Raw genomic sequence first — 127,133 nt, 5'->3', positions numbered from 1 at the left:
TTCCCTACGAGAATCCCCAGTCAGTAGCCCTGGAGAAAGGGAGCGCACCCGGATAGACTGCGGAGCAGTCCTTCTAGTTGCAAAATTCCGACTCACCGACTCAATGTTCCCCAACCCTGCTTGCTAGGAGGACACCTGCCAGCCTGTCCCCAGACACCTGTTCTGGGCCCCAGGGGGGTAAATTTCTTCTTGTGACTCCCATGCTTTCCTCCCACCTCCCTGCCCCAGTTACTTACAACTACAGGTAGGGTGTTTGGGGGTCTTTCTCCTCTTTTACACAGAGGAAATACTTCTTATAATTTTTTTCTTCAGAAACTGATGTGGCGATTAACATTTTATGGATTCTGGGTGATGGGCGCTCAGAACTAGAAGCTTGAATTGATTCCGCGTCCTCCCTCTGTCTGGTGGCTGGAGCCCAGCACCCGCTCTGATAGGCTGACAGGGTGGGGCTCACACGGGGCCTCAGAGATCACCCATTAACTCAAGATCAGGGTGAATGAATGAGTGTATCCATTCCTTAACACCCCATACCTCTCCCCTGGAACAATCCAAAGGCTCATCATATCTGATAGCCTCAAAGCTGGCTGTGATGAGGCCCGTTTGACCCCTCCAGCTGGCCTGGAGGGCAGTGGGCTCCAAAGTGGGTGCACAAGACAATCTATGAGGTGGAGGAAGGAGATATGAAATCTTTACACTTACTAAGGAAAATATTTCTCATATTAATATATATATTTATTAAACTATTTCATCCTCATCCTTTTATTTGCATATCTGTTTTATATAGTGATATGTTAGTACATGTATGTCATTTATAAACAGTATATTCACACACGCTCCCCCTCAGGAAGGCAGTGCCCACGGTTTCTTATTGACCGGGATGTAGGAGAGGATCGAAAAGCTGGGAGACGCCTGCTAGGAGAGTCAGCCTCGCTCCATCCTGCTTTCCCTAAATGGGGGGCAGGGGGCGGAGTTCTCTAGCAGAGGGCTGGCAAGCGCTGCAGATCCCTTCGTTCAGAAGTTAGTTTTGAGATGGCAGGTGAAGCCGAGATTGAAAATGAACCAGGTTGGGGTTGACTTTTCTCCTTCGAAAGGCATGAGGACATGAATAAAACAAAGCAGAGAGGGTTGGCCCACATGTTTCTGAACTAAAGCCGTAACTCCTTTCAGGTTAGCATTTCCTAGGGTTCAAAGATGTGTGAAAAGAGAGGAAGAGCAGCAGGTTTCGGGGCCTCGGATGTTTGCTTCAGGGCACCGCAGGCCCTGCTGGCAAGGTTTCCAGACACGCGCACCGAGTGGATCCAGCGTCTGAGCTCGTGTGGCTTTCTGGGACAACAGCAACCCCTGTACCTGCAGGATGCCCTCTGGCTGCAGGACCCGCCTCACAGCTGGCGACATTTCTCCTGTTTGATGACAGGGTAGCACTTGGGGTACAGGAACACAAGCAACAGTAGACCTCCCCACTCCTGTTTTTAAAACGTGAGCACGCTCAAGTGAAAGCAAGGGAACAGTGGATGAAGTAAACTGCTCACGTGACCTTTTGCCTATTTATTTACCAAATGCTTCTTTAATGCTTACCTTGTATCATTGTTCTAAATACTTTTAAAAACAGGAACCCAGTTGCTCTTCACAGCAACCTTAAGAGGTAGTAGTATTATCAGCCCATTTTACAGATGAGGACTCTAAAACTCAGAGTGGTAACATCACTTGCCTGGGGTCACACAGTTTGTCGGTGGCAGCACCAGGGCTCACACGGGCTCCCAGCCTGGGCTCCCAGCTTGGCCGCTGTAGATGCATCTGCACGAACAGTCCTCAGCCAGCACAGCACCTCTCTTGTTATGGAATCCCTCTTGTATTTTTTCTGTTGGAGATGCCCAGACCTATCAGAATTATCTTATTTTTTGTTTGGTTTCGCAACAGGCCTTTCTAAAAATAGTATTATTTTACATGTAGTATTATAAATAATATTATTACAAAAAATAGTATTATACTGTCTTCTGTTTTTTTGAGCACTTACTATGTGCAGGTCCTCCTGTGCCAGGTGCTTTATAAACATTAATTCTAATCCTTAAACTGTAAGGAAGAGATTTTTTTCTCTCCCATTTCACAGAAGAGAAAGTAGAGGCCAAGTAGGTTGGTCACTTAGCTGACAATGTCTAGCCAAGGCATGAACCCAGGGTTGGGCCTTGCTCGGCTTTATTATAGGACAGAACTAAGAAACAGATCCTTCTCGACCCCCATCCAGGAGAGATAGTTTCACAAAGCACCCGAAGGACCTTGTGGTGTGCCGATGCCGAGGATGTGTGTATGTGGGGCCCAGTTGTGTATGCCTGTTGTCCCCGTGCTGGCTTTCACTCGCAAAGGCATCCTGACACGGACAGTAGATCATGCGGTCCTCCTACCTGCCCCACTTGGGACTGGATGCTGCATGGTTTCCAGGCGAGTGTGTCCACAGCATTAACCCCCCAGACCTGGCCCCTTTTGATCCTGAAGAGTTTTGAAGTTTTATCTTCTGCTGGGCTTCATTAAGCCCTCGGTTGTAAACGTTGTAAACGTTGTGCGATTCTTGGTATTCAGGTTAACAAATTAGCTCAATTAAATGGGTAAATTAGTCATTCTCATTTTCTCAAGTCCTGGTGGAAGAGCTTTGCGAAATAGTATTTATAGTTTTCTAACAAGCAATTTAAAGGACACCAGCATGTGACATTTGTTTAAGAGTAAAACGTCCTAAACAGTGCCCTACTTAGAAACAGGTTTCCAGATTTGCTCATGGACCGAGGGACGCGGCAGAGCAGGTACCCCTGTGCTGTGTCCTACGAGCGCTTCGCAGCTGGGTCTCTTGTCTCTGGGGGCTCCAGCCAAGCGCAGCGGGGCTTACTGAAACCCACACTGAATTCCAGAGCCTCATTTTTGTCAAATTGTTTTATTCCGTACCGCCTGAGTTTCTAAACAGGCTTCAAAGCAGGCTGCTTTGAATTCTGAGTGGTAGATGGTGGAGGCCTAGCGACATGGAGGTTGAGGGACACACCCCACCCCACCCCCAGAGAGCTTCCGGCACTGGAGGCCGGGAGGCAACGTGGGAAAAGGTAACTCCCTTAACTAGCTAATTGAGGATGTATCAGCTCTTGAGCCTCACAGGGCTCATTTCCTCTCGTGTAGGAAAGTGACACGCCACCTCACAGGGTCACCAGAGGATTAAATGAACTGATGCAGCCAGTGTGCCTGAACCATACGAGGCACTCGTTCACCTTGAGGTCCCTTCCTTCCTTCCTGGATCCTTTTAAGTGTTCGCCTCAGATGCTGGCGTCCTTGTTCCTGGCTCAACTGGCTCTTCAAACAATCTTATTAATGCCTATAAAAATGAAACCCAATAAAAATGCCAGTATCTGGTGTTGAAATAATTGATGTAGCAGGGGGAGCCCCATGGAGCACCCAGGCAGGCCCCGGGTGCAATTTAGCCTCACACCTGGGGGATGAATTTCACAACTGTAATTGCTACCATATAATTCTTATTGATGTTGTGCTGTAATTCCTATTTATTCCACGGGGCTTGTAAATGCATTAGGACTTGTCAACATATTATTTTACACTGTTTGTGATCTGTAGAATTATGTCCTTCAGGGTTATATTGTGCAAAAGCTCCAAATAAATGGCTGTGGACCTCGTTAAAAAAAAGAGCAAAGAGGGGCTGCTTGTTGAAGTGGTTCTCCATCCCTGCCGTCCTGGGCAGAAGTCAGCACAGCAGGTTTTTAATTCAGTTCTGAGCAGAGCTCTTAACCAGGATACAAGGGAATCCCCTTGTCTGTCTGAGCTGTCTGCTGCAATGGCTCAGCCCTCCCGCCCAGGGAGGGTTTTGTGTAGCTGAAAGGCAGGTGCTATTCCCTGAGGACAGGTGCGGTAGGGAATCGTTTGGTCTTCCTGGAGCTGGACCTGCATTCTGATGATGATGATGACATTGTGCCCTCAGAGCTCTGGGCATTTCTGTCCCCCCTGCTCCATAGCTTAGGGTAAAACCCTTTTAGTTCTAAATTTCTTCATAGTCTTCCCAGCTCAGCTTATAAAGAAAAAGATCTGAAATTAATTCCCACCGAAGTGTAAATACCTAGTAAGTGTAAAATGTAACCCCCTCCTACAGATTTTTGTATTTACCATGCCAATAAAGCATAAAACTAAGGGGACAGAATTCTGTCCATTGTAATGTCAGGCATACTGTGTGTGTGTGCGTGTTGGGGCAGGGGTGTGTCTGTCGTAGTTGGTTATTTTTGGTTTTAGCCTTCCCAGCACCTTTGCAGTCAATCACCTTTGCCGCAGAATACTGAGTCCAAGCTCTTGCACAGCTCATTCCTCGCCATGAATAGCTGGGAAGCCCTTTCCCTGGTCTCTCCCGTGGGAAAGCAGATATGTTGCCCCCAGGACTGTCCCGGGGACTAGATGCACTTGCGGCCCCTTGGCGCCTGGACGCTCTCTCCCAGGGCAGCAGGAGCCGCCACTGTGCTGGGCGTCCTGACAGCCCTTGTGTTTCTCCTCTGGCCCCACAGGCAGCGAGTACGACGAGGAGGAGGTGGATTACGAGGAGTCGGACAGCGACGAGTCCTGGACCACAGAGAGCGCCATCAGCTCCGAGGCCATCCTCAGCTCCATGTGCATGAACGGCGGCGAGGAGAAGCCCTTCGCCTGCCCGGTTCCCGGCTGTAAGAAGAGGTACAAGGTAAGAGAAGTGCCACCTCGCTTGGCGTAACTGCAAGGAGAATGGCCGGTCCCATGTCAGTAGAGTCTGAGGAGAGGTGCTTCCCTCTTCTGCGCTGATCGGCTGTGTGGCCCCCTGGAAAGCCGGGCCTGGGCCCAGGCTGCCCTCAGGTCAGTGCTGTCCCTGGTTTCTGGCCGTTGGGTGTGTTTTCCCCTTCACTGACCTGTGTGGGAGCGGTACGTCAAAAGAGAGTTTTTTGGTGGGAGAATCATGTCTTTGATATTCTTCAGATTCATGTCAGACCAGTCAGAATATCAAATGCGTCACCTGTTTATTTGCCGAACACCTTCCGCAGTGATCGGCTCTGCAGACGGTTCACAGAGCCCTTTTGAAAAACGCTGCAGGGTATTTACTTCCAGCTGAGGAAGCCCTTGCTTGAAAGGAGTTCAGGAGAAAAGGGGCTTTGGTATTTTTCTCACCAAACCTGCCCGCTCTAGCTTCGATGAACTCTCTGTAGGCGGCGCAGAGCCTGTGTCTCTCGGGCCTGCCTCTGGGTGTCAGGGCAGCTGGGGGCGCCAAATTCTCTACTAAGAAGACTCAAAGGGACAGAACAGTGAGAACACCCACAGCACTCAAGTGTGGGTCCGGAGGGCATGTCGAAAAACAAAGTTGCAAACTTTCCCATGAGGTGTTAGCAGCTCTTTAAAATCCAACTGTGAGATAGAAATGTAAAAAATCAAAAACATACCTGGTGCATTTGACGAGATGCTACTTTCCCCAGCAGATTGACTGTTCTTAAAAGAAAGGCTTGAAAAATGTGTGGCAGCACAAGCATTTCCCGTATTGCTCGTTCTTCAGTATGTCTCTGAACACTAAAAATATCTATTTCAATACTTTTTATACCTGCTTCTGATATAAAAGCACAAAACCCAAATGTATCACAGGTAAGTTGCCCAAGATTTCACCTGTCTGGGTATCCCAGGTGCACATGTACATTCCTCTGGATCAGAAGGCGGCGTGGAAGTGGGCGCAGGGGTGAGAAAGCAACAAAATTGTTATCTCAGGAGCCCAGGGGATCGTTTGATAAGCTAGTTTGTCCAGAGGACAGCTCTGCTTGCAGAAAGAGATTTTTCCCTTCTTTCTTTCTTTCAAAGTGTTGAAAGCTGGACAGGGATGCTGTCCTTGTACCCTGCCTGCCTCCAGATGCGCCTTCTCTCCATGCTTCACGAGAGCTGGTCCTCTGTGCTCTGCCGTCTTGCTGCCTTCTCTCAAGGGTCCAAACACTGTCTAAAGGATGTCTTGCACATCAGCGATGTTAAAATAGAAAGTAACGACCCAGATTGTAGCTGACCGAAAAAACCCCAAAAAGCTGGTGTGTGTGTGTGGGAGGGGGGGGGATATAAGCTACACCCTTTATGATGAGGCCTTCTCTCTTTCCCACCTCTCTTTCATTCCTTTTTTACATCCTTTTCCCCTGGTCATTTTTATTTTCTTGTCATTATTATTTGGCTTCTATTTTTCTTGAGTTTCCAGCAGTTTCCTCTCCTGCAGTTTGTCTGTGTCAAGGTTGGTGGGGCCTTTGCGGAGTGTTGTTTCTCCATCTGAGGCCAAAAGAAAATTGCGTGAACCTTGGGCTGCGGAGGCTGCCTGCTTCAGTACCACTAACTGGCGAATGACATGGGTGGCAATTAGTGGTCCTGCTTTCCGTGAGGGAAGTGTGTTTCCTTTTCTGGGCCAGAGTGCCACGTAACGGTGCACATGGGACAGGAACAAAAGCATAACTGCTTCTCCTGACCAAGTGCTTGACATACGAGTGTGATCATATTCCCTAAAGTTTTAGTCTAACTCCTTCTGCTTGGAAGTTACTGGCCGCAGTGTGTACCAGGTGTTCTCTGGTATAATTATTTCATCTTATTTACTGCGTGATGGTTGGAGTGGGTGTTGGTGAGTGGAGGGCGTAATGAACTTGGTGTGCTGTGGTCAGGCAGAATCCACAACTGCTGCCATCTTGTTCATTCCCAGGGCTGACTTCACATGTGTCTCATTCCCTGCCCCCCGTCGGCAGGGAGTCTCTCAACCATGAGTCTCTTGGGCACTGACTGAGGATCAGCTCTTCTCACCATTTCATTGGCATTTGCAGAACTGGGAGAAGATGAGCATCTAACTCCCCAGACTTCATACAGAGTAGGGCAAGGGAGCAGGGCCCAGCAGTACAGCTAGGTCTCTGAGTTGTTTCCCATGTTATTCTGCCCAGAATGCCCCCTTCCCCTCGGCTCTCCTTCAGTACCTCTCATTTTCTTTCTTTTTCTAATTAATTAATTACCTATTTTTTGGTTTATTCTTGGCTGCGTTGGGTCTTCGTTGCTGTGCACAGGCTTTCTCTAGTTGCAGCGAGCGGAGGATACTCTCCATTGCGGTGTGTGGGCTTCGCATTGCGGTGGCTTCTCTTGTTGCGGAGCACGGGCTCTAGGTGCGCAGGCTTCAGTAGTTGTGGCACGCGGGGCTCAGTAGTTGTGGCGCACGGGCTTAGTTGCTCCGCGGCATGTGGGATCTTCCCGGACCAGGGCTTGAACCCGTGTCCCCTGCGTTGGCAGGTGGATTCTTAACCACTATCCCAACCAGGAAAGTCCTGAATGTCAGTTTTATTTAAAACCTGAGTACTGAATAAGACAGTAGTTATCAAGTTCTCAGCATGAGGAAAAGTTCTCACTGTAGTGACCTTCCTTGCCCTATTGGAGCTTAATTCCCTTTCCCCTTTCAGAGACCAGAGGATTTAATAAGTACTTCATTTTCAAGTTGCCTGACATTATTTATTTTTGTTATTAATATTTTTGAAAGACCAAACTCATTTCAGGGTCTCTGCAATTCGGAGTTTCAGTGAAGCTTTTTAAGCTCCTCAAGTCTTAGAAAGTGAAGTTTCCATTGCTGTCTGTGAATGAACAGATGGGGGAAATCTTACGTCTGATTAGAGCTTGTACTAACATTTGTGATAAGCTGTCCCATGACACTTGTGGACATTTTAAATCACAGCAACCAAGAGAAAGAGATGGTAAGGTAGTTTATTGTAGGCTCTTTGGCCAACCCTGGAAATGCCATGTGTTTCCACACATGCAACTGGCTTCTTAATTTTTCCAGAGTAATAAAGCTGACATGTGTGTCAGTCCCACAGCCACGCACAACACAGTGTTGACATTCCAGCTGGGAACTGACCACGGAACCTGTTGGAATCAACTCAACCCTGGGCGTGTCCTTCCCCTGGTGAACTCCAGATCTGGTTTCATGTTGGAGTGGCTTCTGGGGGCTTTGGCAATTTCTGGTTTCAAACCTTCCCTCACCTAATTAGTTATTTTAAAAAAAAACAACAAAAAACTCGGGCCTGGATGGAATATCTAAGACCTGGTCCTGTTGGAGTTGCCCTATGCCTTTTTGTTTGTTGTTCACATGTTTATTATTTTTGGTTTCCTCTCTTTTCTGACAAGGCGTGAGTGGTACTGGGGCACAGGGGTAGCTGGATTTATAATGATCCATGTTGCAAGAAGTTCCCTGTGAAAGCGAGGACATGAAATGTTTTAGTAACGCTTCATCCACAGGAATGTTTTAGTAACCCTTCAGTCACTGAGGTACTCAGTGAGTATCTGTTGAGCTAATAAATGGAATATTATTAAGCAGGCAGATGCAAATTATTAAGCATTTGTGAGTCAGGAGACTTCCCACCATAGTGTTACTATTAGAAAGTTGACAGTCTTTTTCTAATGATCGTAAAAGTTATTTCCTCCCCATCTCCCTCCCTCCCATAGCTTAAAACAATGCTTATCTTTGTTGCCTGACTCCAGCTAGGTGGCTCTCACCTGGGTCTCTCATGCCACTGCAGTAGGGTACCTACCAGCTGGGGCTAGATACACAGGTTGGCTTCTTTACCCATGTGCCTGGGCCCCTGGTGGGATGGTTGGAGCAGCAAAGGGCTGGCAGGGCCTATCTACCCATCTGTTAATGGGTCGGATTCTGCACCATCACTGCCTTCCCCACATCCCAGCGCAGCAATCTCCTACTCCCCAGCATGCCTCTAGAAGACCAGTGAAGTGCCTCGTTGCCCTGCATGCGGGGATTAATGCAGGGATGACAAGGGCTGAAGGCGCAGAAGGCCAACAGCTGGACATTCAGGGAAGAAGTCGTGTCTGTCCTTGTGGTTCAACTCACTGGACAGCCCTCAGACTCAAAGCATAGACAACTGGTTGCTACTTGTCACCCCCGGGTTCAACAAAGTCGAGGATTCTCTTCCATAGGACTTTTGAAAAGTATTAATGTGCACTGTGAATCTCCAATAGGGAAATATAAATAGTAATAACCACTGAACATTTTGTTTCATGGCAACTCTCAATTTCTTCCAGAATGAGGCATGCTCTAACAAATTCATTCATTCACAGGTACTAGTGGAGCAGCTACTATGTGCCAGGCACTGTGCTAGATGCTCATGAAACAACTGCAGTTCTTATTCTTTGGGAGCTCGATAAGGGCATCCTATGAAGTAGAAGATGGCTACGTTGGAAGCCTTTCGTTGGGCACAGGACTGGCCTCAGTGGGCCTAGATTCAGATAATACTTTAGAAAACAGTCCACTCTTCTGGTGATCTGTACTCAACAGCTTCCTCCTATCTTCTCTTTTCCCTTACTCCTCAGTCTGACAGTAGCTGACTTGGAAATTAAGACCTGTGCTCTAGCATCACTTCTGCCATTTATTCTTACTTAAGTCTTCCATCAGTTTACTCAATGTCCTGAGCCTGTTTACTCACCATGTTAACTGGGATAAGCAAAACTAACTTGGTTGAATCTGTAGAGTGATTCTAGGCATGACGTCTTAAATAGAATATGCAAGCGAGCTAGCAAAACCAATTCACAGAAATCCAGAAAGCATTTTGTTATTTCATGTTATCATTTCGGATTTGTAGGCCAATTTGAAGTTTGGAACTTTTCTGTCGCTGAGACTTTAATAACCTAACACTTTTAAAGTTCACTGTACGTTTGGAATAGTACATAAATAAAAGTAGGGCCTTGTCTGCCCGTAGGTGCTTATTTAACACACACAACAGTGCTGGGGCAAGATTTGGGCACAGATACTGGCTTAATGCAGAGTAGAAAATGGACCAAAAGTCCCTACATAAGGTAGGGATTATCATGGTTGGCCGGGAGCAAGACATATGCTGAGTTTCCAAATGAAGAATTTATACACGTCTTGAACTTCATTACCCTAACCTATGTTTTCTTTCTTTAGATTTTTTCGGAGCCATCTTGAGGATATTTGTATGTAATTGTTCATCGTTAACATTCTTCAGAGTAGAAACAAGATTCAGAGGGAGCTGTGCCTCTTTATATAGTCTGGGTCTTAAATACGTATTTTATGTAAAAGTCAGAAGTCGGTACTTTCAGAGTAACTGAGGTGTATTTGAAATTGCCATGGGTGAGCTGTGTGCATGACCCAGTCTGCACCGCCCACGATTAACACACAACTGCGAGTTCGCGAAAAAGCCTGTTCTGTCTACAGCTGCCATCCAGGAGCTGTCCAGTTGCAGTCAGACCTGCACTGAGGTTTCCCCCCCATCTGACACTGTGTGACTCCGTCTAATAGGTGACATTTTTGTCCTCTCCACAGAATGTGAATGGCATAAAGTACCATGCTAAGAATGGCCACAGAACACAGATTCGTGTCCGCAAACCGTTCAAGTGTCGTTGTGGTAAGAGTTACAAGACAGCTCAGGGCCTGCGGCACCACACAATCAATTTCCATCCCCCGGTGTCGGCCGACATTATCAGGAAGATGCAGCAGTAACATGCTGGTCCTAACTGTGCCAAGAAATCCTCACCAGCAGTTGCTGATTTTGAAAACAAACAGCCACCTTTTTTCAGGGGAAGCATTCAGCAACCCTTTAAAGAATAAAATGCATGCTTTAAATTTTTTCTGTAATTTTGGAATGATGTATCTTTGTAGAGTTAATGATTTTGTACATTTGCACATGTAATCATCATACCCATTTTCATTACTTTGATATAAGGTGCTAAACAAAGCTCTAGGTTTTTCAGCACATTTCCCCCAAAAGAAGACAGAAATTGAGGGCATGTTGTGTATCGTTTAGCTGTGTTGCAGTGATATCAGTTGTGGGGGAGGAGGGGCTGGCACTGAGGGTTTTCCCCCCAAGATTATAATGTGATTGGTTGAAGTTTTTCAACACATCAACTCATTGTGTTCAAAACCAAAATAATACCTTCACTGTCAAACTGGTTACCATGCCTTACATAATGGAGTTAGTTAGTACCTGTGACTAGAAAGACTTTAGGTAACGGAAATATAAATAAGAAAGAATGTTTAACATAATATGCTAAAAATATTTTCATATTTAAATAACATGCATAAAAGGTGTGCTTTGTGTTTTATATTATCTTGCAAATCCTTTAGACCTTTAAAAAGCTGAAAATCTTGCCATGTGACTTACCAATCATTTTAGTGTTACAAATGGCATTTTTGTACAAAAAGTCTATTCAGTTCACTCATTAACACACATTCATTGAGTGCCTGCTAGGTGCAAGGGATTCAGTTTATGCCTATTGATGTCTGTGGACCAAGATACCAGTTTAGTGAAATGCTTTCCCCCGAAATCTTAGGAAACACTTTGAAATACTTAAGTGCAAATTTTGTGTGTGTGAAATTTAGTTCTATCTTCATCTTTAGGTGAAGTTTTAAAGCACTTTGTCGTTCTCTATTGCCAACAGATGTGATGTTTTATGTGTTGCCAGTTCTTGCAACCACTGCCCTAACAACCTGAGGGTTGCAGATAAGAATTAAAATGCCAAGCGCGTTTCAAAGAGGAGTATCTTGTTAAGACCCCTGTCGCCTCCTCATGCTCACTGTGTTTTCAGACTTTTTTTTAAAGGCACTTTTTCCATCACATTGTAGATGTCTGTATTCCCACTGGAAATGTCTGTTTAGCTTTGTTAAGACATTTTGCTGAAATATGAAATTGAGCCTTATTGACAGGTAAGTGCTTCTTGCAGCAGGTGGTCAGTGACTAATACGTAACCCATTCGAGTATAACCTACGTCTGGACCATTCCTAACGTTTTTTGTACCAACAGTACCATCATGCCTTGAGTGTTCATTTCTCCCAAGTGCTATTCCTTAAACATGAGTTTACCAATTGCCTAATAATTATGCAATAAAAATTGCTTTGAGATGGCTAACTGCCCACAAAACTGATGAAAATCAAACTCGAAATGCTTGTAAAATAACTTTCTTCCCGTGTTTCCATTTGTTGAAAGTCTTACAGATGGAAAGCAGGTGTTCCTCCCTCCTCAGTTTTTCAGACGTTTTGAAAGGAAGACAATTCTGTTAGCCAGATGGGTAAGCTTCTATTAATACACTCTTAAATTGTGAATCCCTCATAATGAGGGATTTAAAAGTTATTTTTAAAGACACTACCCGCTAAAAATGTCCTCAGATCTCTGAAGAGTAGTCTTGGTCCTGAATATACAGTGTTATCCTTTATGTTTTAAAGGGTGATACAGACATGAGAAGCCACTAGTTGGTGCATAAGAAGGCCCTACTTGGCTATTTCATATCTACCTAGAATTGACCAAAATTTTTTTAGGCCAGCAATTATTATTTAGCTTCGCTCCTTCTAGTGCAAGAAACTGTAGGCTGGATCAGTAAGTAGTTCAACAGCTAAACAGTCATAAAATAGTCATTGTGCATGTTAAATTTCTTTCAACTATAAAAATTTCCAGTTTCTATTTACTTATTCCTTGTGACAGTATTACTAAACAGGTAAGGATGGGAATATTTTGTTATACCGTGTATAGTGAATGTATTGTACTGTGTCTGTGAAAACTGTGCTTTAAATTATATTTTCATATGTTTTGTTCAGGACAGAGCACATTAAGTTTGAAAGCAACAGAGGTTTGTTTTAGAACTGAAGGCAACTTAATGAAACAAAATTGCTGTCAAGAAAAGCTGCTTATAAATGTAAATGAAATCACATTTAAAATAAACTGCCTCTGACCCAAAATAAACATGGCTCTTTATTTTCATTAGCATCCATTATAAAGACCAGTATCAAGTTTGCCACAGAAACGAATATATCCATTCAGTACCTTGTTCTAAGGCTGCCTTTTTTGGGTGGGGGCAGAATTCAGCTGACATGTAGATTTCATCAATGTTTTGCCTAGGTTAGTATGATGAACAATTTCATTTCACTGGTAGTAGCACTGTAATATTCAAAGGATACTTTTAGGTTAGTATAATTATAATTATTAACTGATGAAACAATGTTCATATCATTGAACATATTTTACCTGAATATATTCTGCTTAGCATATAACCTATCCAGAAGCTTAAAACATGGAGTCTTCATTACCGCTGCATCCCCGGTCTGCCATGTCCTGATATCTGACTGCCCAGTACTGTTTTGCCCTAGACTCAAACCTTGTAAAGGATTCCAACGATACATCAATTCTGCTCCTAGACACAAATACAAGTGAGATGGTGTATATGTGGTTCACATATAGTACCCCAAAATGCCACTACACTGAATATTAAGTTAACATCTTAGATAGCTAGTTTGCTTAAGACAAGCTTAAATATTTTGATAACCAGAAAAACAGCAAAATCAAAAAGTCAATACTTTAAATCCTTAACATTCATATTCTAAAAGGGGAAAGGACTGTAGTTCAGAAAAATTTTTTAATGACCCAGACCAAAAAGACATTCAAGATGCTAGATTTAATGAAAAACTATCACAAATAAATTTGACAATAAAATTACACACTTCTAAAAATGTGTCTACTTTAATGTTAATGAATACTATATACAGCAGAGTCATAATGAACACGATAGTTTGATTTGGGTTTATGCATTACATATTTTATCACTTACTGAGAACATATCTTCAAAGTTATACTCTTATCAAGAAAATGTGAAAAAAGACATACATTTTCTGTGATTTTATGCCACAACCATCACTGTTTAGTAGATCATTTAATATGAAACAATTACACTGACATATCTTGTTCCATTTCCCCATCAGATAGAAATACAACTTTAAGATGGCTTAAAAATAATCATTCAGGTATTCTAAAATTTTTTAGTCATAAAATTAGCAAAATATGCATTCTATTAATTCCTAAAGCAAATATTTCAAATATAAAAAGGATATTTGCTCTCTTGGAAGCATGTGATCTCATTCTACATGCAGCTCCCTTTCTAAAGAGGGTTAAAAAAAACATTTCATGGGCTAAATTATGAAGTTTCTGTATTCAAAAGAATAACTTTGCAAGACTTATGATAAATTCTTTGTATTACATAACTTTTAGTAGTCATGCTCAATCAACAAGGTCAACAGATGTGTAAATATTCTGCTAAATAACACACTATATATACCTATTTTTATATATTTTTATATAATTATATTTATTGATAAGTGATAAGCCAAGGACTGACCCTGACACTAGTAACACCAAACTCAAAGTAGCTCTTGATCAGAAAAGTGCAGTAGAGGGTGCATGAAAGTGACACCTTGTGGTCTCCTTAGTGGTCTGAGGTGTTTTTTTTTCCAACTGCTAAACTGTATTATTAACTCCTAATAAAAATTAACTAGTCAAAATTTAAAACATTCTGATCAAAATGGGTTTGTACATGCCTTTCAAACCCCTGCTGGTCATAGTCAGGAGGGAACTGCTCGCTGCACATTGGGCACACCTTCCAGTGACTTTCAACATGTTCTTCAAATTTGCTCTGATCGTAGTTGGGAGGGAACATTAATTCACAGAGTGGACATTTCTTCTGAACATCAAAGCTTGAGGAAATAAAATGAAAGAATTACCTATTTCTAGTAAACAGATTTTTAACAGCAGTAACCTTCAGATACAGTGAGGTTACATTTATCTAGTTAAGCTGATATTCATACTAACATTTACCTTGAAAGTCTTCAGTTACGCCAGGAACCTCTTTTTCTGCTCCTAAAAGCTTGCTATTGACAATTGTGTAAACCATTTATAAAGCCTCTAATTTTAGTTTTACAATTAGATTGAAAAAGAAAATCTTTTTCTCAGCAAAATCCAAAAAATACAATCACATTATGTGAAATGAGGCTCAGTGACAAAGAATTCTTCAATTTTTAACTAACAAAATATGCCTTTTGTAAAACTATAAAGATTCATACAACTTGTAGCTTCCCAACAGTGTTCATTCAGTTTAACAAATAAAGGTGTTTACAGCACTGGTCCTCAAGGTACGGTGCACATCAGAACCACCTGGAGGCATGATGAGACGTGTACTGCTGGGCCCTACAGCAAGGATTTGGGGTTAACAAGATCTGAGTTAGGGCCCTGGACCATATGCATTTCTAACAAATTTTCAAGGACCATACGTTGAGAGCCACAGGTAATCCCAATTCTACACAGGAAAGAGAAAAATTACCTGGGATCAAAGCAAAAGCCTGTTCCATGGCCACGTAAATGCTGACTTGGAGGATCAGGGGCAGTGGGCACATTCTCATCTTCCTAGGCAAACAATAATTGTGCAACTTTTGAGAAAAGTGAAACCGAATAGAAGTTCCTCAATTAATTCAATCAAGTACCATATAAAGGAAATAAGATTACACTTTTTAAAATTTACTTCTATTATCATTAAATTAGATTTTCATGTAAACATGTTTGAAAGTAACTTTTTGTTTTTTAGAGAGTATTTCACTATGGACTAAGTCTTACCTTGAAATAAAAAGCAGTATTCAGTGAAATGGAGAGTATACTACACCTGTGTGTGTGAATGAAGTAGAGATCAATAGACTTTTTTGACCGAAATGTAGGTAACTTTACCGACTTTTCATTCCATACACTGGATGACCACTTTCATAAAAATCTTAAGACTGCATTATTTTTCCTTTTATTCTCATTTAATGACTATTAATCTGTAAGATAGGCAGGATCTTCTTTGATAATATATATCCACTGCACAATACGTAGAAATTATAAATAAAGGAAAACTCTGTGTGTGTGTGTGTGTGTGTGTGTGTGTGTGTGTGTGTGTGTGTGTTTTGGGGCAAATACACAAGCGAATCCAACTGGAAAACCATGTTAAAGCGAAGCAATGCACCAAATTACAGGCCTCAAAAACCCTAATGTAAAACAATCAGATTCAAATTTAAATATCTGATTAACAGATTATCAAGGAGGACTCCTAAAACCCTGTAAATCTGAGTCTGAATCTGAAAGAAAATGCTTGTTTGAATTTCCATGCCTGCATCCCTCTAGTCACTTTTTATAGATTTGCACACTGCTGCTACATCAATATCCAAACAGACTGTCACTTCATATCCAAAGCAGCCACATCATCTGAAATGCCCATTTGCTTTCTTCCCCTAAGCAGTTTGTTAGTTTCTCTCATGTCATGAACTAACAGCGCACAACAGGTGGAAGAGGCACTGATCAAAGTCCTTATGTTGCTGGGTAGTCATGATTACCCCAGAACTATTAACAGGCTAATAAGTCAGGTCTGTCATAGGAAGAGGTTCCAAAGAAGTGTATGTGACATGAAATTTTAAGTGACCAAACAAAAGATAAATTGAATTCTTTTTTTTGTGGGGGGGGGAAGGAAGAGTAATGGAAGGCGTGGTAACTTAGCTATTATTCTGACAATTATCCCCCCCTAAAAGCTCAAAAAAGGAGGTGAGAGACTTTTTTCCCACGTGCATCACATGAGAAAACACTTTTGTTTACATGATTCCCTTAGGATATAACTGGGCAAAAGAGAAACAGGATCAATAACCTAATAGGGCATATTGAGAAGTTGGGGAATGTGGGACAAGTACTTCATATACTTCAAAAATTAAAAGTCCTTAAGTAACTAAAATCCAGTTTTTAAATCTGCAGGTACAAAGAGGGAAGATGATTTAGTAGTTGAATCTGCTAAGCTTACATATGTATAACAGGCAAATTGTGATTCTGTGCCACATTACTCTGGCTGCCATACTTAGGCCTTCCAGCAACAATATCCGAAAATGAATCTGCTTAAACAGCTACATATAAAATAATGAACAAAATTTTCTCATATATAAATGACATAAAAATATATAAGTGTTTTAAAAATTTTTGAAATGCTATTGAAGAAAAAGAATAAAAAAAGTCTTCATATTCTACTTTTCAAAATTCTTGATGAGACATATTTAAAATATTGTACAATACAACTTTCTAGGGGTGAAAAATATAATGGAAACAAAAATCTCATAACCACCTTTCCCTGTGTTTTACAAAAGCTGCAGCTCACAGCAATTCACTGCTTCCATGAAGCAGCTAACAATAGAGTTTGGAACTCGCTAAGGTGCTAGGTTCAGACCACCTATCAGACATGTTAACCCTGCTTATAAAATATGTGGATGAGGGGGGCAAAAAAAGCAATTTATACTTTCTAAGCCATATATAATTTGGTAAGGGAGCTATTATTCTGTATCTTCTACCAGAATAAAGGGAGAGGGACTGAAGAGTAGAATTCTAGATGTAATAATGAGACATAAGTCCTCATGAAATAAGAAATCACCTACTGGGAGAATAGTTTAAAACCAGAAAGTATGTAATAAAATCTGAGTAACCAATTCATATAATAAAGTCTCTGGTGATCTTGTCATGCAAAATGACCAAATTTTCACTCCCAAATACAGTTATTCCATTTTACTCATCAAGCTCGGCTAATTAGTTTCCAAACCATACTAGTTTACATATAACAAATTAGCCCAGGAAGTGAGGCTACTAAGGCAGGCACACTGCCAGCAACAAAAAATGGCTACTGGTGAAAAAAGAGAGGAAAGCAGACAAGAACCCAACACATCAAATAGGATTTCAACACTGGATCATACAGCTTTACTATACACCTTAAAAGAATGTGAGGACATCATTCAATATTGAGTTTTTTGGGGGTTTTTTTGCAGTACGCAGGCCTCTCACTGTTGTGGCCTCTCCCGTTGTGGAGCACAGGCTCCGGACGCGCAGGCTCAGCGGCCATGGCTCACGGGCGCAGCCGCTCCGCGGCATGTGGGATCTTCCCAGACCGGGGCACGAACCTGTGTCCCCTGCATCAGCAGGCAGACTCTCAACCACTGCGCCACCAGGGAGGCCCCAATATTGAGTTTTTAATTAATAAAGTTCAGTCATCGAGGTTATTAGTATTCTATTTTAGCAAGATTTCCACCCAAAACTACTAAAATAATCAAGTTTTAGCACTGAAAGTTGTCAACTCAAAAGAATTTTGAATAGCAAGTTTTAAAGTATAAGTACCTAGTATTTTAGCTAAACTGCTGAAATAATCTTGTAAACAAATATTATTGGGAATACCACAGTAAAATGTATTTATGAACAATTCCAAATAATTAAATTTTTCTTAAGAAAATATTTTCAATAGCATTTTAATCTCCACAAAGGTCTAAACCACTCTACATTGTTCATGTACCTTTAGACCCATGAGCACAATACTCTTTCTATTTGCAAACTGGTTTTTAAGCAAAGGAAACATGCTACGGTAAAATGAAGCTCTGTTTGAAACCCAAAACTTCTCATGAGATGCTCAACTCAAAATCTAGTCTCTAAAAAATATTCTTGTTTTTCTTATCAAAGTATATAACCAGTTTGAACATCTGAAATAGTATTAAAATTGGTTAATCTCTTAGACAACAAAATACATTTAATCAATCATAAAAATACAATTACCATACGATACAACAATTCCATTTCTGGGTATATATCCAAAAGAACTGAAAGCAGGAACTCAAACAGATATACTGGTACACCTATGGTCATAGCAGCATTATTCACAATAGCCAAAATGTGGAAACAACTCAAATGTCTATCAATGGATGCATGGATAAACAAAATGTGGTATACACATACAATGAAATATTATTTAGCCTTAAAAAGGAAGAAAATTCTGACATCTTACAACATGAATGAATCTTGAGGACATATATTAAGTGAAATAAGCCCATCACAAAAAGATAAATACTATATGATTCTACTGTACTTATATGACGTATCCAGAATGGTCAAATTCAGAGAGACAAAGTAGAATGGCAGTTGCCAGGGGCCAGAGGGAGGGAGGAATGGAGTTGTTATTTAACGGGTATAGAGTTTCTGTTTTGCAAGATGAGAAGAGTTCTGAAGACTTGTTGCACAACAATGTGAATATACCGTTGACCACTGAACAATGAGGATTTGAACTATATAGATCTGCTTTTATGCGGGAGTTTTTTCAACAGTATATACTACAATACTACATGAACTGAGGTTGGTTGGATCCTCGAATGCAGATCTGTGGATATGGGAGAAACCACAGATGTAGAGGACCAACTGTAAGTTATACTCAGATTTTCAACTGCGTGGAGGGTTGGCACCCCTAACCCTCGTGTTAAGGGTCATCTGTACTTACTGCTATAGAAGCATGTACTAAAAAATAGTAAGATGGTAAACTTTATGTGTATTCAACCACAATAAAAAATGCAATTGTGATCAAACTAGCAATACACACTCGGGAGCTAATGATTGAGTTACACTATCTGAATCATTAGGATTCGGACAATCAGAATTTCTGAAACTGTTATGATTCCACCTTTGCCAGGAATTATTAATTGAAATATTTAGATATCATTAAGGAGCTAGTAATGAATATCAATGAAGAAAGATCCACCACTTAATAAAACTTTTAAAAAGTTAATAATTACTACTTTAGTTCAAGAGCATCCTACAGGGGCTTCTATATACAATGGAATATTACTCAGCCATAAAAAGAAACGAAATTGAGCTATTTGTAATGAGGTGGATAGACCTAGAGTCTGTCATACAGAGTGAAGTAAGTCAGAAAGAGAAAGACAAATACCGTATGCTAACACATATATATGGAATTTAAGAAAAAATATGTCATGAAGAACCTAGGGGTAAGACAGGAATAAAGACACAGACCTACTAGAGAATGGACTTGAGGATATGGGGAGGGGGAAGGGTAAGGTGTGACAAAGCGAGAGAGAGGCATGGACATATATACACTACCAAACGTAAGGTAGATAGCTAGTGGGAAGCAGCCGCACAGCACAGGGAGATCAGCTCGGTGCTTTGTGACCGCCTGGAGGGGTGGGATAGGGAGGGTGGGAGGGAGGGAGACGCAAGAGGGAAGAGATATGGGAACATATGTATATATAAAACTGATTCATTTTGTTGTAAAGCAGAAACTAACACACCATTGTAAAGCAATTATACTCCAATAAAGATGTTAAAAAAATTTTTAAAAAAAGAGTGAAATAATGCCATTTGCAGCTACATGGACCTAGAGATTATCACACTAAGCGAAGTAAGTCAAAGAGAAAGCCAAATACCATATGATATCACTTATATGTGGAATCTAAAATAATGACACAAATGAACTTATCTACAAAACAGAAACAGACTCACAGAGAGGAGACCTGTGGTTGCCAAGGGGAGCCGGTGCGGGGGTGGTTGGATTGGGAGTTTGGGATTAGCAGGTGCAAACTATTACATATAGAATGGATAAACAACAAAGACCTATTGTACAGCACAGGGAACTATATTCGATGTCCTGTAATAAACCATAATGGAAAAGAATACCAAAAAAAGTTACTTTTCTCCATATTCAAAACCTAAAACAAACCAAAGACCTAAATTAGTAGCTAGAGCTACCTTAGACAAAGCAATGGTTTCTGAGATACGACAACAAAAGTACAAGCAAAAGGATAAATTTGACTTCATCAAAATTTAAAACTTTTGTGCTGCAAAGGATACCACCAAAAGAATATAAAGACAATCCACAGATGGGAAAATATGAGCAAATCATTTATCTGGCAAGGGACAAATAATCCTATATAAAAATGGCCAAAGGACTTGAATAGACATTTTCCCAAAGAACATATACAAATGGTCAACCAGCACATTAAAGATGCTCAATATCATTAGCCATCAGGGAAATGCAAATCAAAATCATGATGATATGCCACTTCTCATCTACTAGGATGGGCTATCATCAAAACAACAGACAAGTGTGGGAAAAGATGTAGATAAACTGGAACTCTTACACTTATACACTGCCAATGGAAAAGGAATCAGGCAATTCTTCAAAAGGCTAAACATAGAGTTACCCTATGACCCAGCAATTCAACTCCTAAGTATATAACCAAACTGAAAAAGGTATTCAAACAAAAACTTGTACTTAAGTTCACAGCAGCACTATTCACAAGAGCCAACTGTTAATCAACAGAGGAATGGATAAACAAAATGTGGTATATCCATACAACACACTATTCAGCATTTAATAAAAAGGAAGGCAGTACATTCTTGATGCTAAATATGCATGCATGCTAAAACATGGATGGATCTTGAAAACATTAGGCTAAGTGAAAGAAGCCAGTCACAAAAGACCTCATGTTATAAGATGTGACTTACATAAATGTCCAGAATAAGCAACTCTACAGAGACAAAGTAAACGCTAAAGGGTACAGGGCTTCTTTCTGTGGTGAGGAAAATGTCCTAAAATTGAATGTGGTGATAGCTGCACAATTCTCTGAATATACTAAAAACCACTGAATTGTATACTTTAAACGGTAATTGTATGGTATGTGAATTATATCTCAATAAAACTGTTACCAAAAATTACCTTTCTAAGATGATCTGAACATTAGTAGGCAGAAAATAAAAATAATTAAAAGCATTTCTTTAGCTAAAATCGTTAGTCACAAATATTTAAATAGACCCTACCGTATATGAAAGGCATTGTACTATATGGTACAGAAAAGGTAAAATTCAGCATTAAGAGATGCCAACCAGGGACTTCCCTGGTGGTCCAGTGGGTAAGACTCCACACTCCCAATGCAGGGGGCCTGGGTTCGATCTCTGGTCAGGGAGCTAGTTCCCACATGCATGCTGCAACTAAGAGTCCACATGTCGCAACGAAGATCCCGCATGCCGCAACTAAGACCGGGCGTGCCTAAATAAATAAATATTTTAAAAAGAAAAGAAAAAAAGAGATGCCAACCAGAGATACAGAATCAGCTAGAAATAAGTGTGTATTAAAAAACAACAACAACAACATACAGAATTCATGTAATCTTTTTTTTTTAATTTATTTTATTTTTGGCTGCGTTGGGTCTTCGTTGCTGCACACAGGCTAGTTGCGGTGAGCGGGGGCTACTCCTCATTGCAGTGCAGGGGCTTCTCATTGCGGTGGCTTCTCTTATTGCAGAGCATGGGCTCTAGGCACGCAGGCTTCAGTAGTTGTGGCTTGCGGGCTCTAGAGCGCAAGCTCAGTAGTTGTGGCACACAGGCTTAGTTGCTCCGTGGCATGTGGGATCTTCCCGGACCGGGGCTTGAACCCATGTCCCCTGCATTGGCAGGCGTATCCTAAACCACTGCGCCACCAGGGAAGCCCCTCATGTAATCCTTTTGATGAAGTCTAATTTATCTATTTTTTCCTTTGCTGCTTGTGCTTTTGATGTCATATCTAAGAAACCACTGCCTAACATCACAAAGATCTATCTCTGTTTTCTTTCAAATTTTATACTTTAGCTCTGATATTTAGGTTCAATTTGAGTTAATTTTTGTATATGGTATGAGGTAGAAGTCCAATTTCATTTTTTTGCATATGGATATCCAAATGTCCCAGCACCATTTGTTGAAATGATTATTCTTTCCCCTTTGAAATGTCTTGGAGGACTTCCCTGGTGGTGCAGTGGTTAAAAATCTGCCTGCCAATGCAGGGGACACGGGTTCGATCCCTGGTCCAGGAAGATCCCACATGCCCTTGCGCCACAACTACTGAGCCTGCGCTCTAGAGCCCGCACACCACAACTGCTGAAGCCCGTGTGCCTAGAGCCCATGCTCTGCACCTAGAGAAGCCACCGCAATGAGAAGCCCGCGCACTGCAACGAAGAGTAGCCCCCGCTCACCACAACTAGAGAAAGCCCACACACAGCAATGAAGACCCAACACAGCCAAAAATAAATTAATTAAATATTTTAAAATGTCTTGATAAAAGTGAATTGGCTGTAATTATATACTACTTTTGTAAACAGAAAACATACTGGTTATATTCAAAGTAAAATTTTAAAAATAAGACAACATAAGAAAAATGGCAAAATTTAAGAAAGGCAAAAATTCCACGTGTCATGACAATGGGAAACAGGCCTTGATTCTTTCAAGCAGTGATTCCCAACAATCGTGGAGTCATAGCCCCTTTGAAAACCACAGATCCTTCTGAGAGTAAAAACAAAAAACTCATCAGAAAAAAATGTAAATACAAAAATTGTCAGTCTTCAATTGGGGGGTTCATAGTGAAGGACTCATGTGGAAAGCTGCAAACTACACATTAACAGAATGTGTGAACCTCAGTCTTTCAGAGATAGAGGAGAAAGGAAAGAAGTAAAGCTAGTCAGGTGGAAGGGAAACACTATACAAAGGCATAAAAACAACTGGAAAGTGGGATATGTGTCAAAGGAAGAGAAAGTAATCCAACCTTGCCTGATGGGCCTTAGGAAGTTTAGACCAGTGCAACTCAAATTTTATTAAGCGCATGATCACCGAAAGACTTTGTTAAATGCAGTCTGATTCTCTGTAGGTCTGGAGTAGAGCCAGAGATTCCTTATTTCTAACAAGCTCCCAGGAGATACCAATAGTGTTGGTCCAAAAATGATATTTTTGTGTAGCAAGAGTTTAGACCATGGTTCCAAAAACTGCAGGAGGCTACTGAGATGCTAAAGGTGCCATTAACTGAGAAAGTTTGGGAACCTGTGGTTTAGTCATTTGGTAGGCTGATAGGTGGTAAAACCACAACTTCCATAGCCAAACTGATGAGGCTGTACGCTTACCAGCTGTATGACTTGAAGCAAGCCAGGTAGTCTGTCTCTGTTTCCTCCATTATAAAATATAGTAAGTTTCTACCTCATAGGACAGCTATGAAGAGTTAATATATTTAAAGTGTTAAGCATTAGCTGTCCAATAAAACTACAGAAATGTCTATTGCCATCACTATCATCATAATTACAACTATGAGGTGAAGGGGACTGAGACAGAAAGTTTTTGGTACAGAAGGGAGGAGATACGGTAGGTGTGACTGAAGGGGGCTGGAAGTGCAGAGCCGCTTCAACCCCAACTGAAAGGCACTGGGTCCCAGGCTGTTAAATACTTCCAGGGCAAAGAGCCAGAGAAAAGGAACAGGTCAACTCAGAGCTGCTTTTTATATTCTAACTAGAACTACTTAACTAAAACACTTCATTTGCAAATGATTTTTGTTGCTGTAATGACAAGAATTTTTAAAAAAAAATAAGGTCTGAATGTACCTAAAAATTAGTTTCTGTCTAATGTGAAAAATCTTCTGATAGCAAAATACAATTACCCAAGGTGTGCCTATTAAGACCCCTTCCATCTTATTACCAAATCTAAGCATGTCAGCAAATGAGCACAAGACTCTAACACTGCTTCTCATGGGTTTGCAGGAGGGCAAAGCACACAGATCAGAAAGTACATTTTGCTAATTAAACTGAAGCAGATGACTACAGAAGAGAAGAGCTTGTCACATGTAACATCTGTGCCAAGAATGATCAGATTAAATATGCAAAATGTGAAGTAAAGGTGTGAAAAAGCAGTAAGATGATACTCTAGACTTCATATAGACGACCAAAGTTCTGACAGTTTTCCTAATTATTCCCAGTAATGGATATAGGAGGCCAAAAGGCAGAAGAGAGAAATACATTTTTCTCCATTATGGGTGTTGAGCACTAGGGCTAAAATCATGCCTGTCTGAACACTGATCAGTTTCTGCAAAGGTTAATAGCAATTAAATGCAGCAAACTAGATTAAATGAGAAACAGGTCATGATACCGCTGTACTTGCAAAGAGCACGATAAAGCATTTCTTTTAAACGCATCTTAATGCACAGAAAATCCAAAAAGAGCTGCTATGAGGAAAAGGATCTATTAAATGGTGAAGAAATCTCTTAAATGAAATAAAAAGAATGCCATGCCACGTAAACTGATTCAATTATCAACAGTACTGTACTGCTGAGAGATTAAATACTAATGATGTCTACAAGAGCATTTCTCTGAAAAAGAAAACTATGATACACACACTTCTTCCTTTTTCTTGCTAAAGATAACAAAGAGTCCACTTTATAACTTAAAGTGGGATATAAATACAAAACCGAAAAGATGCACACCAAAGCATAACACTGTCATTAACACTTTGCTTCTTGCAACCTGATACATCTACAATCAAAAGAATATAGTAAATTACTCTGTGATAATTAAAATTAAACTATCTGTGACTACAGTTAATACTGTATTGTATACTTGAAAGTTGCTAAGAGAGTAGATCTTAAAAGTTCTCATCACAAGAAAAAAAATTATAGCTGTATGATGATAGATGTTAACTAGACTTGTTATGATGATCATTTTGCAATATACACAAATACCGAATCGTTATGTTGCACGCCTGAAACATGTTATATGTCCATTATAGCTCAATTAAAAAAAAAATTTTAAGATTAAACTATCTTATAACTACAATATTCTAAGGTCATTCTCTCAATAAATCCTAAAGTGTAAGTCTGAAGCATATTAATAGTTGATTTTTCAAATTTAAATACAAGCAGATTTTTCAAAAAATCAAGTAAGCAATCACGTGTACACACAAGCATACACATTCTCTCTTTCTACACACACATAACTCTCTACACAGGACAAAAAAATAAAAGGGACAGGCTCAGAAAATAGAAATTCAATTTACTTTACTATCCTCAGGGTCTTCTAAACCATCAGGTCGACTTAGGTTTCGAGCAGGCTGGCTGCAGACAACATTATCTTCCAGTCCCCAAGAGGGTACTCTCACAGGTGGCCTTTGGATTTCATCTGGGTAAAAAGCACCATCTGCTCCATCTGAAATAAAAATTTTGGAAGGGTAGGGTAAAAACCTGGTACTAAAATTAGAATCTCCGTGTATAGCTATGATGAACAGAATATAAAGAACCACTTTAGTGTATCCAAAAAAATGTCTTTTTTTTTTTTAACCCAAATGATCTTTAAAAATAAGAACTATGTGCAATAAGCAAATAGACTCCTCATTCATGGTGTACTGCTTCTAGATGAAGTCAGTTAGTGTTAAACATTAAAACTGTTTATTATAAAGCAAGATTTCTATTAGTGTTGATCATACCAACAGTTCTCTAATCCCAGGAAGATACAAACAAACAAAAAAAAACCTCCACATTCAGCTAACCCCAACCAAAAATATTTTAATAACCTCTTGTTTCCTGTGTTGCATAAGGATTACCAAACTGCAGAACTGGTTGTGTATCTGGCACTGCAGGAACATGACCATTTTGATCTGAGCTTGTGTTGAAACACTGTGAGATGTGCTGAGGACTCTGGGAATTCTGACCCTCCAATTTCCTTTCTGCTTGATTTTCTATACTCCTTTTAAGTTCCTAAAATTAACAAAAACAAAGGTGAATAAGCAACCAAATATTTTTTAACAAGAAGAGCATTAAGTATTTAGCCAAAATATAACAATAAAATGATTTCCCTATTATATTTAAAGTACACAGTTGGAAAGGCTGGTTCTCAACTTCTCATAAATGTCCCTTCCACATCTAACAAAATCAGAAAGCAGGATAAAGCCCAATATATTTTCAAATTTATTTGTGCCAATAAAGTACCCTTTTTATTGTTAATTGAGAGGAAACTGCAAATCTCTTACAACTTAGCTATTAGTAAAAATCATAAGACAAAAAAACAACTCAGACTGCTTCCCTGGTAAACTCTATCAAACATTTTAAAAAATACTAATCTTGCATAAACTCTTTCAAAAACTAGAGGAAAAAACACTGTCTCAGCTTATTTTACAAGGCCAGTATTATCCTGATACCCAAACCAGTGACATCACAGGAAAACAGCAGACCTCAACTGCAGACCCTCACGAATACTGATGTAAAAATCCTTAACTTAATTAAGAAATCAAATTCAATATCAGAAAATAATACATTGGGACTTCCCTGGTGGTGCAGTGGTTAAGAATCTGCCTGCCAATGCAGGGGACATGAGTTCGATCCCTGGTCTGGGAAGATCCCACATGACGTGAAGCAACTAAGCCTGTGCGCCACAACTACTGAGCCTGCGCTCTAGAGCCCATGTGTCACAACTAAAGCCCACACCTAGAGCCTGCGGTCCGCAACAAGAGAAGCCACCACAATGAGAAGCCCTCGCACTGCAAGAAAGAGTAGCCCCCACTCGCTGCAACTAGAGAAAGCCCACACACAGCAACGAAGACCCAACACAGCCAAAATTAAATATTTAAAAAAAAAAATCATGACCAAGTGGGTTTTATCACAAGAATGCAAATTTAGTTTAACATCCAAAAATCAATGTAATTCATCACGTTCATAAACTAAAGGAAAAAAGCATACAATCGTTTCAATAACTGCAAGAAGAAACATTTTATAAAATTCAACAGGCATCCATGATTTAAAAAAAAAAGACATCTGTAAAAACCTACAGTGAATCTTAATAGTGAAAAATTAAATGGTTCTACCTAAGATCAAATATTAAGGCAAAAATGTCTGTTCTAACCACTTCTATTCAACATTATACTGGAGTTTTTTGGTTTTTGGTTTTTTTTGCGGTACGCGGGCCTCTCCCACTGCGGAGCACAGGCTCCGGACGCACAGGCTCAGCGGCCACGGCTCACGGGCCTAGCCACTCCGCGGCATGTGGGAGCCTCCCGGACTGGGGCACGAACCCGTGTTCCCTGCATCGGCAGGCGGACCCTCAACCACTGCACCACCAGGGAAGCCCTTAATATTTATTTATTTATTTGGCTGCACTGGGTCTTAGTTGCAGCACTCGGGATCTTCGTTGCGGCATGCAGCGTCTTTTAGTTGCTGCATGCAGGATCTTTTAGTTGCTGCATGCAGGATCTTTTAGTTGCTGCATGCGGGATTTAGTTTCCTGACCAGGGATCAAAGCCAGGCCCTGTGCATTGGGGAGCGCAGAGTCTGGACCATCAGGGAAGTCCCTATACTGGAGGTTCTAAACAGTGTTAAGATTAAGGCAAGATTAAGATTAAGGCAGACAGACTGGAAAGGAAGAAGTAAAACCATCTTTACTCACAGATGATATGATCACAGAGGTGGAAAATCCTAAGGAATACACTAGAACTAGGAGAATGAGTTAATTTAGCAAGGCTGCAGTATATAAGGTCAATATATAAAACCAACTGTACTACTATATATCAGCAAAACACAACTGAAAAATGAAATTTTTAAAAATTCTATTTATAGTAACATTCATAGATAAAAATTAAATACTGAGGAATAAATTTAGCAAAAGATGTGCAAGGCCTATAAACTAAAAGCCACAAATATTACTGAAAGAAATTAAAGAGATCCTCAGCAAATGGAGAAATATACCACATTCATGGACTGGAAAACTTATTTTTATGCTATTAATTCCCCCCAAATTGATCTACAGATTCAATGCGATCCTAATCGAAATTCCAGCAGGCTTTTGTATAAACTGACAAACTGATTATAAAATGTACATGGAAACACAAAGGTCCTGGAACAGCCCATTTTTAAAAAGCAGAACAAACTTCAAGACTTACACAATCTGATTTCCAGACTTATTATAAAGCTATAGTAATCAACTGAGTACAGGTTTAGCCTAAGGATAAACAAATCGGGGGTAGGCAAACTTTTTCCATAAAGGGCCTGATGGTAGATATTTTCAGCTTTGTAGGACACATAGTCTCTGTCACAACTACTCAAATCTCTCTCTGCTATTGCAGTCACAGACAATACCTAAAAATGAATGGGCATGGCAATGCACTTTAATAAAACCTTATTTACAAAAACAGGCCACAAGCCAAATTTGGATGTAGGCCTTAGTATGCTGACCCCTAATATAAGTCAATAAAACAGAAAAGAGATCCCAAAAATATACCCATACTCTTGTCAATTAATTTTCAACAAAGATGCAGAAGTAATACAATGGAGGAAAAATATGTTCTTTTAAATATATGATGCAAAAAACTGGATATCTGCATACAAATAAAAAAATTTTGACTACATATCATTCCTTACACAAAAATTAATTTTAAGTAGATCATAAATCTAAACCTAAGAGCTGAAACTATAAAATATACTGGATTAAAAAATAGGAGAAAATCTCTGTAACCCTGGGTTAGGCAAAAATTTCAGATAGGACACATATAGCATATGAACCATTAAGAAAAATATTGCTAAACTGTACTACTTCAGAATTAGAAGCTTTTGCTCTTCAAAAGATAGTATTTTTAAAAATGAAAGGGCAAACCACAAATTGGGAGAAAATATTTCCAAAATATATAACATAGGGGCTTCCCTGGTGGTGCAGTGGTTGAGAGTCTGCCTGCCGGTGCAGGGGACACGGGTTCGTGCCCCGGTCTGTGAAGATCCCACTTGCCGCGGAGCGGCTGGGCCCATGAGCCACAGCCGCTGAGCCTGTGCGTCCGAAGCCTGTGCTCCGCAACGGGAGAGGCCACAACAGTGAGAGGCCCGCGTACCGCAAAAACAAACGACGACAACAACAAATATATATATATATATGTAACATAGAAATTGTATTTGGAATATATTTTTTAAAACTCTTAAATCCAAAAGCGATAACCCAATAAAGAATCAGGTGAAAGATCTGAACAGACACTTCACAAAAGAATATATATGAATGGCCTGTAGGCACACGAAAAGATGTTGAGCATCACCAGTCAGTCATCAGGGACTATCTGGAAAAAATGAAAACACTAATCTTAAAAGATACATACACCCTAATGTTCATAGCAGCACTATTTAAAATAGCAAAGGTATTCATGGAAGTAACCCAAGTGCCCACTGACAGACAACTGGATTAAGAAGATGTGTGTGTGTGTGTTCGCGCGCGCCCACGTGCGCACTTGATTCAATAAATCAAAGACAAATACTATATGTATGGTATCACTAATATGTGGAATCTAAAAAATAATATAGACTCACAATACAGACTCACAAATATAGAAAACAAACTTGTGGTTACCAAAGGAGAGAGGGGAGGGGGGACAAATTAGGGGTATGAGATTACAGATAAAAACTACTATATACAAAATAGATAAGCAACAAGGATTTACTGTGTAGCATAGGGAATTATACCCATTATCTTGTAATAACCTATAATGGAATATAATCTGCAAAAATACTGAATCACTATGCTATACACCTGAAACTAACACAATATTGTAAATCAACTACTTCAATTAAAAATTTTTTTAAGTTTAACATTAAAAAATAATAATTAAAAAAACACTAGTCGTCAGAGAAATTAAAACTAAAACCACAATGAGGTAACCTTACACACTCACTAGAATGACTAGAATTAAAAACTGACAATACCAAGGGCTAGTGACTGGAATGCTCATATACTGCTGGTGGGAATGCAAAGTGTTCAGCCTCTTTGGAAAACAATCTGGGTGTTTCTTAAAAACATACACTATAGGGCTTCCCTGGTGGCGCAGTGCTTGAGAGTCCGCCTGCCGATGCAGGGGACGCGGGGTCGTTCCCTGGTCTGGGAAGATCCCACATGCCGCGGAGCGGCTGGGCCCGTGAGCCATGGCCACTGAGCCTGCGCGTCCGGAGCCTGTGCTCCGCAACGGGAGAGGCCACAACAGTGAGAGGCCCGTGTACCGAAAGAAAAAAAAAAAAACAAAAAACAAAACCATACACTATATACCATATAAGCCAGCAATTCCCTTCCTAGGTATCTACTCAAGAAAAATGAAAACACATGTCCACAAAAAAAAACTTGTAACAGAATGTTCAGAGCAGCATTACTCATAACAGCAAAACATGAGAAATAATTTGAATGCCCATCAGCTGGTAAAAGGATTAACATCTATCAATTAGTGAATAAATTCTGTATGACCACATTTATGTGAAATGCTAGAAAAAGTAAAACTATAGAGTAACAGAAAGCAGAACAGTGGTTGTCTGGGACTGGGTGTAGCTGGAGGAAGAGACTACATATGAGCATGAGGGAACTATGTGCAGCAATAAAACATTCTATAGTTTGAATGTAATGGTAGAGAACTATATGTATTTGCCAAAATTCATCAAATTGCACATAAATGAGAGAATTTTATCATATTTAAATTGCACCAGGGACTTCCCTGACAGTCCAGTGCTTAAGACTTCACCTTCCAATGCCGGTGGGGTGCAGGTTCAATCCCTGGTCGGGGAGCTAAGATCCCACATGCCACACAGCCAGAAAAACAAAACATAAAACAGAGCAATATTGTAACAAATTCGAAAAAGACTTTAAAAATGGTCCACATCCAAAAAAAAAAAAAAAACTTGAAAAATTAAAATTAAAAATTAAAAAAATCAACCAAAAATATTAACAAAGGATATAAGGATGAAAATTTTCATCTGTAAAGTAAAATTCAGCTGGTTTTGCTGATTGTCATCCCTTGGGAGTAGAGATGAGACTCTATGTTAACAAATTTTTACCTATAAAATGACCTTAAAATAGAGTGAGTGGCCTTCAAATGGAATAAGTCATTATCACTGAGAGCAAAACTGGTAAACATGAGAAATGCAAGTCAATTTAGGTTTGAAAAGAGAAATGGGAATTAAAAGTTCTTCCTAAGCATGTGAAAAGAGTACAGAAGGCATATGAAATATAACATATTGCGGGATTGGTAAGTGAATGATTTACTTAGAACACAGGATGCATGTTAAGAGTAGAAGAAATGCAGCTAAAAACATCTGAAGGGCAAATATGCCACATGTGTCATACAGTTTACTACAATGGGCCTAACAGTTCTTGAACTATAATAACACACTGAAATGGTCCTTAGCAACGTTAATCTAGCAAGACTATACTGGACACAGTTGAAAGTAGAAACAAGTAATCAGGGGGGCAGCATGACATGGTGGCTTGGAGTCAGACCAGAATTTGCTCATCAGCTCCAGCACAAATAACCCTGAGGAACTTACCTTTCCCAGGCCTCAGAGGACTACTGAGAAATGAGGGGAGTGTTTAGAACACAGCAGGCCCTCAATGGATGTTCCCTCATCTCCTGTCAAGACTCAAAAACCCTTAACATACCACTATAATAATTCAGGATGTTTAAGTGGAAATGTGAAGAGAGAAAAAGGGAGAGAGTAAATTTTTTAAATATTTCGAAGATGATTCAAGAAAAGTGAAAAAAGGGCATGAAAGCAGCAAAAGAATTAAGAGATGATAAAATACTTCTACAAAAGTGTAAGCAGGGCTTCCCTGGTGGCGCAGTGGTTGAGAGTCCGCCTGCTGATGCAGGGGACACAGGTTCGTGCCCTGGTCCGGGACGATCCCACATGCCGCGGAGCGGCTAGGCCCGTGGGCCAAGGCTACTGAGCCTGCGTGTCCGGAGCCTGTGCTCCGTAACGGGAGAGGCCACAACAGTGAGAGGCCCGCGTACCGCAAAAAAAAAAAAAGTGTAAGCAAATCAATTTAAAGGAGCATCGATAAGTTCTTCTGTAAGCAAACAATAAACTACTTAAATGGAGTCAAGGGTTTCATCAAAACATTTATGCATGCGCTGATAGAGCCAAGGAACTTCATTGAGAATTCCAACCTAATAAAGTTTCCTCTAGGTTCATACTCTACTCCACTACCATCAAAGATGAAATAAATCCTCTGCAAATAGTATAAGGGTAAGAAAAGGAGGAATAAGCAGCTCTGATTCCTCATGGGGTAAACCGGAGGCAGGGTGAACAGAACACAGGAACATGGACAAAATAGTTATGATTAGGTTGTTTGGCCTGACTTACAGAAGATTCTTAAATTTATATTCACAATGCATGCCTCCCCCCCCAACAAAAGGATCCATGTTTAGAATTCAGGAAATCCATGAACTTAGATAAAAAAAAAAAAGTTTATATCTTTTCACTAACTTCTAACTGAAATTGAGCATTTTCTTCAATTATGGATGTAGGCAAAAAAACATAGCAACAGTTGCAGTACGTTTAATTTTGTCACCCATAAAAATCACAGATATACTCAAGACACCTTCCATTAATCATTTATAAGTATATACAAATATTACTCTTCTATTCTTAAAAAGGAAGCAGATCATCTGGAAATATGAAATGATGATTCATAAAAATCGCTAGTCAGGTACCTGATGTTAAACAACATTTTGAAATAGTTTTACTTTAAAAAATTTTTTTATTTTAATTTTTTCTCTGGCAATCGTCAATAAAGTACTTCCCACCATCATTTTTATCATTATTTGCCATTGTGCTTTTGCTTTATTATTTTATTTACTCTTCCCTTTTCATATTTCTAGTAAGGGGCTTATACAGAATATCTGAAATAGTATGAAAATGATAAATAATTCTAAATAGTGGTTTTGGAATGACATGAAAAAATAAGATACTTTAAGGTATATTAAGTTTCTAAATAAATTTAAATTGGTAGGGTTTTTAATCCTAAATTACTTCATACTATTAAAAGTTATTTTTAAAATATATATTTGTATAATATTAGGGAGCTAGTTACTTAAAAAAACTATAGTGAGTTTTTATCCACACATATGTTCAATATTTTTTGAGTATCTAATATGCAGCAGGCACTGCTCTCCAGGCACTAAAGATTCAGGAAAAACCAAAACACACAAAAATTCCTGCCCACATGAAGTCTTATCTAGAGCAGGGCAGATGGACAAGAAACAAAATAAGTAAAATACACATTCTGTTAGATGGTGATATATCCATTTTGTCATTTGCTCACTCAACTAATGCTTAATGATCACTTGGTTCATTCCAGGCACTGTCTGAATCTAGGTTTCAGTGCTGAACAAAAAGGACTTAATCCTAACTGTGCAGAGGATTGTGGTAGGAGTGATGGTACTGAGAAACACTGGGGGAGAAGACCAACATGAAGCAAGTTGCTGAAATAGCAAACAGAAATTCTTATAAATACAGCCATTAGAAGTAATATAAAACTACAGTGTCAGTAGCAGGGAAATCAAGAGTAACTCAAGAAGACAGGAAGTAGAAAGCAAACTGGCCTACTTCTATTGTAGTCCTGACAGGGCAGGGTATTAATTGACAATAAAACTGCTGATCCCGCTACATTTCTTTTACCAAATATTTTTATAAGCAAATGCTATAAATTATGTTTGCCCCGTTAACTTGTTTAGTCATTCAACAAATATTTAACTTCAAATATCAGGCACTGTACTAGAGCCTGCAAATACAGTGGTGAATAAAATAAACATGATCCCTCTTCTTCATGGACCTTACAATTAAGCAAAGGGAGTTGTTAGAGAAATAAGCACAGAAATATTAACTACAAATTATGGTGCTATAAAAGTATAGCTCCCAGGTTTAATAAAGGTACCTAATTTAGACTGAGAGGTCAAAGAAGTCCTTCTGAAAAAGAGAGATTTAATGTGAGACTTAAATAATACGTCAAGAGTAGTAGGAATAGTTAAATATTCAGAGGAAAATAATAGGAATTATGGGGTATACTTGAAAAAATACCACTGGGGGAAGAGAGAAGGGAATTACGGTTGAACAGATAAAATAAGATGGCACTGGGACTTCCCTGGCGGTCCTGTGATTAAGACTTTGCCTTCCAATGCATGGGATGTGGGTTCGATCCCTGGTCAGGGAGCTAAAATCCCACATGCCTCACGGCCAAAAACTGATCAACTGCACTATAATCCACCTGAAGAAAAAAAAAAAAAAAAAACCAAAACATAAAAACAGAAGCAAGGGGGCTTCCCCGATGGCGCAGTGGTTGAGAATCTGCCTGCCAATGCAGGGGACACAGGCTCGAGCCCTGGTCTGGGAAGATCCCACATGCCGTGGAGCAACTAGGCCCGTGAGCCACAACTACTGAGCCTGCGCATCTGGAGCCTGTGCTCCGCAGCAAGAGAGGCCGCGACAGTGAGAAGCCCGCGCACCACGTTGAAGAGTGGCCCCTGCTCGCCGCAACTAGAGAAAGCCCTCGCACAGAAACTAAGACCGAACACAGCCAGAAATGAATAAATAAATAAATAAAAAACCTGGAATATAGTAGGTGCTCAATAATTATTTTAAAAAAACACACAGAAGCAATACTGTAACAAATTCAATTAAAAAAAGACTTAAATTAAAGAAAATTAAAATAAGATGCCACAAAGTAACATCTGTTGATTGCTGGGTGAGAAGTACAACTGAGTTCGTTATATTCTTCTCTTCTTACATATGTTTAAATTCTTCTGGGACTACCCTGGCGGTCCAGTGGTTAAGACTCCGTGCTTCCACTGCAGGGGGCACAGGTCTGATCCCTGGTTGGGGAACTTAGATCCCACATGCCGCGTGGCGCGGCCAAAAAAAATTCTTCTTTAAAAAAAAAAGTTAACAAAAAATTGTAGGCAAGAATATTCCTAGCAAAGTACATGAACAAGGGCCCTGAAACAAGAAAGCAATTCATGAGTTGTAAGGCCCGAGTGACTACAACAGTTCTCAAAGTGTGGTCTCCAGACCAGTAGCGTCAGGAACTTGTTAAATGTGCAAATCTCAAGCCCCACCCCAGACCTACAAATCAGAAACTCTGGGAATGGAAGCCAGAAATCTGTGTTTTAACAAATACATTGTAAAGCAACCATACTCCAATAAAAATTAATTTTAAAAAAAATGTGGTACCCTAACAAACTATATTAAATGAAATTATATGAACATAATGTGAAAAAGGGCAATTTTCAAGATAATTTAGTCGGTGGAATTCTATATATATGGTTGACCTTTCCCCACAAAGGCACAAGCTCTGCTAACTTTTGTTTAGCTTATAATAAGTTATGACTGTGAGAGGCCCGCGTACCGCAAAAAAAAATAAAAAAATAACAGGCTCACTTCCCTTCTTTTCAAGAAAATATGTGCCAAATACCCCAGTCTGAATAACCAAATTTTGTCTATTAGCCATTCTTTAAAATAGAAATGATGTGCCATGTAAAAAGAGGCTAGTTCAGCTTAGAACTCAATCACACAGTGCTTTACCTTTAAAGGTACTTTAATGCCACTTTACTTCATTAGGCAAAAGTGCTTTGGGAGTAATTCCTATTCCAACACAGAATATTTAAAACACCCCCCAGGGTCAAGCTTCAATAAAATTAATATTTTACTGTTTCAACATCTTAAGTGAAACTTTTTTTTTTTTAAACTGTGAATGCATGGATAGGATGAATACAGTAACTACTAGTGCAGTTTGGTGCCACTGCCTTGATTCAATATTAATACACCAGCAGTTCTCCCACCACTGCTTTTATACCAACAGTGCAAATTTAACAGAATAGGGAAAAAAGCAAATACTGTAATATTACGAAAACTGTTTTATCTTTGTAGACCTCTGAAAGGGGATGGGGACCCCCAAAGAATCACAGACCATACTGTGAGAAATGTTGCACTACAGCATATTTTATATTATAAATGTATGCTCTGAATGTTAGGTTATGCTACAAATCATTAAACAACTTCTAAAATGTTTCCTATTACAAAAGAAAACCAGATAAATACATTAGTTATAATTTTAAATTTGTTTACTGTTCTCTTAAATTTGAACACTGTAAAACTGTTTGTTAAATACAAACTATGTAACAAAAATCAAACTAAGTTTCAACACTTGAGCATTTTTCCCCTAACAAAATCATTTTAAATATTATTTAACTAAAAACGTTTTCCACCAGAAGTCTTATAACACCTGTTTGTCTTTTCTTTAGTCATTTAACTTTAAAAAAAAAAATCACCCTAACTGTAAAATGGGTGTCCCTTCATAAAGCTGTATTATCATTCAGTGTCACATGAAACTTTTTTTTAAGTACACTGTTCAATACCTTCTCCCTGGAGAGGTTTTCCAAATATGAAGTTAGACCATTTATCTTTTTGTCCTTCTCTGCCAACTGAAGCTGAAGAGAGAAAGAAATTATCATTATTTTTCATCATCTACTCTCTCCTTACCCTTCAAGAGTTAGTTTATACCATTCTATCAAAATAATTCCTATTACCATATCCATGTATTTTCCTTGTCCTTATTCTTTGACATCTTTGAATTACCTGTCATTATTGACTAACTTCCCTTACTCTTAAAGCTTCTCCCCCGGTTTATGTGAAACTGCACCAACACTGTCATCCTCTCATGCTCTTTTTTAAAAGTCTGCTTCTTCACCATTACAAATATAGGTATTCTCCAAAGTTTCTTCTTTGGCTTCTTCTCTCTACATTCTCTGTAAACTCCCTTTCTTCTATGCCTTCAACAATCATGCTCATATGAATAAATCACAAATATTAACTCATGCGCTACACTCTCTCTTTCCCAAGATCCGAATATGCCTTTTTAATTGATGGGTAAACATATTTTCACTGTTGTCCTTCTGCACTGTAAGGGTAATATGTCCCAAACCTACTTTTCTATTTTTGTTAACTGATATTATTAATCTCAGAGTCCACTGTGATTGAAGCTAGGAAAGTATATTAAACATTCCTTCTCCTCTTCCTCTACTCTTCAACATTTTCAGTCTCCAAGTCTTTCATTTATTCAACAACTACCCATTATTTGCCTTTTACAGCATAAGCATTATGGATACAAATTAAACTATTCTTCAATGGTTTTTCCCTAAGGCTTTCCTTGATAAGATTCAGTGGTAGGTGATTGGGGAAGGTATCCAAGGAGATGGCCTTTATCAATTCATTCTAAGAATATTTGTACCTAATTTTCTTACCTTCAAAAACCCTTCCCACCTGTAAATCGTCTCAGTGCTACCAAATTATTTTCATAAAGACCCACTCTGGTTGGTTCCCTTTTCTCTTAGAAAATTCTTAACAGCAAATAGCACCCACATTCCAGTTTAAGTCCCCCCAAATCTGGCTTCAACCTATCTTTCACATCTATCTACTCCATCACAGATAGTGAAGTCCTATTACTCAAGACTGTCACAGCTCCCAGAGTATGCTCTCTACTTCTGACCTCCAAACCTGTAATGCTTTTCCATGTGTTTAGAAAGATGTTTCTTTCTTTTCCCAGCTGTCTATCCTCCCCTCCTGTTTGGTCTTTCACAGGTCTAGTTGCTCCATAATACCTAACTCCTAAACATTCCATTGGAAACAGCCCTAAAGTACTTAGACTTACAGCTTATGTAGAACTTCATCACATTTTGCCTTGCCTCGTGGTGTTTGTGTCTAAGCAGCACAAAATAAGGGGAAAGGCACTAAACAAAAAGCCAAGCACTGTCACCAGTTGTACAACCTTAAATATGTTGTTTAATCTCGATGTTAATTTTTATCATTAATGAAATAAAAATATTATTTAGCTTCCCATGGGTTTGAAAGATGATTACCTAGGTTGTGAATGTGAAAGAGTTTTGAATATCATGATTACACTTCTAGCACTCTTTACTAGATAGATTATAAACTCCTTAAGCATAGCATTGTGCCTTACTTATATGATCAACCACATAATAGCTAACATAGTGCTTTATATTTAATAGGCTTCAGTAAATATTTACTAAATCATTTTTCCTAATCAATCTGCAAAAATAAAGTTTCATATAAATCCAGTATTCATACTTTTTAATAATAACAGAAGTTCCCAGGCAATAAAAACAATATTCAGTGATCCCAGGAACAACAAAAACCTCATGAAATAAGTTCAAAATTTCATTCTGACAGCAGCTGAAGATAAAAAAGGATCAAGCAGTTAAATTACCTTAGCCTGTACCAACCCAAACAAAGTAATTCTCGGTGTCTTTAAGAATGTTATGTTTTAAAATTAGATTACAGGTACAATTAGCCATGACAGAGAAAATTTAAATCATTTAGAACTTCCAGGCCTTTAGTCACACACACACACAAAAATGCCAATTATACACACATGCACATACCTTAAAATACTTAAGATTACATTTTATTACTTAGAGGGAAAATGTCTTTCCACTTATTAATTAGCTATACAGCCTACTAATTTTCTTCTCCAACATTTTTACAAATAGCATTTACCATTCAGGCTTGTTTGTTGCCTAATGTTAAATTGGCAAAAATAATCTTCATTAATTAAGACTGTATTGCTTACTCTGCAGTATCTCATTCAGGATCACAAGTAACACATTTTGGTGATAAATTTTAAAACCTTTACATAAATTTTTAAAATTACTGATCCTATCTTATTACACTACCCCAAAAAACCACCAAGGCCCTAGAATAATTTTACAAACACATTCATAATTAAGTGAACAAGGAATATGAAATGATCACTTTCATCTTAAAAACTAAGCATGATTTAAAGATATAATTTCAATAGCCATCTGAATCCTCAAAATGAAAGCCACAATGGCAATGCATATGGGTATCTATTTTCTCAGTTCATAGTTAATGAACTGTATTCAACATAACTAAATACACAGTACATTTTTATCTACACACGAAAATACTATCCCAATTACCCATGTTGAAACTTTACATTAGATTGACCAAATTATAGATAGCACATTTTCAAAAGTATCAGTTACTATGCCTCAAGTTATACGAATAGTAAACTTACTTTGTAATTCTCCTCTACTTCAGCTAGTTCCAGTTTCACATTTTCAGCAATTTTCACTTGTTCTTTCCATTTCAGCTCCATTTTTGCAAGTTCATCAGCATATTTATTGCATTTTGTTTTCTCATCCTAAATGAAATTAGTATAATTACCAAAAGATTTTAAATCCATATACAGCTAATATCTATACAAACATACTTGTGCTGAATGCTTATTATAACACTGTTGTAAAGGTATAAAAATTCAAATAACCAAAATGTCTGTCAGTGGAAGATTGGACAAATCATTTTATATCCATACAATGGAACAGAATATATTTATTGAAAAAGAACAAAGTGATCTAAAAATTAACAAGGAAAAATGGCAAAATACATTAATTGAAAATATCAAGTTGCAAAAACAGAATATATAGTATAATCCCATTTCTGCTTAACAAGTTAACACAATTTTATGTGATGTCTACGTAGTATATGTAGAAAAAATAAACCAAATTTATTATTTTTTTTTGGCCACATCACACAGCTAGTGGGAAATTAGTTCCCTGACCAAGGAATGAACGTGGGCCCTCGGCAGTGAAAGCTCGAAGTCCTAAACACTGGACTGCCAAGGAATTCCATTAACCAAAATATTAATAGCCCTTATATCTGGGGATCAGGATCAAAATGGTACTTTTTACCACCTTTATTCTTCATTTCTGTAACACCATAAGATTTCACAATAAGCACACATTACTTTTGCAAAGGATATAATAAAAATCACATATTTATAATGCTATTGTTTCCATATATTAATAATTAAAACTCTGGGATTTCCTGATAAAGACAATCTTTAGATGGATTTCTTATACATTGCTCTTCTCTACAACCCAGAATGTTAAAAGAATGGAGTTTTAAAACATGACGAGGGACTTCCCCAGCGGTCCAGTGGTTAGGGCCCCATGCTTCCACTGCAGGGGGCACAGGTTTGATCCCTGGTCAGGGAACGAAGATCCCACAAGTCATGCAACAAGGCCAATAAAAAAATTTTTTTTAATTAAAAAGAAAAGAAAAAATATATGCTTTATGCTTTGAGCAATTCAATGGAGCAGTCTTTTCAACAAATAATGCTGGATCAATTAAATATCCTTACTATACATACCACACCTCACACCATACACAAAAATAAACTTAAAATGGTTAACAGGCCTAAAAGAACCTAAGACTACAAAACTCCTAGAAAACAAGAGAAAATCATTACAAGTTGGAGGAGTAAATATCTTCTTAGAACATACAAAGAACACATAAACAATAAATTGATAATCTGTACTTCAGCAAAACTAAAACTTTTTCTAAAAACACCATTAAGGAAATAAAAAGGCAAGCCACAGACTGGGAGAAGATATTTACCCCACATATCTGACAAAAGACTTGTATCTGGAATAAAGAACACTTACAACTCAATAATAAGATGAACCCAATTTTTTAAATGGCAGAAGATGAACTCACAATAAAAAGGAATAAACTATACGAAGTCAGTCAGAAAGAGAAAAACAAATACCGTATGCTAACACATATATATGGAATCTAAAAAAAAAAACCGTCATGAAGAACCTAGGGGCAAGACGGGAATAAAGACACAGACCTACTAGAGAATGGACTTGAGGACACGAGGAGGGGGAAGGGTAAGCTGGGACAAAGTGAGAGAGTGACATGGACATATATACACTACCAAATGTAAAACAGATAGCTAGTGGGAAGCAGCTGCATAGCACAGGGTTATCAGCTCATAGCACAGGGAGATCAGCTTGGTGCTTTGTGACCACCTAGAGGTGTGGGGTAGGGAGGGTAGGAGGGAGGGAGACGCAAGAGGGAAGAGATATGGGAACATATGTATATGTATAACTGATTCACTTTGTTATAAAGCAGAAACTAACACACCATTGTAAAGCAATTATACTCCAATAAAGATGTTAAAAAATTTTTTAAATAAATAAAATTTATTAAAAAACAAACAAAAAAAGGAATAAACTACCAATAACAAGCAACAACATAAACAAATCTCAAAATAACTGTGCTGAAAGGGGACAGGAAAAGAAGAACATACCATATGATTCCATTTATAGAAACGGGACAAAAGATAGGCTAATCTATAGTGGCAGAAAGCAAGCCAATGGTTTCCCAGGAGTGGTGAGAGAGGGAGGGATGAGTTGTAAATGAGTACAAAAAAGCTAATGGAGTAATGGAAATGTTCATTGGCTTGACACTGTGATAGTTCCACAACTACATATATATATATATATATATATATATATATATATATTTAAAAACTGAACAAACTGCAGACCTTAAATATATGCAGTTTATTGAATTTCAATTGTACTACAATTGTAAAAAAAAAAAAAAAAAATTACCTTGAGGAAGTTTCTAGCTTGAAAGAATACTCTATCTTCCTTTCAATAATACTATATAATGAGATTTTTTAAAATATTCATCCAAAATTGTTTCATACTTACTAAATAATAGGTTAGTCCCTTACAAGCAACTACTTTGACCTCAGGGTAATACTGTTCTAATCAACCTTCTACAGAATGATCTTCTGAAGGAACAAAAATGTTCAGTTCAAAGTCTGACTAAAGGATTACATTAAACTAATATTATCAAGACAGTAACATAAAATATTTTAAGTTAATTACTATAATAATACATGAATTTCCTTATATGGCTCTAAAAATTATCCCTCTCCTCTCCACATGAACAGAGAAACAAACACACACAAAAAAATTTAATTAAACGAATGAAAAACATACACAAAACATCTTTTCCTCTCTTCCCCAAATCAGGTACAAATAAGAAGTATTTTCCCTTTGTCCTTTAAATACTCCAGGAGTGTATACTACTAGGAAGTTGTAAAACTTAAATGTTTGAACAATAGTTTAATATAATCAAAATAATACCATAAAGGCAACCACTCATTTGGGTACCATTCCTTTTTTTCCACTTTACAAATCTAGTCACTTTAGGATGTGGTGAAAGTCTTTGCTATTATTACAGTAAGTGTAAAAAAGAATACTTCCCTTTTATGCAGTTCAAACATTTTTCATGTATCCTTATCAGAAGAAGACAGACAATATCCAACACCAACCTCAATTAATCACTTGCCCATTATCAAGAGAAGGACATCAGGGGAACAGAAAACAATAGTTTCAGGATCGTGTGTTTTTTTTTTTTTTGCCCATGCTGTGCAGCTTGTGGGATCTTAGTTCCCCAACCAGGGATTGAACCCAGGCCCATGGCAGTGAAAGTGCTGAATCCTAACCAGTGGACCACCAAGGATTTCCCAAGGATCATGATTTTACACACATGCCTACATGAACAGGTACACAGAACAACCTCCACTTATCATCTCAAAAGTGAAACTAAATATCAGTATATGGGTATAAAAAAGAAACCCTGGGATACCCATCCATCAAAACAATAAAGATAAGCTAAGCCATTACATTTGATAAATATCTCTCTTACAAGAGAGCTAGCTTACCTGCAAGAGTTGTTTACATTTATTATACTTTTCTGCAGCAATTTCTTTGGTCATTTCAGAGACTTGTCCCTTAGTTAGATTGTCAAAATCTACCTCAGCTATAACAAGGCAGAAAATTAAAAGATTATTAAAAATTATTTTGATCCTTGTATTATCTTCTTGGTCAGAATAACCTGAGGGTCAGTACACTGTGAAATATAATAAATGGAATACTAAAGGAGAGAAACATCTATTTTAAAACATCTATTCATACACTAAATAGAGAAGGACAATATAAACATTAGATGAGAATTTTTAATTTTAATTTTTTCATTCATTAATTTAAAAAATCATTATTTTTTAACTAGCTAAAAATAGTTCTAAAATGGCACAGAAATTGTTCTCGATATACTTAATAGATAGGATATATAGGAAAGCCATACTCTTTGAGAATACATATTAAATCATTTTTCTAGTCCTTCACTACTATTCAATAAGTCTTTATTAAGTCAATATGACACCTTTCTTGGTACTACACAGGATATATAGAAATGGAAGGCAGGATCCTGTTCTACAGCAGTTGAATCTAAATATTTAATAGTATAGGAAACTTATAATACATTTAAAAAGTCTAAAACACCAATTGCCCCAAACACTACACAATGAAATATACTTTACATGCTCTAGTATTTATTTTTGTTATTGTCAAATCTTTAACATAAGGTGAAAAAAAGACATTAGGACAACTGAAAACCTAGAGTTAATTTAAATTTTCATGTTGTTAATGTATTCACTATGTCTCTCTAATCTGTTCTGTAAGTTAATAAACTAATAAAATATTTAATTTATCCACCAACAGGTACACTAGTGAGGAAAGTACCCTAATGATCCAAAGCAGCCAAAACAAAACAAAAACAAAAAAAAGGCAAGAAAGAGAGAAACATGAATAGAATTAAAGGGATTTTTAAGTTTTCCCCCACAGAATTGTACAATTAAAGTGCCATAAATGGTTCAGAATTCCACAGTGTTAGAATATTAAAAATTCAATTCTTGGCTCTCTTCCTATAGATCAAATACTATAAGCATTTGCACTTACAAACACCAGCTCATTTGATTAACCATGCTCACGAAGATAAATACTAGTTCACACTCACATGTTGTATATTCACCACATGCATGACTTACTTTTAGACCTTTACTTTCCCTTTGCTTTTAGACCTTTACTTTCCCTTTGCCTCAATCCCTCACTTAGAAGGATTTTTTTAAAAGCTCCCTAAAATTCTGACACATGGAACAGGGAGTATAAATGAGTATAAATACTTTTCAAGGCAGGACACTTTATACAAAAAGTCTAAAAGATTTTTACCTGTAGAAGGTGGTGGCTTTACATCAAGCGTAGAGGCAGCAGTAGCTGGGTCTGTGTTTATTGAGACATCATTCACTTTCTGCTGACTCCCAATTTTCTTTGTGAAGACACTATTGTTATTAGCCTGTTCAAAATGTTAACAATCAATGGTTAAATGAGTTACACTTCCCTCCTTCAGCAACCATACATCATATAAATAAATCCTGAAAAGTCCACAAAGCTGCTGCTGTGTTAAAGGCCAACAAAGACCAAAGTTACACACATGACTTTACTAACTGACCTAAATGTTACAAAACAGAACATTTTATTTCTCCAACAAATAAAAATTCCAGATTTAAAAAAAATTATCACTACAATATTAGGCCAAGTAATGTGAAATGAAGCAGAGAGAAATTATATTCAAAGGGTATAACATTATAAATTTGATTTGTAAACAAAAACATTGATAAAGGAATTATTTTACTGTGATGAATTCAATTATACTTACTGATTGGTCTGAAAGTTTGTTTATTTGTTTTTGGAGCCTCTGGCATTCCTTGAATTTTTCTTTATAATGATCTGCTGCCATCTGAAGACGAAGTTTCAGATCTTCAACCTCTCTTCTCAGTTCGTGTTCCAGTGTATCAGTCTTTTCCTAAGAGAGAAATAAACTCTTCCTCTAAGAGAAACATAAAAATCTCATATCTCATAATGTAGTAGTAAATCCAACTTTCTTTTCGCTTTTTTCTTTCTGGCTCTTAGTTTTTATTTGTTTTGGAGTTTTGGCTACAGAGTCACATTAGGTCTCCTAACAAATCCAGCTTTATATTCCTAGGACTAAGGTTCATTAAAAAACAAACAAACAAAAACAAAACACTTGAAAAGAATATTCTATCTCCTGAGAAGCAAGCATATCCTGTTAAATAACTACAGTACCATTTTATGCAGCTAGTAAATAAATTCTAAACAAAGCAATATATACCTCATATCAGGAAGTTTAATTAACAATAATAGAGCAGTTTTTACTAACAATTAGGAATTTGCTTACAGAAGTTTTTCTTAAAGCCTGCATTAATTTCAAACCAAGAAGTTACAATGACTAAAACAAAATGAATGGCAATTTAAAATTCTGTGACCAGGAATCTGACCTCAATTATTTTAACATAACTCAATTCTCTTTCATAAGCTTATCGTGAGTTTTTGACCAATGGAAATTCAAAATTAACCCGCTTTACCTGGTCTTTTCTCACAGCACTTAGTTTAAGCTCTGCCACTGCATCAGCTAACTGCTTTTTCACTCTCTCATTTTCCAAGCGTGCAGTGTGCAGATCTGCCATTGTCTTATCCCGCACATTTACAGCATCGCTAAGTTCTTTAGCCAGAAAGACAGCTTCCTGCCGAGTTGCCTGAACCTGTTCCTCTGCTTTACGAAGTTGCTCCTTGAAAAAAACTGTATCTTCCTGAAGAAAGGCAGATAAATATATTTGTAATTAAACCATTCAAGTAAAAAACAGAAGCAGGAACAATATTTATTCCTATTTCAACAGATCTAAAATTTTAAATTAAATACTGCTTTTCTATTCATGACTTAGGTGATGTACGTCTATAAAAAATTTAAGATGTGACTTTGTTTTAGAGACCCCCATATAACAACCCTACACATCACTACTATCACTTTATACGTAACAAACCTGAAGTACAGGAAAGTCAGGCAACATAACCAATGCTTAGCTAAACAGAGACCTGAATGGAAGCTTCTGTCCCCCAGAATCTCTCCAGCTACAACTACTGACCCTCATTTTTTATGATAAGCAATAATTACAAAAACTTCTTTGTAACTCCAAAAATGTTGGTTAAAAAAGTCTCCTATGATCTAACCTATAACATATCCAATATAATATTAATATACCATTACATTAGCACCTCTTACCAAACCTAAAAGTATCTTTAAAAAGTTAAAATTGCCATGTAGGGCTTCCTTGGTGGTGCAGTGGTTAAGAATCTGCCTGCCATTGCAGGGGACACGGGTTTGAGCCCTGGTCTGGGAAGATCCCACATGCTGCGAAGCAACTAAGCCCGTGTACCACAACTACTGAAGCCTGTGCGCCTGGAGCCCGTGCTCCACAACAAGAAGCCACGGCAAGGAGAAGCCCGCGCACTGCAATGAAGAGTAGCACTCGCTTGCCGCAACTAGAGAAAGCCCATGCACAGCAACGAAGACCCAACAAAGCCAAATAAATAAATAAATAAATTTATAAAAAATAAAAATAAAAATTGCCATGATAAAATTATTTCCTTTAACATTAAACAGACATTATGAGCTCAACAAATCTAGTTTATTTAACATTCGTATTTTTATCTCTGTATTAGAAATAATGTAAACTCAGAAAGTACAAACCATTCGCGGTTTTTAAATTGTTAGCTACTTAGAAGGAAATGTAAATGATTATTTATGTAATGCTGGGGTGAAGAAAATCTTTCTAAGTATAACACTAATAGAGCTAATATATAAATGTTATCAGTTTCTATATATCAGAAGGGAAAAAAGAGAACTTGAAGAAAATTATTTGTAATATATTCAAAAAATGTATAATACTCTGATATAAAAAGATTTTCTACTCAATAAGAAATGGAAAAATTTTAAACCAAAAAAGAAAAAAAAGGGTTTCCCTGGTGGCGCAGTGGTTGAGAGTCCACCTGCCAATGCAGGGGACACAGGTTCGTGCCCCGGTCCGGGAAGATCCCACATGCCGCGGAGCGGCTGGGCCCGTGAGCCATGGCCACTGAACCTGCACGTCCGGAGCCTGTGCTCCGCAACGGGAAAGGCCACAACAGTGACAGGCCCGTGTACCGCAAAAGAAAAGAAAAAGAAAAAAAAAAACCCGAAAAAGGAAAAATATGGAGAAAGGCATGAACGTGAAATTTCTTTAAAATAAACGGCTATTCGGGCTTCCCTGGTGGCGCAGTAGTTGAGAGTCCGTCTGCCGATGCAGGGGACGTGGGTTCGTGGCCGGGTCCGGGAAGATCCTACATGCCGCGGAGCGGCTGGGCCCGGGAGCCATGGCCGCTGAGCCTGCGCGTCCGCAGCCTGTGCTCCGCAACTGGAGAGGCCGCAACAGTGAGAGGCCAGTGTACCGCAAAAAAAAAAATAAATAAAAAAAATAAATAAATAAATAAACGGCTATTATACATAGAAAAAATATTCAACTAAAATATTCAAATAAAGAAGGTAAAACAAATACCATTCATCCTCTTTCAAGCTAACAAAGACTGAAAAAAAGTAATGCTCTAATATTTGGATGGTTTAGGAAAACTGGCACATTTACAAACATGTGGGCTCATATAATCTATAAATGGTAACCATTCTTATCAGATTTTTGAAACAATCATCAACACCTTTAAAAAGCACATGGCTTTTGATCTATCAATTTAATTTTCATGAGTTTCTGATTAAAGGGTATGGACATAGGTTTAGTTTTGCAGGGATCCAGTAAAATATTAAGATTATGAAAAATTATTAAAAATCAAATGTCTAAACGGGAATTTATTATAAATAAACTATGATATGTCCTCCACACAATGAAGTCTCTGCAACCATTACTAGCAGCAGTATATGTCATACCCTGTTGATACATTAATTTTTTTGAAAGGCAATTTGAAAATAACTGAAAATGTAAACATTCAACCTGGCAATTGCACTTTGAGGAAGTTATTCTACAGATTTATACACGTGCCTAGATATCTGTACAAGAATGTTTACTGCCATCATGCTTATAATACCTAAGGGTTGTACACTAAAACTAAAAGCAATTGCATACTACACAGCTGTTAAATAAAAGGAGAGATACTACAAAGCTGGGGGTTTTTTTGGCCTCGCGGCTTGCAGGATCTTAGTTCCAGGGATCGAACCCAGGCCCCCAGCAGTGGAAGCGTGGAGTCTTAACTACTGCATCACCAGGGAATTCCCTACAAAGCTGTTCTAATGAATGAGGAAGATTTGTGTGTGAACTCATACTGCAAGATGTCTAGACGTTCCATAAATTTTTAAAAAGTTTTTGTAACACTATATTCTCATTTTTGTTAAAATATAAATATTGTATGTACATTCACAGATTTCTAGTAAAATTTAAAATTCTATAATAATATATCTGGGAAATGATATTGGTTACTTTTACCTTGTACCCTCACATACTACTCAAATTTTTTTATAACCATGATTTTTGTATTGCTTTTCTAAGTTTTTGAAAAGTTTTAACAACCAGGCATCAATTTCTCCAGGTATTTCTATACCTATACTTTCCTCACAGAAGTCTTGCTTAAGTAGCATCTTATTAAATAACAAATAAACAATCAAACATGCTTTTCACCTTCCTGTTTGCAACTGCTATATTCAATACGCTGAAAAATAACTTGGGTCTTAATCATTAATTCTAAATATCATGCACATCTGACGTTTTAAGTGTTACATTAACTATACCTGAGTGTATTTATTAGCAAACTACTAAAAACCACATAATACTCCATCCATAAAAGTTAATGAATAAATCAAGGTAAATCTAAACAATGTAGTATTACACAGCCATTTTTTAAAAAATTAGGAAGATCTCTATGAACTGCTAGGGAATGATTTCCAGTCTATATTGTTCACTGAAAAAAAAGCAAAGTGAAAAGGAGTATAAATAGCATGGCACTTTTAAGAAAGAAGGGGATAGAGAAGGGTGTGTGCATGACACATACACCAAGCTTATTTTTGCAAAAACAAACATAAGAAGAAAAAACTGGAAACTAGTGAAAATGTTTACCTATGGGTACAGGTAAGAAAGGAGTTTTTTAGGGAAGAGTAAATTTTTTTGTTTCATTTTGACTGTGAATGATACAACTATTTTACATATTCAAAAACTAAAATTAAAGGAAAATGTTAGGAGAAAACAAAAAATCTGAACTGTATTACAAATTCATAACATAAATATGTTAAAAAAATTAATTCAACTAACCTTTGAACATGGTACTCTGTACATCCTTAGTGAAATACTCTAAGATAAAAGAGCTGGAAAAGATCTTAATTTTATTCAGTAGACATACTGTTGGAAGTGGCATTGATATAATTCTGAAACTACTGGTATGTACAGCTGGTTAGAAAACATGAATAGATACAACGTTTTGGAAACAAGGGTTCTCACAGTGGGAGAAGAGATACATAAATATGTAATGGAGGAAGATAAGGAAGAACCCTAGGAGATACTGAATTTGAACTGGAGATGTCAATATAAACTTAAGACTTAAAATGTCTGTCTATTGAAAATGCAAAGTAGCAAAAGGATCCAGTGGCTTGGCTTCAAAATACCCTTCACTAATGAAAAAAATCAGGCTCTTTGGAGAAATGGGTAATAGCAGATCTGGAGCCGAACCTAAAACTGTAATACACAGTTCTACCACAAAACAAGGAAGCATTCAAAGCATTAGGGGGACATATCAGAAAGACACAAGAGCAGGTTTCAGAAGGTTCCCCCCTAGCTAGATATAGGACAACTTGAGTATGAAAAAGAATAATGATGATGTATAACAGGGGTCCCCAACTCCCGGCCACAGATCATTAGCAGTCCACGGCCTGTTAGGAACCGGGCCACACAGCAGGAGGTGAGCGGCAGCCAAGTAAGCGAAGCTTCATCTGTATTTACAGCCGCTCCCCAGCACTCACATTACCACCTGAGCTCTGCCTCCTGTCAGATCAGCATAGGCATTAGATTCTCATAGGAGCGTGAACCCTACTGTGAACTGCGCATGCGAGGGATCTAGATTGCGTGCTTCTTATGAGCATCTAATGCCTGGTGATCTGAGGTGGAGCTGAGGCGCTGACGGTAGCTCTGGGGAGCAGCTGCAAATACAGATTAGCATTAGCAGAGAGGCTTGACTGCACAGGCACCACAGTAAATCAACTGCTTGTAGACTCATATCAAAATGCTATCAATGAGTTGCAAGTGACAATGAAGGTGCATCTTACAGAGTAGACTGGACATAAGCAACACACTTCGGGTGTCACTGTCTCCCGTCAACCCCAGATGGGAGCATCTAGTTGCAGGAAAACAAGCTCAGGGCTTCCACTGATTCTGCATTATGGTGAGTTGTATAATTATTTCATTATATATTACAGTGTAATAATAATAGAAATAAAGTGCACAATAAATGTAATGTGCTTGAATCAGCCCAAACCATCCCACCCCCACCCCCACCCCCGAGAAAAAACTGTCTTCCACGAAACTGGTCCCTGGTGCCAAAAAGGTTGGGGACCGCTGATGTATAATATACGGAACAAAAAAGAGTCAGAGTCTATAGTGATATAAAAAAGGGGGAGAGGGCAACAGGGAACCACCTCATTATAGTAAAAGAATACCTACTAATAAACATAAATGGAATGACAGAATTTTTAAAATCACCATTTTGTAATCATTAATTCAATAACTGATGCAGGAAAGGATCATCAAGGGATGAAAAACACTGGGTCAAAGAGTATTGGGGAGTAGGATGTTCACATGATCTCCAAGTATTACCCCACAGATTACTCAATAATCACAAAGAGAGAAAGGCAACAATATATGGATAGACAACCAGACATAACTTTAAACACATGATTAAACCTAATATCAGCAAGAATGGAATTGATATTACATGACTTTTGATGTGATTGCACCAGAATGTACAAAACATCACCAACGCCTTTTCTTGCCAAAAATCTTCGACCTGAATCTAGTCATGAGGAAACAACAGACAAATCTAGATTATGGAATATTCTCTCAGACAAGCCTGAATTCTTAAAAAATATCAATGTTATAAAAGACAAACGGTAGAGGGACACTGTTCTAGATTAGAGCAGACCAAGAACACAATAATCATTAATGTGTGATCTCTGACTACCGGGGATTAAGCAATTTTAAAGGTTATGCAAAAATACACGTGGGACAATTTGAATGTGGACTAAAACTATATACGAACATGAATATTATATCAATATAAAATTCCTTAGATGTCATAATGGTATTATGGTTATACAGAAGAATGTACTTATTAATAAGAGAGACATGCTAAAGTATTTAGGGCGAAATGTCATAATGCCTGCAACTGACTTTCAAATGGCTGGGGTGGGGAGGAGAAGGCATATAAATGGGGGCGATAAAGACAGCAAAATATTTTAGGATATATATGCATTCATTTTTCTATTCTTTCAACTCTTCTATAAGTTTGAACTTTTTCCAAAAAAGAAGCTGGGGGAGGAAAGATTAAAAATAAAAACGACCATACTGTATACGTTTAATAGAGATAATATTTTACAATCATCAATCTACATATTGCAAAAAAAAAACAATCTACATATTGCAAAAGTACTTACCTTAGTTGAGGTTGTAAGCAAGAAAGCCCTCTGTAGATTCTCCTTTTCAGCCAAACAGAACTTCAGTCTGCTAATCTCTTCTTTGAAATGAGTAATCATGTTTTCTTTGTTCCCATCTAAATTCTTTAAAGTCTGGACCTCTGACACAAGCTTGGTATTTTCTATTTCTGTATTCTTCAAATGTACCTGAAACAGTGCTTGAAAATGTCAAGAATATTCTTTCTAACTCTATAACCTAAGTTACTCAAAGTTTAAAATATTACTCTTTATCTCTAACCCAAATATGATCCAAGAGAAGGGAAGATTCACTAAACGAGAAGTCAGGAGACCCAAATTCTGCCAAATGACTAGCCAAGTACGTGGGCGCAGAACACAGCTTTTCTGAATTTGGTGTTGCTGCTGTTTTAGTTTTCCAAAGAGACGAATTCTAAGGTCTAACACTACCTGATCTCTAAAGTCTTTTCCTTTGATGATTTTAAGTTAGTTCTCTTTAAAATTACAAATGAATTTGGTTGTTCTTTTGGGGAAACATTAAGTTACAGGCATATGCATATATAAAGACCAGATTCTGGAAAACTAAAGGAATACATTCAAGAACATCTTAAGCAATTCAATTTTTTGCTTATGAAAAAATACTAAGTCATTTACTCCCTGTGTGCCTAAAAATTTATTTGTTGATTAATTAACCGAACTATATTGATTCTTCCAGGGACTTTGGCTGCTGTTGTTCATAGCATATACACAAATCAAATTCCGTAACTGAAATTATAAAGAGTACAAGTATCTGGTTTCCACTATAAAGAGTACCTTGCTTTGGTTAAGAGCATCAAAGAGAAATGAATTAACATACTTTTTGCACTTTACTCTTAATGTATGCAATGCTGAAGGCTAATTCCTGTTCACAATGAAAGAATATAACTCCAGATAATCTAAAGGTATCAGCCGCCAAGACCTTTGCAGCATCAATTTAAAAACACTACCCAATTTTCATAATCATCAGCTCATGAAAGCATTTTTTACCAATTCCTCTAAATTCTGTTAGGCCAGGGATGGGTCACGTGATCCAACAGGGGTTAGAGGAGAGAGGCAAAGGAAACTATTTGGTTACTCATGAGAACAATTTGAAAGGGAAAGTATGTTTCTGAGATTAACACTATAGTAGGTCTTACCACACTCGGTAAGTGGAATCTCCTTGCCAAAAAAACACAAAACAAAAATCCCTAGGGAAGTTTTACTTCCAATTTTCGGCATATATGCATATAAATGAAATACTGTTCAGGACACTGGGAGGTTGGGAGAGAGTGTATTCAAATGGAAATTTCAGAGTCATTTTGATCCCAACTGCTAATTCTTACAGAAAACAGGAGATATTAGCACACTGTAAAAGAATAAACCCCCAAGACACTCGTTCTTTGCCTTCCTCCCTCCTAAATCTTATGCAAAGGACTCGTCACTCAGGTGTACAACAGACACACAAAATCTGTGCAGAAAGAAAAAAGGAATATAAGGAATAAATAATTTAGAGCAGTAAAAGAAAAATAAACTCTGGATTTACCCTAAAATGTACTTGTAAACCCTCTACAAAACACTGCAAGTACTGTTTCTCAGGATAGAAGAGAGAAAAGAAAGGCAGGATGGAAAGGTGACAGCTTCAGGGAAAAGTCTTCCTCTTTCCAAAATAAGTCATTCTAATTATCATTACACTTCTCAAGCATCAAACCAGGTAAGTAAAGTAAGTAAACGAGGTCCTGGTTTACTTAGGACCTTCCTAAACCCTTCCCAATACTAACTAGTATACCTTCAGAATTCATTTTATTTAATTTATTATTGAAGTAAAATGACTGACATGCTATTTACCTAATTATCTCCCACTGTTCTAACAGAGAAGCAACATGGAAAGTACTTAATTATCCAGAGAAATAATGCCCAGGTCTTTTCCTGGCACAAAACTGAAACATTATCACTGAAATTCAAAGTAACATTAAATAAAAAATTATTACAGATGCAAAATCTTCATTTAGTTAAAAAATCCTTTATAACTTTAAAAAAGTGCATTTGAGGGCTTCCCTGGTGGCGCAGTGGTTGAGAGTCCGCCTGCCGATGCAGGGGACACGGGTTCGTGCCCCGGTCTGGGAAGATCCCATGTGCCGCGGAGAGGCTGGGCCCGTGAGCCATGGCCACTGAGCCTGCGCGTCCGGAGCCTGTTCTCCGCAACGGGAGAGGCCACAACAGTGAGAGGCCCGCGTACCACAAAAAAAAATTTTTTTTAAAAAGTGCATTTGAAAGTAGTTTGCAAAAAAAGCAAAAAAAAAAAAAAAGAAAAGAAAAGAAAAAAAAACAAAGACACTGTATCCAACTGTTCAAAAACCAAACATTATACCTGGGCACTTTTCCTTAGAGTCAAATCATAAAATCATCCACCAGTGAGTCTTCACTATTTTCCTTCCTATTCTGGGGGAGACACACACACACACACACACACACTCTCTCTCTCTCTCTCACGCTCCCGGGATGGTACACACACACACACACACTCTCTCACACTCCGGGGATGGTACACATACACACACACACACACACACACACACTCACACTCCATGGATGGTTGTTCCAAGAAACAGAATGGGTATAACCCAAGACATGCAAAATGTTCCTATCTATGCTCTGCCATGAGGTGCACAGTGGACTCAAATTTTTTATTTTAAAGGCAAAAAATTTTAAAGACTAAAAAAAAATTAACCACCCCCCATAATAAGAAGGAAATTACTGTAGCTTTGTGGTATAGTTTGAAATAAGGGAGCATGACACCTCCAGCTTTGTTCTTCTCAGGATTGTTTTGGCTATCCAGGGTCTGTTGTGTTTCCATATAGATTTTAGAATTATTTGTTCTAGTTCTGTGAAAAACACCATAGATATTTTAATAGGGATGCACTGAATCTGTAGATTGCCTTGGGTAGTATGGTCATTTTAACAATGTATATTCTTCCAGTCCATAAGCACAGCATATCTTTCCATTTGTTTGTGTTATCTTCAATTTCTTTCATCAATGTCTCATAGTTTTCCCAGTACAGAGCTTGTAACTCCTTAGATTTTTTCCTATTTTATTCCTTTTGATTGTAAATGGGATTGTTTTCTTAATTTCTCTTTCCAAGAGTTTGTTGTTAGTATATAGAAATGCAACATATTTCCGTATATTAATTTTGTACCTTGCAACTTAACCAAACTCATTGAGGAATAGTTTTTTGGTGGCATCTTTAGGATTTTCTGTATATAGTATCATGTCATCTGCAAACAGTGACAGTTTTACTACTTCCTTTCCAATTTGGATTCCTTTTCTTTCTTTTTCTTGTCTGACTGCTGTGGCTAGGACTTCCAATACTATGTGGAATAAACGTAGTCAGAGTGGGCATCCTTGTCTTGTTCCTGATCTTAAAGGAAGTGCTTTCAAGCTTTTCACCACTGAGTACGTTACAATGTTAGCTGTGGGCTTGTCATATATGGCTTTTATTATGTTGAGGTATGTTCTCTCTATACCCACTTGAGGTTTTACCACAAATGAATGCTGAATTTTGTCAAAAGCTTTTTCTGCATCTACTGAGATGATCATATAATCTTTATCCTTCAATTTTTTAATGCAGTATATCACATTAAATATACTTTGTATACAAAGCTACAGTAATCAAAACAGTATGGTACTGCACAAAAACAGACACCTAGGACTTGCCTGGTGGTCCAGTAGTTAAGACTCCAGCTTCCACTGCAGGGAGCACGGATTCGATCCCTGGTCAGGGAAATAAGATTCCGCATGGCTCGAGGCACACCGCACACCTCCCCCCCAAAAAAAACAACTTTGGGACTTCCCTGGTGGCGCAGTGGTTAATAATCTGCCTGCCAATGCAGGGGACACGGGTCTGATCCCTGGTCCGGGAAGATCCCACATGCCGCAGAGCAACTGAGCCCGTGTACCACAACTACTGAGCCTGTGGTCTACAGCCTGTGTGCCACAACAACTGAAGCCCGCGCACCTAGAGCCTGTGCTCCACAACAAGACACCGCAGTAAGAAGCCCGCGCACCGCAATGAAGAGTAGCCCTCCCTTGCCACAACTAGAGAAAGCCCGTGCACAGCACTGAAGACCCAATGCAGCCAAAAATTAAAAAAGACAGACACATAGATCAGTGGAACAGAACAGAAAGCCCAGAAATGAACTCACACTTATATAAGCAATTTATCTATGACAAAGGAGGCAAGAATATTACAACAGGGAAAAGACAACCTCTTCAATAAATGGTATTGGGAAAACTGGACAGCTACATGCAAAATCATCAAACTGAACTACTTTCTCACACCATATATAAACTCAAAATGGATTAAAGACTTAAATGTAAAACCTGAAACCATAAAACTTCTAGAAGAAAACATAGGCAGTATGCTTTTTGACATCAGTCTTAGCATATTTTTTTGGATGTGTCTCCTCAGGCAAGGGAATCAAAAGCAAAAATAAAACAAATGGGACTACGTCAATCTAAAAAGCTCTTACTCAGCAAAGGAAACTGTCAACAAAATGAAAAGGCCACCTACTGAATGGGAGAAAATATTTGCAAGTGATATATCCAACCAACATGGAGTTAATATCTAAAATCTACAAAGAACTCATATGACTCAACATCAAAAACACAAGTCCAATTAAAAAATGGGCAGAGAACCTGAATAGACATTTCTCCAAAGACATACAGATGACCAACAGGCAAATGAAAAGGTGTTCAACATCACTAATCATCAGGAAAATAGAAATCAAATACCACCTCAATGAGATTATCACCTCACACCTGTCAGAATGGCTACTATCAAAAAGACAACAAATAACAAGTGTTGGCAAGAATGTGGAGAAAAGGGAACCCCCCTGCACTGTTAGTGGGAATGTAAACTGGTGCCGTCACTATGGAAAACAGTATGGAGGTTACTCAAAAATTTTAAATAGGGACTTCCCTGGTGGTCCAGTAGTTAAGACTCTGTGCTCCCAATGCAGGGGGCACAGGGTTGATCCCTGGTTGGGGAACTAAGATGCCACACAGTGCGACCTTAAAAAAAAAAAAAAGTTAAAAATTGAACCACATGATCCAGCAATTCCACTCCTGGTTATTTCTCTGAAGAAAACAAAACACTAATTTGAGAAGCTATAAGCACCCCTATGTTGCAGCATTACCTACAACAGCCAAGATATGGAAGCAACCTAAGTGCCCATCTATTTTTTTTTTTAATTAGAGTATAGTTGCTTTACAATATTGTGTTAGTTTATATTGTACAGCAAAGTGAATCAGCTATACGTATACATTTATCCCCTCTTTTTTTGATTTCCTTTCTCATTTAGGTCACCACAGAGCATTGAGTTCCCTGTGCCATACAGTAGGCTCTCATTAGTTATCTATTTTATACATAGTGTCAATAGTGTATATATGTCAATCCTAATCTCCCAATTCATCCTGCCTCATGCCCATCAATAGATGAATGGATAAGATGTGGTGTGTACATACATACACATAAACACACACACACACTGGACTATTACTCAGCCATAAAAAAAGAAAAACCTTGCCATCTGCAACAACATGGACAGACCCAGACATTACTATGCTAAGTGAAATAAGTCAAAGATAAATATCATATTATTTCACTTACATGTGGAATCTAAAAAACAAAACAAATGAACAAACATAAAAAAGAAAGTCATAGATGAAGAGAACAAACAAGTGGTTGCTGGGCTGTGGGGGACAGGATTAGAGAAACAGGTGAGGAAGATTAAGAGGTACAAATTTCCAGTTACAAAATAAAATCAGTCACAGGTATGAAGTGTACAGCACGGGGAATATAGTCAATAATTATGTAATATCTTTGTATAGTGACAGGTGGTAACTAGACTTACTGTGGTGATCATTTTGAAATGTACAGAAATATCAAATCACTATGCTGTGCACCAGAAACTAACTTCAGTTGTGTGTAGGTCAATTAAACTTCACAAACAAACTCGTGAAAAAAGAGATCAGAGTTGTGGTTACCTGAGGCAGAGGGTGGGGGGAAGGGGGAATTATGAAAGTAATCAAAAGGTACAAACTTCCAGTTATAAGTACTAGGGATGTAACGTACCACATGATAGCTAAAACTAACACTGCTGTATGTTATATATTGATATGAAAGTTATTAAGAGAGTAAATCCTTAGAGTTCTCATTACAAGGAAAAAAATCTTTTATTTTATATCTATATGAGATGACGAATGTTCACTAAACTTATTGTGGTAATCACTCCATGATGTACACAAGTCAAATCATTATGCTGTACACTATAAACTTATACAGTGCTATATGTCAATTATATCTCAATAAAAATGGAAGAAAAAAGAGGTGATCCTCAGAATAGATTTGAAATTTCATACTTGGGTACCCAATGTTGGTATCTAGCTTATCAATGTATATACATAAATGAATAGTTGTTTTTTACAGAGAAGGAGGAAGAAACCCACCGGTAATAAAATAAATCATATTTTAGTTTCTTAGTACAAATTGAGACTCTCAAATACTGAATATATGCAGAGTTTTATGTTTTATCTTTAATATATACCATAATATCAATATATAAATGAGTACTGTCCTTTTCTAATCTAATAAAGAGACTGAATCTATCCAAATAATACTGACTTAGCTCAGACTGTTCTTGAAATTCCTCATCTGGAACTTCCTTCAGGAACTGCTTATGAGCCACTTAAAATAAGTAAGTCCCAATACGCATCCACAACATTATTGACAACTAAAGCTCACTACCCTACTTCAGCGTCACTTAAAAAGGAAAGGAGGAAAAACGTCAAAAGGTGAAGATTTGTCAACAGGATCTTTTTTAAAATGACAGTCTCTGAAGATTATTCCAAAAGGCAAACTCCAAAACATGATCATCACTGAAGTAAATTAATGCTCTCCTTAAGGTTCATATATTCTTAAAAGGGGAAAACAATTAGTTGCACAAATTCTGATAAACAGGTACCTTGTTACCATTACAACTCTTTGACTTATTATACATTACCTGCTAAGTATATAAAACTCCAGCAATTTAATTCCCTGAAAACTAATTAGGGACTATACACAATGAGGCAGCTTTAAAATATACTCCCAAAACCTTTGATTCTCCTCTCTTAAAGAAGTGGAGCCTAATTTCCTTCTCCTGAGTATCAGCTGGAGTGACTTGCTTCTAATTAATAAGATAAAGAAGAAGCATCAGTGTACAACCTGGAGACCAGGTCATAAAATGCACTGACTTCCTCCTTGCTCTCTCTTGTATAGCTCACTCTAAGGGAAGCTGGCAGCCATATTGTGAGAACATTCAAGCAGCCACTGAAGAGGCAACATTCCAAGAAACTGAAGGGCCTCCTGCCAAAAGTCATGTGAGTGAGCCACTTTGACAGCAGATTCTCCAGTTCTAATTGAGCCTTTGGCTGACTGCAGCCCTTGCCAAACATCCTGACTGCAACTACACAAGAGACCCTGAGCAAGAACCACTCAGCTAAGCTGCTCCCAAATTCCTGACCACTAAGTTTTGGGGTAACATGTTACACAGCAAAAGATAACTAATAAAAATGTAAAGAATAAATTACCTTATAAAGTTCCTTCTCATCCTTTTCTGTCTTCAATTGACATTCAAGCTGTTCTCTTTCATATTGTGCCTTTCTGAGTTTGTCCTTTAAACTGAGTTAAAGTCAAATAATGTTAACATAGACAAAAACAACTTTCTTAAAACAGTTTTAAAACACGAAGATACTTTTTTAAAGCATCGGGAATACCTGTCTAATTCAGTTTCTTTTTCAATCGCTTTATGTGTGACTGACACAATATCTTCCTCAAGCTGGAGGGCTTTGGATGTAGCATCATTGTAACTCTTCTTAAATTCTTCATTTTCCATTTTTAAACTTTGTGAGACTTCAAAAAGAACCTTAGAAACAATAACAAAATATTTTGAGAAACACAGAAACATAATTAGAAATACAAATTTGTATATCTCTAAGAAATCTATTTATGCTTAAAAGTTTAATCCCACATTTGTCCCCTCCAAAGTTTTTTTTTTTTTGCGTCACGCGGGCCTCTCACTGTGGCCTCTCGCGTTGCGGAGCACAGGCTCCGGACGCACAGGCTCAGCGGCCATGGCTCACGGGCCCAGCCGCTCCGCGGCATGTGGGACCTTCCCGGACCAGGGCACAAACCCGTGTCCCCTGCATCGGCAGGCGGACTCTCAACCACTGCGCCACCAGGGAAGCCCCTCTCCGAAGTTTATAAGACTAAAAACTAAACCTGAAATGGTAACATACATTAAACTTTTCAAATACTAAATTAAACAATTATTAACTTTTTTCCTGGACTTTTCACACACTGTTTGCTGATTTCACTAACTTCTCCACCAGAGGGCAGGCAACGGAAGTGAGGAAAAAAATTAAAAATTAGTCACTTTGCTTTTTACATCTCGCTTTCCAATGTTACCCCAATGACAAAACAAGTTTCATGACACTAAACAAAGTTAACACCAACTTCTTCTAGCATAAATCACTAAGTGCCACTGATAATTATACCAAAGCACTAAGTTAAGATATATGCCTAAAGCCATGTTCCTAAAGCTCCTGTCACTGTGATTCAAGAGGCTGGAACAAATATTTAAAGACACTGAAATAAATATAAAAGAGGTAGTAGATGTGATGAATTTCATTTTAAACAGATAATTAAAAATTTTTTATCACATCAATTAAGACAATTAAGTAACTTATGAGAATTTGATCAAGCCTCTCCCTAAGCCTGTTTTATAATTTGCAAAATGGAGATAATAAGGCCTTTTCTGCCTCATTTATAAAATTATGAGAACCAAATTTAACAGTGCATTTGGAGGTTTCCACATAGTTATGGGAAACTATACATCAAAAGAACTGATAAATTAAGACAAATTGTGTTTGTTAAAAAAATAATTTTACAATTTCCCACTAATGAAAGTACCACCCGGGACTTCCCTGGCGGTCCAGTGGTTAAGACTCCGCGCTTCCGCCTTCCCTTGTGGCGCAGTGGTTAAGAATCCCCCTGCCAATGCAGAGGACACGGGTTCGAGCCCTGGTCTGGGAAGATCCCACATGCCATGGAGCAACTAAGCCCGTTCCCCTCAACTACTGAGCCTGCGCTCTAGAGCCCGTACTCCACAAGAAAAGAAGCCACCACAATGAGAAGTCCACACACCGCGATGAAGAGTAGCCCCCACTCGCTGCAACTAGAGAAAGCCAGCGCGCAGCAACGAAGACCCAACGCGGCCATAAATAAATAAATAAATAAACAAACAAATAAATAAATTAAAAAAGACTCTGCGCTTCCACTGCAGGGGGCACGGGTTAGATCCCTGGTCAGGGAACTAGGATCCTGCATGCCCTGTGGCGCAGCCAAAAAAAAAAAAAAGTACCACCCATCAACCCAACAACGAAAACTAAAGAAAATCGCCATTCTGCCAATTTAAATGTATCAAATGTTACGAAGTATTTATAAGCCACTCTGACTTTCATAAAGTAACAGCCAAATTTTTTACTTATAGGTAGAATATCACTTTAAATATCTTGCTAGAATATGAAAATTACTAAACTGCATCTAAGAACAACATAATTCATTAAGAAGCTTATCACAATAGAGGTCAGATACACTCTCTTGGTTTTATTTTTACTCAAAACAACTGTTTGCCTTACTGAATTTGCATCATAAACCAAAAACTGTTATGCAAAACTAAATGCTTTTCTGATTTCAATTCTACACAACACCAGAGAAAGCAGGAGATATTTACTCCCTCTCCCATAACTGTTGTCACTATCCAATGATCCTTTAATATTTGACACATTTTCAGTATTTGTCTAGCTGATTTATAAGGACGGTCAGAGAGGTTTCTAAATAGTTTTTTACTTTTTTTTTTTAATTTTTATTTTTACCAAATGCTCTCTTGGTACTGTGAATAGGCTACAGATTTAATCCAGGTATTTCTTCCTAGGAAAAAGATTAGATTGCCCAGAGGCAAAAACTAGTTTCTGATTCTGCAATTAATGAAGTTCTATAGTGGGTAAATAGCATTCTAAAGAAAATATATAGAGAGTAACTAGAAAAGATTCATAAGCAACTAAACACAAAACATAAACTAACTGCTTTATCTATGAGTCAGTTAACTCTATAATGAGTCACGAATTAATTCTAACTATACTTGAGAGTCTTGGAATCTTTTCTTGGTACCTATAAAAGCAACCAATAGCTTCTCAGCATCCAAGCCCACTGCAAAAGGCATGAAAATACTAAAGTGGGGATTATTCTTCAGGCCTGTAGCACTCATACCTGAGTGAAGGATAAGCATCTTCAATGTGTCTGTTTCCTTAGCATGAAAATGACATCAAAGCCCTTAGTGTACATACAAATAACTAAGAACCATGTTTTCTTTAAAAAAATAATAACATTTTTAAAACAGTAAAATTTACAACACAGTCTTTGAAAAACACTTGAAATTTGGAATATTCATTTGGTCAGTATTTGCAAGATATGTCAAAAGGGCACCATAATTCTAATATTAAAACAGAGAAAAACTTAGAGATGAGTAAGTCAGCTACACCGTGCACCAAGATAAGAACAGTAACAAAAGTGGTGGCAAAAGGAGATTAAGAGATTTGGGTATTTCAGATTCATGCAGCAGACTTCACCCCCTCCTCCTAAATTGAAGGATCATGTCACCATGACCTACTATTACCAATTCCCCCAAGTCATAACCCTCAAATATGAACAACCAGATAAAAAGACTGTGAATCATCTATGTGGCTAAACATGCACTAAAAATATCTTAACAACACATATATTCCTATGTTAAATAAAGACAAAATTAACTCTGACTACAAATGAATACACGTAAAGAAACCAGATACAATGTCACTGACAATTATCTAGAAAAAAGTATGATGATATTCTGGATTCAAACATATACAGCAATAAAATTTAGTAAATTAGTACCTGAATACTCTAAATGGCAAATCATTGGCAAAAGGATTATGGCACTTATGGAAATTGCTAATAGATTTTAAAATAAATCTTACTCATTTGAGGTAATCTGGCTTTTCTCAAACACTGTGCTTCTTGAAATCGACTATAATACCAAGCTACGTAGATAGTTATAGAGAATATAAATATATCTTCTCTGGTTCCTAGAAATACACCAAACAAAAATATAACTGACAGCAATGTACTATAATAAACTATCTTCATGGCATTAAAATAATGTGTTAAAAGGCAAAATAAATAAATAACAATAACTAGGGAATTAACTGTTTCATTAACATTGCTCCCATAAAAACAACCTAATTTCAGTTAGTTTTTTTTAATATTTATTTATTTATTTGGTTGCATCGGGTCTTAGTTGCAGCAGGTGGGCTCCTTAGTTGCAGCCTGCCAGCTCCTTAGTTGTGGCATGCGAACTCTTACTTGCAGCATGAATGTGGGACCTGGTTCCCAGAACAGGGATCGAACCTAGGCCCCCTGCACTGGGAGTGCCAAGTCTAAACCACTGCACCACCTGAGAAATCCCTCAGTTACAGCTTTTGTTTGTTTTTTATTTGTAAAATTTTTATTTGTAAACTAACCTGATAGAAACCATAACTTACTTTAGCATATTTCAATTTGCAGTACTTTAGATCTCTGAATTTAAACGACAAATATTCATATAACCTCTTCGGTAGTAAACTTCAAATTTATCTTAAGAAAACCTTATACTTTTATTCAAACAACAACAGCAAAAAATTGCACTAAGAACATTTCCATGAAGGGACTTCGCTTGTGGTCCAGTGGGTAAAACTCCGCATTCCCAAAGCAGGGGGCCTGGGTTCGATCCCTGGTTGGAGAACTAGATCCCGCATGCATGCTTCAACTAAGAGCCCGCATGCCACAACTAAGATCAGGCTCAGCCAAAATAAATACATTTTTAAAAAAGAAAAAAAAGACAATTTCCATGGAGAATATTGTCCATATTCCAAGAGAGCAAAGTTTAATTACAATAAAATGTAATAAGAGCCACTTCTACTATCAAAAGTCTGCTATGAACAAATACACTTAAATTCTACCTTTGTGAAACCATAAACAAAACGAAAAGACGGGCCTTCCCTGGTGTTCCAGTGGTTAAGAATCCACCTTCCAATTCAGAGAACGCGGGTTCGATCCCTGGTCGGGGAACTAAAATCCCACATGCCATGGGGCCACTAAGCCTGCACGCCGTAACTAGAGACTAGAGAAGCCTGCACACCATAATTAGAGACTAGAGAAGCCCACGCGCCACAACTAGAGAAGCCCACACACTGCAATGAAGACCCAGCACGCACGCACGCGCGCGCACACACACACACACACACACACACACACAAAACAAAAAACAAAAAAACAAAAAAACACAACAAAAAAACAAGGGCTTCCCTGGTGGCACAGTGGTTGAGAGTCCGCCTGCCAATGCAGGGGACACGGGTTTGTGCCCTGGTCCGGGAGGATCCCACATGCCACAGAGCGGCTGGGCCCATGAGCCATGGCCGCTAAGCCTGTGCATCCAGAGCCTGTGCTCCGCAAAGGGAGAGACCACAAAAGTGAGAGGCCCACGTACCACAAAAAAAAAAAAAACACACACACACACACGAAAAGGCAACCCATAGAATGGGAAAAAATATTTGCAAATGATGCAACCAACAAGGGATTAATCTCCAAAATATACAAACAGCTCATGCAGCTCAGTATCAAAAAAAACAACCAAATCAAAAACTGGGCAGGGAATTCCCTGGTGGTCCAGTGGTTAGGACTACATGCTTTCACTGCCAAGGGCCCAGGTTTGATCACTGTTCAGGGAACTAAGATCCTACAAGCCAAGCTGCACGGCCAAAAAAAAGGCAGAAGATCTAAATAGACATTTCTCCAAAGAAGACATACAGATGGCCAAAAAGCACATGAAAAGATGCTCAACATCACTAATTATTAGAGAAATGCAAATCAAAACTACAGTGAGGTATCACCTCACATCAATCAGAATGGCCATCATCAAAAAGTCTACAAATAATAAGTGCTGGAGAGGCTGTGGAGAAAAGGCAACCCTCCTACACTGCTGGTGGGAATGTAAACTCATACAGCCACTATGGAGAACAGTATGGGGGTTCCTTAAAAAACTAAAAATAGAACTACCATATGATCCAGCAATCCCATTCCAGGGCATATATCTAGAGAAAACCATAATTCGAAAAGATACATGCACCCCAATGTTCAATGCAGCACTATTTACAATAGCCAAGACATGGAAGCAACCTAAATGTCCACTAATGGAGAAATGGATAAAGAAGATGTGGTATATACACACACACACACACACATATATACATACAATGGAATATTACTCAGCCATAAAAAAGAATGAAATAATGCCATTTGCCAGCAACACAGACAGACTTAGAGATTACCATACTAAGTGAAGTCAGAAAAAGAAAAATGTAATATCACTTATATGTGGAATCTAAAAAAATGATACAAATGAACTTATTTACAAAACAGAAACAGACTCACAGACTTCAGAAACAAACTTATGGGGACATCACTGGTGGCTCAGTGGTTAAGAATCTGCCTGCCAATACAGGGGACACGGGTTCGAGCCCTGGTCCAGGAAGATCCCACATGCCGTGGAGCAACAAAGCCTGTGCAACATAACTACTGAGCCTGCACGCCACAACTACTGAGCCCGTGCACCACAGCTACACAGCCTGTGCTCTAGAGCCTGGTACCACAACTACTGAAGCCCGCACGCCTAGAGCCTGTGCTCCACAACAAGAGAAGCCACTGCAAGGAGAAGCCCACGCACCGCAACAAAGAGTAGCCCCTGCTTGCCGCAACTAGAAAAGGCCCGCATGCAGCAACAAAGACCCAACACAGTAAAAAAATAAGTAAATAAATAAAATTTAAAAAAAAACAACTTATGGTTACCAAAGGGGAAATGTTGGGAGGAAGGATAAAATAGGAGTTTGAGATTAACATACACACACTACTATATATAAAATAGATATCAACAAGGACCTACTGAAGAGCACAGGGAACTCTACTCAGTATTCTGTAATAACCTATATGGGATAAGAATCTGAAAAAGAATGTACAAATATATATATGTGTGTGTGTGTGTGTGTACAACTGAATCACTTTTCTGTACACCTGAAATAACACAACATTGTAAATCAACTATACTCCAGAAAGCGGGGGGCGGGTGTGGACCGAGAGGCGGGGACCGTCGCAGGGCCGGCCCCGTAGGCCCCTCTCCCAGGGTGGCCGTGCGGGGCCGGAGGGGCGGCAGCCGGGTGCCGCCGGACGCCTCCGCATCCGGGTCCTCCGCCACCCTCGGCACAGGGGGTGGGCCAGGGTTCCCGGGCGCTCGCGGCCCTTGCGCTCTTGAAAAAGAAAAAAGAAAAAAAAAACAAAACTATACTCCAATATAAAATAAAAATTAAATATAAATAAATAAATGGTTAAAAAAAATTCTAGCTTTACAAGAAAATTGCAGATCCAGAGGATTAAATTTTTTTGGTTGGAGTAGAAAAAGGAGAGGGAAGAAAGGCTACAAATATATCTATAAATGTCTAAGTTATTTCCTAAACATGTATACATTCCACAGACAAGTAATTTTTAATGTTGGGTTTCACATACGTTTTTAAATAAGAAGAAAAAATTTAGGATGGTATAATTTCACTTATATTAAGTTGCTTTTTTAATTAAAATTGAATGATTTATGTTACACCAGATCAATGGAACAGAAAAGAGACCCAGCAATAAACGCATGCATATGTGTTCAATCAATCTATCAATACAACAAAGGAACCAAGAATATACAATAGGAAAAGGGTACTCTCTTCAACAAATCGTCCTGGGAAAGCTGGACAGCCACATGCAAAAGAATGAAACTGGACCACCATCTTAAACCATACACAAAAATTAACTCAAATGAATAAAAGACTTAAATTTAAGACTTGAAACCGTAAAACTCCTAGGAGAGAACACAGGGGGTAATACGCTCCTTGACCCTGGTCTTAGCAATGAATTTTTGGATTTGATACCAAAAGGAAAAATAAACAAGCAGGACTACATCAAACTAAAAAAGGTTCCGCACAGCAAAGGAAACCACCAACAAAATGAAAAAGCAATCTCTGAAACTGGAGAAAATACTTGCAAATCAAATATCTGATAAGAGGTTAATATCCAAAATTATATTTAAAGAATTCACACAACTCAACAGCTGCCCCCCCCCGCAATAAAAACCCCACAATCCAATTTAAAAATTGGCAGAGGAACGGAAAAGACATTTTCTTCCAAATACAACACATGAATGGCCAACAGGCATATGAAAAGGTGCTCAAAATCAGGGAAATGCAAATCAAAGCCACAATGCATATCAGCTCACACCTATCAGAATGGCTGTCATCAAAAAGACAAGGGATAGGACTTTCCTGGAGGTGCAGTGGTTAAGAATCCGCCTGCCAGTGCAGGGGACACGGGTTCAAGCCCTGCTCCGGGTAGATCCCACATGCCGTGGAGCAACTAAGCCTGCGTGCCACGACTACTGAAGCCCGTGCTCAACGAGAGAAGCCACCACAATGAGAAGCATGTGCACCGCAAAGAGTAGCTCCCACTCACCACAACCAGAGAAAGCCCGCGAGCAGCAACAAAGACCCAGTGCAACCATAAATAAATAAATAAATAAATAAGACAATGGATAATAAAATACTGGTGAAGATGTGGAGAAAAGGGAGCCCTTGTGCACTGTTGGTGGAAATGTAAACTGGTGCAGGCACCATGGAAAACAATATGGAACTAAAACTATACCACATGATTCAGCAATCCCACTTATGGGTATGTACCCAAAGGAAATGAAAACAGGATATGGAAGAGATTTATCTGCACTCTCATGTTCACTGCAGCATATTCACAACAATCAAGATAAAGAAACAACCTAAATGTATATCAGTAGGTGAATGGATACAGAAAATGCGGTACATAAATACAATGGAATACTATTCAGTCATGAGAAAGAAGAAAATTCTGCCATTTGCAACAACATGGATGGACCTTGAGAGCATTATGCTAAGTGAAATACACCAGACAAATACTGCATGGTATCTACTTATATGAAGAATCTAAATAAAAAGTCAAGCTCATACAAAAAGAAAAGTGGGTGCCAGGGGCTGAGGGGTGGGGAGCGGGGAGGTTGATAAAAGGGGACAAAGTTTTAGCTATAAGATGAATAAAGTCTGAGGATCTAATGTATAACACTGTGACTACAGTTAACACTATACTGTATAAGTGAAATTTGCTGAGAGAACTTAAATGTTCTCTCTCTCTCTCTCTCTCTCTCTCACACACACACACACACACACACACACACACACAAAGGATAAATAGGGGAATTCCCTGGAGGCCCAGTGGTTAGGACTCCATGCTTCCGCTGCAGGGGGCACGGGTTCGATCCCTGGTCTGGGAACTAACATCCCATAAGCCATGCAGTGCAGCCAAAAAAAAAAGATAAATATGTAGTTGAAGATGTGTTAATTAATTAGATGGGAGGAATCCTTTCACAAGGATTCCTTTCACAATCCTTTCCTTTATACATATTCAAATCATCATTATGTACACTTTAAATATCTTACAATTTCATCAATTACACCTGAAACTGAATGAAAAATACTCAATGCTACAAGCCTTGTGAAATAAACTATAAAAAATGCTTCATGTACCTAGGGGCAGGACAGCAATAAAGACGCAGACGTAGAGAATGGACTTGAGGACGCGGGGAAGGGGAAGGGTAAGCTGGGACGAAGTGAGAGAGTGGCAGGCACTGACGTATATACACTACCAAATGTAAAAGAGATAGCTAGTGGGAAGCAGCCGCATAGCACAGGGAGATCAGCTCGGTGCTTTGTGACCACCTAGAGGGGTGGGACAGGAAGGGTGGGAGGGAGATGCAAAACGGAGGGGATATGGGGATATGCATATGCACATAGCTGATTCACTTTGTTATATAGCAGAAACTAACACACCATTGTAAAGCAATTATACTCCAATAAAGATGTTAAAAAGCAATGCTTCATGTTACACCTCTGTATTAGTCTATACAAGATTATGAGCTAGTTCAAAGTATATAAATTTATTTTAGAAACAAAATATTATGAATTTCTGAAACTATTACTTAGCTAATCAGGTGCAAAATGAAAGTAATTGGCTTTAAAGAAACGTACTGCTAAATACATTAAATTACGCATTAAAATTAAGCCTTTGTGTCTTCTCAATAAAAAAATGGTAAAAGAGAATTAGAAATTCAATGATATCCTAACTTCAAAATTGGTTTTTAGCAATTCTACACATTAGATAGATAGATAGATAGATAGACAGATATAAGCAACCAGGGAATCCATACATTAAGCAGTTTAAATGCCTTAAACTACCTCTGTCCAAAACCAGGTATCCAACGCAAGGATAAAGAAAGCCAAAAATATAAAGATAGTTGAAGAGGTCCACACTAGCCAGAGCCACCATCATAATGATTGATCTTTCATGTTCTCTCACTCCTATACCTATGATAACTCCCAAATGCCTGGTAATGTCTCAAGGTACCCCACCTAGTTTGTGAAACTTAAGAACCAAAACAATATGCATATATACAATAGTTCATAACATGCTCCTCATATTGTTTAAGCAATATTGACTTAGTACCCCACAAAAGAAATTGGTTTTAAAATATCTTGAAGTACATCTTAAGTTACCAATATTCAAGTTAAGAATAAAATTTACTTTATGGAAAAAACTCAATTCATAGTTTAGGCATCAAAAAATTATAAACTAACTAGAAAACTTAACAGGATCACAGCCCATTTTAGTCCTACTTGGAAAACAAGATTCAATACCATTCAATTTTCAATCTTCTAATTTCAAATATATATCTAGTTTTCAATCTTCTAATTTCAAATATATATCTAGCACTCCAAAACAAAAACAAGAACACACGGAATATACATACAACCTGCTAATTTTTACGTAAGTCTAATAAATGTAAAGTTTGGGAGTTAAAAGACTAAACAATGGAATATTATGTGACATTAAAAAGTACGAACTGCTGACACATACTATAAAATGGGTGAAGCTTGAAAACATTATAAGTGAAAGAAGCTAGTCACAATAGGCCACATATTATTCCATTTGCATGCAATGTCCAAAACATGCAAATCCGTAGAGACAGAAACTTAGATTAGTGGTTGCCTGAGACTTGTGGGAAATAAAGAGTGATGACAAATAGGTACAAGATTTCTTTTGGGGTGGGTGATGAGCTTGGTGCTGAGGAACCTACAGCGGGAAGTGCCCCTGAGGCGGGCGCAGCTCCGCGAGAAGGTGCAGGCAGTGCGGAGAGCCCTGTGGGTGCAGAGGTTCGACCTGGGGGTCGTCTGTGTCGACAACAGATTCAGCCGATTAATAGGATCTACAGAAACAAAAATACCCCAACAGATGTGCTTTCCTTTCCATTTAACAAGGATCTGAAAGCAGGCAAAATTCCCCAGCCTGATTTTCCAGATTACTATAATTTAGGAGACATTTTCCTGGGAGTGGAGTATATCTTCCAGCACTGCAAAGAAAATGAAGATTACTATGACATCCTGACTGTGACTGCCACCCACGGGCTCTGTCACCTGCTGAGCTTCACACACAGCGCGAAGGCCGAGTGGCAGAAGCGGTACCAGAAGGAGAAGCAGGTTCTCGAGGAGCTGAGCAGGCACACAGGGACCAGGTTTCTGCCCCTGAGCAGGGGCCTCTTCTGACTGAAGTGCCACAGTGTGAATGAAAGGTGGATCCCCCCCTTGGGCCCCAAGGATCAGGGGTCCCCCACGCTGAGGTCCTTGCTGGCCACTGCTGTCCTGTGGGCTGCGGAATTGCCAGCCCTAGCAGGTGCTGAATTCTCTGAGTGGAACCTGCCTCTTAAAACACTAGAGAAATTTCCACTCATTTCTTTGTTCAGGACACAGGTAGGTGTGTTATTTTCAGTGTTGTAAATAAAATAGTTCTAAGTGCTCAGAAAAAAAAAAAAAGATTTATTTTGGGGGTTCTAAAACTAGGTTATGGTAATGGTTGCACAATTCTATAAATATAATAAAAACCACTGAATTTTATACTTTAAAGTGATGAACTTTGGGGGTATGTAAATTACATCTCAACAAAGCTGTTTTTAAAAAAAAAATCAATTAGATAAGCCCTCAGCAGTAGGTATAGTGTGTCATTAAGAACACTGGTATTGTATACAGTGTGATTAAGAGCACTGGCTGGAGCCAGACTGCCTGCCTGTACCACTTATATAAACTGTTCAATTGTAGGCAGGTTAAGTAACCTACACTTCATAGTATAAAGAGAGTTAACAGACATAAAAACACTCAGAATAGCACCTGGCTTATATTAAGTATTATATGAGTTACTCTTATTAATCAGCCTTTTACAGGAGAAAAATCCACACTTCTTTGAAGTTAAACTAAAAATGAATGTAAAAATTATCCTTTATGAAAATTGTTACTTTTTAAATTTAGAGTGTACATGAATAATGGAACATACATATCACATTAAAATAATCTAGGGGAAATACAATATATAAATTATAGCTCTCAATTTATAAATATTATTTGGTTTCAGTTTTAATCTACTTTGTAATCCTACCTTATACCTTCAAGGAGCCAACGTTAAATATAATTAAATGCATCACTTACACCAACTGGTTTTGATAATCTTTTTTTTTTTTTAACATCTTTATTGGGGTATTATACCCCAATTACCCATCTTACTGGGGTATAATTGCTTTACAATGGTGTGTTAGTTTCTGCTTTATAACAGAGTGAGTCAGTTATACATATACATATGTTCCCATATCTCTTCCCTCTTTGTCTCTGGATAATCTTAACTTGTCCAATTCTTTTAATTTACAAAATGAGTGTTCCCTCTAGTGGTATTTTACAATGAGAAAAGTCAATGTTTACAAAAGATGGAAGATTTTATTTACAAACATTTAATTATTATAAACATTTAACTGTTTTAGTATTTGTCAAGTATTGAATGGGTAATAAGTTAATCAATATTTTATAAAACAATGAAAATGCAATATATTTCTTCTACCATGAAGAAACTGAAGTTCTCTACAGATCATTCCTAGTATACTATTATAAAATTTTAAATGAATTATAAGTATCTTAATAGTCCTTCAGATATTCAGAGGGTATATACTCATACCTCAAAGAGAAGCCCTTTAGGACTATTATATGAAGATCGTTTTTCAGAATTCATACCATGGAATAGATTTTAAACAGATGCCAAGAAATGTCACAGATTTAATAAGCCACGCAACTAACCCGGGTTTGAAAGTTCCTGAACTGTTCTAACTGCCCAGCAGGCCTCCCTGATTAAGATGGAGACTATAATTTTGGAAGTAAAAAGCAAATTCATAAAAAACTAGAAGCCCCACGACTAGTAACAAAGAAGAACTCTCTCTCCTGGCAAGCATGTTATTTTATCCCCAGAAATAAGCAGTTGCCAAAATATAACTCATAATTGTTTATATATAACATTATACAAGTATTATCAATACTTTTAAAATCTGGGGAAAATGCTGTCAATTTCTATTCCTCTTGGATGACACTCTTCATATTTTAGTTCTTCCTTGATGATTCTCTGGTCTATCACCATGAAAAGTAATACAACAATATAGCTACTTAAAGTTAGTGAGCATCTATTACATAACCAATACCATTCTAGGGCCTTTTATCACCATTTTCTACAGTATGACATATTTTTAAAAATCACTTCACATACTTCACCTTCCCAGAGAGTATATTCCAATGGAAGGATAGCAGCAAGGAAGAAGTGCCTTTCAAGATTAGTGACTGTCATCAAGATTTATGAGTTGCCATAAAAACTTCCAGAGATCTCTTCTGGGTACCACAGCCACAATCTCCTACAGATTGACCTCAATCTACCACTTTCTCAACCTAAGTCTATCAAAATAATCTTTAGTCTTGCCTGTAGTGCTTAACCCCTTGTCACCTGGACAGCAGAGAGAACCTGAGACTGTTTAAATCTCAGCTAATACTCGACTGAACCAGAGAAATGGCCTAACGTACATCAGTATTTCACGCAACTGAAGGCCTCTCATTCTGCCATTCCTACTCTTGCAAATCATCCTTTCTTCCCTTGGATGAGAGTCTAACCTTAAAGGCCATATTTCAGGGTATTCTTGATCTCATGGGCTAAGTTCATGCTGTAATGGGCCACTTTAGAAAACTATCAAATCCAGGTACAAACATCGAGAGAAATGCATGAAGAATAGAAAGAGAAGGGTAAGAATTATACAAAGGATAGCAAAGGAGTTATAACAATTGAATTAAAAATTTAGCTGAATGTCCTAATAGTCAAGCTAGGCACATACAATGAGATTTTATCATAACGTTTATAATATAACATTTGGTACACCTGCTTAAAAAGTTCAAATTTCAAAAGTGGTTCCTTGAGGGCTTCCCTGGTGGTGCAGTGATTGAGAGTCCGCCTGCCAATGCGGGGGACACGGGTTCGAGCCCTGACCCAGGCAGATCCCACATGCCGTGGAGCAGCTGGGCCCGTGCGTCACAGCTACTAAAGCCCGCGCACCGTGCTCCGCAATAGGGGAAGCCGCTGCAGTGAGAAGCCCGCGCACCGGGGAAAAAAAAAAAAAAGTGGTTCCTTGGACTTCCCTGGTGGTCCAGTGGTTAAGATTTCTGTGCTTCCACTGCAGGGGGCACTGACTCAATCCCTGGTTGGGGAACTAAGATCCCACATGCCCCACAGTACCACCCTCCCCCCAAAAAAAAGTGGTTCCTTAACCAAGTAGAGTATCTTACTCCTACTGTAGGATGCTCCTACTGCAGGATGCTCCTACTGCAGGACTGCACGTATCCCCCAAGAGTAAAATTTTAAACTAAAAAGGCTAACGGTAACAATGACAGAAGACTTTACAGATGTTTATAAGGAGATTCACAACTGTATACATTGCTATATGTTATGTTTACCCTCTAACTCAAATAAGCAATCCTCAAACAAACAGAATAAGGCTAAAGAAATCTTTTCAGTTTGAGTCCTATCTGTATATAATCTCTGCTCAGGTATGGAATATACAACCACTTCACTGGAGTATAAAACCTATTGAGAATCACTGTACTAATGGTTCAATTAACAATTATTAAGCAACTGTTCTAGGTCTTGCTGCACAAAAGAATAATGGAACGGACCCCATACTTAGGGAACAATAGATCAATCCTGTCAATGGACATTAGCATATCCAACTAGTTACAACATATGTGAGACTGTGATATGTATAATCATAATCTGTGCAAGTTTGTCAAAACTAACAAATTTTCTTATGAAAATATTAAATAAATTAGGTGATTGTTTTTTCCCATTGTTTTTGGCTACTGACTTAAATCCATTTGTATCTCTAATCAAGCCACACTGTTTTACACTTATATTTCTTTTTTTCTTAGATTAAGAAATTGTGCCAATTTTTAATTAGGTGGATTTCAGTATAATTTATTGCATTTCTCACATCAAAGATTTCAGAATTCTAACATTACATCTTATTTCACTAAATTCTGCTTTTTAGAAAAGTAATTTTAACTACTTTATTCTATTCTTCCCTTTATTCAGTGTTTATCATTCCTAATTGTATTTCTAACCCCTCTCCCCAAAATCAATCAAGTATCCTACAATTAGATGTAAAGCATCTAGAAACAGTTGTCGGGACAATGTCACAAGCCTGATACCAAAAATCTAAAGTATTTTAACTATTTACAACATAAAAGAGGTTATGACAGAAGGTTGATAGACTCTGACCTATTCTCATACAAACATCTATCTAAGTGCTACTTTTTTCAACATGTGGTCTTTACTCATTTTAACTGGTTCAGTTCCTGAAAAAAGTGGGTTTCAGACAATATACTCCAATCAGTTACATAAGAAACAACTAACCTTTTGCTCTGCTTGCAGTTGGTCACATCTTTCTTTCTCATGGTTAAGTTCTCTTTCCATTCTTCCAACTTGTTCTCGAAGTTGTGTTGTTTCTTTTTCCAGAACAGCAATTAACTTTAACAGTTCTTCTTTTTCTTTCATGGTTTTCTCAATTTTCAACTATAAAACAGAACACTCAAATTGTTTGTTTTATAATCTTATAATACATTACTAATTCAGTTTTCCATTTCAAAAAAACAGTGAAGAAATTTGCAGAAAGGACTTTTACATACTATCTACTTCATATCAATCAGACTCTTTTAGTCTTCAGTTAGAAAAATTCATGAATCATAAACTTAAACCATTTTTTGGTTGGGCAAAGGAAAAAAACATTACAAGAAGGTATAAAAGTAATGAATTTTATTATGAAGTTGCCTGCTAATCACTTTTCAAATCAGTACTAAAAATGAGGCATATTAAGTTTCATAAGTGACTTAATTCTGGGCTGTTCTTATTTTGGGTAATAATCAAGGAGAAAAATGTGTACCTCTTCTTGAATGCAAATCTATGGGAAATCTTTGAATCTATTAAGAACTTGCTTGTGTGTTACATAAGGCCTTCATCTATGGGATTACTGTGAAAAGTTCTTTAAATAAGGTACTAAGGAATAAGTTTCTATATGTATAAAATGGCCTCTATTTAGCTAAATTAAAAGAAATTTAATAAGTAAATGCAAATTTTAAGACAAAAATGCACACTGTAACATATTAACAATATAACTGACTCTTACATGAACACTAAGTTACTTAGTTCAGGAAAATCTAAACTCCAGTATTCTAAAAATTACCAAATTAAGGGACCTAAAATAGTAAATAAAATGGTTAATATTTCTCTTATAGCAAGAAGTCTGATTCTAACAAGGGAAGAAGAACAGAGACTCAGAGGGAAAACTTCACAAAGGAGGCATCATACATTTAGCTAAAATAAAATGTTTTCCCCCAGTACACCCCAAGTCACTTTTCCAGGGTCATGGAATCAAACTCTAATTAAACTCTAAAATGGCTCTTATGAAAGTTAAAGAACTGTAAAATTTTTAAATGACCCATCTATCTCTTCCATCAGACTAAATGAAAATGACAGGAGTAAATGCCCTCAAAAGGGAAAAGTTTGGGCTTCCCTGGTGGCGCAGTGGTTGAGAGTCTGCCTGCTGATGCAGGGGACACGGGTTCGTGCCCCGGTCCGGGAGGATCCCACGTGCCACGGAGCGGCTGGGCCCATGAGCCATGGCCGCTGGGCCTGCGCGTCCGGAGCCTGTGCTCCGTCTGCAACGGGAGGGACCGTGGCAGTGAGAGGCCCGTGTACCGCAAAAAAAAAAAGGAGAAAGTTTACTTATTCACTGAATTTTTTACCTTACCTATTTTTTAAAAAATAATTTTTGCCTCTAAGCTTTCTGGCCACTTAAAAATAAAGGTACACCTTGACACAGTACAACAGAAACATTATAAAAGAACCATTTTTTCCCAGTGATTCATTTAACTGACACATACTTCAGAGTTCACTAAATCTTAAGTAGAAATTTTTAAAAGGAATTAAAATTATATGAAAGTGTATACAAGTCTAATTCCTGTCCCCAGTTTTGTATTCTGGTATCTTTCCAGCATACAAAAAAGTTAAAATTTTACCATGAACACCCATAACCTAAATTCAATAATTATTAATATTTTGCCATATTTACTCTCCCTCTATATACCTAAATTTTATTTTTCTTTCTTTTTTTTTGCTAAAGCATTTGAAACATAATTGCAGATACTTCACCCCTAAGTGCACAGGCCAAGCATCTCCTAATAAGTACAGTCTTGTATTTAACCACTACCATGATCATAGCTAAGAAAATTAACAATAATTTTATAACACCCAACGGGTAGTCCACAGTTAAAATATCTACACTACCCCCAAAATATCTACTTTTTAGAAATCTAGAATACAACCAAGGTTCACAAACTGAAGGATTGTGGCTCAATCATTCTTAATGACAACAGTGCCCTAGATAATGTCTCACACTTGTACTAATTTGGTGCATTTTTAGTAAAATCATTAAAGATTTTGATAAATGTGGAAATTTAAAAGACTTGTCAAAAAATTGATCAGAATATAAATACCTTATCTCAGAAACATTTACCTAAGAGACAGCATACATTTTATGAGTAGGAAGAAGAGAACTAAATTGTGCAATGTCCCAATTTACTTGGAGCACAAAAGATAGGTAGATGCCAAAATGCCTGTTGTTTTTCTGTTGGAGGTCCTGAAATCAGGGTGGTCTAACAAGTATCCAAAAAAACTGCAATATAAACAGTCACTGCATTCTTCATAAGATCTAGGCTTGTTTCAGCATCTTTGACTAGCATTCAAATACCAGGCTACAAACCTTGATCATCAGGCGGTTGTCACCACAACATGTTTTAGTCACCCTATAAAAGTTACATTTCTTTATTTAAGATAAGAGAGGAATTTCTGGAAGGGGGAAGGAAAGATACAGAAAATTTCACAGTAAGTTACTGGTTCCTTCTAGCCTTCTTAGTTCGACTGTCTAATACCTATAACCTCTTGTCTTTTTTCTGTAGTCTGTTTTTTAAGATAAATAAAATCAAAGGCATAAAATATTCACATATAGAAAACATCTGAGTATAAAGAATAAGCAATGACTCGCCATAGGCTAAATAGGAATGTAAAATAACCAAAAATGTATACTGAACCAATTAAAGAAGATCTTTTTCACAGAAACTCAAATATAACATTCTAATTTTTTAGGTTTACGGTAAAGACATTGAGAAATATCTTGAACTAGGAAAGCTGTTCTATTTTTTTCCTTCACTAAGTACTAAAAATTAAGACATATGGCATTATTAGACCATCTACACAGAAAATTTCTTTTTTTTTTTTTTTTTTTTTCCTTGCGTTATGCGGGCCTCTCACTGCTGTGGCCCCTCCCATTTGCGGAGCACAGGCTCCGGACGCGCAGGCCCAGCGGCCACGGCCCACGGGCCCAGCCGCTCCGCGGCACGTGGGATCCTCCCGAAACGGGGCACGAACCCGCGTCCCCTGCAACGGCAGGCGGACCCTCAAGCACTGCGCCACCAGGGAAGCCCAGAAAATTTCTTTTGATGCAAGTGCAATGACTCCAAAATATTCAGTGAAAAACAGTGAGAAGCTTTTTCACCTTTTTTTTTAAAATTATGGTTAATCCAGCGTATTCATTTGATCAGATAAACAGGAAAAGAAATCATTCTAAAAACGCTGAACCTAAATTACGAGACTGGGATGCTTTACTGATTCACTGCCACACGTGAGACAGAGCATGCTTGTGTTATAGTGAAATGAAGTTCACATCCAATTACAGTTAGACTTACTGCTTTATACCACTTTCCCTCAGCTTCACCCCCAAATCTGTACTATTCCACAATCAACAGATTAGGCCATCCCTAAAGAAGAAACGTTACGGGGAGGGAACATTAGGAAGTTTTAGGTCTAAATTCTCTCAATAATTACTTACTGCAGATATACTATGCACAAAATACTGATAAGCCTAGGGACAGTCCCTGCCACAGTGAAATCAGTAACATAATTGTGACAAATTGTTTTTTAAGTATTTCAAAAACAACACTCTAAGTTTATTATTTTAGTTAAAAAGCATTTGATTTTCAGGTTATACTCCTGCATAACCTAAAAATTCTTTAAATGCCAACCAACATGAGCTGTGTTTGTAATTTATCTATGACTGATTTGTCTTTTTTTAAAACATTCACTATTTTTAAGTCACAGTTCATAACAAAATAATCCAGTTCTTAATATAAATTTATGAATCACCAGCTCACTGTTGGTACCAACCTCAAGAAGGCCAGCTTTTGTGGTCACCACCAACATGTCAGAATTTCCTTCATCTTCCATAGTAAGCAACTCTTCAACTGGAGAAGCAGCTCGAAACTGGAAAGGTGTACTTGCTCCACGAATTTCACCCTTATGGGTAACATAACAGAACTGATAAAACTCTCCATCATCATTTGGAAGGTAATATCCTAAGAGGAAGTTAACAAACAAAAAAAGTATTAAATTTTCTGTTATAAAATTATTTGAATTTAACAAATCTTGCCATATCCTCTCATTTATGACCCTGTTTCTAAGCACTCAGGATATGTCTTTCCTATCTTTCACAAATTATCTATCAAAACTAGACTCTTGGGCTTCCCTGGTGGCGCAGTGGTTGAGAGTCCGCCTGCCAATGCAGGGGACACAGGTTCGTGCCCTGGTCCGGGAAGATCCCACATGCCGCGGAATGGCTGGGCCTGTGAGCCATGGCCGCTGAGCCTGCGCGTCCAGAGCCTGTGCTCCGCAACGGGAGAGGCCACAACAGTGAGAGGCCCACAAACCGCAAAAAAAAACAAAAAAAACCTAGACTCTTCTTTCTTCCCTAAACATGCCCATGTTTTTCTTATCTTAGGTCTAAGCTTATACTCTCAGAATATTCTTTCCCTGTATCTTCACTAGGGTAAAACCAATTCATCTGGGAGAGTCAAGTATGCAGTTTTCAATGAGAAAGAGGCTGAAGGCGGAGCAATGGAAGAACCAGCATAAAAGCCTAAGAGGACCAGGGGTTGGAATACATCATTTAAAGAAATGTTCCCTCAAATATGACATTAACTAAATGCAAAAGGGAGATATTAACAAACGGAATACACTGCACATGTACACTGTGTAAGGGCAGAAAGAGGATGAGGTCTACTGATGCAGAACAAAAATAAGCTTTGGAACCACACAGATTTATTCTGGAATTCCAGCTCTACCACTAATTATTATTTACTTAACTTCCCTGAGCCCAAATTTCTTATCTGTAAAAGAAATTTGAAGCCATCTATCTCAAAGTTCCAAAATACCATGGATTATACAGTTACATCATCTAGCCCACTATCTGACAAATAACATGTGTTCAATATTTGTTCCTTCTCTCTTCAGCTCAACTGTTAACCTCTTTTAAATTTTGCTGTATTATCCTAGCTCAAAATTAATCCTCTCCAAATCCTAGCTCAAAATTAATCCTCTCCAAAGCTCCCATGGTATTTTTTACATTAAAAAAAAAATCCTCCACCATGTATTTTGCATTACCATTATACACATGCTTTATAGCCTACATCCAGAACTCAGAAATACTGAGGGCAGATTATTAATAAATATAAAAATTCTGGAATTCCCCCAGAATGACCTGAAAAAAGGAAGCATTCAATGACTGTGAAATGAACATACAAAGGTGAATATATTCCCCTTATCTTGGCTATTAATATCTACCCAGAAATGTGCATTCACTATGCCTATTATTCCTTCATATCTTGAAATTTTTAGCCTCATTATTATGATATTGACTTCACTTGACTTCACTCTTTAAAAAATAGGTGAACTTTGTCCACAGAGTGGAGGGGGGCAGAGAAAATATACGCCTGAAACATCCTGTGGTGCTTAAAAATAAGAAAGAAGTTGTCAAAAAAGAAGGGGGTGGGGGAGTCAAAAAACACAGAAGCCCCCTTGACAGACCTCCCAATAGCCAGAGAAAGCTAAAACAATTTGAGCAACAAAAAAATGATAGCATTAGACTTTATTCCACAGAAGGAAATATATATGCATGAATGAGAAAAGGATGACTCTTCCTTACATTATAATTGCAATTAATAATGTCCAAGAAATGAGAATAGAAAAGCATCATCAGGCAAAAACAACAATAATTATTGTAGGCAAGATCCACTGATGGATACTAAAATTAGTGGGTGAAAGTTTGAGGAGAAACAAGGTATCTCAAAATTGTTCCCCATACGACTGTTAAATCACAAAGGGAAAAATACTAACTTTACAGTGGAGAAACCCAGCAGACACCACCTTAACCAAGTGATCAAGACTAATATTACGGGGCTTCCCTGGTGGCGCAGTGGTTGAGAGTCCGCCTGCCGATGCAGGGGACACGGGTTTGTGCCCCGGTCCGGGAGGATCCCACATGCCGTGGAGTGGCTGGGCCCGTGAGCCATGGCCGCTGAGCCCGAGCATCCGGAGCCTGTGCTCCGCAACGGGAGAGGCCGCGGCAGGGAGAGGCCCGCGTACAAAAGACTAATATTACGGGCTTCCCTGGTGGCGCAGTGGTTAAGAATCCGCCTGCCAATGCAGGGGACACAGGTTTGAGCACTGGCCCGGGAAAATCCCACATGCCACGGAGCAACTAAGCCCGTGCGCCACAACTACTGAGCCTGAGCTCTAGAGCCCGTGAGCCACAATTACTGAGCCCACGTGCCACAATCACTGAAGCCTGCGTGCCTAGAGCCCGTGCTCCGCAACAAGAGAAGCCACAGCAATGAGAATCCCGCGCACCGCAACGAAGAGCAAGCCCACACGCAGCAACAAAGACCCAACACAGCCAAAAATAAATAAATAATTAAATAAGTTTTTTTTAAAAGACTAATATTACTACTAAGAAGGCAATCAGACATCAAGTACTCTCTGATACAATGCACTGAAAAGAATACATCATCACTTCTATGATATTCTTCCTGAAAATGTATAGCCTCAATCTAATCATGAGAAGCTGTCTGAAAAACTCAAAATGAGGAACATGCTACCAGAACAAAACAAAACTGAACAGTACTCTTAATAAATGTAAAGGTTATGAAAGACAAGGACAGAATGAGGAGCTATCACAGACTGGAGAAGACTATGAGGATACGACAACTAAATGCAATGTGGGATTATGGACTGGATCCAGGAACAGAAAAAAAGAACACTACAGGAAACACTAGTGAAATCTGAATAAAGTTTGTACTTTAGTCAACAGTGTTGTACCAATGTTGAATTCCTGTTTTTTTAAATAAATGTACTGTGGTTATGCCACATGTTAACATTAAGGGAAGCTGGGTGAAGGGTAGATGAAGATTCTGTATACTATTTTTGCAACTTTACATCTAAAATTATTTCAAAATACAAAGTTTTTAAAAGAAGTAATACAGGGAATTCCCTGTCGGTCCTTTCCAGTGGTTAGGACTCTGTGTTTCCACTGCAGGGGGGCAGAGGTTCGATCTCTGGTTGGGGAACTAAGATCCTGCAAGCCTCGAGGCACAGCCAAAATAAGTAATTAAAGGTACATCTAGCAATAAATTTTTGAAGTTTTTAAAAACCCCATCCTCCTACTATCTACTACTAACTTTATTAATCAGTGGCTGAGACACTTTGCAAAGGCCACTACACTTACTTTTAAAGTTTAAATAGAAAAGAAAAATATAGTTTGACTAATCAGCTCTAGTATCATGGCATTCCACAACGGGAGAGGCCACAACAGTGAGAGGCCCATGTACCGCAAAAAAAAAAAAAAAAAAAAAAAAGATAAACTACATATATAATTTATAACTTTCTTAATCTATAAAGCATCTATGAGGACCTAAATCTCTGTCTATATTACAGTACAAATTTTATTCTCTGAATATGTACAAATTTTATTCTCTGAAATTTTATTCTCTGAATATATTACAGTACAAATTTTATTCTCTGAATATGTATATTACAGTACAAATTTTATTCTCTGAATTTAAATCTCTGTCTATATTACAGTACAAATTTTATTCTCTGAATATTCTCTTGTCACAGTACGTAAGGAAACTTTTTTATATACGCAAGCTCCATGTGATCACATTCCCAACTGATGTTCACACCAAACATATACAAACCTCGTAATAAAAAGTTCTTTTAAAGAAGTAAACCACCAAAATCCAAAACACTAACACCACCGAATGCTGGTAAAGATGCACTCCAACAAGAACTCTCATTCGTTGCTGGTGGGAATGCAAAATGTTTTTGCCACTTTGGAAAAAAGAGTTTGGTGGTTTCTTATGAAACTAAACATATTCCTACCATATAATACAGAAATCATACTCCTTGATATTTATCCAAATGAGTTGAAAACTTATATCCACCCAAAAACCTGTGCATGAATGTTTATACCAGCTTTACAGCTTTATTCACAACTGCCAAAACTTGGAAGCAACCAAAATATTCTTTTTGTTTTTGTTTTTTGCGGTTCATGGGCCTATCACTGCTATGGCCTCTCCTGCCGCGGAGCACAGGCTCCGGATGCGCAGGCCCAGTGGCCATGGCTCACGGGCCCAGCCGCCCCACGGCATGCGGGATCCTCCCGGACCAGGGCACGAACACATGTCCCCTGCATCGGCAGGCGGACTCCCAACCACTGCACCACCAGGGAAGCCCCCAAATATTCTTTAACAGACGAATGGATGAATAAGCTGTGTTACATCCATACAATGGAGTATAATTGGTTTCCTTTGCAATTCTGGGCATTTCATGTATATTAAAATATTATACTGAGACACAGTCCATTAGCTTCCCCAGACCAAAAACAGTCCATGGTATAAACAAGACTAAGAATCTGCTTTAATACAATCCAAAGTCAGTATAATTTTACTACAAAAATCACTCTACAGCAAGTGCTGTTATAGATTTCTAAATAAAATTTTTGTGTTTTGTTTTAAAGCAACAGGGTGTATTTTTTTCATATAACAAGCAATCTGGAGGCAGTTGCCTGCTGGCCTTGATTCAGTGGCTCAGACATGTCAGGATAGACATATATGTGCTTGTCTATGCCTTCCCCTCATGGCCACAGGAGGGATGCTGAAGCTCTAGCCATCACCTTTGTGAAGGCAGAATGTGGGGGGAGGGGCAATACCAGGTATAGCTCCTCCTTTAAATAAGAGAATTTTTAAAAATCTGTATATAATGCTAAGCTAAGACAAAAATGAATTTTACATTACTCACATCCATTTTATAGGCAACTTTCCCTATAGAATTTCTACTCTATAAATCCTGTTAATCATCTTTGTGATTTTCATATGGAATATTTTTCTCATCTCTAATTTGTTATATTATCTAATAACAGCATTATTTTCTCATTTGAAAAAAAAGATCATCAAAAGACTGCTCTTCAATGAAAGACAATAAGGAAAAAACCTTTCTCTACATAAAATACCATGTGACCTACACTAGATATTTACATTCTTATGACTTTTGATAAAGAAAGATACTAATTAATTCAACTTTAGTCACTAGACATGCTTAAGTAGATTACAATGGGATACAACATTTTTAATGGCAATAAAACATCTAATTTCATCTAGTTCTGCTTTTCAGTTCTCACCTTGAAATGCTAACACACAATTGACTGTTGATCCTTCTACATAATGTTCAGGCACAGGGGACCATAAAAACGTGTAATAATCACGAGCAGTACTCCATCCAACCTAAAGGAAAACAACAAAAACATGGATATTATAAGTAAGTGGTTTAATATGAGTTATATCTTATAGCATATTGTTTTTCACTGCATCCTAAAGTTAAAGCGTGCATTAATGTTTACAAATCCTGAGCATTTTAACAATCACGTCAAATTTTTATTATAATTTTTTATTAAGCTATAACCTAATGCTATAAAAATCTATAACAGCAGAGTTTCTACTATGTATTAAAATGCAATTTGATATCCAATTTATCAAGGAAAACCTTAGTACACATATGATCAAATATAAAAACATGTTTCACTTAAAATTTGATTTCACTAAACATAAGTTTTTAAAATTTATTTTATGCCTTGAATTTAACTGTTTTTTTTTAGTTAGATTTCCCCCTCCTCCTTAAATCCACTAATTAAACTTCACTAGTCTGTCATCTTTAGTTAAGTCTTGCCTACAGGCAATGGCAAATTTTGTAAAAATTTATTTTTACCATTATTCCTAAGGTGTTTATATATACAAAAAGACCACTTATGTCCCACCAATCTCTAAAACATTTCCACCTTACAACATGAATATATACATTACATATCTCAGTCTTTATTTTCCAGATGAACTGTACTGTGGTAAATACTGAATATTAGATATGTTTCAAACAGGTACTAGATATCCATTTGCCAGTATATTACAAGAAATTATGCATCATCCACGAGGTTTGATTATAAATATGTTCTATAATTCTGATCCATTTAGGATTAGAGGGTCCAGAATATTGAAACTGGAAGAATCTTAGTAATCTTTAGTCTCTAAAGGAGAGTTTTCAAACTGTCAGTCACAACCCAGTAGTAAGTGATAACATTATACCAATTTAGTGGTTCATGACCACATTTATTTTTTAATTAGAAAGCATCAGAGGGCGTGAAGGCTAAGTACTGCTTCATGAAAATTTGTTTCAGGTGTATCTGCATGCAACCTTGCTGGGTCAAATCACAGAATCATATTATTTTTATTTCTTTCTGTGGGTCATGGCCAAAAACATTTGAAAGACACTATTCATCTCTTTACAGATGAGAAGCTTGAGGAAACCATGATGTAAGTGATTTTCCTGACCTAAGGCTCAGTCTTTTTTCTCTCAGGATTGTTAGAAGGATTACATTAGATGATGAACATAAAAGCAGCACTTGGCAGAGGGCCTGACCCATGATGGGCACTCCATAAATGGTAGTTTTTGCAAGCACAGTATACTGCAGTGATTAAGAGCATAGGAAGTAAGGTCAGACTGCCAAAAAAGATCACTTACTGGCTAAATGACTTCAGACCAGTTATTTCTGTTCCCTCCTCTTTAAAATGGAGATAAAGGCTTATATGTGTATTAAATGAGATACAGCACCGTAGTGCACCTGGCACAGTGCCTAGCACATTAGTGTTCATTAAACGTTACCATTCATTAATACCCAAGGGGACACAATGTATTAGGCATAGTGATCTTGACTCTAATAAAATGTTCTGTCCCTCATTCCATATCCCCCAGTGCTTCTATCATCTCCTGAAAAAGAGGCTATTTGAAGTTTTTCCCAAAAGATACACCTGGTACAAGTCATACCTTGCATTCTTTGTCCCTGTTCATATGGTGGTCTTGAAAGAAATATCAATACTACCCAGAGCTACATCTTTCTTGAAAAAAATCTCCCTAAGTTAACAGGCTCTACCTGGACCAGGTGGTCAAAAGACATGCTAAGTGTACCATTTATTTGTGATGGCTGACATGCAAAACTGCTAATGTCAGAATTATAGATACCTGATTCAAGTGGCACTGGGAATAGCAGTAACAGATACAGTTCACTGTTCGTTTTGGAATAAATATTACCCTCATCTTACAAATTAAGAAACTAGTAAATGGCAGAGTCAGAATCTGAACCTCAAGTTCAAGCTCTGAACCACCAGGACACTACTCACTCTCCTTCTAGGCAGGATATAAAATACTCTCATATTTTCTGAAATTCCACTTCCTTCCAACACTGAGTCAATGACTATACAATTCTTAAAAGAACTGCACGTTTTTGGATTGGGTTGTTTTTTTGTTATTGAGCTACATGAGCTGCTTGTAAATTTTGGAGATTAATCCTTTGTCAGTTGCTTCATTTGCAAATATTTTCTCCCATTCTAAGGGTTGCCTTTGGGTCGTTTATGGTTTCCTTCGCTGTGAAAAAGCTTTGAAGTTTCATTAGGTCCCATTTGTTTATTTTTGTTTTTATTTCCATTTCTCTAGGAGGTGGGTCAAAAAGGGTATTGCTGTGATTTATGTCATAGAGTGTTCTTCCTATGTTTTCCTCTAAGAGTTTGATAGTTTCTGGCCTTACATTTAGGTCTTTAATCCATTTTGAGCTTATTTTTGTGTATGGTGTTAGGGAGTGTTCTAATCTCATACTTTTACATGTACCTGTCCAGCTTTCCGAGCACCACTTATTGAAGAGGCTGTCCTTTCTCCACTGTATATTCCTGCCTCCTTTATCAAAGATAAGGTGACCATATGTGCGTGGGTTTATCTCTGGGCTTTCTATCCTATTCCATTGATCTATCTTTCTGTTTTTGTGCCAGTACCATACTGTCTTTAGACATTTCTCCAAAGAAGATATACAGATTGCCAACAAACACATGAAAGAATGCTCAACATCATTAATCACTAGAGAAATGCAAATCAAAACTACAATGAGGGCTTCCCTGGTGGCGCAGTGGTTAGGAATCCGCCTGCCAATGCAGGGGACATGGGTTCGAGCCCTGGTCCAGGAAGATCCCACATGCTGCGGAGCAACTAAGCCTGTGCGCCACAACTACCGAGCCTGTGCTCTAGAGCCCCAGAGCCACAACTACTGAGCACACGTGCCACAACTACTGAAGCCCTTGAGCCTAGAGCCTGTGCCCCGCAACAAGAGAAGCCACTGCAATGAGAAGCCCGTGCACCGCAACGAAGAGTAGCCCCTGCTCGCCACAACTAGAGAAAGCCTGCACAGAGCAACAAAGACCCAACGCAGCCAAAAATAAATAAATAAAATAAATAAATGTATTTTTAAAAAAAAAACTACAATGAGATAGCATCTCACACCAGTCAGAATGGCCCTCATCAAAAAATCTAGAAACAGGGGCTTCCCTGGTGGCGCAGTGGTTGAGAGTCCGCCTGCTGATGCAGGGGACACGGGTTCGTGCCCCGGTCAGCTAGGCCCATGAGCCATGGCCACTGAGCCTTCGTGTCCGGAGCCTGTGCTCCGCAACAGGAGAGGCCACAACAGTGAGAGGCCCGTGTACCACACACAAAAAAAAAAATCTAGAAACAATAAATGTTGGAGAGGGTGTGGAGAAAAGGGAACACTCTTGCACTGTTGGTGGGAATGTAAATTGATACAGCCACTATGGAGAACAGTATGGAGGTTCCTTAAAAAACTACAAATAGAACTACCATACGACCCAACAATCCCACTACCGGGCATATACCCTGAGCAAACCATAATTCAAAAAGAGTCATGTACCAATATGTTCATTGCAGCTCTATTTACAATAGCCAGGACATGGAAGCAACCTAAGTGTCCATCAACAGATGAATGGATAAAGAAGATGTGGCACATATATACAATGGAATATTACTCAGCCATAAAAAGAAAGGAAACTGAGTTATTTCTAGTGAGGTGGATGGACCTAGAGTCTATCATACAGAGTGAAGTAAGTCAGAAAGAGAAAAACAAATACTGTATGCTAACACATACATATGGACTCTAAAAAAAGTGGTTCTGATGAACCTAGGGGCAGGACAGAAATAAAAATGCAAACAGAGAATGGACTTGAGGACACGGGGAGGGGGAAGGGTAAGCTGGGACGAAGTGAGACAGTAGCACTGACATATATACACTACCAAATATGAAACAGATAGCTAGTGGGAAGCAGCCGCATAGCACAAGGAGATCAGCTCGGTGCTTTGTGACCACCTAGAGGGGTGGGATAGGGAGGGTAAGTGGGAGGGGATATGGGGATATATGTATACATATAGCTAATTCACTTTGTTATACAGCAGAAATTAACACAACATTGTAAAGCAATTGTACTCCAATAAAGATGTTAAAAAGAAAAGAAAAGAAAAGAAAATCTCCAACACAGTCTACATCCCTTGCCTGGCTTCACTCATTCCCCTACCCAACCTGGACTTCATGGTCAATTAATCAATGCAATAATAATGCACCCAAAACCACCCTAGTATCCTTTGTCCTCTTGACTTCCCTTCCCAAATTCCCAGTCTGAATGATAACCACTTTTGGAATTCTTCACTCAATTCTAGGTGCTCAATCTCTCTAGACAAACTCACAAAATGACTGCTCAGAAATCTCCTGGTTAACCTACTCCAATTCCCTGTGACATTCTTCCACAGTAGCAAGACCGTATCTTCTCCATACTCAAGCCCTCCCCAACTCAGCACATGACCTTGCTCCTCATTACTGAGTGTACTCAATAAATGAGTTCCAGTCCCAATTCATTCAATTAATAGCTGACAAACCCTATAGATGCCTCTTAAGAATCTGCCCACTAATGCAGGGGACACGGGTTTGAGCCCTGGTCTGGGAAGATCCCATATGCCACGGAACAACTAAGCCCGTGCGCCACAACTACTGAGCCTGTGCTCTAGAGCCCACGAACCACAACTACTGAGCCCGACTGCTCAGAAATCTCCTGGTTAACCTACTCCAATTCCCTGTGACATTCTTCCACAGTAGCAAGACCGTATCTTCTCCATACTCAAGCCCTCCCCAACTCAGCACATGACCTTGCTCCTCATTACTGAGTGTACTCAATAAATGAGTTCCAGTCCCAATTCATTCAATTAATAGCTGACAAACCCTATAGATGCCTCTTAAGAATCTGCCCACTAATGCAGGGGACACGGGTTTGAGCCCTGGTCTGGGAAGATCCCATATGCCACGGAACAACTAAGCCCGTGCGCCACAACTACTGAGCCTGTGCTCTAGAGCCCACGAACCACAACTACTGAGCCCAAGTGCCACAACTACTGAAGCCCGTGCACCTAGAGCCCATGCTCCACAACAAGAGAAGCCACCACAATGAGAAGCCCATGCACCACAACGAAGAGTAGCCCCCGATCGTCGAAACCAGAGAAAGCCTGCACGCAGTAACGAAGACCCAATGCAGCCAAAAATAAATAATAAATTTATATAAAAAAAAAAACATTCTCTCTGCCTCCATTCTTTTCTAATTCCAATTTATCTTATTCAGCACTAGGAAATTAAAGTTTACCTCTAAACTCTATTACTCTCTGCTTAAAAATTATTCCTCAGCTAAATATTAAAGCAATCTACGTGATCCAAACTAACTTTTCCCATTCATTTTCTAAAACTGGTACCTGTCCCAGGAAAATTAAATTCCTTAACACTCTCTCAAGCACACAACACACTTTCCCTTCATTCCTTCCTCTTAAAATTACTACCTGGGCACTTTCTGCCTGCCTACCTTGTCAATACCATATCTATCAAAATCATTCTGGACAGCAATCAATCTGCAGTACACGTCAAGTGTTTAAAAACATTCTATGCTGGGCTTCCCTGATGGCGCAGTGGTTGAGAGTCCACCTGCCGATGCAGGGGACACGGGTGCGTGCCCCAGTCCGGGAAGATCTCACATGCCGCAGAGCAGCTGGGCCCGTGAGCCATGGCCGCTGAGCCTGCGCGTCCGGAGCCTGTGCTCCGCAACGGGAGAGGCCGCAACAGTGAGAGGCCCACATACCGCAAAAAAAAAAAAAAACAAACATTCGATGCCATAAACATGGCAACTCCACTTCCAAGAACTTATCCTATGAAATACAATGACAAACAAAATAAAAACAGATACAGAGATCTATATTAAGCATTGTTTAATGGTAAACATTTGGAAACATTTCCATAAATTCCACAACGCATCAACAGCATGTGTGTATACTTCATTACACACAAAGTATGTATATAATTATTAATTATAGATATATGCCAATATGTTAACAATGCTTATTCTAGGTAAGCATTAAAATAGTATTAAAACATGATCTATTTTCTTCCTTGAGTTTTCCTGTATATTTCAAAATTTTTAGTACATGCTTAAACTTCCCACTAAGTTTTTTGTTTGTTTGTTTTTTGCGCGGGCCTCTCACTGTTGTGGCCTCTCCCGTTGCGGAGCACAGGCTCTGGACACGCAGGCTCAGCAGCCATGGCTCACGGGCCCAGCCGCTCCGCGGCATGTGGGATCTTCCCGGACCGGGGCATGAACCCGTGTGCCCTGCATCGGCAGGCAGACTCTCAACCACTGCGCCACCACTAAGTTTTAAGTGTTATCCAGGCAAAAAAGATGGAAAGGGTATTCTATACAAAATTATTTATCATGTATGTATTTATTTAAGTATTACTGCTTAGAGAAAAGTTACGGTCCTTGGAGTATACAAGTTAAGAGATAATAGTTTACCGTTATCAAAGCCAAAAAATAAGCAGGAAATGACAAAAAAGGAAGCTATAAATCAAGTCGTATAAAGGAGCCCTATTTGGCACACTAAGTTATTTGGTCTTGCCATTAACCCATAGAGGATGAAGAACCACTTAAACAAGAGGAAGATATGTTAGATTTTCACTTTCTATTATAGTTTATATAGAGCAGTTTGAAGAACAAATAGAAGAATGAAAGAAAGCAGGGAAAACAGGTGACCTATTGCAATCATCTTAGAAATCACTAAGGAGGGCATGAACTAGGGCTGTGAATATTAAAAATGCATTAATGGGTAGGCAGGAAAATAGAATTGGTGTTTGGCTGGATTTGCAGAGAAATTCATAAGCTTTTGGCTTAAACAATAGGCCATTAACTAAAAATGGGGAGAAAAAAAACGGAAGACATAAATTAGTCTGAAAGAAAACCGTGAAGATTCATCTTCTTGAAATACAATTTATCACACATCAGCCTCCACACCGACATATGCAGACTTTCCGCTGCCCATATGGAAAAGTCTGCAAATTGTTTAGCCTAACACTGAAGATCCTCCATGGAAAGACTGACACTTAACTTCATCTCCCTCCACCTCCCTAAATTACGTTTATGTTCTAGTTAAACTAATTCATTCTCATGAACATTCTCACCCCTGTGCCTCTGTTTATGCCATTTTCCCCAGGAATGCCCTTCCCTTCCCTCAATCTCATTACCCTGCTCTATTCTTCCTCTCTGACTCATTCTTGCAGAAAATGCCAATTCTTAGTATCTTTAACTTGTTACTCATCTCTTACATAAAATTTAAACTGATACTGATTTCATAAAAAGCTTACAATGAAGTTTTTGGAATCCATACTGGAATCCATATTGGAATCTAACAAGCCTAAAAAAATAAATAAATAAAGAGTAAATGACTCATCTATCCAACAACACCAAGGGAAAAGGGATTCAATTCAAAAAGGAACTGAGGGCTTCCCTGGTGGTGCAGTGGTTGAGAGTCCGCCTGCCGATGCAGGGGACACGGGTTCGTGCCCCGGTTCAGGAAGATCCCACATGCCGCGGAGTGGCTGGGCCCGTGAGCCACGGCCGCTGAGCCTGCGCGTCCGGAGCCTGTGCTCCGCAACGGGAGAAGCCACAACAGTGAGAGGCCCGTGTACCGCAAAAAAAAAAAAGAACTGAAATATCATTAAATGCCAAAACTTTGTTTTGTCCAATATAGTTTTTCTGCCCTCCTCACTCTATTAGGCCAGACTTTCACTTCTAAATACTCTCAATGTGCCTAATTCTAGCGGCTACTCTTACTTCTTTCTACTTTGCTATTTAACTTATACAGACCACAAAATCAAAATTTCAAGACCTAATGGTCTTGATTTTAATAAACCACATCTAAAATAAAATAAATTGATTCTTAGGGAGACTCTAAAGTAACCAAGGAGAAAAGTAAGTTTTCCTGTTTAGACATTTATGACACTATTTTGACTGTTCAAAGGACCTTTGTATGTTTTGGTTCTCCATTACATCCTCAGGAATTGAAATTGCCAAAAAACTTCCACCACTGTAATCATCATTTCAATGTAATTTTCAAGCATATATTACACAAAATGATTAGCAAAATATTAGAACTGGGACTCTTGCCATCAAAGAATTTACTATTTAGTCATGTGAAACAGAATACTCTTATAAAAGCATAAGACAATATAAGGAATATTTAAACAATGCAGGACAATAGAAGAGATAATAACATAGTTGTGGAGCTATACAAAATTAATTACAAATGACAAGATAGTAAATGATATAGTAACCCAAAGGAAAAGATCATTTTTTTCAGGTAAGGAATGGAGAAAATGGAAGAAGAAAAAAAAAAGATTTGAAAAAATTTCTGTAAGAACTTAAGTGAAGTTGAACCTTTTAATCATAGAGAGGAAAGTGTGGTGAACTGAAGGTCGTAACATTTGTTGTACACTTCCCTGCACTATTAAATATTTCATGTTTACACAATGTTTTACATTTGATGTTTACAAAAATGACCCTTAAAGTAGAGTTAAGACAAGACTAGTATAAACTACTTGTCAACATCTTAAGAAGAAAATAAAGAGTACCTACATGGAAGAAATATGGAGAAAGTCCTCTTACCTTGAATATACCAACCCAATCTTTTGGATGGGGATGGATATATGGAGTTAAGGTGTAATGACATTCTAGGTGTGCATTAGGAAGATAGCTCTTGGCCACATTTTGAAAGATGACATGGGCAAAGTTGGAAGTCTGCAGTGGAACTTCTTGAAAGGATGTCATTGCGAATCTGAAACAAGTAAATCATACAAATTTAATGATACCAACTAAGAAAAAAAACTCATACCTTCAGAAAATACATAACATTTAATGCAAATTACATGGATATTTTCATACCATAATTATTGAAAAGACATACTTTTATATTATATTTATATTATATTGTAAATATAATATATTTAATATTGGAACTCCTTCTTAAAAATGTGATTAAAGGGAATTCTGGTGGTCCTGTGGCTAAGACTCCACGCTCCCAATGCAGGGGGCCTGGGTTTGATCCCTGGTCAGGGAACTAGATCCCACATGCCACAACTAAGAGTTCACATGCCGCAACTAAGACCTGGCACAGCCAAATAAATAAATAAATTTTTTTAAATGTGATTAAATATAAAAACACAAACTGAGAAGTAATTAACTTACAATATGGCTCAGAAAGTTACATGAGTTTTAAAAATTATTTATTTATTTATTTATGGCTGCGTTGGGTCTGTTGCTGTGCGCGGGCTTTCTCTAACTGCGTTGAGTGGGGGCTACTCTTCGCTGCGGCGCCTGAGCTTCTTATTGCGGTGGCTTCTCTTGTTGCAGAGCACGGGCTCTAGGCGTGCAGGCTTCAGTAGTTGTGGCACGTGGGCTCAGTAGCTGTGGCTCGCAGGCTCCAGAGCGCAGGCTCAGTAGTTGTGGTGCACGGGCTTAGTTGCTCCGTGGCATGTGAGATATTCCTGGACCAGGGCTCGAACCCGTGTCCCAAGTGTTGGCAGGTGAATTCTTAACCACTGCGCGACCAGGGAAGTCCCGACTTAAAAAATTTTAAAAACCAAAATCAAAAACAAACTCTCAACTTTCCTGCAAAGCCTAGCCCTCTGCTTCTTTTGCAACCGAAAGCAAATGAGCCAGCAGTGTTTCTACATTGAACCCCTGAACTTCATCATTTTCCTCCCTAATCTGATCCATCCCATTCCTCCCCTAGGCTCCTGTAACTGATGCTAACCTCTCTGTGCCTGCATTCCTGACCCACACTCATGATCGCCTGGACCAGCTTTTTCTCAACCCTGGCTAGATATCAGAATCATTAGGGGTCTTTAGAAAGAAAAAGACAAGACAATGAATTTCTGGAAATGGGACCTGGGCGCACACACGCATGTGTGTGTATATCCACGCATTTTTTTTTTAAGCCTCCCCAAATAATCTCAATCCTGTATACAGCCAGGATAGAGTACTACTACTTAGACTCTGACCCAACCCAACAATTTAAGTCTCCATTAGCAACTCTCACAGATTCCCAGACCTAGGCTGTCTTCTTGGGCTTCTGGTTCATACTTGTTCAAATCTCTCAAATGATGTAAAATCTCAGTTGGTCTACTTGAAATAGTTCAGAGCCTATTTGCTCCTCTCTACCTATACCAATTATACCCTTTCATCCTACCTTGACCTCCAGTATTATTGTACTGTTTCCATACATTCACTGATTAAAAATAAATGTATTTTTAAATGTATAGTGTAAATGAAACACATACTGTTGAGAATCTATTATAGATTCAGTGAATGCTCACTGGTTTACTGAACACCAAGCACCAGCTAGTAGATGAATGGTGAAAGTGGCCTATAAAAATCTGCAAGACCCAAATGTTTTCCATATCTTGTGCTCTACTTTTGAGAAAAAGGATACAACTGAGGATTTACTCAAAAAATCTATCTCTGTACACTGTGTCACAGACTCAGTACAGTCACTGATCCTACAGTACCACATCAGAAACAATGACACTGACACTATGGCACTTAACTTCTGAGACATCAAAACAGGAATCTCTGTAACAATGAGAAAAACTGGGACAAGAATTTGCTAACCAAATTATTCTAACTTACTTCACAAATCTATGAATTTTCTACAGGACAAGCACAGAAGTAACACTACTCACTTTTTTTTTTTTTTTTTTGCCACGCTGCATGGCTTATGGGATCTTAGTTCCCCGACCAGGGACTGAACCTGGGCCACAGCACTGAAAGCGCCGAGTCCTAACCACTGGACCACCAAGGAATTCCCAAAACTACTCACATTTTAACGATTACTAAGAAGTCTTTATTGCTAGGAAAATCTAAGACAATATGCTTTTACAAATGTTTCTTTTGCTGATCTGTTTGAAATACTAAGGCAAATTTTTTAAGTTCTGAAATAAACACTTTAAAAATGTCTACTTTTCTTTCCTCTTATGTGTTCTCTGCTTCTGTTATGGTCAAAATACTGCTTTGTACTTACAGGACACACAATATACTAGACATCCCATAAAGAGACGGTCAGTCATCAACCTGGAAGCCACTGTGGTAGAATCCCAGGCTGGATGTCTGTCAGCCTCTCCCCACCTGAGGTTTGCCAGGATTCCAAGGTAAAGAGAATGCATTCAGTAATAAACCTCCTGTACCTCTGCACTAACAAAAAGGCTTTATTACCAGCGACCCTACTTCACAGAAGGACTTAACAGTCAATACTCTCCAGCTGATAACCCAAAGCCTTCAGGAAAGTGAAAAGGTAGCACAAACGCTAGAAACTGCCTAAAATAAGTGAAGAGTTCTACTACTTTATTTCTTTGAATAGTCTGAGCAAATATGGGCTCAAGGGGATGTCATGATGTTAATGAAGTCACTAATGATAATCTCCTTTCAAGTCAGGGGCTTCCTTAAAAAAAAAAAAAAAAGAAAAAAAACACTTGATTCTGGTTTTGAAAAAAATGTTCACTATTGGTTATAAAATACCCAAGACAGAGACTATAGTTAACCAAACTCTTTCAGATACAACTACCAAAACTGAGGCAAGTGAATCAGTAATGTTTTGCTATGAAGAAAGTGAATATTTAAGTTTCTCTGAGATAGATATTCAGTAAGGAGAAAATAAGGCTAGCTTAGGATGAGTTTCCCATGCTTTTAATTAAAAGCCATTTAAGAATGAAACTTTTTTCATAAAACTTGTTTCCTAAAGTAAACTAAATCAACAAAGCAGTAATTATTTGTTATAAAACAAGGTAGTGGAGTTTAAACTTTTGTTTAACCTCAATTACAACAGTGTTTAAAACTCGATAATCCAACCTTAGACTTTTACTTCACTGAAAAGTTTTTAAGGTATAAAATAGCATTAAGGTATACACATATGTATTTATATATGTACATGTGTATACATGCTTATAAATGCATCAAAAGGGACTCAAAAAGCACACATCATACAATCTTTACTCATGAGGGCTATGTGTGAAAAGAGAACTTAAGAGGACCTTAACTTTTAACTCAACTGACTGAATTTTTACCAGTATATTTAATGTATTCTTTTCATTATTTTAAATAAACACATTAACATGAAATTTCATTTTTAAACCCTCTCCCCAAAGTTCAAGTTTTTAATATAAAACCCTAACATCAGACTTTAAATATTCATCATATTCATGATGCTTACAAATCTTTATAGCATGATAATCTGTAATATCCCATTAATAACCTTCATTAATCTCTCACCAACACCAACACTCCAACCTTTTTAAACATTTCAATGCAACTATAGCTATAGAAATATTTTACAAAAGTCATTCCATTCTCATTATTACTTTTAAAATTAATTTTCCAATATAGCTTCTAGTCATAAAAAAGTTAACATGGATAAATGTAATCTGAATGTAATCACAACATGAATCAACCTGTTTTAAACAGTAAAATATCTAATTCCCATACAGTTCCTGTTTCACTCTTCACACAGATAGGAAACGGAAAAGATGGGCAAGCTTATAAAAATGCTGAAATTCACTGAGAATGCTAATGTATCAAGATGATTCACAGGCAGATTTATACACTACACACATGTTCACAGGCACACACACACAAAGACCCGCACACACACAGACCCACACACCACCCAGTGGAGAAGTAATACACAAAGTCACTGCATCACCTTGTGGTAATGCTTAGGAAGTGTAGCTTCACTAACATCCTGAGTAAAGAACAAACTGTGTGCCTCAGTTGGATAGAGGAAATATAGCCCCCACCACAAAAGGAAGTGGAACCAGCTTTACCATATCAAATTTTGTTCCCCATTCTCTAAAGTAAAGTACACCTCTAGAAACATGCATACATTAAGATGTAAACAAAGAATAAGTAAAAGTTTTCTAATTAAGAAAACAGACCAAAAAAAAAAACAAAATAAATGAACGAAACCAAACCTGGACATACGAAGAACAAGAGTAGTGGCGGGGCGGTGGGGGGGGGCCGGATATAAGTAAAGGGTACCAACTCTTTGATGGAGGATGGAAACTAAAGTTTTGGTGGTAAATATGCTGTAGTGTATACAGAAGTAGAAATATAATGTTATATACATGAAACTAATATAATATTATAAACCAATGTCACATCAATTAAAAATATTAATAAATAAAAAACAAAAATACATGAGAACAGTAAAACAAAACAAAAAAAAGGACCAGACAGATTTGGCTGGGAAGCAAAGTCTGAAATACATATACATGCTGCCTGCAGCGCCCTCTCCCATGTTTCCTACTTTATTCCCCAAAGTTCTAACATCTCTAGAGTTCCTTTCATGTGTTATGCTGTAAACTTTGGTCTACAAACCAATTTTGTTATTTTTGAGGATTCATCAATATCTAAGGAAAAAATAACTAATATGCAGTGGTCACTCAGTTAAGTAGCTAGAATAAATTTGGGGGGTGAAGGGTGAGGATTTCAATGCTATCTTTACTTCTTCCTCTTGGAACTTTTTCAAGCCCAAACCAGATCTGGCTTTTGTGGTAGTATTTTTCCAGTGGCTCCTGATACACATTTTATTTAACTAGCCCAAAATGTGTAAGCCTTAATCAAATAAAGTAGGAAACTGACTATATTAAGAATTTCTGTACATTAAATGCCCAGAATCAAATTAAGCTTTTTAATTTAGATATTGTATATAATTTGCCAATTCTAACACTGAGAATTCAAAAAGAAATAAGGTAATTTTGTTCTATGTGATAATATTATTATGGTGACTGTATTTCTTTCAAAGTCCTTACCAGTTAAAGATGGACGGTAAACTAATTATAGGTGAAATATCCTGTTGTCCAGGATTTGCTTTAAAAATTCCAGGGGAAAAAATAAATGTGCTGACAGTGTAATAAACCAAGATTAGCAAAACAGTGGTTCCTTTAACTGTTTGTTCTCCTTCTGGGTATTTTGAAAATTTCCATAATAAAAGTTAGTAAAACCAAAGTAGACAAAAATTAGTAATAAAAACTCACATATGACCTTCTGCAATAGAAACACATTACACATAGTGGTGGCAAACTTAGTGAAAGTTTTTTAAAATATTCCGTTAAAACTATATGAACTTTTAAATTAATCTCCGAACTTCAGTCCTGGAGGAAACTGAACATGTGAAGGGAAAAAATACGTCTGATATTCTAATAGCTTCCAATTATTTATACTTCAGCTCAAACAAAGACTATCAGCTGGTTTACAGACAAGAAAAATATTATCAGCAATCTCTCCCGGAGGCAGAAGCAAATCCAGCAATCTGTCAATTTGCACTCTTAGAGTCCTCCCAATCTCCAGAATGCTTTACAGCTGAGTACCACTACACTCTGCCCAGGTGTCACTCACACCACTTTAATTTTTAGATTGTTTTAAAAGTTGGTTTCTAAAAGGCTATGATCTTGGCTTTTTATTATATTAGAGGGGAGGGTATCTTTACCTTCTTGTAAGAGTTTATTTAGGGCAAAATAAACTTTAAAAGGCTAGAAGTGGATACAGCCAAAATTTCACTTAGTAACATACAAATTCCAAAAGAATGCAATCCAATAAACTTCACATGTGAGGCAATTCCCCCAAAGCAGTAAAAGAGGAGCATAGTTGATCCTTCATAAATATTTAACATCATTAAAAAGGTTGAAATTTTAATTCCAAAATACCTGTTATTTTTGTTAAGGGAAAGATATTTACTGGTTAAGTCTACACAAATGTCTGCAGCCATAATTGTAAACAGGGGTGTGCAATTTAACAATGTGATGACTAGAAAACGTAATCAAGTAATCCTTCAAGAAATCAAGTTTATCCTTGATAAGAACGAAAGGAAGGCCTGGCCTCAGCCCCTTTTCCATACCCAAATAGCACTCTGAGGGTAATCAGCCCATTTTTTTAGATTAACATGTTACTCAAATGATCTCTTTAAATACTTTGGGAACTGAGCTCCAAAACTATAATTAGTAATTGTTGCATGCAGCTTGTAGAAATTCTACGATTAGCGGAATGCAGAATCGAAAACAAGATTTATTTTCCCATCCCTGACACAATAGCAATTCATAACTACTTTGTGAAACCTAAAAATATATGTAGAGACGCAAGAGTGAAGAAATATGGGGACATATAACTGATTCACTTTGTTATAAAGCAGAAACTAACACAACTGTAAAGCAATTATATTCCAATAAAGATGTTAAAAAAAATTTTTTTAATCAAAATCAAATATATATATATATATATATGTAGAAAGTCAAATGTCACGGCGTTCTCAAACGAAATTATTACCAATAAGGTAATATATGTTTATCAGTACACACACACGCACACTCATCTCTTAAAGATTCCCCGAAAAGACATTCGCCTGTCGGGACTTGTACACAACCTGCGGACCTCCGGGGGTGTTGGGAAGGGAGAGTTGTGAAATCAAGAAAAATTGCCTAAGCAAAGACAAACGTGACTCTCCTCGGAATATTTAAGATCCCTTCGAGCACTAGGCGTAAGGCCATTTATAAATAGACAAGAAAGCATTCACTAATTCTGCAGCCCAGGTGAAGTCGGAGAGCCGGCCCAAACCGCTAACTCCGCCCACGGCCCGCAGTCAGTCTCCGCCTCCTAATCCACTGGCGACTCAAACCAAAACACTTGGGCTTCACTCTGCACGGGCAAACCCGAGCGTCCCATTCCGACACGACCTAGATGTTTTCCCAAGCTTACCTGCCCCAGCAGCACACACGCTGCCCTCCAAACACTCACCCTAGAGTGGAGCCTCGGGCAAGGCACTTTCTTCTTCGGGGGTCCCCCGCGTCACTCGCCCCCCCGCCATAGGGCCCACGTCCCACACGGCTCCCCCAAATAGCGAAAGCCTATCCAGGGCCTCCCCGCCGTGTGGGGCGGCCACCCGTCGCTTTTTCCAACTCCACTGCTAACCGAAGTTGCCCACACCACCGTCACAATCGCAGTCCGGGAGGAAAGGTTTGTCGTCGGGAAGGAAAGCATCGTCATTCGGCAGCACCGTCACCACGGAGACCGTTCCCGAGACTGACCAGGCCCCTAGACGCTAGAGCAGAGGGACGTATCACGAGCCCCCAGAGAGCTCCAGCGGGCGTCCGCCCCGCGCAAGGCGCTGGGGCGGGCCGGGGAAGGCGCTTACCGAGTGAGGAACTCCTGAACAGAGGGGAATGTTAGAGAGGCTTCCGACCCTGAGCCGCCATCAGCCGCCGAACCTCTTCCGCCAACAGTCTCCCTCTACCGACCTGCTACACCTCCCGACAAGGCCAAAAGCCGGCGTTATGTCACTTCCGTCCATGGCCCGGCCCCTTCCGCCGCCGCCGCCGCCGCCGAGCTGCGTCGGTCTGGGCCAATCGCTGAAACGCCAAGTTGGTGGCACGGTCTTTTAACCACCCTAGCTCCTGACGCCCTGCCATTGGATCCGAACATATCGGAACCGGCCATCTCCCTCGGCTCGGCTATTCCTCCTCTTTCTTCCTCTTCGCCGTTTCCGCTCAGAGACCTTGTGGCAACCAAACAGGGTCCGTTTGGATAATGCATTTTTGACTTTTTAATTATTACTGTGGCCGAAAGTTAAGTAACTTACCAGTTAAGTGGAAAGGGTAGCCCTGAAGTGTATGAATTAGTACCATGTCATTGCCTGGATCTTTAAAAATCTATCTAAGCGAATCCATTTATTTTGTGGATCGGAAAGTAGAGAACCATAGAAGCAAAGGAGGATCACGCGGCTGGGGCGGCGACCGCTCACTCCCGGGCTCTTTCCCAAGTCCTGGTCCATCCAGTCCGGTGCTTACTTAACTATGAGGTTTTGTTCTCTGTAAATCCTCGGTTTCTCCTAGGAGATTTTCAGTTCTAATGCTCTATGATTCTATTTCCGCTTGCTCCAGCACAGACCTCGTTCTATGAGTTGTTAACTGCTTTTGTTATGTTATTTTGTGTGCATGAATTTAGCCCTGTATTTTCTGTTCAATAATTTCTAAAGTCACTTTTATACATCTTACCCTCCTAGAGTAGCATTCAGTTTAAATTCTAACTCCTCAGAAGCGAGTGTGTTCTGTTCTAATTCACTATGTTCCTGTGTTGCCGTAAAGCCCTGATAAAATTTGCAACATCACCGTTAAAAAAAAAAAAAAAAAATTTGCAACATCACCAATGAAGGAAGGATAATTAGATCAAGTTAAACGTTGAAGCATCTTCTAAATTCAGAACATACAAAATCCTCTTCAATATAATTTACTTCCACATATTTTAAGATTACAATGCCTTTGATAATATAGGTTCTTAATATCTGCTGACTGATTTGTTCCCTATATATTGAAATCTTTGAACTTGGTATTGTTCTGTATATCATATTTGATCATAGATTTCAGAAGACTCTTTACAGATCATTTAGTACCAATCTCCATATTCTACCGATGAAGAAAATGGTGTGATAATATCAGTAATCACTCGTGTTACTGGTAGCAACCTTCTAGTAGTAGTCTGTGTCTCTTAGGAAAAGTAAATATAGGGCTTCCCTGGTGATGCAGTGGTTAAAAATCTGCTTGCCAATGCAGGAGCTAAGGGTTTGAGCCCTGGTCTGGGTAAGCAACGAAGACCCAATGCAGCCAAAAATTAATTAATTAATTTAAAAAAAAATTTTAAATGTAAACACAGCAGTGAACTTTATAAGCACAGTTTTTCAGAAGTGTCACTTTGTGTTTTTTAATCACATGATAATTTGCATGCAATAAATTTCTCATTACCACCAATTTTCAGTTAATGAAATCAGGAAAACAGTATGCTTAATAAAAGCCATAATTGGAAAATATTTTTTTGTGCAGGTATTTTTACTTTTGTTATTTTTAGTAATTTCTTGAATTTTTAGACTTTATTTTCCCCATGAAGGTATTAGTTCAGGAACTTTAACTTGCTTTAATCCCTTTAATAATGATCCCATGAATTTTAGCAGGTGTTTCTCCCAGCAAGGTAAATATATATCCCTTAAGTACTTAACTGAATTTTTTAAATTAGCCTATTATATGTACAACAGTGTACTAGGAGTATAAGGGATATGGATCCACAATTCCTTATATGAAAGATCTGGGCCAGAGAGGATTTCAGAATTCAGAATTTTTCAGATTTTAGAGAAGTGTACTTAATGTTACATAATATCCCACAAGTCTGGGGCAGCACTCCATAATCAAGTTAATTTTTTTTCAGGACAAATTATGAATATGACACCACTAAGTAGGATAAATAGAGCATATAATCTTCAGCTCAGAGCAGGTTTTTCAGATCAGGTTTTGCCACTTTGCCCTCATGGGTTCAGGTCAAGTTTTATTGACAACTGAGTTCAGGTCAGGATAGGTTTTGCCACCAAACGTTAAGAAAACATTTGATTTTCAAAGTTTTTTGGATTACGAAATAGTGAATGAGGGATTGTAGACCTGATCAAAGAACTATTGGAAAGAAACTCCCTCAGCATCCCGTGGTATTTCTGGAGCAATCACAGTTTCAAGCAGTTTTGAAGCAGTTGTCCTAACCTAGCACAAACTATCTCACCTGTGTTTTGACTGGGAAAATATCTAAAAGACACCCTCTATTAGAAGAACTTACGACAGCAAAGGGAGGAAAGTAAATAAATCCATGACAAATGTGGGTGACAAAAGTATAAAATATAGTATAAAAATAAAGTATAAAATAAGATATTCAGAGATGGGAGAACTCATTATAGGCTTGTGTGAACAATACACTTCTCTTGGTGGAGGTAGGCCTAGACCGTTATGTAGGATTTTGATGAAGACATGGAAGAAGACTTCAAGTCAGGATATAAGAGCCTGGGCAAAGGAGGCATGTAGGGAGAGGATTAGTTAACAAACAATAATAATTCCCATCTGTGGAGTACACAGTGCTTTCCAGTCACTGTGTAGATACTTAAGGTTGTCTCCACTCCTCACAGCAAAACCCTGTAAGGTTTTATCCTCGTTTTGCAGGGGAATGTGGGTTCAGAAAAGTTAAATAACTTGCCCATAATCCCAAAAAGGGAAAACCAGACTTGAACTCAAATTTATCACTCCCAAAGTTCCTGCATTTTCCACCAAGCCATGCTGCTTCTTGATAAGTGCTTTTTGGTCATTTACTATGTGCTCTGGGTTATACTAGGTTTATACTAGGTACTCTGGGGAAAACAAAGAATAAACCACAGTTTCTTCCCCAAAGCTGCTTTAAATCTAGTTGAGATATTACAAGATGGGACAGTGAAGTGTTAGATTTTGTAGGAAATGGACTCTGAGAAGTAAAGTGGAAAGAAGGATTGATACAGAATTATTATTATTATTATTTGCTAAAGAAACTGGACTCTAAGCTTTGAAAGAGTAACAGGATCTGAAAAGGTATAGAAAGGGCTTATGTAGAGAGAATAATTAAAAGGGCACAAATGGGACAATTAGGTGATACGACACGGGTTGAAAGTCAGAAAAAAATAAGTTCACGTAGGCACATTATAGAAGTATCATTAAAGGTTTTGAAAGCATATAAAATGAGTTGTTCTCATCTTTTGAAACAGTGGCTTTCTTTAGAGTGTGTATTAAAGGTTCCTATTGCTAGAAATGATTCTTTCCTTAAAAAATAATAGATATGTAAACGTTTGTTTTAAAAAGAGTGCTTTTAAAGACAAGATTTGAATAATGGTATGTTTTGGATAAACAGAGAAAGAGAAGATTCAGAATACTCTAAATTAGGGTGGTTTATTTCCTCTTACCCTATGTTGGAAGATAGTCGATGTACTCTTTGCTCCTTATAGCTTGCCTACCATTACTCTCCCAAATGTTTGAATAAAACTTTGCTCCTTTGAGTTGCATGCCAACCAGTTAAACCCCCTTTTCCCTTCTTGTTGCTGTCATCTGTTGATCTCCAGGTCACTCTTCCTCATTCACTGAAGACTGTTACCAAGTGCATAGTCTTCCTCTCCATTCCAAGCCCCTCAGAGTCTACTTGGATGAGATTAAAATTAAAAGGCTAACAGCCTGGCCCTTTAATTTCTTGAATCCCTCATCTCCAATAATCTCCTCCACTCTAGTCCATATATTTCCATGTTTGTACGTTGGACCTTAATCATCACCCATAACTGTTTCACCTTCAAAATCAAGTATCGTGCTCTGGGGACAACCTCTTGTTCCTCTGACCTGCTTATACAAATATGGCCACAGTAACTATTTTTCAAACTCATCAGGATCTCTAATCCATTAAGCTTTCTCCTTTTAATACTTCCCTCATTATCCAACTCAGAGTCCATGGCCTATCATTTTATTAACATTATTTTGAATACCCCAAACTCCCTTGATTTTTCATCTTGCGGATTAAGTACAATTTCCCATAACAAACACGTCTACAGACTCTGGTCATCATATGCTTTATCACTAAAGGTTTTGTCTGGGAATACTAAGCAAAAACTTTGAAGTTAAAATTGAGTGTTTGGGGAAGTTTTCTGCACTATTGATGCTGAATCTGGCCTCTGTACACCGACACCGAACTGAATCTCAGAGACAGAGGTTTGGGTGAAGTAGAAAAGAATAGCTTGATTGCTTTGCCAGGCAAAGGGGGCCCCAGCCAGCTAATGCCCTCAAAACTGTGTCCCACCTTGGAGAGGGTAGTGAGAAGTTTTATAGTAATGGTTCAAAGAGGGCATGATCAGTTTGTGGACATTCTCCTGATTGGTTGGTGGTGAGCTAAGTGGGAGTGAGTGTCATCAACCTTCTGATTCCAACTGGTCTGGGGTCTACATGCTTGTGGGCAGCACACCATCGTTAACCATTAACTTCTCCCACCTGGTGGGATTTTCCATCTCTGCAGAACAGCTCAAAGATTCTGTGTGTATCCCTTGATGAGGAACCAGGACCTTATCCCAAGGCTGCACTATTGTTTCTCTTGACTGTTTCTCCCTTGTCTCGCATCCCCTCCCTCCTTCCCCTGATGAACAACTGCCTGAATCTGCCTGTTGGAACTCTGGGAAGGTCATGGAGGCTGAATGAAGCCTATTCCCTGTAATCAAACAAGTGGGGGACACAGAAAGGCTTTTGTGCCCGGGAGCACCACAGGGCCCTGCTCGGTATCACTATCAAAGAGAGAAACTATGTAATTTATGATATTAAGAAACAGAGCCTGCAGTGGTTTATACTTTAGGAAGACCTTTGCCCCACCTGGCTCCTAACAGTATTCTTTGTTCCTTGTGCAATGAGGTCATTGGTATGTAAATATTCTCTAACCTTTCTTCCTTATCTTACTGAGAAGGGGAATAGCCAGCACAGTACTTTGAATTCTTAAAGTACTTTTGTCAACAAGGTCCATTCCTCTGCGTTTCTCATCACATACCTTTATTTGTTGAGTCACTTGCATAACAATGATACTTAAAATTAATAAAAGTTATTTTAAGAAAATGTTACTAAAATAATCTTTTAAAGTTTTAATTTTAATAAGCTTTGAATCAAAGTTTTAAGCTGAAGTGTGTTTTTATTTCCATAGATCCTGTCCCCTCCCACCTTCTCAGGAAGTCTACATTATCTCTTTTATAGCCAAGCCCTCTATCTCCACTGGATCTTTCCCATTGTCTTTTCCACTGCTCAAGGCTCTATCATTTATTTTGTTTTTAATTCCCCAGCTTCATGTTGCCCTCTAGCTACTACTGCCTTTTTGTCTTCACCTTCACACCCAAACTTCTCACTAAAAAGAATTGTTTAGGGCTTCCTTGTTGGCGCAGTGGTTGAGAGTCCGCCTGCTGATGCAGAGGACACGGGTACGTGCCCCGTCCGCGAAGATCCCGCAAGCCGCGGAGCGGCTGGGCCCGTGAGCCATGGCCGCTGAGCCTGCGCGTCCGGAGCCTGTGCTCCGCAACGGGAGAGGCCACAACAGTGAGAGGCCCGCGTACCGCAAAAAAAAAAAAAAAAAAAAAAAAGAAAGAAAGAAAAGAATTGTTTATATTTCACTCTATCATTTCCCACCCTTCCCCTACCCCACTTATTCTGGATGCTGCCCCCATCACACCAAAAGTAGTTGCGTTAATATCATAATGTGCATATTGTGCTCTAGATAGGCAAATCCATCTTAATATTCATACACATCCCACCAATGCTAACCTGGTATCTGGTCACATCCCATGATTTGGTTACATCTCAAGAGATCCATGAAAAGGAATTTGAATTTTGCCCGTGATTGGAGAGTTCAGCTGTTTACCTGATTAATACCCAGCCTGCTTCATACGACATTAAAACATTTTTGAGGGGTCCAGAAATTGGGGGGGGGATGGAATTTGGAGATTATTGTGTAAATTATCAATGCATTGCCTCTCAGTTCTAAATTCACCCTTTTTACCTGCTCTGTGAACATGCACTAAGTCCTTTCAATATTTTTCCGTTGCCAGCTGGAATGATTTAAGCTTTGTCAGTAAGAAGTGCTAGAGGGACATGAGGAAAGGATTCTGGGACTTCCCTGGCAGTCCAGTGGTTGACTCCATACTCCCAATGCAAGGGGCACGGGTTCAATCCCTGGTCGGGGAACTAAGATCCCACATGCCGCATGGCACAGCCAAAAAAAAGAAGAAAAAAGGAGAGGATTCTGCTTCCTCATTCCTATGTACCCACTCAACAGACTCTTGCAGAGCCTACGACTTCAGTGTCCTGCTTCTGCAGCCCACTCAGCTTTCCCAGTGTCCAGCTCCTGTGGTGCAGGGGATTTTTCCTGTTGCTGATTCCTGCAGGGCATGGAAGCTGGCAGCAGCCAGCACCCAGTGTTCCCCTCTGGGCAATTTAGTGGTGGAGTGCCTGCAGTGAAATACGTCTTCATGAACAACTTTCCCCAGACCCTACAGGGCAGATTTCCGACAAGTTCCAAAAGCCAGATTTCCAGGAAGATGCAGAATGCAGATTTTCAGCAAGTTCCACGTATATGTCCAGAAGGTAAATTTCAAGGTAAATTTCTGGCAAGTTCCAGAGGGTTTCACCACCTCAGCAACACAGGGACTTCTCTGTAAGATTGTCTGTGGGACTTCCTCATTCAGTGACCCATAGCCATACCCTCTCCAAGGTCTGGATTTCAGCCCTGAAGTTGCTCTTATTGGGCATGTATCTCAGTCATGGGGGTAGAGTCTGCTCCTTATATCTGCTATTCTTAGTCTTTACAGTTCTTTTCACTCCTTACTAGCTTAGTTACTCCAATCCCGTTATAGATAATAATTCTTTACAATAAACTTTCTCTCTCCAAATCACTGTGTGGGAAGCATCCCTGGTGACTCAGTGGTTAAGAATCCGCCTGCCAGTGCAGGGGAAGATCTGGTCCGGGAAGATCCCGCATGCCGCGGAGCAAGTAAGCCTGTGCACCACAACTACTGAGCCTGCGCTCTAGAGCCCACGAGCCACAACTACTGAGCCCACGAGCCACAACTACTGAGCCCACGTGCCACAACTGCTGAAGCCAGCACGCCTAGAGCCTGTGCTCTGCAGCAAGGGAAGCCACCACAATGAGAAGCTCACGCACCACGGCGAAGACCCAACACAGCCAAAATTTAATTAATTAATTAACTTTACCAAAAAAAACAAAAAAACACAAATCACTGTGTGGTTTCTCTCTACTGATTGGACCCAGACTAATGCAACCATTATAACCTTTCCTTTAGTTTCATCAGCCTAGATTATTTTTTCTTCTCCTTAAGTAATTCCTTGGTGAGTTAATTTAGTTCCGACCAGCTAGGGCTATTGCCATGTATCTCTTTGTTATACTGCAATTTTGGACTGCTACTTGATGTTAATTATGATGCACAGGGGTTAGAATTTCTTCTGTAACATATTAGGTTGTAGAATTCAATGAATGATGATTTTTTAAAAAATTTATTTATTTATTTTTGACTGTGTTGGGTCTTCGTTGCTGAGTGCGGGCATTCTCTAGTTGTGGCGAGTGGAGGCTACTCTTCGTTGCAGTGCACACGTTTCTTATTGCAGTGGCTTCCCTTGTTGCAGAGCACAGGCTCTAGGTGCACTAGACCTTGAGCCTCAGCATACGCTCATTGTAACACGTCAGCAAGCTAAATGACACATCCACAGCCACCATGACTGTTCCAAGGCTGACCATAACGTTCAAAGAGTGATTCTTATGATCAAAAAAGTGATCCAGTTCCTGGAAATCCCTGCCCCTTCCCAAGATAGCTGGAATACTCCTCCCACTCATTAGCCTATGAAATTACCTACCCCTATAAAAACTGACAACCCCATACCCTGGTGCCGCTCTCACCTTCTGAGCTGGCCCACACTCTGTCTGTGGAGTGTGTTTCTCTCTAAATAAATCCACTTCTTACCTATCACTTTGACTCTCACTGAATTCTTTCTGTGATGAGACATCAAGAACCTGAGCTTCACGAAGTCCCAAAGCCGGGTGTGTGATCTCAGTTGGAAGACCATGGGTTTTGGCTGGGTTCGAGTCCTGGCTGCATGGATTCGAGTCCCAATCTGAGTTAGGGTGGGTTTGAGTCCCAACACATGGGTTCAAATACCAATCTGAGGTGCACAGTTTCAAACACATTTCTTTACAGACTTGAGTTTTGAGCTAATACTTATACTCTATGTGTTCATTAACCCTGCAGGCCCAACCTCTTCACTGACCATTCATTCCTCACACCATGGAGTATGCTCAAACCCTACCAGTCCACTGAAACTTCCCATGATAAGCTCATCCATAACCCTAAGATTTCCCAGCCTAATTTTCAATTCTCAGAACTTTTCAATCAAGAGGTTGATATTCTTTTCTTTTTTTTTTGGTTGATATTCTTGATATTACTGTTCACTCCTTCCTTCTTAAAACTTTTTCCTACCTCTCCTCTATGACAGGATTGCATCCTCATCTTTCTTTTCCTTCTCTGAATGCTCCTTCTCAATTTCATTTGCAGGCTTCTCATTTCGCAGTTGCCTCCTTAAATACTGATCTTTCCCTGAGTCTAGCCTTCTGTCCCTTGAGCTTTAAATTATTTCGTATTATTAGTACTTATTTTCAACTGCCAAATATACTAATACTTTTATTAATGGCTACCAGATCTATATCCCAGTCCAGGCTTTCCTCCTGGCGTTAGTTCCATATAGACGTTGACACTCGGATGTCACACAAACACCTTAAAGTCAATGTTCTTATTTTTTGATTTATTTAAAAAATTTTTTTTCATTAAAAAAAATTTTTTGGCCATGCCATGTGGCATGCAGGATCTTAGTTCCCAGACCAGGGATTGACCCTGTGCTCCCTGCAGTGGAAGCATCAGGAAAAGGAATTCCCTTAAACTCAGTGTTTCTTAAAGTGAATTTGTAATCCTTTCCTCACTTCACCCCACCTTCCCCTTTATTCACCTTCCGTACCAATCAAGGTCCTGGCAGGAAACAGATAATACGCTCAAGAAGTCACTGAAGAGAGTTTAGTGAAGGGTTTAAGAGATTATTCAATAAGGGTTCTCTAGCAACAGAAGCTGTTATCCCTGCTATGCCCTCAAGGGGCCAGAGGAGAGAGATGTTACCTGCCTTTAGAGGAAGGGCTGCCTAACAGAAGCTGTGGCCAAATCCAACCTGATTTGATTTCAGATTGGTTTTGTTTTATCAGGCAGCGACCACAAGTTTATTAGGGGTCTGTACACACACACCGACAGTATCACAATGACGGCACAGTTACTCAGTACACACAAAGGTGACCTCTAAGGGCATCTGGGTCCTGGAGGCAGTAGGGTGCTGTCTCCTCTCTTGAGACCCAGACCCAGCTGGGTGCCTTCCTCCTGGGCACTTCAGGGAGGGGCTGTCAGAGATGGTCCCCAGGCATGGACTCCAGGAACTGCAGCCTCAGCCGCCATTTCAGCACCTTCATCTGGCTGGTCTCACAGATCTTGTTAGTCACCAACATCAAGTCTGTCAAGATCAAGTCTGTCACCGAATAAATCTTGGATGTAAAAGCAGACAATTCACAAGCATTGTCGCAATATTTGTTTAAGATCTCCACAAAGTGGTAGATAGCTGGGTTGTTGTCAAGGACATCCACCCAGATGCAAAAGTAGAGACTGGCATAGTTTCAGTAAATGATGTTAAAGTTCCAGAACTCCACAAAGTTGATGTTTTGGCATCTCCAACAGTGACTCTGGTGGCGTGCACCTCCTCTATCAACTTTGGTTTCTCATTGTCATCAAACTGCATGTACCACTTGACCAGATGTGTCTTGCCCACTAGGTTCTGGATGAGGATGAAGCAGATCATAGAGACCCCATGAAACCAGAGGTCAAAGTTCCCAGGTGATTCAGTCCACAAAGGTCAGCTTTCTGGGGCACAAAGCAGTGGCTAAAGGGTGGAGAATACCTTGGTGGGGCACTTGGAGAATCACCAGCACATCGTGTCAGTGAATGGCATCGCAACCATCCAGGCTCTCTAGCCAGAAACCTGGGACTTTTTCCTCAATTTTTCTCTCTTACTTGCTCTGTGATATCCAACCAGTCACCAAATCCTGTACATGTTACTTTCCGAATGTTTCTCACATTTATACCTTCCTTGCCGTTCCCTACCTGTGTGCCAGCTCAGGTCTCTTCTTACCTTGATAAATGCACACATCTCTATTGAGTCTCTCAGCTTCTGGCTTCAAACCATCCTTTCACGTCAAGTTAAAATGAGATCATCCTGGATTAGGGTGGGCCTTAATCCAATGACTGATGTCCTTATAAGAAGAGGGAAAGTTGGACACAGACACAGACACAACAAAAAAACCATGTGCCAATGGAGGCAGACATGGGAGTGATGTATCTACAAGCCCAGGAATGCCAGGAATTGTTGGCAAACCACTAAAAGCAACAGAAGAGGCAAGGAAGCAATCTTTTCTAGAGCATTCAGAAAGAGCATGGCCTTGGTAACATCCTGATTTTGGAATTCTAGCCTCCAGAAATGTAAGAGAGTAAATGTCTGTTGTTTTAAGTCACTTAGTTTGTAGTGATTTATTACAGCTGCTCTAGGAAACTCAACATTCCTCTTCCCCCAATGGTAATATTTAATTTAACAATATCAAAGCAAGGAAACTGACATTAGCACAATACTGTTTAACTAGACTACAGGCCTCATTCAGATTTCATCCCAGATTTTTTCTTTCTTTTTTTTTTTTTTTTGGTCGAAACTCACGGCTTGAGGGATCTTAGTTCCCCAACCGGGGATTGAACCCGTACCCGTAGCAGTGAAAGCACACAGTCCTAACCACTGGACCACCAGGGAATTCCCCTGAGATTGATTTTTAATCATAGAGAAGTGTGCATGTTTGCATGCTCACACACACATGTAACACACTTTCATTGCTTTTAAATTCTTCAGTTTTCAGTTTAAAGTTTACCAATTGATAACATATGACAGACAAAGGATTTTTATATAAGCACACCCTCAAATCAAGAAAAAGATTATCCAATGGAGAAAACAAGGTAAAAATGTAAATGGGCAATTCATAGAGGGTAAAATATAAAGAGCCAATGGACACACAAAATGTGCTGAGGTTTACTCTGATCAAGGAGATATAAACTAAAATCACAATGAAATATTTTTCACTATTAAATTGTCACAAATGTAGAAAACAGTTAAGAGAGACAGATACTCATACTCTGTTAGAGAGGTGGGATGTAAATTGGTACAAAAGTTTTTAGAAGGCAATTTGGCAATATCTGTAAATTTTAAGATGCTTGTACAATTTGACCCAGCAATTGCACTTTAGGACTCTTGGAAATACTTATACATACGCACAAAGAAAATGTCTAAGAGGACATTTATTGAAATATTGTTTTAATTAGGGAAAAATCAGACAACCTGAATGTTTATCAATAGGGGAATGATTAGATTAATTGCAATTGCCCTTATTACTCAGCCATTAACAGAATGAAGTTGACAATCATATACTGAGAAGTGAATGAAGAAAGTAATGAAACAATGATACCAGAGAGGCTGTGTTTAATGAGCATAGGCACTATCTGGATTCATAATCCTGGCTCTACCCCTTACTACGTCTGGGAACTGGGATAGTTTAAATATACTTAACCTTGGAACTTTAGTTTCTTCAAAGGGAAATAAAAATAATAATATTAGTCTCTATATCATAGGGTCATTGGGGTCGCTGTGGGCATTAAATTAGTTAATTCGTATAAACATATATTAAAGTGGTATCTGGTACACGGCAATTGTCAGTAAATGTTATTATTGTTTATGTATAAAAGTCTGTGTATGTTATCAATACTTAGATAGATGGAGAGATAGATAGATAGATACATACATACATACGTATTAAATTGTGACTTCCTCTGGGAAGGCGTGTAACTTTCACCTTTAATAACACCGACTTCTGTATCAGTTGCAGAAGCAGCTGGCTTTTGTTACTGTTCTTCACCGTTCAATATCTGAACCACCTTGCTATTTCTGGAGAATCCCCCACCTAATGAAGCAGGCCAAGCATTCCACTATAGAAACTGAAATGCAAGATCCGTGCTTTCTCAGACTCCCTTGTGGTCAGGGCATGGGCTACCCCAGTCAGGTGCTTACAAAATCCATTCTGGCCCAGGAGAGGCAGCAGTTCAATGGCAGCTATATTCTGTCTCCAGAGGAAGACAAGGCAGCCATTGCAGCATCAGTGGCAGAACAAGCTGTGAGGTCGATGGGGACAGAGCGAGGAGTTCACAGGATGTGTGGGGTAGTATGATTTTCAAGCTGTCCCAAAATCTGTGAGCTACCCATTACCTTTTTAATAAAAACCTTTTTCCTAAATTAACCAGAGTTGGTTTCTTTACTAGAAACTAAGAACGCTGACCGATGAAGTATATTTGTGTGTGTGATTTTTTTTTTTTTAATTTACTTATTTATTTGTTTTTGGCTGTGTTGAGTCTTCGTTGCTGTGCGCGGGCTTTCTCTAGTTGCAGCCAGCGGGGGCTACTCTTCATCGTGCTGCATGGGCTTCTCTCTGCGGTGGCTTCTCTCGTTGCGGAGCATGGGCTCTAGGCGTGTGAGCTTCAGTAGTTGTGGCGCACGGGCTTAGTTGCTCCGCGGCATGTGGGAATCTTCCCGGGCCAGGGATCGAACCCGTGTCTCCTGCATTGGCAGGTGGATTCTCAACCACTGCACCACCAGGGAAGCCCGTGTGTGAGTTTTTAAATTGAGATATAGTTGATATAAGATTATATTAATTTCAGGTGTTGGTGGAATATATCTTTGGAATTTAAATCCTTCCCAACTTTTTATTATGAACAATTTCAAACATATAGTAAAGTTAAAAGAATAATAAAATGTGAACACTTGCATATCATTCACCCAGATCCAACAATTTGTAATGTTTTGATATATTTGCTTTACCTGTGTATGTGTGTGTATATATGTATTTTTTTGCTGAATATTTGAAAGTTACTTGCAAGCACCTAGGAAAATGAATAATAATTCCACAGTATCCTCATGTATCTGGCCACAGCCAAATTTCCCCAAATGTCCCAAGAATGCCTTTTTCACCTGTTTTTTTTTCAAGCCAAGGCCTAATATAATACATTGTATTTGATTATGTCTGTTCATATTTTTTAAATGTAATTTTAAAAATATAAGGGAATATTATCAGCTTTGGTCCTTCTTTTATTGGTTTCTACCTAATGATTGAGAAGATAAATACAGGAACTAACAATGATTAAACATTAATCTCAGGTCAAGCTTATGTGACGTACTATAACAGTATGAATACGACTAGGTTCCAGACCTCAAAGACACAAGCCCTTTGGGTTTCTCCAAATGCATACAAGTAGTTGATCTCTGTTTTAATCAGCTTAAGGAACAGATAGAGACAGGGGATGTCACAGTTTATCATTTCCTAGGCTCAAAGCTACATTATGAAATGGGAGAGCTGAGCAGGGTTGGTTGCACGTGTCCAATAATTTATCTTCTGCTACTTTCTGAGTCTTGTACAAACCTCAGCATAGCAATCAAGAGCTGTCACAGCCCGATTCGAATCTAACTCTCCGGCCTCAACTCTCACCACTTCTTCTTACAGAGCTCAAATTGGACCCACAATTTCTAGAATACGTTTCATGTTTTCCCATTTGTACATTTAACAGAAATGCTTTCTCTCCCATGTCTATCTTCAAATTCCCACCTATAATGCAAGGCCCAAAGTATATGCCGCACAGTCAGTGAAAATATTTTAGAGTCTACTAACTAGAAGAAAGTTTTTCTTCTGTGCTTTTCCTTGTATACCACTTATTTTGCTTATCAAGTTTTTTTGTTTTTTTGTTTTTTTTTGCGATATGAGGGCCTCTTACTGTTGTGGCCTCTCCCGTTGCGGAGCACAGGCTTCGGACGCACAGGATCAGCGGCCGTGGCTCATGGGCCCAGCCGCTCTGCGGCATGTGGGATCTTCCCAGACCGGGGCATGAACCCGCGTCCCCTGCATCGGCAGGCAGACTCTCAACCACTGTGCCGCCAGGGAAGCCCTCAAGTTTTGTTTTATATTGTTGTATTGTGCTTTTCTCCCTACTCAGTAAACTCACTGAAGCCAAGAACTTTCATTATGTTAGTTCTTTTCCATATGCTACCTGTCACAAAGTAATCAATTTTTTTGGATTTGATTAAAATTAATCATATATCTTTGAGAGTGATTCTATCAAAACACCAGGCATTAAAATGAACTCTAATGAAAATAAGATGCAAATCATTGATTTTATATATCTGGGCTTTCTCACATCAAACATCACGTCCTGGGGGAAGCCGCCTGTGATCCTTTCTAAATAAGGTGTATTCACCCTATTATAATCTTTAAGCACCATATACCTTTTCTTTATCCACATTTTGTAAGTTTCTTTTTGTGATATCTCACTAACATCTTTCTCCATCACTGAGTAGAAAGTTCTGTGAAGTAAAGGATCCTCTTTAATCATTATCATAGCAAAATGCCTGGCATTTTATAAATATTTGTTGAATGAATGGATGGACAGATATTGTATTATCATGATGCCTAAAAATCAAAAGTTTATAAAGGACAATACTAATAACAATGTAAGAAATAGTCCCAGGAAAGTGACCAGATCCTTAAGCAACAAAATAACACCTGTATATCATGTTCTATGCAATGTGCCATTTTTGGATGACCATAATTTTTAAAAATTACATGTGAATTAATTTACTAGAAAATCAGTTTGCTATTTTTATAAACCTGTTGCTACTTATTCTAAGAATAGTGGGCAGTTTAAAAATACATTTTTCATATATATGTATGTGTATATTATATATGTGGTGTATATATATATGTAATATTATGCATACACACACAGCCTTCTTTAATTGGTTTATTAAAAACTATTTTTTAAATAGATCTTTATTGGAGTATAATTGCTTCACAATACAGTGTTAGTTTCTGTTGCACACCAAAGTGAATCAGTCATATGCATACATATGTCCCCATATCCCCTCCCTCTTGAACCTCCCTCCCACCCTCCCCATCCCACCCCTCTAGGTCATCAAAAAGCACTGAGCTGATCTCCCTGTGCCATGTTGCTCCATCCCACTAAAAAGCTTTTTTTTTTTTTTTTTTTTTCCTTGCGTTATGCGGGCCTCTCACTGTTGTGGCCTCTCCCATTTGCGGAGCACAGGCTCCGGACGCGCAGGCTCAGCGGCCATGGCTCACGGGCCCAGCCGCTCCGCGGCATGTGGGATCTTCCCGAAACGGGGCACGAACCCGCGTCTCCTGCATCGGCAGACGGACTCTCAAGCACTGCGCCACCAGGGAAGCCCAAAAAACTATTTTTAATTTTGTAAGAAAATTGCCTTGTAGCCTAGATCAATGATTGACACTGTGTCTTGTCTGAAGAAAGTAAGGTAAAGATTTAGCAATTACCTGGTTCATGTGATAAAGATACTTTCACTGACAATATAAACCAAAAAATAAATGTATCTAAATGACCAGCTTATTTACATTGATCATATCTTCTGGGTGATTTATAAATCTTCATCTTCATTATGAGGAAAGTAAGCCTAGTTATCGATTTTTCTTGTCTAAAACTTATCATTAAAAATAATGAAGAAATTTCCTTTTCAGAGCACTTTTAATACTCTCCACAAGAGTCTGACACCGTAGACTGCAGTACAAGCATTGTCTTTGTCACACAGCTAAGGTCACATGTTGTTAACATTCCTTATCAAGGGAGAAGTCTTAACGCGTGTTCTTGATTTTCATTTCTGACACTTAATTAGAATTAATGAAGTTACCCCATTTATAGATTGCAAGAGCTGCCAGGAGTCCTGAAACTGCTAGAAAGAGTGATGAAATCAGTGACTTTTCTCACATGAGGCAAGTGTTATCAGACACATTAAGGCCACATATGTAGTTGAGAGTTTGTGTGCCTCCCTGTATGTGGAGAAGAATCCAAGTGAATCTAAGGCATGATCTTTGGCAGCTTTATACAACACAATGGGCATGAAGAAAAATGTTTATAAAAAAACACATTTGAATCCCTGGTACCCCTCGGTGGGATTACCGCCTTGTCAAACAGTAAAGGAATGTTTAGATACAAATAAATTATTCTTTCCCTGAATGAAGTCTCCTCTCTGGTGCATAATTACTAGATGTGTACTTGGGAGTTCCAAGTTTGAGTGTTTCATTTCTCACTTATGGGATTCAGCTCACCTCTTGGCACCAATGATGCAGTAGACAACAGCTTCCAGATGCCCAAAGTATACTCCTGACGGCAGCCAGCAGATGTCTATGCGGATGACAGACATAGTGCCTTCACACACAGCTCCATCCTGGGCTGGCTGGCTTGATTTATGCACTTATTTGGTAGCCGATACATATAAAAGAAGTCATGTAGTTTATATCTAAGATTTGAAGCATTTTAATAAGCAGCCATGAGCACACCACCCAAACTTAAGAACTAAACATTATTGGGGTTTTTTTGCATCTACTTATATGTTGTTCTCCTACCTCTTTCCTCTGCCTCTTTTTCAGTGATAGCCACAATCTTCAATTTTTGTGTTTATTTTTCCAATGCTTAAAAAGTAGTTGTGGCACATATGTATATATCTTTAAACTTTGTACTGTTTCATTTTCCTTGTTTTGTGCTTTATTAAAATATCATATTGAATTAGTCTTCTGCCACTTCATTTGTTTTTTTTTAACCCAAAGCTATGTTTCTAAGATTTATCTGTGTTGTTGCTTGATGATAGCAAAACTTATGAATTCACTCTAAAGTCCTTGGATGTTTGGGTTGCTTAGTGGGTTTTTATTTTTTATTTTAATTTCTTTGTCATTATGAATAATGCTGCTGCAAATGTGTCACCTGGTGAACAGTTACAAGTTCTCTGCGAATAAGGTCTAGGAATGCAGGGGTGGAGGTCGGAATTGCTGGGCCTCAGAGTATGAGCAAGGTCAATTTTAGAAGCTAGTACCAAGCTTTTTCAAAGTGATTGTATCAATTCACACTCCCACCAGTGGCATGTAAGAATTCCTGTTAATCCATATCCTCACTAACACTTGATATTTTCAGACCTTGCTTTTTACCAATCTAGTAGGTGTAAAATAGTATTGCATTTGGGATCAGTCCTGAGCTTTCTTCACCTTGCCCAGCCCTCATGACATTCCAAGCCATCCCAGAGCTGTGGATCTAGAAGGAATTGAAGAAGGTAGAGAGAAGGTGGAAAGTCTCGTACTGAGCCATGAAGATGCTGAAATTTGTAGAGATGATCCTTGCAAAAGCATTTCCTGTGAGACTCAAGTATATAACATGTACATTTACTTATTGAATTAATAGTTTTAATTTCTCCTATGTGCCAGATACTTTGTCTAGGCCTGAATGAAACAGACAAGATCCTTGCCCCTGTGGAGCTTATATTCTGGTGGGGGGTGGGGTGACAAACAATAAACAAATGCATATATAATACATAGTATCAGGAAGTGAAGACCAGCTTTGGGGTCATATAGGCCAGTGCTCAGTTCTGTTCTCTACACCGTACCAGACACCTGACCTCTCTGAGCCTCAGTTTCATGTTTTATAAATAAGAATTGGTATCTTGCAGGGTTATTGTGAGAATGAAGAGCTGGTGTATAAAGGTTCCCAGTTCAGTGCTGAGCAGAAATGTTGGTATTCCCTCCTGCCTGGCCACTTTGAGGAGTGTCTGAGAGCAAAAAATTCAAGGACCTCAGGAGTGGGGCAATCTCATCTCCTAGATGGCTCCTTCTGGAGGCTGGGCAAACAGACCAATACTCCCCACAAATGCAAACAGAAGCTTGTGCATCTCTGCCGGCCAGCACCAGCCTGTTCATTTTCTTCTGATAACCTCTGATCACCTTCTTTCACTTACTTTAACTGGCTGTGAGACATGGTATTGAGTTCTATTGTTTCCAGCCACACTATACTCCTTGCTATTTTTCAGACACTCCAGATAACCGCATTTAAAAATTGATTTTAACAAACCAGTTAGTAAAAATATATATGAGCCAATATGGGGAAGTTGAACACTAATGAATATCGGATGATATCAAGGAATTGTTGATAATTTTTATGTGATAATGATATAGTGTCAAGTCAAAGAAAAGTATTTGTACCTTTGTAAATACATACTGAATATTTATCTGATGTCTTGGATTTGCTTTCAAATAATCCAGTATGCGGGGGGAGGCTGGTGAATTGGCTGGAAGTATAGAAGCAGAGTGATGGATACATGGGGTTCATTATACAATTCCATCTACTTTTGTATATGTTTAAATGTTTCCATAATAAAAAGTAAAAAATGAGGTAAATGTACCTCTGCCTCAGAATATGTTTTGCACGTGCTGTTACCTCTGCCGAGAATGTTGTTCTTCCAGACAGCCACATAGCGTACTTCCTTGATTTATGCTGGTCTCTGCTCAAATGTCATCTCCTTAGAAGCGCTTTCTCTGACTACTTTACACAAGACAGCATCCCTCTTTTCCTGCTTTACTTTTCTAGCCCTTTATCCTCCTATGTTTTTCTTCAGAGTACTTCTCACTAACTGGTATTTGCCATATATATATTTTTTTATCATTTGGCTGTACCGGGTCTTAGTTGCAGCATGCAGGATCTTCTTTGCGGCCTGTGGGCTCTTAGCTGCGGCATGTGGGATCAAGTTCCCCAACCAGGAATCGAACCTGGGCCCCCTGCATTGGGAGCATGCAGTCCTAACTGCTGGACCACCAGGGAAGTCTCTGCCATATTTTCTTTTGTAAAAATGTAGACTCCATTAGGACAGGGACTCTGTTTCATTTATTGCAATGTCTCCATGCCTTGAACAGCACCTGGCATGTAAGAGAAACACCAGAGATAACCAATGAATGAATGTACATGTTTCACAGCTTACAGTCCCCATCAAAGCCGGATCAGAATTCTTGCTATGCAGAGTTCCTTTATATACTACCAATTGATCCTCTGTCCGGCACTAAAAAGGAATTATTAGATCACTGTGCTGAAGTCACCAGGTCTGCAATGTCTTAGAAAATCTGCTGCTGTAGAAATCAGCTCTTATCAAGGTAACTGCCTACAAGCAAATGTATTCTGGCTAATTTAACCCTTAGAAACAGACCATTAGGATATTCTACAACTGGACACTGGAGTCTCCTTCTGCGGAAGATACGTAATCAATCCATGCTTTGAAGAGCATAATTTTGGATTGCTTTTCTAATAGCAGTGAATTTACTCTGGGCTCCTTACAGCTGTAGACTGGTCCGTCTCAGGACCAGGTGTGCACATTCACGTGAAACTGACCCTGGCCACTGTCCATGGAACTGAGAAAACCAGGGTCCTGGCTTCATTCCCCAAATCACAGAGACGTGCAGGATCCATGCCCCTAGTTCTCTTTCCTTTTCCCTATTTAATGGACACTCTTAGCAGCCTTTGACTTCTCGCTCTTCCTTGGTTCCCCTCCTGGTTGCTCCCCACACCTCTTTTGGGAGGTTAATAGCAGAGACACCTACTGAGCCAGCAGGCCTTAAAGCTGCCCATTCCACAAAGACCAGCCCACAGGCAGAAGGTAAACGTCACCAGCAAAACTTAGATGTCCTCTTTATGAAGCAAGAAATTTTGAAAAGCATGAGTTTATTTGAGGATTTCAAATTTAGCATATTTTACTTCAGGAAAATAAACATATTTCTCCAAGATTCTAAGAACAATCTTATTGCAAGCATTATACATAACACATATGTACATGATATCAAAGACCTTTCTTATCCGAACTACATTCATAATGGAATGTTATATAACTGTTGGGATGATATCTAAAAGGAGAACAAAATTTTAATAGGAAAAATTGTTAAATATAGTAAAGTTTGTGTAAATAGTGCTAAATAAGCACTTTCATAATGCTTGTTCAGCATTTGCTTTCAAGAAGATTTTTCTGCCTACCAAATAGATCCAGGATTAGATTCCCACATCTTGTTAAGGCTGACTAATGTGGACTCTGGCTTTTTTTACATGTAAACTTTTATGGGAAAAAGACTGGGATTCTGGGAAAGTCCTCTCCCATGTAATAATGATGCCTTATTTTCAATAGTTTCCATGAGAAAGGAAGCACAGAACCAAAAATGCAGAGAGCATGACAAATGACCAACTTCTGCGTCATGCAAAGGTAAGTCTAGGAGGAGACATGCAAGGGGTGACTGAGGGGGCAGGAATGTGATCACAGTGGCCTTGGAGGAGGCCAGGAGTTCCTCCAGTGCTTTCAATCTCCCTCTAAGACTAAAATGTCACACTTCACATTCAAAATGGAATCATGGGGGACTTCCCTGGTGGTCCAGTGGTTAAGACTCCGGGCTTCCAATGTAGGAGGTGCAGGTTCCATCCCTGGTCCGGGAACTGGGATACTGCATGTTGCACGGCGCAGCCAAAAAAAAAAAAAAAAAAATGGAATCATTTTCCACAGGCACTTTTTCTGCAAGCCTTCCTCTTTATCTGCCAACTAATTCCTACAAAGAATTCTGAGCATGAAGGGCATTCAATGATCAAGAAACGTCAAAGGACACAAGAAGCTAATCCACAGAAGGATGGCTGAATAGTAAACAGTTCATCATTCTCAAGATATTTGACATAGAAGTATATTTTGTGCTTCTCTGTCCCTAGCTTAGATGAATTAATGCAAACTGTACAGGTATATCTAATGTATCATGAAATATTTCAAGCATTAAACGTATAAAGAATAATAAACACCCATTTACCCTTAATCCAGTTCAAAGAATAAAATTTTATCATTACAGGTGTAAGCTCCTATGTACCCTTTCAAAGATTTCATTCTCTTTCCTACAAGGATAACTACTGTTCTGAATTGAACGTTTAACATCCTGTGTATTTCTTGAAAATTACATTTCATGCCAACCTGTGGACATTACAAACATACTCTTTCAATTCTAAAGCCCTAGGGCACTTTTGACATTGTGCTAAAAATATCTCTTATTGCTCTAATAAGTTAATACTAAAAATATTTTTAGCATAACATGAAGCTTTCTACACTGTATTATTTTAAATAAGTCAATTAATTGATAGTAAATATCTCAAGCCCAAGAATAAATGTAAGAAAACTGAGGACTCTAGATTAAATTTATAGTTTTTATTCTACCTTTATTTAAACTTAAAAAAAAATCAGCCATTCAATAGTAGAAGGAGCTTGGCCAAAGTCCATGACATGTATAATCAACTGACAGTAGCCAGAATGTAATACTTTAAAGGGACTAATAACTAAGGGGTGTACTCTATACTCTTTAAGGGGGATAAAATCTCCAATGAACTCAGCCTTATGCCTGACACTCCCTGGTTCTAATTAGGCATGTTTCAGAGTTGTATGAAGGCTTGTTAACTAGAGGGTCACCATTTAATAAATCTCTGCACTGTTATAGTCATCTAAGAGGCCTGTCTGCTAGACACCAAATACTTTTGCCAAAGTGGTAGAACAATTGATGCACTTAGAAAGGGCATTGTTTTCAGCTAGCTTAGTAAAACATGAGTGGGTCAAATGAAGCATAGTTTATTTTGTAAAGGGTCAGATCAATGATGCATTGTTGGGAGTCGGCAGTGAGGATAGCTAGAGTCTAGTGACTTGGTTTGTTGGTTTTCAGTTCCCAGGGCAAAGACCTTGTATTCTTAATTCAAGTCCACAACGTTTTCTTCAGAAACTGAAATCTAAGGAACTCTGAAAGCTGACAATTTGTTCACAACTCATTTGATGCCTGAACCTTATACTGATCTGGACTCATTTAGTGGCGAATCATCACCTGCACTGACATTAATTTACTGTACCAGTTACTGTGACAATTTATATGTTTTACTGCAGAAATATTAATGTACTTGATTAGAGGGTTCTGCTCCAGACCCCCTGGGGGTACTATATAATACATAGAATTACCATTTTATGTTATTTTATTTTAGAATTACCATTTTAAAACCCTAAATCTTATGAATTCTGGAACATAATTGGCCCTACAGATTTCAAATTTGGGGTTGCTGAATTATAGTGGCTGTCACTGATCTATTATTTTTATTTTTTTATTTTTTTATTTTTTTTTGCGTTACAAGGGCCTCTCACTGTTGTGGCCTCTCCCATTGCGGAGCACAGGCTCCAGACGCTCAGGCTCAGCGGCCATGGCTCACGGGCCCAGCCGCTCCGCGGCATGTGGGATCTTCCCAGACCGGGGCATGAACCTGTGTCCCCTGCATTGGCAGGTGGACTCTCAACCACTGAGCCACTAGGGAAGCCCTGTCACTGATTTAATAGCCACTATGGGCTGGGCTGTCAGCCCTTTTGCTATTTCATTTTAGTCCCACATTGACCTATGATTGCAATAAGCATAGTTCTGCACCCTTGTTGTTGCATTAAAGCACATAATCGAATGTTTAATAAGAATTTTCCTGCTGCCTCTGATTTCTGGGAAAACCCCAACGCTGACAACATTAGGTGCTAAAACTGAGGAAAATAGGTGCTTGTACTTTCCACCTTCAATTCTGAAAAAAGATGTGTGCCCTCGAACTTGCTAAAAACAAAGTTAGATTTGCTTCTCTAGCTATAACCCCATCACCAGCAGCTTGTATACAAAAACCAAAAAGTCTAAAAGAAATATCAGGATTGTGAGTTCCTTCTCTCTACCATGTTTTCCTTCTGCTTCCTCCTTTCCCATCCCCTACCCAAAACAGGTGAGGAGGGCACTAAGAGAACGACAGGTAGATTCATACGTTTGAGAAGTGCCTGCAAGAAGAAGAGAGACATTTTCCAGCTGAAGTTATGAAAATGCCCTGGAATTGCTGATCTGCCCTCTGTACCATTTGGGCAGAGGGAAAAGGCACTGGGGAGTGATGACAAGGAGGACCGAAGGGACAGTCGAGGAGCAACCTGCTTCTTTGCTAAAGTAGCACAGCCGATGTACTCAGACAAAGCACTCTTTTAGGCTTAGCCGGTACAACATCAACTAAACTGCAGGCATTTTTTTAATTAGTCAGATTCCCAGCAGCCATGGCAAGGACGTGGGATTTTTCTCTGGCCAAGTGCACAGTGAAAAAGATAGGCAGGCTTGAGCTATCTTGTGGGTACGCTACTCGAGAAGGCTGCCTTTGGGGCAAGAGGACCCCAGCATCAAGTAGGGTCATATGGGAGAGAAGAAGGAATTGATGGACTTCAACATACATCAGGCTAGTTTATCCCAGATCAAAGGAACAAACAGTGGAGAGGTCAACGATAGAGACCCCCCGGCAAAGAACCCCTATATATGTTCCACTGGACACCTGTTTCACAGAGAGCAGCTACAGTCAAGAGAGGACAACAGCCTAAGTAAGTAAAAAGGCATTTGCCCCCTTTCCCTGCTCTCCCTTTTGTCCTGGAGCAAAGGACCCAGGAGTGTGTGTGTATGTGGGGCTCACTTTCAGGCTTCTCTTATCTTGATATTCACTGTTACCCCCATGCTTCCCTCCATCTCATTCCATCCTTTCCGCCACCCCTGACAGAGAAGTGTTTTTCCCTGCTTTGTGGCTCAAGCACGAACAAAAGAACATTGTCCCTCTCAGCACAGCAAAGCAGGCTGGAACTTTCCAAAGGAACCCGGCTGAAGACAAAGAGATGTAAGCAAAGAAAACACAAAGTCCGTAAGTACAGTCAGGCTAACAAAGTACAGATTTCCAACCACATGATAGCTAAACAGTGACAGGCTCTCAAGTGTTGTGCACACCCCTGCTCTCCGAGAATCCTGTCCAGAGAAACTCGCTTCAGATCATCCACAAACCTTCTCTGCAGACTCTTCTTTGTCTCCATACCTTCTTAGAGGAGGGTTCGAGAGACATCCTGGCTGAACCATGGGTGATGCATACATGGATTAAGAAATGGTAAACTTCCTTAGCTTTTTTTTTTTTTTTTAATTAATTTATTTATTTATTTTTGCTGTGTTGCATCTTCGTTTCTGTGCGAGGCCTTTCCCTAGTTGCGGCGAGAGGGGGCCACTCTTCATCATGGTGCGCGGGCCTCTCACTATCACGGCCTCTCTTGTTGCGGAGCACAGGCTCCAGATGCGCAGGCTCAGTAGTTGTGGCTCACGGACCTAGTTGCTCCACAGCATGTGGGATCTTCCCAGACCAGGGCTCGAACCCGTGTCCCCTGCATTGGCAGGCAGATTCTCAACCACTGCGCCACCAGGGAAGCCCCCTTCCTTAGCTTTTGAGTCAGACAGACCTGAGTGACTTCACGAGAGTTACTTTACCTCTCTGAGCTTTATTTTTTTCATCTATATTGCACCTATTTTGTAGAGCTGTGAAGTGCTCACACAAATGCTTGTGTATGGTAAGAACTCAGAAAATGTTTGCTATTTACCAATATTCAGTGTAGGAAGACAATGCTGGGCAGTTTCAAAACCACACATCATTGTCTTCCTTCTTCTTCTATATTTATGTTTCCTGCTCCCCTTTCTTTCTCACATTCCTCCTACTCTTACAGAGAGGTAACGTTTATTTCCTCATACCTGAATGCATCTAACAGTTTGTCCTAATAATTTGAACAAACCATATCAAACTCATCAATCCACTCTTAGATGAAGCTAGGCTTCTTTTTTTTTTTTTCTTTTGCGGTACGTGGGCCTCTCACTGTTGTGGCCTCTCCCGTTGCGGAGCACAGGCTCCGGACGCGCAGGCTCAGCGGCCACGGCTCACGGGCCCAGCCGCTCCACGGCATGTGGGATCTTCCCGGACCGGGGCACGAACCCGTGTCCCCTGCATCGGCAGGCGGACTCTCAACCACTGCGCCCCCAGGGAAGCCCCTTGAAGCTTGGCTTCTTAAAGTTGTAGCCTGGCATCTAGACCATAAGACCTTAGTACCACAACACATTATTACATCCCAGGACTAGATGAATATTTCCATCCATCTCTTCTCTGCAGGACATCTTCATTTCCAAAACCCTGGTGGTGGACCTGATCAAGGTCAGCCACTCATCACACTTTCCCCGACTCATTTGGCTCATGTTTGAGCAAGTAAACTGCACCCTTCTCATCCCCATCCAGGCAGACCCAGGCTCAAACCTTGGCTCAGTACTAAATGGCTAACAGCAAGTGCTTAATCTTTCCAAGCTTCATTTCACCCCTTGTTGAATAGTAATTAGGACATCACCCTAACAGTCTTTGAAGATTAAATAAGAAAATGTATGTCAAGCACTCAAGGTAGAGGTTGGCTCACAGTACCATGGGTGTAATAAATGGTGGCTGACAGCATCACTACATGTTTATAATATCACAATTACCTTACATGAACAATTAAGTGGACAATTTATATCAAAAGATCAAAACAGACTTTCTTTTACGTAGTCTTTCACTCACATAGAACCTAGTCTGTAAACCAGTGGTTCTCAACCTTGTGATTCAGTTAGAGTCACCCGTTTACCTCTGAACCCTGATAAATGTCCTACTCATTTTAGATACAAGTCCAAATGGCACATTTATGGACCTGGGTACTATCGGTTTCCTAATTATGGTCCATCTTTATTGCCAACTCCAATCACATGATTAAGCAAAGTTTATTGCATTTAGTGTTCCTGGAAGCCTGTCAGTTAAGTGTAAAGAATTCGAATGACTATTAATAGATTTACATTTCACACTCACATATTAGAGCTGGAGCACCATGCTCCAGGCTGCCCTTCATTTCTATCCAAAGTCTCTATTGCAAGATAAAGCCATTTCTCCTCCATAGTAGGAACTAAAATGTTTGTTAAATAAGTGAATCCACCAGCAGAGGATGGTTAAATGCCCCTCATGCTGCCATCTTGTCTGGACAATGAGTGGTTCGTGAATAGCACACATGGAAGACTTTGTTTAAAATATACCAGTGGGAGGCAGTGCATTGAGCTTCTGAGTCTGACATACCTGGATTCGAGATTTAGCTCTGTGTGACCCCGGGAAGGTCAGTTAATCTCTCTGAGCCTCTGTACCTGCTTGGTTGTAGGGAGGATTAAATGAGTTAATCACCCGTGCTGCGAGTGGCCCTGTGGAGAGGCCAGCGGCGAGGCGCTGAGCTGCGGCTCCTTCTCCGGCGGTGGCCGCGCCTTCGGGGGACTGCGGCCTCCGCGAGGGACCCTGATCCCCAGCCCCCGCCGGATGTGGACCCACAAATGCTTTTGGCAACGAGGAATGAGATCCAAAGCTGACTGCTAACAGCCTATGGGACAGCGAGACACAAGCGAGGCACCTGCTGTATACCTTTGAGTTCTCTGCCCCTCTCATCCTTAACAGCTGTGGCCGAGTGGATGAAAGGCTCTTGCTGCTCCAGCCAGGAGTCAGGACTCTGCCTCTGAGGTGGGAGAGCCAACTTCAGAACACTCGTCAAGAAGAGACCTCCCAGCCCCACATAATATCAAACGGCGAAAATCTCCCAGAGATCTCCATCTCAACACCAGCACCCAGCTTCACTCAACGACCAGCAAGCTACAGTGCTGGACAACCTATGCCAACCATATAGCAAAACAGGAACACAACCCCACCCACTAGCAGAGAGGCTGCCTAAAATCATAATAAGTCCACAGACACCCCAAAACACACCACCAGACGTGGACCTGCCCACTAGAGAGACAAGATCTAGGCTCATTCATACACCACAACACAGGCACTAGTCCCCTCCACCAGGAA

General features: G+C 38.9%; 2 protein-coding genes and 1 pseudogene across 3 annotated transcripts in view; 2 read left to right on the top strand and 1 right to left on the bottom strand.

Annotated features, from left to right (window-relative positions):
- JAZF1 (JAZF zinc finger 1) overlaps positions 1-12,736 on the top strand; it is a 155,311-nt gene extending 142,575 nt beyond the window's left edge. The window contains exons 4-5 of the mRNA XM_007466123.1: positions 4,536-4,705; positions 10,331-12,736. Of these exons, the coding sequence (XP_007466185.1) occupies positions 4,536-4,705; positions 10,331-10,507 (347 nt within the window). The 3' untranslated portion in view covers positions 10,508-12,736. The remainder of the gene's footprint in view (positions 1-4,535; positions 4,706-10,330) is intronic.
- Positions 12,737-14,147: 1,411 nt separating this feature from the next.
- Positions 14,148-92,747, bottom strand: TAX1BP1 (Tax1 binding protein 1). 2 transcript variants are annotated; one of them, XM_007466088.1, is made up of 16 exons: positions 92,585-92,747; positions 83,860-83,962; positions 78,516-78,703; positions 74,652-74,810; positions 59,369-59,517; positions 59,183-59,273; positions 51,544-51,729; positions 45,395-45,619; positions 44,668-44,814; positions 44,181-44,304; positions 42,836-42,933; positions 39,326-39,451; positions 26,142-26,187; positions 25,491-25,639; positions 15,145-15,227; positions 14,148-14,521 (listed from the first exon to the last, which is right to left on the bottom strand). In XM_007466088.1, the coding sequence occupies exons 1-16, from the start codon at positions 92,744-92,746 to the stop codon at positions 14,320-14,322; spliced, it is 2,238 nt and encodes a 745-aa protein (XP_007466150.1). In that variant the 5' UTR covers position 92,747; the 3' UTR covers positions 14,148-14,319. The 2 variants fall into 2 exon arrangements, with proteins under 2 accessions (XP_007466150.1, XP_007466149.1); XM_007466087.1 differs by having other exon boundaries at positions 14,320-14,521; positions 26,004-26,187; positions 92,585-92,746.
- On the top strand, positions 69,948-70,438 carry LOC103081087 (putative ribonuclease pseudogene; annotated as a pseudogene).
- Positions 92,748-127,133: the final 34,386 nt, after the last annotated feature.

The sequence above is a fragment of the Lipotes vexillifer genome, unplaced genomic scaffold, assembly GCF_000442215.2.
Source record: "Lipotes vexillifer unplaced genomic scaffold, Lipotes_vexillifer_v1.1 scaffold150, whole genome shotgun sequence".
Taxonomy (NCBI): Eukaryota; Metazoa; Chordata; class Mammalia; order Artiodactyla; family Lipotidae; genus Lipotes; species Lipotes vexillifer.
This window is presented reverse-complemented; position numbering and strand designations above follow the sequence as displayed.

What these genes read in the sequence shown, in the direction of transcription:
- TAX1BP1 (XM_007466087.1), bottom strand. Translation starts at nt 92,746, where the DNA reads ATGACATCCTTTCAAGAAGTTCCACTGCAGACTTCCAACTTTGCCCAT. An exon ending in AAAGCCACCACCTTCTACAG is followed by an intron (nt 42,934 to 44,180) that starts GTAAAAATCTTT and finishes GCCTTGTTATAG; the next exon opens with CTGAGGTAGATTTTGACAAT. An exon ending in AAGTAGAGGAGAATTACAAA is followed by an intron (nt 26,188 to 39,325) that starts GTAAGTTTACTA and finishes TGTTAATTTTAG; the next exon opens with GAACTTAAAAGGAGTATAGA.